Source organism: Vanellus vanellus (assembly GCF_965231255.1).
Source record: "Vanellus vanellus genome assembly, chromosome: 22".
Taxonomy (NCBI): Eukaryota; Metazoa; Chordata; class Aves; order Charadriiformes; family Charadriidae; genus Vanellus; species Vanellus vanellus.
The window spans coordinates 226,575-370,753 of NC_138927.1; the positions used below are offsets into that span (position 1 = coordinate 226,575).

Genomic DNA, 144,179 nt, shown 5'->3' on the forward strand with positions numbered 1-144,179 from the left:
GTAAAGCACATAACTGCTCAAAGACAGTAGACAAAGCTCTCAGCTTACGTATCCTGTGTGTAATACTTCGCAAAGTGTGTTGTGTTAGAGTTGTCTTTAAAGTACTGAGTGGCAGTTGCATGATTTGAATGCAGGTGTCAACATCTAAGCTAATTGCCTAGTGGGAGAGAAGTGACTACTTTACATTATGATTCTTCTTACCTATTTTAAACTTCTGTGTGAAAAGTTAAGGCTCTGCAAGTGGAGGGGTTCTTGTCTAGAAATGAAATCTCTGCAGCTATAGATGCCCGCATTAAGTGAGATGAATCCCATTGCCAGTGTCTTTCCCCATTACATAACAGGAGATACACTGTGTTTTGATTTGGTGCTTGTTTAGGAGTAAGGTGCAATAACAGTTCTCTGTAGTGTCTCTCAGAGATGGAGATCTGACTGAAGTGTGTGCTGCTTTTTAATAATACTTAAATTGTTGTGGCATCAACTCTGAGCTAAAGCGTGTAGACTCCAGACAGATTTTGTATATCTGCAATGTTCTTACATTCTGCTTTCAACTCTTTGCAGGGAACTGACACTTTTCTGGAGCAAATTGCAGAGAAGAATAGATCCTTCTTTAGATTCCTTTTTGGAGAGATGTCGTCAGTTTGGCATCATTGCCAAGACACTACAGCATTTATTTTTCTTGATAAGAGTCATACAATCTGAAGTAAGTAGGCTGCAGTCCAGAGTCTTTGGACACAGCCAGAACTGTTTACATTAAGTTAATGTTGTCTTAATGATTCTACTGAGCTGATATGCGATATGAAATATAGATTATTTTATTACTCTTACTTTCTGATTAAGAGCCTAATCATTTACTAATAAAAAAATCTCTGAAAAATGCCTGCCATTGTAGTTTTGTGTCAGCTTGACACATTGGAGTGACCTTCTGAATGTGTGAAATAGTTCGTATGTTACTGTGAAAATACAGTATGACAGTATTTTGCATACAAAGCAGAGCTGTGTTTTGATCACATTTTTTTGATCACACTTTTGTATTCTGAGAAAATACCTTTTCCTCAGAATGAGTGATACAGTCACATCTGGACTTCTGCCTTCTATTCTGATGACTATCTTTAGAAACTTGCAGAAAGTTTGAAGAGATGCTTAACAGGAATAACTCATAATCTCTGTTGGAAAATGGAAAGACTTGAACTGATCCATCTACCCAGGAGGCAAATAGAGCATGCTCTTCATAAGCTTACATGATAATCCGTGACAGATCGTAGAGGAGACTCTGGAATTCTAATTTGGCAAAGATGAATTCCAGTAGTGATTGCATAGAGGAATGTTTGCTCCTAATTTCTTTAAAGTTGACCTATTTTTACTTCTAAAATGTGTGATTGTGCACTTTTTATATATAAAGCGTAATATGTTGTTAACTATATACCAGTTCTGTGTTTCCTCCTAAAAACATATTAAAACTTATTCTCCTCAGGAAATAGCTTTTTTTATTGCTGTGTAGCAAATTAACACTGTTATTGAATTAAAGTAGTATAGCATGACTTCCAATAGGCAGTGCACAGTGGGTATAAGAGCTTGCTAATTCTCTTAACTTGGTCTGAGTTCTTTTGGATCTTTACCGTCTGAGCTGGTGTGGATGTGGTTGTTAGCCACATGTCATCTCTGCACTATTCAGAAGTATCTTAGCTGTTATTTATCTTTACTAATAATGACTAAATAGTTACTTTATGCATTTATATTCTTTATGCTGAAAAGTATGCTTTTGGAATAAGGTAACTTTCAATTTTGTCCACATAGAATTTGTAACATATTACTTTTTAAAACAAGCATGGGAATAATATTTGTAGGTATACTGTTGATACTATCGAGCAGCACCTCAAAGTTGCATAGACTCGTCAGAAAACGTTTGGAAGTGAAATGCCAGTTATCTTCATCGAGAATTATTTCTGCTACTGTACTGCTTATGCTATTGACAGATATTTTGTTTCAGGGTGTGAATTTAGATTAATTTCCTTATTACACAGTACTGTATGTTCTGAATTAATATCCTGTGTGGCTGCTGCAGGAGGAATGCATATTGAAGATTTACATCGTTCTCTTTTAGACATCTGACTTAGTTATGATTGAGAGTCACTCAGTGAATAGAGAGAAGTTAGAAGGATGTTTTGCAACATCAAATGCCTACTTCGTGTGACTCCTCCACAGAGTGCACTAGATGTGAAGTGGCTCCCCTTGCTTGAGCAGAAGAGGTTCCCCACATAAAATAAACAACAACTTTTTAGAGTACACTCAGTGACTTGGGCACTTAACACTCAGACACCTGAATACATTGTGCATGGGCTGTAGTCTATTGGATGCTCTCATTGCATGTTTTTTTCATAGAACAGTTCTGGAGAGAATGTACTTATGAAAGAAAATTAACATTTGTTTGTGGCTGTTGTTTGTTGTGTTTTTTTAAACAGGCAGAAGAAGCGGGACTTGCTGTGTCTGTTTTGTTATGTGTGAGAGCCCTTCAGATCAGATCAAACGGAAGCGATGAAATGAAGACATCTGTATGTAAAACAATTGCATGCCTTTTACCAGAAGACCTTGAAGTTAGAAGAGCTTGTCAGCTCACAGAATTTTTACTTGAGCCAACTTTGAGTGGATTTAATGTGTTGGAAGAGCTCTATATGCAACCAGATCAAAAATTTGATGAAGAAAACGCACTGGTTCCAAATTCACTCCGTTGTGAGCTGCTCTTAGCTTTAAAAGCATATTGGCCATTTGATCCTGAATTTTGGGACTGGAAGACTTTAAAGCGACATTGCCTTAAACTGTTAGGGAAAGTAGCTTCTGATTCTGAGGATGATGCAAGTTGTAATATGTCAATCAATGAAACCGACATGTTAGAAACTTTCTTTAGTGACTATGATGACACAAAAGAACATAAATATTATGATGGAAAAGACACAATAAACCACCCAAAAGAAAAAGCAAGAGTAAAAAAACCAATTGGTTCTTCAGAAAGATACCAGAGATGGCTTCAGTACAAATTTTTTTGTGTGCTCTGCAAAAGGGAGTGCATAGAGGCTAGAATACTGCATCATTCTAAGATGCATATGGAAGATGGTGTTTATACATGTCCGGTGTGTACAAAAAAGTTCAAGAGAAAGGAATTTTTTGTACCACACGTAATGGAACATGTTAAAATGCCACCTAGCAGAACACACAGACCTAAAAAGAAAATAATACTGAAAAAAGAGAGATCACCACAAAAGACAACAGTTTCCAGCAGCCCACCTCCAGTGTTTCAGGAAAAGTCTCATCAGCCACAGCTGCCCGAAAACTTTGAAGATGACGCACATGAATATGTCACGTTTAGCCAACTGGAAAATTGCCAGCTACAAGACAGAGACATCTATCCATGTCCTGGAACGGATTGTTCGAGAGTATTTAAACAGTTTAAATATTTAAGTGTGCATCTGAAAGCTGAACATCAAAACAATGATGAGAATGCAAAACACTACTTGGATATGAAAAACAGGAGAGAGAAGTGTGCTTTCTGTCGCCGACACTTCATGACATCCTTTCATTTGCGGGAACATGAACGCGTGCACTGTGGACCTCAACCGTACATGTGTGTGTCAATGGATTGTTATGCTAGGTTTGGGTCAGTTAATGAGCTTCTCAATCACAAACAAACACATGATGATCTTCGTTATAAATGTGAGCTAAATGGCTGTAATATTGTTTTCAGTGACTTAGGGCAACTTTACCATCATGAGGCACAGCACTTCAGAGATGCATCGTACACCTGCAACTTCTTCGGTTGCAAAAAGTTTTATTATTCAAAAACTGAATTTCAGAATCACCTTGCAGTGCATAATATTGAAGTATCAAATGGGGAAGTGAAGCAGACACTAAAACTCGAAGAGTCAGCTTCAAAAGACAAATGCAGTTATCTTCCAGAGTCTCAGCTGCTTGAACAATCTGAAAATTCCAGTCTGAATGATAACTTGGATCCCTCAGGCTCTCAGGAAATTCCACAGATAAAGGAAGAAGCTCTCTCTGACAGTGAAGATCTAGACAGTGAAAGTAATTGCAGTCTTCATTGTGGGGACCACAGTGCAGATGCTGCAGTAAACCAAGGCCAGGTGTCTCCTCTACTGATTGAAACAATGGCTCACAATCAATCAGTTCCAGGTTTTCTCATGTCTCAGGAAGGAGTCTTCCATCCAGCAGATGTGAAACAACAGTGTTCCAATGTGGCAGATTGCTTTGATGAAAAAAATCTTTCCTGTGGTTTTGAAGGCTGCTGTTCCACACACAAAAATTCCAGAAGTATGCAAAAACACCTTCGCAGGGTCCACCCATATAACTTTAAAGGGAAAAAAAATGTGGAGATGAAAACTAAAGACTTTCTCGATCTGTTGAGTGATGCTCAGGACAGTAAATCCCCTACAGACATTAGTACAGAGTTAGGTCATAATTCAGATACAAATGCTGACTCTCCAGAAAGCTTGTATTCTACTATAGATACTAAAGGAAGCAATGGCCTGAAGGAAGAAACTTGTCCTTCTTCCCCAGAAACATCTTTTTATGACAGTACTAAAGAATCGAATATTGAAGATAACATGTTGGAACTAATGTTAGGCTTGAAACACCTAAGCTTAAAAAATTCTAACGTTCAGAATTCTTCAAGACACAAGCCTTTTTTGGGCTCTTTACAGTCCTATTCATCTAGGGATGCCAAGTGCCCTGAGTCAGTAGATGAAACTACCTCAACATTTCAGCTTCAAGAGCAACAGGATCATTTACCCAGCCAGTACCTTACTCAGCTGGCAGCTAAACCATTTTTCTGTGAATGTCAAGGATGTACGTGTGAGTTTGTGACCAGAGAAGCTCTCTTAATGCATTATGTTAGAAAGCATAACTATTCAAAGGAAATGGTTCTTCAGTTAAATATGTTCCAGCATCGGTACTCACCATTTAAGTGTCATATTTGCCAAAGATCGTTTACAAGAAAAACACACCTGAGAATTCACTATAGAAACAAACATCAAATTGGCTGTGAGAGGGTAGCTCACAAGGTATGTTCTAATGAAAGATTTGATCATGCAGGTTTATGTACAGATGACATGCATAAAAACAGCACTGTTCCATCACCTGTCTGTGCAACCAGTGTTGACTTTGAACGTTCAGACCACTCTGAACCGCTGTGTCATCCTAAAAAGGGAGACTGTAGTTCTGAGACAGATTTGGAGTCCAGTGAAGAGACAGACAATAACGTAACAAGAAAAACGCCTAACATAGCTTCTCTGGACAGTCATAGGGAAGAACTGGAAGCAAGAGAGGGAAGAGGAAGCAAAAGAACTGTTGCTAAAGGAAACTTATGTTATATATTGCATAAGTACCACAAACCATTTCATTGTATCCACAAAAGTTGCAACTCAGCATTTACCAACCAGAAAGGTTTGATTCGCCATTACAGAACCGTTCACCAGTATAATAAGGAACAGCTCTGCTTAGAAAAAGACAAAGCAAGAACAAAAAGGGAACTTGTCAAGTGTAAAAAAATATTTGCATGCAAATACAAAGAGTGTGGTAAGCGTTTTTTATGTTCTAAAGCTCTTGCTAAGCATAGTAGTGACTTCCACAATGAATACATAGAGGATCAAAAACTGCTTTCTGAAGCTGAATCTGCAAGATTTGCTTGTAACCAAGCCCACTGCCCTGCTGTATTTTATACCTTTAATAAGCTTAAACAGCACCTAATAGAAGAACATGCCAATCAAGAAAAATTAAACAAAGATTTTGAAATCCATTGTGACCTTAATGGCTGTGATCGAATTTTCACAAATTACAGTCACTACTCTCAACATGTATATTTCCGACATAGTGAATATTATGATAGTCTCTTTGGAAATCAGAAAGAGGAGGAAGATAATCAAGATAAAGATAAAAACGAACAAAGTTATTTGAAAGACGGTTTTGACATAAGCAAGCAGAATGGGAAGCAGTTAAAAGAAAAACCCAAAAGAATTAGCAGAAGTAGAGAAAAGCACCTGATGAATTTCAAAACAAAAGAGGAAGCCCTACAAATGTGCAAAGAGAAGTCTAACCAGACCCAGTACCCTTGCATGGTTCAGGGATGTTTGTCTGTAGTCAAATTGGAAAGCAGTATAGTTAGGCACTATAAGCGCACACATCAGATGACCAATATGTATATAGAACAACGGATTCAGAAACTTGTTGTTTGTGTTAAATGTGGCATAATGATTGAAAAACAGTCCTGCTCAGAAACAGCTTTAGACTTGGATAAAAAAGGTGTAAAAGTTAAGGAGGATAAATCAGCTAATCCTGAGCATGTGCAGGAAAGTGAAAAACCTCTTGTTCCAAATACTGACTGTGATCCTCAAGATGTAAGCAATGAAGACCAAAAAAGATGTCCATCGAGTAGTGTGAGTTTTGATGCGAGTGCCTTTATGTATTCAGGCACTTTAAAATGTAACCACGGTTCAAAGAACGCCTGTTTTGAAGACCGTAACATCAGAGAGACAGTTATGCATAAAACTGAAGATTTTTCTGAAAATAGTGAAAGAGAGAATAGCTCTTATTTCTCCAGTTTACAATTAGAGTTGCCAAGAGAGAAAGACCCAGAAGGATGTCAACATAGTGCAGTTACTCAAAATGCAAAAAGAAGTGTATTTTGCGCTACAAAAGACAAATTTCAGAAGCCTCCGGTGTCCAAACCATTTGATTTAAAGACATATAAACCAATGGGATTCGAGTCATCATTTTTAAAATTTATTCAGGAAAGTGAGGGAAAAGATGATGATGATGATGATTTTGATGAGGTAGTAGAATGGGAGTCTCCTGAGCAGTTGCCAGTAGATAAGACCTTGCAAAAAGAGGGAGATGGTCAAGGGGATATACCAGTAAACAGCTTTGTAAATGACAAAAATGTAATCATACCCCAAAATAATCATGGGCAGCTAACAGAAATCCAGCCCTTGTTGTCAGAATCATCATCTGCCCCTTCTTTAGAAAATTTGAGGGCAATCTTGGACAAGGCACTAACAGACTGTGGAGATCTTGCCTTAAAACAGCTTCATTACTTAAGACCAGTAGTTGTTCTTGAAAGATCCAAGTTTTCCACACCCCTCATAGACTTATTTCCAACGAAAAAGGCAGATGAGCTTTGTGTAGGAAGTACATAAATAGTTTTGCTTAGAGCAGATTGCCTCCACAACTGCTATATGGGGAGAACTTCAAATTAGAACAGTAATTGTTACAGTACACACTGTTTAGGTTAGTTTAGACTGTTTTCCACGAATGTATAATATCTGTCAAAAATATTGGCCAAGTTTAATTTAGCTCCCCATTTTTTTTCAATGGACTATGCTGATTTTGGTGCTATTTAAAACATCAGAATACTGGGGGCTTCCTCTTGAAGAGTAAATGTGCATGATTGTATATGGAACAAGTACTAGGGTACCAGGGTTTGGGGGGTGATGGAGTTATTACTTGACTTGAATGTGCACCCTAGGGTGCTTTGTGTAACATATTGTACACTACAGCATCTTATATTTTTTGAGTTATGAGTTTCAATAAATTACAGTTTTTCACCCATTTGTTTATTTTACAGTAAATCTTTAATGTTGTTTACTTGTAATTGAATTTGGGACCATTCTGAGTGCATTGAACAATGTTGCTTAAATTTTATGCATTTGTAGATAATTTATCAGACTGATGAAACAATATAGATACAGAAAAGTAAAGTATTACATTTTATTCTATAATATTTTCTGTGCTTTTTTCAGACTTTAAAGAATTGTAATTAGTACAGGCAGAAAGCACTTGCCACTTAGAGTTGAGCAAGTCCTAGTTACCTTTCCTGAATGTATGGTACAACACAAGTGTTTGAAGAGCGTTGCCAGACTTCCAAGAGAGTTGTGTCACATGAAAGCATTGGAGCACATTTTGGGTTCCCTCGTTAGCTTTTTTGGATAATGAATGAAACCTAGCTGGAAGATTCACCAGAAGAGTAATCTAGTATTTTAAGATCTGTTTCTTTTTCTTCTGTGTCTTGTTCCTTGCCATACTTCTGGATACATCATGAGGCCCAGAATCCATTTCCCCTGTAAGTGGCATTTCCCAATCTCCATGAGGTTGCTAATGAGGAAGCAGCAATCACAGCTGCTTATTGATTGAGGGCTTGGGTTTTATACTGAGATCTGAAAAGCAGCATTGGAAAAGAAATAGAGAAAACTTGGGAAATGTTGTTTAAAACAGACCATGTATATTGGCTGGGTGCAGGAATGAAGGCAGCTGTCTAAAAAACTATCTGGAGAACTGTTGACCAAAACTAGGCAGAAATGACATCTTCATACTACACTTTAAAAAGTTATTTGGGCATCCTTAAAATAAAGGTAGATTAAAAATCATACACCAAGCGGGAGGAGTGTAGTTCACTGCATATCTTGTTCTGTCACTTCCTTTCTCTAAACTATAAGCTGCTTATAATGAAAGGAATATGGTGCATGAATCTTCTCGCTAGCTTTTAAAAGTGGAAGTAAGTTAGGGACAAAAAGTTAAATACTACAACAGGGTCAGACACCTGAAGTGTGTTCCAAAGTTATTTTTGTCTCTTTAAAAGAAAAAGTCTACCTTTTAATGTCAGGCTTGTGTTATGTTCGAACATACTTGAATCTTCAGGATCTCAAAACAGGAAAACACATTAATTGCAAACCTAACAAACACGTGATGACTGTTTCAGGTAATGTGCCTGGAGGAATACCAGTACACTGCTGGGTTTTGTGAGTATCCCACAAAGCAATCTGTCCACTTCAATGCCTAGAGAAAGAAAGCTGGTCAGCATGAATAGTAAATTCAGTGAGGTTTTGAGTCTTTGTTTTCACATCAAGCAGCTGTATTTCCACTAGATAACCAGAGCTTCAAATATGACAGTATTAAAGAATTCAATTATTTAAAATACTTACTTTGAGAGAAATTAGATGAGAATGCAGGAATAAAGTGAGACAGAGGATACGTATGTATGTCAGAGACTGGAGAAGTGGTGAGACAAAGGCAGTGTGCAAGCTCTTGCTTTGTGTAGTCCTAAAAATGTACCAAATCTTTTAAAAATCAGTTTTGATGTCATTGATTGCTTCCCACAACTTAAAATGCTGTGTGTACAGTCAGGAAAATGGAAATGATTAAATGCAAGACTGATACTTAATGTGGTGATAAATTAGCTGAGTCATGAGAGACCAGTAAAGAACTTTCTACAAAGAGAAATAGATTCCACCGAAGCAAGTATCTGCAGACTTAAAAGGTAGGAGACAATTTTGTGATGACTCCTTAGGCTAGCTGAGTCCTCTTTGAAGGTAACAAATGCGTATGTTGCTGAGAGAGTTGCATCATGTCTGATGCTAACTGCCACTTCCATCCATGAGCACACACTGATGGAAATCTGCTCTGTGCAAGGACCTGGAATTATCTTGAGTGACCTGGGGACAGCTCTGTTTTCATAAGAAGTTTGAAAGGTAATACTCCTATATGTTTACAGAAGCCAGAAACCAGAAGAAAATTTAAAAATTAAATGGGATTTATTTCCAAGGTGCTGCTTTATGATGTAGATGCAGCTTTCGGTAAATAGGGTATTTAAGGTAGTATGTTGCAAATAATGTAGTTTTAGAGATTTTTTTTTTTTTTTATATAGTACTTTTGGAATAGTTACAATGTCTTTGAAAACCTGAAGGCATTTAAACATGGACTTTTTGCTTTCCATTTTCATTGGTTTAGTTGACAGTTGGAAATCTGTTTAAACTGGGGTAACAGTTCAGTGTGATCTTTTTACCTATGTGCACAAGAAAACTTTCCAGAGAAGTTTGCAGTTATTCTTTTAGACGTCATTCATACATCGTTCACTAGACCTTCCTCTAACGAATATTTGAGGTTCTTGGAGAATAGAGACGTTACTGTTTTGAGAAATGCCGCAAATGGTACAGCTCCAATTGCAGATCTGAGCTTCTCCCCCCTCCCCACACTTCCCTCATTGCCCATGTGATATTTTGTACATATTGTAACCTGAAGCTGGATAAGATTTCACTTTAACTCCCCAATCACAGTTTCCTTCTCTTTCTTTTTGCACTTGACCTATACTCAAGTTACTTCTTCAAGTTGTTTTCTTTCTTTTCTGTTGTTGCCTCTTGGAGTTGGTGCTGACAACTTTCTGCTCAATAGGAAGCCATGATCACAGATTCCCAGCGAACAACCTCATGGAATTTGTGAATTAATTCTTTTTATAATTAAAAAGATCCTGGGACCACAGAAGTTGTCCAGAAATAAAGAACAAAAGAGTTTCTGCTTGGCATGAGTGAAGCTTTTCTGTGTGAAAGATAAAAACTTTACAAGAGTTTGCCTAAGACTGCTGGATAAATTGCAACATGAATGGAGGCTTATTGCAAATGTCCATCTGCTCCAGCGTACCTCACAGTGCTTCTCTCCCTATTCTGACCTGAATGTAGGAATGGGTTCACTTACAATTCACTGTCAAAAGCAGCAATTCAAAATGCAGGTGGTTCGGAGGTCCATGTGTCCTTGTAGTGTGACTAATGAACAAAATAAAATACACAGTGGTGCAGCCTTGCCTCTCCCTTCAGAGCATAGCTCCCTACTTCCTGCTGTCAAGCTCTGAAATTATGGATCATTTTAAAACTATGACTCTGAATGAGTTTGTACATTTGTAATTTTTTTGTATACTGTTCATATAAGCTCTGCTGCAAACTTGCCACCAAAGAACTCTACAAAATGATACAAAATTAACTTTATACCATCCTACTGTGTTTAAGTTGTGTATTAAAGTTCTTCAGTGTTCAGCTTTCCTATTAAAAAAGATAATCCTGCCACTGGTATAAACAAATTTGCATATTAAGCATGAATTTTGTGACAATTGTAGTTCTGTAATCCCAGGAACAGTTGTGTGAAACATTTAATTCTTTGAACGTCTTCCGCTCTTCCTAAATCAGAGTTACTGCGTGCGTGTAAATTACCACCATTATACACAGGGCAAGCTTGTACAAATTCCATCTCTGAAGTATTTTGTAGATCCTGTTGAGTAGGCTGCTGCTGTTACTTAAATTACTGCTCTTTCCATAGGCTTGAATATAATGCAGGACAAGAGGAAGAAACAGACATTTCCCTCTGGCAGGTATGGAGACAGATCATGTGATACTTTTCAGTCCAAGAACTGTATTTAGAAAGTGGCGAGTGGGTTTTCCACAGTGGTTGTATACAAGTGTCTTAGAGGCATTTTCCTCTGGTGCTGTGGCATCCTGTGTGCTGCTGGGATTTTTTAATACTGTGGTCTCAGGTTGTATTCGTATTTCTGTTGAAAGATAACCAATGTTGCACCTGCCTATCAGCTACTTGCAGAAATAGCATCTTACCCATTCCAGATACCGACAGTGTGTTTCAGGTTTTGAACTCTACTTGTTTATCATCTACAAAATGCAGTACCATCTCAGCAAGGTAATAGATGTTACACAGTCGAAACTAGACTATACAGTTTGAATCCACATCCTGATCCTGATTTCTTTTGGGGCTTGTTTATCTTATCTTTTTAATTGCCTAGCTCTGGTGGGCATTGGGGAGGGAGGCCACAAAAGGGCAAAGGTCTGACATTAAGAGTTTTTACTGCCTATTTCTGGTTTCACGTCATCGAGTAGGCCATCGTTTTTCCTTCCAAGTGCTACCAGAACTTGTTACATCTTCGCTGCAAGACATTTCCAGCTTCTTACTTTCACACATAGGGGAGAAACATTTTGTTCTGCAGTAAAGGAACACCACTGGGTTGACTTCCTGAAATAGGATTCTTATTGTAAACAGCAGATAGCTGAGAAAATGTAGGTGCAAGTTCATAATCATGGTACATTGCTCCCACTTTTTAAATTATTGTCTTCAGGTGTGTGGATTTTATAGGAAAGCACATTTATTGGTTGTGCATGCCCAAATTCCCCAAGGCCGTGAGCTGCCCTGCCATGTTCCCATGGGTAGTAGAAAACTGTGAATACCATTACAAAGAGAGACCACCTAGGCTGACTCTGTACTTCTGGCAGGGCTCTCAGCAGAGCCAATGGGTTAATTCAGTGCTTTTGCGTGTCTGTTGTTTTCTGGCTGTCTTTGTTCATGCAAGATCTTTGAATTTTATGATGCTGATAAAGCCTTGTGACACTGTATTTCACAAATTCTGCATCTTAGCTGCAGTGAATTATTTGAGGGAAATTCAATTTCCAGTTAAGTCCTAGCATGTCTTGTCAAGAATGGTTATAGCAGAGAGCAGGGGAGGCTTAAATGAAACCACCTTGCCTTTATCTGTGCTGTCAGGGGCAAAACCTGTTCTTCTGTCTCTACCCTAAAGTTTAACAGCTGGTGCCCTTGAGCCTTTCCGCTCTCCTGACTCCCCACAGCAGTATTCCCCCAATTTTTTTCCCTATGCCCACGTGAGTATGAAGGGGGTGAGGGTGGAATAAGAGAGCTGTTGCTCCTCCTTGAAAATGTTTTAAGATTTATGATTATAGGGAAGGGATTAGGTGAGGTATTAGTCAGGATGCAGTGCGGTGCTGAGGAGGGATCTGGCTTGGCCGGCTTCCACGAATTGCTAGAGCTTCCTCTAGGAAAGGAGAAAAGCGACAGCCAGTAACGAAGCTCACCCAGAGTAGCACTGCCTTGTCTTTTGTGGCATTTGGCAGGGATAGGATTTTTTCTGGGGGGACATACCAGCTTACGGAAGAGATAAGGCTGTTATTTAATTTATTTGACAGGTCATTCTGCTAAATAGTTACAAATGGTGACTGATAGAAAAAAAGAGTTGGCATTATTTTATTAGAAGTCGATGAAAAATCCACAGACAAGTTCTGTTATACTTTAGAATGGTAGAAATGAGATGAATGACTGATACTAAAATGCTATCTCAAGAACTGGCTAAAAACAAGCATTCATTAACACCCCTGTTACTGCAACTCTATCAAGTTACACATTCATTGTGCTCTGTGTGGTATGTGTGTCACCAGTACTGCTGTGGCAAGCTCGGTAGATTTCAGCAGCACCTATGCAGTCTTCACTTAACATTACAGATACCAAATATGAAGAGAGTGTTTTGACTCTGAATAAATATTTGATTCCTTGTAGGGTTCTATAACTTTATATGTCCCAAAACATTTTCGGTTTATTCTGGTTCAGAAAGGAGGGGACCTGCTTGCCTTCAGAATGAACTGGGTTAGGCAAAAACTATGACAAGCAAGGCTTAAAGTATTTTAACACAAATGAGGTCTTTGGTCCTTGCTACAAAACCATGTAAATGTGTGAGCACAGAGAGTGGGAGAGGGAGAGAAGGTGATCTGCTTTTGATGGCAGCACTGATACAAGTCAGCTTCAAATGCTCACTGAGATGAGTGAGGCAGTGAATGTCTCATTGCTACCGAAAGGAGTTTCTGCTTCTCTGTTCCCAGCTGTGTTCTGCTGTTTCCTTTGTGCCAGCTCTGGCACTTTCTGTGAATTTAACTCCTTGAAATGGTAGAAAACAGACCCAGCAACAGTAACACACAACTAAGTACCTTTCTACTATTACAGTGAAGGAAATAGGGCTGCAACTCAAAGATACAAGTTATTAATGCTATTGGGGCTACAGTTAACGTGTGAGATTCATACCCCATTTGGATGTCCTTGCATCCTTGCTCAGGCCTGTATCGTGCCATCTCTCATTACCCCAACTTCCCAAACTTCCTATCCCAGTCCTCTAAGCAGGCATCCCCTCTTCTGTACTCTGGTCTCTGTACCCCTATTTTCTTCCTGTGTTATAATCCATTGTCATGGTTTAGGCCAAATCCACCACTGGGGACCTGGGGGACCCCGGATGGGACCGACAGATGCTCCCTTCTTCAAAGAGAGAGGCAGAGGAGGAAAAAGAGACTTATGAGTTTAGAAGGAACTAAACTACTTTAATGAAATATTAATAATAAAATAAAAATAAATAATGAAATATATACAAAACCGTATCAAGCTCCCGACATGACAATCACGCCACCGGCTGGCACTGGGGCAGTCCCAGGCTGGACTCAGTGATGGATGGGAACTGGATTCCGAATCTGGATTCAGGATCAGGATCACAGGCAGACAAACAGAGTCCTCCTCGGACATCGGCCATTGAAGGAAGCGTGAGTGACCCTTTGATCCTTCAGCTTTTATACTGAGCATGAGGCAGATGGGATGGAATACCTTGTTGATCAGTTTTGGGTCACCTGTCCTGTCCGCTCCTCCCCGCTGGTGGGACCCCACTATGCTCTTCCGCTTCTGACCCTCCAACGGGGCAAATAACAAAGTTGGTTGGCCTTGGCTGTTATGGCAATAAGTATAAGCAGGAGCCTCTCTGCATCCCATGCCTGGGCATCAGCTATAAACAATTAGTCTTATCACTCTGAGAGAGTGAACACTGTCTGCACAATATGCAGTTAATTTCAGTAGTTAGAAGAGGCCCAGCTAAGAAGCGAAGTTACTGAACAAAATTCATTCTGTTTTACCTCAAACCAGGACATCCATCCTGTCTTCCTTTTCACGAGTAAACTTGGGCTTCATCTCCTTACTCAGAAGTGCAGGTCCTGCCCTTTGCTTACTCAGTGAGAATGGAATCGCCAAAAAATAACGGCTTAGACTCTGGGATCACAGCCTTCCTAATGTGAGCATGCCTGACTGTGCTCTGCAAGTGTCCCCTCTACCCTCAGTTTCTTCCACTGTAAGCTCTCATGGTCTTTCACATAAGTAAAATACTGTTGTGTACCAAGTTACTGCTATCTCGGCTCATCTCCAGGGATGGGCTGTAGCAGCTGCTTGTCTCTGTGGCAGATCTCTCTCTGGTGGCTGGACCAGGAGGGCCCAATTACCTTGAATTCTTCCCTGTTTTTAAAAAGATAAGAACCCACATTCTGGGAATTCCCCTGCAGCAATAGCTGTCTGTCTGCAACAGGGAGTCCCAGGGCAAGCAGCCAAACAAATGACTTTATAGAACATGTGTTGTGCCAGCCCGCTTTATTTTAAAAAGGACTTAACAGAGCTTACTCTAGTAGAATTAGAGAGCGTGAGCTGGCACAGGCAGGATGCAGAACGACCACAAAACCACAGATTAAGTGCAAAGTGTAAATTTATTTCCATTACCTCACCATCCAGGGGATCCCCAAAGCAGCACCCGGGCAGAGGAACACAAGTGGGGACACAGGCACTATGGAGCTCGGTCCCTGCTAGAGGATCCCTGAACCTGCTGTTGTTGTCGTCTGTTTATCAGGGTTTCACACAGATGCTTTCACACTGCGCTTTCATCTTTCCCACAGCAAGGCAGGAATCTCAAGCGTGTTTGATCAGGTGCCTCGAAGTCTATCACAGGCCTATGGTATCTAGGCACAGATGTTCTACTTGTCAAGCACACAAGACTAAACAATGATTAGTATGATATATGTGGGGTTTCTTTCTACACCCCAACTGCAAGTCACTTGAGTGTGTTTACAATCCTCACCAATCTTCTGTTATTTTCCCACAGTGAATATTAATTTGTGCACTTCCCTTCTCAGTGTGGCTGTGAAAGGATTTGGTCAAGTACTAGCGAGGCTTTATATGCATTATTGTGTGCAGTCAGTGTAACTTGTACTGAAGAAAAATAATTTAAACATCTTGTGTACAGACTGCAGTACCCAGGGAATGAAAAGTCTAGTGGATAAAGAAAAACTAACGGCCCTTGGATTTTTCAGCAAAAGCACCCCGAGGAGGAGTGCCTCTCCTGTCTTCCCTCACATAACATAGGCAAGCTGTGAACTTATAGAGAGCACTGCACAGAGCAAGTAAACAGGAACACTGTCAAGAAATCAGAAAAAAAAAAAAAAAGTTGCAAATTTTTAGAGCAGTTCTGGAAGATCTTTTCTGTAGAAGCAGTGAGGAAAGAGACTTCTGTGAGCTTGTGAGAGGGTGGAACAGAGATGACTGGCCTCTAGCAAAAATTGTATCCATCCAATAATAAAGGAACGCCCTTCAAGCTGTATGCTAAAGCAACAGAGAGGAAGTGTGTGACAGACAGGAATTTACTCTTTCACATTTTAAGTCACTAAGAAACTCCCTGCTTATCCAACTAGGCCTTCTGCTGAAATTGTTAGTTTTACTAAGGAGCAGGGAGGGCAGGAGGGAATAGGAACAGAGAAGCAGCAACATTGTGTTTGGGAAAGGTAATTCAGCTCTAGTGTGTAAATTCTTGTGCAATACTGCGAAGAATGGCAGATGTAAATGGACGCAGACAAGGATTGCTGAGTAGCAGCAGCAGGAACCAGCAGAAACTATCGAATAACAAAGACTGGTGGAAAATTTCCTAATGTTACCAGACAGAGCTGGCTGAAAAGTATTTGGGAGGAGTGGAGTTGGAGATAGGGTAGGATTTCACATCCATGTGGGGTAAACAACACAGCATGAAAAAGATATTTTGATAAATAAAACACTGAGTGGAATAAGGAATTCCAGATTTATAGTTATAGGAGCAAAGCTAGGCAAAGATGAAAATGTGCAGCTACTGTACACCTCTCATCTGTGATGAGCACAAGTTGCTGCATGGCACTTCTGGCACAAGTGTCAGTACTGCCCAGGAGTCCTCAGAAGCACTGCAGGGTAAAAAGTTGCTAGACACTACAGCCAGTAGGATGAGTTTTCTCTGGAGCCTTGTGCACATCCTCCTTCAGAAGGGACAGTGTTGTGTCCTGTTCCTGCAGAACACACACCATGCCCCCGTCACTGAACTCGGCTGTCTGTAGGGGTATGACCCTGCTTTTTCCCGGCCTATTTCCTTTGGGTTGCCAAGGTTATACCAGGTCACCTGCTGGACCTTTGGGACTGTGAGAAAACCTTATTAAGTAACTTGATCAATGCCCGTGCCCTGATGCCAGGCCCAGAAGTGCAATTCCAACAGTGTTTTCCTTGATGGTCTGGTTAAGACTATGTTGGTGGATTTGGAAGTGATGGAGACGGGAATAAGGCACCCTTTCTCTCACTTGCCAGACCTGTGAGAACGGGCTCCCCATGGTCACAGAATTATTCCACCCCCTCACCCTTACCTGCTGCTCAAGCAGATCAGCGAGAGCAGGTTGCCTAGGACCATGTCCAGATGGCTTTATAATATCTCTAAAGATGGAGAATTCACAACCTCTCTGGACAACCTGTCCCAGTGTTTGACCACTCTCACAGTAAAAAGTGTTTTCTTTCGTTCAGATGGAATTTCTGTTTTTTAATTTGTGCCCACTGCCTCTTGTCCTGCCAGTGGGCACTGAGAAGAGTCTGGCTCCCTCGTCTTCATTCTCTTGCACTAGATATGTACTCACATTGATAAGGTCCCCCTGAGCCTTCTCTTCTCCAGGCTGAACAGTTTAAACTCTCTCAGCCTGTCCTCATACGAAGGACATTCCAGTCTCTTCATGGCCCTTCACTGGACTCACTCCTGGGCACAGACAAGATCACTGTGAAGGTGATCTCAGTGACATAGCTCTGTGCCAGGGAACGTGATCCCTCCTGACCAGACCCAGGTGGTCCCAGGTTGGAGCAACTTGGACAGCTGATGCACATCTTGCTCCACTTAGTATGTAGTGCCAGGCTGTTCTTTGCCTTGTAGCAGACATTTCACGGGGAGGGACAATGGCTATCTCCTGGGGAAACTGCAGGAGTTTGGCTTTGACCTCCACTATGTGAGGTTCCTATGGACGCTACATGCTGCTAGAAAGTGCTTGGGCAAGTTCAGAAGTGTATTGACCTAGCTGATCAGATTCACTTGGGAATTGTATTGTTTGCCCTTGCCCAACCAATTCTACTCCATTGCTATCAAGACACTCCTCTGCCACTTCTGGAGGAAGATGATGGTGTTGGTGCTCTACGAGCTGGGCCCGTTGGTGTACATCATCAATGTTCTCTCTGTGATTCAGGAGACCTGGTGCATGTGAAGGCCCACAAAAACATCTCAGTGTCCTCCTCCACCTTGGGCAAGCTGTGTCCTCATGGTTGGAGTCAGGTGGAGACGAACTTTTTCCTGCCTGTACTGCACATCACTGAGTGGGCCCTGACCTACTGCTGTCTCTGGGTACCTGTGATCCCCTTTTGCTGAGTCAAACTGGAGGCTGTGGTGCCAGAATGGCTGCACAGGTAGGACAGAACTCCCAAAGGGTCTTTGCCTTTGGAGGGATCACTGTTCATCTGGTCTGGTTCATGCTCTGCCCCTCAACATCCTTTGCCCCCGCCTTGCAGCCCCAGCCAATATTTCCAGAAGAAATATTTAAATTTGTTGTGATCGCAGCTACGGTTGGGTTTCTGAGTAGGCCTTGAGTCTCACTCTAGATAGTAGGGAAACCATGGCTTGCTCTGCACAACAACTCCATGTTAATGAAAATTTGCAACTGGCCTGTGCCAACTGAGAAGAGAGGTCAGGAAACAAAAGTGTAGAATTACAAGGGTACTTATCCACAGTCATGAGGTGACCCAGTCAAACTGGGACATCCCGAATGTGGTTTTACACGGGGTTCTTATACTCTTCAAATGTTCAGGTACAACACAATTTCACTAACACCTGTGGTACCGATTACTAGTCATAGTAAAACTTTGAAAAGCAACTCTATTTCTGCAGCTTTCTTGCTGCTTTTCTATCGATCCAGATGTCCCTGGAGTCAGTCTTACTAGAGTTACTGATCTCCAGATGGCACTGGGATAGCTGGACGACACTGGGAGGGTTTCAGGAATTGTCCAGGGTTGTCCTTTATCCTTCATGGACGGGTCTAAGCCTCCAAGAAGCAAAGCCCTTATTTCCAGGGCTGCGCTGTCCTTTGGTTTGTTTTACTTAAGCGTGAACAACACCAAAATCTCCAATAAAATTCCACTACCTCATCCCATCGCAGTGAACTAAAGTATATATTAACAAAGTTAATTTTCATACTGTAAAGACTGATACAATAGTTAAGCAATTTCCCTAACATCAGTCCCTACCCCTTTGCATCTGAGCATCAAGGAGAGGTTTCTAGGCCATGCAAGGCAGCCAGCACCAGTGCACTGGCGGGTACCCCCCTCACCTGCTGCTGATGCCGCCCGGTCCTGCCATCAGCTCCTGAGAGCTCTCCTCTGCTCCCGAGGGCCCGCGGGAGCAGCGGACCCACCAGGCCTACCCCAGGGACTCTCCTTGCCAGGCCTCCCCTCACACGAGGCCTTCCCACTCCTGCAGGTTCCTGACTGGGACATCATAGAATCATAGAATTGCTGAGGTTAGAAGGGACCTTTAAGATCATCAAGTCCAACCATTACCCTAACCTGACAAAACTACTTCAAACCATGTCCCCAAGTACCACATCTACCCTTTTTTTAAACACCTCCAGGGATGGCGAATCCACCACCTCCCTGGGCAGCCTCTTCCACTGTTTAATAACCCTTTCAGTGAAAAAATGTTTCCTAATATCCAATCTAAACCTTGTCTGACATAACTTGAACCCATTTCCTCTCGTCCTATCACTTGTCACCAGGGAGGTCAGCCCCTGCCTCTCTACAACCTCCTTTCAGGTAGTTGTAGAGGTCAGCCCTCAGCCTCCTCTTCTCCAGGCTGAACAACCCCAGTTCCCTCAGTCATTCCTTTTAAGACTTGTCCTCCAGAGCCCTCACCAGCTCCACTGCCCTTCTCTGGACACGCTCCAGCACCTCAATGTCCTTCATGTAGTGAGGGGGCCATAACTGAACACAGTACTTGAGGTGGGGCCTCATCAGCGCTGAGTACAGGGGGATGATCACTGTCCCAGTCCTGCTCACCACACCATTCCTGAGACAGGCCAGGATGCTGTCGGTCTTCTCGTCCACCTGGGCACACTGCTGGCTCATATTCAGCCGGCCATCTACTGACACCCCCAGGTCCTTCTCCACCCGGCAGCTTTCGAGCCACTCCGCCCCAGGCCTGTAGCGCTGCATGGGGTTGTTGTGACCCAAGTGCAGGACCCCTGATTGAACCTCACACCATTGGCCTCAGCCCGTCGGTCCAGCCTGTCCAGATGCCTCCGCAGGGCCATCCTGCCCTCCAGCAGATCAACACGCCCGCATAGCTTAGTGTCATCTGGCGGCCGTCCTACCCCCTCCCGATGCTCCCCGGGGAGAGGCGCCCGCCCTGCCTTGCCCCCTCTGCGGCGGGGCTCCGGCCGCCGGCGCTGCCCGGGGCGGCGGAGGAGCCCTGCGGCAGGACCCGGCGCTGCGGACCCGCCACCGCCTCCGCTGAGGGCCTGGCGGTCCCGCCCCTCCCGCGGCTCCTCCGGGCGCCAGGCGGCGCCGCGGCGCGGGCGGCGGAAGGGAGGGCGGGAGCGGCGCGGGGCCATGGCGCTGCCCGGCGAGCTGTGGGCAGAGCTGCCGGCCGAGAAGCGCATCTTCTGCTCCGTGCTGCTCTTCTCCTGGGCCGTCTACCTCTGGGAGGCCTTCCTGGCACACCGGCAGGTCGGCGGGGTCTCGGCGGGACAGGGGGCTGTGCCGGGCCCGGCCTCACGTGGGGGCGCCGGGGCCGGGGCCGAGCGGCGCGGGGGCCGGCTTAGTCTGCCGCCTGCCTGGGGAGGGCCTGGGCCTGCCCCGGCCGCGGTGTTAGCTCTGCTCGCCCGCGGCCTACGGGTGGAAGCGGTGCGCCGCGGGCAGGCTGTGAGGGCGGACGGGCGGGGGGACGGACGGACGGGACTTGCCGTGCCCGCAGTGCTCCCCGTGCCCCGGAGGGCAGAGCTGTCGGCGGCTCTGCCGAGCGGGGTCCTGCCCACTCGGTATCTGCCTCTGCTGAGGAGCGCGGCTGATCCTCGGTGGGCCGGCGGCGGTCTCTCAGGTGAGCCGAGGCACGGTGGCTCGCTGGCGCTAGCGGGTGGTGGGGACACTCTCACATCAGTCAGTTAGGAGAGTTCATGGAAGGATCTGAAAAGTGCCGGCAGCCACCCAGCAGCTCGATCCTCCTCCCCCAGGACAGGTGAGACAGCCGGAAGAGCAAAAATGAGAAAACCCACGGGCTGAAATAAAGATGGTTTACTAAGTGAAGGAAAGAGGGGGAAAAAAACCTCACAAATGGTACAGAGGCACTCACTACCTCCCACCAGCGGGCCAATGCCTGGCCAGTCTCCAAGTAACAGCCACCTTGGAGGTCAAACTCTCCGCCCTCCGCCTTTCTTCTTCCTGTATTTCATTTTTTACTGCTGAGTATAACATTATACAGTGTGGGATATCCTGTCACTCAGCTCAGGAGAGCTGTCCCGGCTGTGTTGCCTTCCAGCCTCTTGTCCACCCCCAGCCTCCTCGCTGGGGAAGGGAGAGAGAAAGCCTTGACACTCTTTAGCCGTAGCCAGAACACTGGTGTGTTATCAACACTGCTTTGGCCACAAATGAAAAGCATGCCACCATGCAGACTACTATGAAAAAATTAACTCCATCCCAGCCAGACCCAGCACAGCTGGGGAAAACACTGCCGGGAGGGCAGGAAGCAATGCTGCACACTCTTGTGAGCTGTAGGACCACCGAAGCAGCCGCACCCCCCACCTCCCCGATGCTCCATTCAGAGGAAGAATGTGTTTTGAAGTGACAAAGCTTTTCCTCTGGGAAGGAATAAATATACTGCAACAAGATAAGGCAGTGTATGGAATAAGGACTTTTAGTCCTTAAAAACGTTAAAGTTGCATGGTTTGCACGGGAGAATCTGGTGTTTAGTTTCAAACACTACATAGTTGCTATTGTGGTGCAGTAAGTCATATCCTGTGGAAAAATTGAGTTTGTGTGGTCTTTTTATAGTAACTACATTGGAAATAAATTGATAAATAGGCAACTCAGTTTCTAGTTATCACGTAATAACTATGCTTCAGTTTTATATTTGGAACTTGGTGGAAAACGAGAACGTAGGAATATTTATTTGTGGGTTGTTTGTTTTTTTAAACTCTGTGCTGGCCCACAGGATGATGTTATGTGTTACTTTTAAATTTTAGTTATCTCCTTAAAAATACTGGAGGTAGACTTTAAGTTTCTTTTTCAATTTTTCAGAGACGGGTGTATAGAACGACAACACATGTACCACGGGAATTAGGACAGATCATGGATTCAGAAACATTTGAAAAATCTCGTCTGTATCAGCTGGACAAAAGCACTTTCAGCTTTTGGTCAGGCCTGTATTCAGAGGTTGAGGGCACTGTAAGTATCTGAGTTGCTCCGGCATTCATATGACACTTTTCACATACATAAACTGTGAAATGCTTTGATTCTTAGTGATCCTGTGCATCTTCAGTGTTGGCATTCTGGCGTCTTATGTCAAACACTGAAATTTGGAAGGCCTAGGACTCTGTTTCTTGTTTGTGACTGTATTTGCCATATAAAAAGAAGGAATTATTCACATAGCACATAATGTCTCTGTGCACTGCTGAGTCATACTGCACAACTACAACATATATTGCATTATGTTTTAGTGGCACAGCTGACCTATTGTGGTTTCCACTGGCAAATAATTAAGCAACATTACAATTATTTTAAGATGTTACAAATACAGACCTTTTTCTGTGTTTGGAGGGATGCAACTATAATTTTTAGATTAAGTATAAGGTAGAAAGAAAAGCCTGTGAGAAGAGTACTAATAGATACTTCCTAAGTGTAAGAACAATTACGCTGGGCAAATAATGTTCGCATATGTGAAAAAACAGAGCCATTGAGTTGAAACAAAGTATTTACACGTGTGATATACGGTCTTAAGAGAAACCTTTTCTGACTTACTGCTGAAATGCACTACTCATCATTAGCACAACTGGGTCAAAAAGGAATCCTGAAATGCCTGGTATTGAAAAATATAATTAGAGTATGATCTACTACATGGTGAACTTAAGGAAGCAAAAAGGTCAATTATAAAAGATAATGAAAATAGTATTATAAAGTAGTGTAAGTCACGTAACTGTGTAACCATGATGTGAAATTAGTACTTAAGAATTGTGACCCTTCTTAACTTCTGGGTTTCCTGGTCTCTTGTGCTGCCTAATCTGTACATTGTTTTGTTTTGTATGAATTGTAAAAATGTTGTTATACATGTGTTATACATTATAGCTGTCATATTGTTGTTGGGTTTTTTGGTACGCTGAGTAGAACTCAAGACAAATTTTGTGTGAATTTGAAAAGCATCTATGTTTTTGACTGACTTTAGAGGCAATATTTAATTTGAAAACTGAAGCTATCCTCCAGCAGTGGACAGGGTGAGATGGTACCACCTAGCAAGTGCAACAAGTCAAAAGGTGCTGAATTGAAAGGTTCTGAATTGAGCAATGGCCCAAATAAGCAGGTCTCAGAGTAGTCAGCTGAGATACTGTATGCCCATATTTTACTAGTATCATCACTCGTTTTGATCTTCTGCACAAGAAGTTAGTGTTCCTGCATGAGCTTCATGGGTTGTGGTCTTGGGATTCTGTATCCCAGAACTTCTTGAGTGTGGGGTTGGGAGCGAGCTGTCCCAGGAGTACTGCTAATGGGCCTGCAGGCTATTAGATGTCCAAGCTTTGCCTGCATTCACAGATTTGCTACAGAGGTTGCAGAGCTTTGTGGAAGCAAGGTAACGCTTACAAGTCCAGTGCCTCCTACATCTCATTTCTTCTTTATGGCTCCATTAATATAAGTTTTGCTTAGCTAGAGCTAAATAATCTACAACCATATATTATCCCTGATACCCAGTCGCCCCTGCAGCAGGGTGTCTTCATTGAGTTCTGTAGATTGTTTTACATTACTTCTCGTGGTGCTAGGCATTGGCATTGGCACTTCCTTCTTTGCAGCATCACCATGGACTTTTCAAAGACTCCATGTTTGTAGAGTCCCTAACAAATTTTATGTTCAAGTTACAAAATTTGTTTGTGGTTGAACACTCACGTCCCATTTGGAATGATCTAAGGGAAGTATATCATAGCCAGCTGTGAGATTTGGAAGATTACCACAGCTAGTCTGCTCTGCTGCCTTTGTGTTTACAATTCCTGTCCTTTAAAATTGTGTTCCTTGTTAACACCCTTGTTATCTTCCCCTCTCCCTAGGAAAGCACATACTCAGGTTTCTCTGATTATTTTGTTCCTGCAAAGGGAAAATGACACTTGAATGGAAATTCCACCCCCTACCCCCCAAATCCATTTTCATCCCAGGACAAGATGTTTTCCTGGAAAATTGAGAGTTGGGAAACATCCTTATGGTACATTTTTTGGTATGTTTTAAGATCAGAAAAAAAAAATTTACATAATAGCACTTTCCCAGCTGCACTAACTGCTCTAAAAAAATAGGTGCTCTTGGCGTCATATAAAGCCACTTGTGGTCAGTAATGTCAACTATACACTGAGAAGACAATACAAGCTTAGAATAAAGTTCAGAGCTGAATTAGTTAGCAGCTGGAGCAGTTTGATTGATAAAGTAGTCATTACCTTTGGAGTGGTCCAAATGGTAGGGATAGAGAACGAGGGAGATTTTTTTTTGAGGTAATGGCTTGTGAAACATTGAGAACTTCCAGCTGTGTACCATGGACTTAAGAGAGACACTGAGTATCCAACTTACTGTAATCTTCTGTCTGCTGCTGCTACCACATCTAGACTTGTACACGTCTTAGATTTTGAGAACTTGTTCTCAATAGTACTGAATTCTTCTGGTTTCACTTCAGAAGAAGAGCTTGTGTTTCAAGAAAAACCCCTGCCTGCTTGGTCCGCGTATTGTGATCAACCTAATAAAAAAAAGACATAATGGACAGGCTGGAGATTTGGGCAGGGAATAACTTAATGAAGTACAACAAGGGAAAGTGTAGGGTCCTACATCTGGGCAGAAACAACCCCAGGTTCCAGTAGAGGATGGGGAGCTACCTGTTAGAGAGCAGTGTAGAGGAAAGGGACCTGGGGGTCCTGGTGGACAGCAGGATGACCATGAGCCAGCACTGTGCCCTTGTGGCCAAGAAGGCCAATGGCATCCTGGGCTGTATTAGAAGGGGGGTGGTTAGCAGATCGAGAGAGGTCCTCCTTCCCCTCTATTCTGCCCTCGTGAGACCGCATCTGGAATATTGTGTCCAGTTCTGGGCCCCTCAGTTCAAGAAGGACAGAGAGCTGCTGGAGAGAGTCCAGCGTAGGGCAACTAAGATGATTAAGGGAGTGGAGCATCTCCCTTATGAGGAAAGACTGAGGGAGCTGGGTCTCTTTAGTTTGGAGAAGAGGAGACTGAGGGGTGATCTTATTAGCGTTTATAAATATATAAAGGGGGAATGTCATGAGGATGGAGCCAGGCTCTTCTCAGTAGCGACCAATGATAGGACAAGGGGTAATGGATTCAAGCTGGAACACAAGAGGTTCCACTTAAATTTGAGAAGAAACTTCTTCTCAGTGAGGGTGACAGAGCACTGGAACAGGCTGCCCAGGGAGGTTGTGGAGTCTCCTTCTCTGGAGACATTCAAAACTCGCCTGGACGCCTTCCTGTGCAACCTCGTCTAGGTGTTCCTGCTCCGACAGGGGGATTGGACTAGATGATCTTTTGAGGTCCCTTCCAATCCCTAGCATACTGTGATACTGTGATACTGTGATAATGTACAAATGTTGTCCTGCATACCCTTACACTGTCATGGCTACTTTCCTATTAGGGAAAATACCTCTGGTCTGAAGGCTGCAGCAATAGTATGGTTGTAACTATACGATCCCCATTCCCAAGCAGGGTTGTTGTATGAGGTTCAACATGGTTCAGTGCCAGGTCCTGCACTTGGGTCACAACCACCCTATGGGCACTACAGACTTGGGGCAGAGTGGCTCGAAAGCTGCCCAGTGAAGGACCTGGGGTTGCTGGTCGACAGCCGGCTGAATATGAGCCAGCAGTGTGCCCAGGTGGCCAAGAAGGCCAATGGCATCCTGGCCTGTATCAGGAATAGTGTCGCCAGCAGGACTGGGGCAGTGATTGTCCCCCTGTACTCGGCACTGATAAGGTTCTACCTCGAGTGCTGTGTTCAGTTTTGGGCCCCTCACTACAAGACAGACATTGAGGTGCTGGAGCGTGTCTAGAGAAGGGCAGCAGAGCTGGTGAGGGGTCTGGAGCACAAGTCTGATGAGAAGCAGCTGAGGGAACTGGGGGTGTTCAGCCTGGAGAAAAGGAGGCTGAGGGGAGACCTGATCGCTCTCTACAACTACCTGAAAGGAGGGTGTAGCGAGGGGTGGGTCAGTCTCTTCTCCCAGGGAACAGGCAATGGGACAAGAGGAAACAGACTCAAATTGTGCCAGGGGAGGTTTAGGATGGATATTAGGGAAAATTTCTTCAGAGAAGGGGTTGGCAAGCATTGGAACAGGCTGCCCAGGGGAGTGGTTGAATTACCATCCCTGGAGCTGTTTAAAAGACACATAGACATAGTGCTTAGGGACATGGTTTAGTGGTGGACTTGGCAGTGCTAGGTTAACATTTGGACTCAATGATCTTAAGGGTCTTTTCCAACCTAAATGATTCTGTGATTCTGTTGCGCAATCAAGCTGATACCCCTGATGCGTAGGGTACATGCAGCTGCTTCTCTACATGTATGTGATGATGAATTACTGCTCCTTTCTGTGATGTTGAGCTGTGTCTTTCTGTTTCTCCGAATTTTTCCTGCGATTGTCAGATTCCAGCAGAGCTAAAGTGAGGTGGCCTCTACTATCTGGGTTTGCCACTTCCTTAGAGCGTAAACTGCATCCTTTATTGGCTTTGGGAACAGCCTGAACTTGAAAGAGGCTGTTGTGGCCAAAGTTGATGGATGACAGTTTTGCAACATTTTGCTTTGAGTAGGTAAAAGTATGATTCATTAACCTAGCAAGTTAATTGACGGGGAGTTGCTGTGTTAGAATTACTAGTATGCTTTCATTTATTTCAGCCATTAATTATGTGTGTTTTCTTTTAACTAATAAGTAGTATCAACATCATGCTAATAGCTGCCTTTGTTCATGGGTTGGTACTTCTGAGATTTCCAGCTCTGAAACTTAGAGGTAGCCTGCAAAGCAGAAACAAGCTTGCTTTGGTGCTTTCCATCTCCTGCTGACACTCAAAATGCACCCTAATAGTTAGGTTATAAGAGTGGGCCTTTTAAAAATAAATAAGCAAATAAAAACCTCTTGCTGTCTATTCTGGAAGGCTGCCTACTTGAAAACTGATCTTTGTATATATAGTGATGCATCACTTAGTAAGAAAGTAAATGTGAAACATTTGGAAGTCAAGCTGTTCAACAGATGCTACCAGCCCCTGCCTTGAACTACAGTTAGCACTTGCTTCAATGTCTTTGTCTCAAACATTTCTTCGATGATGGTGTGTCCCATGTAGTCCACTCCCTGTTCCTTGGCAACCTGCATGGCAGGAGGCATTTCGAGGCAGGCACAAGGAGGAGAGCATGACACTTTCTTAAAATGCTTGAAGCAGCACTAATACTGAAAGTGAAATTATGGCCTTATTCTGAATTCCTTTCTCTCGGTAGGGAATGCAGGCAAGACTGTCCCAGTGTAGTCAAGTTGACGAATCTTGCATACCCCTCCTTGCATACCTCTCCTAGAGATGGTATGTTAGGCAACCATAGGGCAAGTGAGTTTTAAGGTCTTCTGAAAAATATACCTTATGTCTGAGCCAATATAGCAGCAAAGTCTACAGGCTTAGAAATATGCTAGTATTTCTCGGGGTGGGGGGGAAAACTTCACCTGATTTCTGCTTCTGTAAAGCAAAAATGAACCATTGCCAAATGTTCTGGGCTCTCTTTATGCACTGCTAAGATCAGAGGGGGGCAAACAGCCTAATTATAAAACTTTTCTCATTCACCCTTAAAAGGTCCTTATCATGCTGAAGTTTTAGTAGAATAAGATGACAATCTGTTTCATTGCCTCTGTGATATGTTTTTGTTTTCAAGATGATTCTCCTCTATGGAGGAATTCCTTTTCTCTGGAATCTGTCTGGTCAGATCTCTGGTCGTGCTGGGTTTGGACCAGAATATGAGGTAAGCAGTCTTTAAATTTTAGTGAAAATGTTTGGTCCATGGACTATACTGTTGTAATATAACATATATTGTTATGGTCAAAGGAGGTGATTCTGCCCCTCTACTCCACTCTCGTGAGACCCCACCTGGAGTACTGCATCCAGCTCTGGAGTACCCAACATAAGAAGGACATGGACCTGCTGGAGAGGAGAGCCACGAGGCTGATCCAAGGGCTGGAGCACTCTCCTATGAGGAGAGGCTGAACGAGTTGGGGCTGTTCAGCCTGGAGAAGAGAAGGCTCCGGGGAGATCTTATTGTGGCCTTCCAGTCCCTAAAGGGAGCTACAGGAGAGCTGGGGAAGGACTTTTTACTGGGGCATGTAGCGATAGGACGAGGGGGAATGGCTTTAAACTGGAAGAGGGCAGGTTCAGATTGAACATTAGGAAGAAGTTTTTCACTGTGAGGGTGGTGAGGCACTGGAACAGGTTGCCCAGAGAGGATGTTGAGGCCCCACCCCTGGAGGTGTTCAAGGCCAGGCTGGACATGGCCTTGGGCAACCTGGTGTAGTGGGAGGTGTCCCTGTCTATGGCAGGGGGGTTGGAACTGGATGATCTCCAAGGTCCCTTCCAACCTAAACCATTCTATGATTCTATGAATAATTTTTACTTTTAAGCTTGCATTTATTTAAAGTGAGATTTAGCTACAGGTACAATATAGTAAAAAAAAACCAACAGATATTTTCTGGTAAACACAATGACTGGGCAAGTCTGAGAACTGATGACAGTATGTGACTTTTAAATTAGCTTACTAATTCAAATAGCCTTGTATGTTAAAAATGTACAAATCTCAAAGCTACTTGAGTCAAACAAGGTGGTGAGTTGGGTTTTTGCGGGCTTTTTGTTTGGGTGTTGTCTTTTTACCAATCCTAGATGTCACCTTCCTGCACATTAAAAGGGTAAGAAATTTGAAGCTACTGCTTATGTTGTCTTTGTGCTGTGGATGAGGCATCTATCCAAATTCTTGTCCCAAATCCTTAGTTTTTATTTAAATCTGTTTCATGAGTATTTTTTTTTTTCTTTAACATATAAGGTATTCCAGTGATCAGTAATCTAATCATCACAAGTGTGTTATTTCTGTGAATTTATCTAGCTTCATCTTCTAACCACTGACATAAAATGCATTTCTAACACCTGGAATATTAATGTTAGTACAGGTCAGTAAAAATTAGATTTTTATTAATTTTATTTTTTTTTTTAGATTGTCCAGTCATTGATATTTCTGCTGCTTGCAACACTCTTCAGTGCAGTGACTGGTCTCCCATGGAGTTTATATAACACATTTGTCATAGAAGAGAAACATGGCTTCAATCAACAGGTATTGTAAATAGCACTTATACTGACCCAATGTCTTCAGTAGGTTTGGTTGGTTAGATGGACTGGTATGCCCATATCTGTGCCAAAGATCATTAGTTTTAGGAATGTTTCTACTCGCACTGCATAAAAATAAGAGCAATGACAGTTTGTGACTGTTGCAGAAGTACCCATGCTGCACCAGAATGTCTCTGCGTGAGCCCATGCCTCTGAGTAAAGAGACCTGTGTATTCTAGCAGTGGAACAAAGAACACCTCAGCTGTTCATTTCTGGATGGACTATTCTTTGCCCTTCATATGCCTTTCCTGAGAAGTCGTGATCACTGCTTGACAGGGACAGTTCTGATTCCTGGACACTGAACAGCTGAAACAAACCCAAGAAATTACTTTCCTACTTGTTTTGTTTCACTTATTGATTTCTTGTATTAGCCTTTAGTAAATTAGAGAATTCAGCTTCTCGTTTGTACTTCTGTTAGGTACTCAATACCAGCCCTGGCTTTCTTAATTTCCTTCACCGCTTTCTCTTAGTTTAACCTGTTTCAGTATCAGTTTCTCCTGGGATCAGATTTTCCTTTTGGGACAGGAACCTCAATTACACATCATTAGCCATTTCGTGCCAGAGCATAAGACTTGTTTTCTGCTTTTGGACCCAACTAGTGTTGTCTACAGTACTTTCTGTTCCAAGTCTACTAGGAGGTGGTTTGTTTCTTTTTTACTGGCTCATTTTAATAAGGGTAGAGATGCTCTGGTATTTGCCAGTTTCAGCGTCCAGTTTCTATGGAGGCAGGAAGACTGAGCTAGACATAAAGAAGTGGAATCAGTTTGTTTCTCAACTGCTAAATTGATAAACTGTTGTTTCTTATCCCTTTTATAAAACAAGTAAGAAAATAAGGGAGAAAAAAAGCTCTAAATGCAATGATCCAGTTTGTACCCTCTCTCAATCACCTTCAAAACAAGCACGTAGATCCTGACATGTCCTGTATTATTTTGGTTCATGTCAATTATTTAGTGGCATACTATTCTCTTTCCAGAAAAGCCCAACTATGAAAATTCTCATTGCACAGTTTTGCCTTGATATCTTTATGTATTCATGGAAACTGCAAGGCTTGTTTGGTTCCCCTCTGCCCCGGCCCCCGATGTTTGGATACTGTGCCAATGGTGGCTCCTGCTCCAGTCTTAGGGAAGCAAATCTGAAGATTGTTCTAGTTAAGTCATAAGCCTTGAGCTTGTGACCAATTCAGAACTCTTTTTATACTCCATATAGCTCTCTAGTCTTATAAAAAAACCTTGTGCTTCTAAAAACATATGTGCAACTTCTAACAATCACTTTTTTCTCTCACCAGCAATTAAATACTTGTCTTCAGAATGGTGACACACATGGCCATTCATATACTAGATGATTCTGAGCCATAGTCCTGGAGATCCCTTTGGCTTCTGCAGACTTTACAGTGAGCATACTGGCAGGCTAACATTCTGCTTCTATTGAGGGAGGAAGGAATGTTCCCATGTTTCCAGAGCATAAGAGAAAAGTCCCCTTTTCTTTGGGGAAATATCTGTTTGATGTATTTTGTTTGTTCTCTGGCTATCGCTTCTGTTATGTAGTCCTCAAAAATTGTAAGGGCTGGCAAAGTCCTAATTCTTGTAATGTGCTTATGCCCTGGTATAGCCTAGATATCCTTTTGACATTCAGAATCCTTAAATACACATCAAAAGCTGTCTTTCATTGTTGTCTCTCATGTCAATCCTGAATCGTCACATCAGGCCTGCACCTTGGTTGTCTCTCCTACCTTAGTGAGGAGTAAGTTCCATCTTGGTGCCAGATCTGCAAGCCCTTTATGTCCAGGATGCAAAAGTCTAAAGACTGTCAGTATTGGGACTAGTAAAGCACTAGAATTAGAGTGAACTGGCAGACTAGCTGATAGATGGAGAGCTTGACTTGGCCAGGGCTTGATCAGCTCCTACCTCTGTGCAGAAGCGGCAGAGGGTGAAATACTGAACTTAGCAGCTTAGGCTTCTTTAAAACTGTCTTGAGAGCTTGTAGAATCCATGTGGTTTGTTTGTATGTGTTAGGGACGGTGCGGAGGATTCTGAGTATATCCTCCAAACATTTTCTCCTTAGAGCTGTGCTCTCTGGGTGCTACACTGTTGTCAATGCAAGCATTGTGCCTAATCAAATGATTACAGGAAGACTTGGCACTGACACCTGTGCGTGTTGTTAAGTGCTTGATTGAACTACCTGCATGATGTCTTTTACAAGTTTTTTTTTCCACCGCAGGGGCCTTCCAATTGAAGGCTGAGTCCAGGTGCAATCCAATTTGAGGTACCAAATGTCTCACAGTCAGTCAAATCTTCATCTTTCATTTCAGATTGATGGGCTAGGTCCTTTAGTGAATGAGCCAAATTCACCCCTGGTGCCAGTCCAGACTTCTAGCAATGATACACAAATGATCTTCAGATAGATTCTTTCTTCCATGGGAGTACCTTGCTGAAAATTAGGATTTCTCTTGAATTCACATCCGCCTTAGAAAGCAGGGAAGAGGTGTGGCAAAGATGAAAGACACCATGCAATTTTATAGCTCTACTCCACCTAGATTGTGAAGCTGAAAGTAAAGAAAAACTTAAAATGAAAACTTAGTTTGTAGTTGATGTGTTTCAGAATGCCCAGTGGAAGCGGCGCTGGCAGCACACTTCTGTGAAGAGTTCTTCTAGGTTATATTAAGTGACTGTTTCTCCAGCTGTTTACTAAGCTAAAAATTGGAAAAGCTATGTAACAGGCCTTTTTTCTAGCTGAGCTGAGGAAGTAATAAAGGAGGAACACACTGTTTTATATATTGTTTTCTCTCTCCTGGCTTGTACCACTTTAAGAGTCTTGATCAAATGGAAACAATTTTTCCTTTGTCCAGGATGACCCACAGAGTTTTTCATGCTTCTCCATGCCATTTTCAGGAAAGGAACAGTGCTTAGTGTGAATGAGAGCCACGAGTCTTGCTTTTCTAGTTACAGAACTGTTTTGCTGGAAAAGGTAGCCCACACTACCTGGGAATGTAAGGTAGGCAAGGAACATCTGGAGTGCTCCATTTGTGTGGGCATGTGTCTATACAATTGTGTTACTGCTGATAGTAATGGTCACTTAGTAAGAATATATCATCAGAGTGCTCACTGTGTGACAAGAGTGAATATGTCTACATAAAGAATAGTCTAAAATTGTGCTTTTATGTCTGATTTGTGTTGCCGATAGTCATGGGAGTCTGAGGCATCTATCCAAATTCTTGCCCCAAATCGTTAGTTTTTATATAAATCTGTTTCACCAGTATTTTTTGACTTTCCAGACGAGTTCTATATGTTAACATAGTATGGGCCTTTTAATACAAACTTGTTGGGAAGGATCTTAACAGAATAACCCCCCCACTTCTGTGCCTTGCAGATAGCTGTAAGTACTGAAGTAATAATTCCCAAAAGAGCTAGTTGGGTGTCTAATCATGTTGCACTAGATCAGATTCATTCAGGTAGAGGTCTTTGGAATTTATATTGCTTCTATTAAAGTTATGCTAATTATAAAACCTGAGATGGCTACATGAGCAGTAACTGCATGTCAGTGGAAGTTTGGAGTAAAATGTCAAATATACGTCTAAAAATCTTTAATAAGACTTCTATATATTTCCAGTTAAGACAATCAGCTTGGAGATTACTGAAAGTTAAGATTAATGGAGGCAACTGTTCAAAGACAAAATATTTTACAGTAGCTATGTTTCTTTAAGAGTTTCTTTTTCTCTAAAATTCCCATAATGTCTAGGATCTAGATTGGTAAAGGAATTAAGGGACAGATAAGCTTAAATTTTTCTTTCTTCCTTTAATGAAGGATATATGTAAAACACAAAATAAGGGTTTGGGTCTTCCTAAGGAAGAGAGTGCATCTGCATGGTCTCTGTTAAAGAGCCACAACTACCAGGAGAGGTGATGAAAAGGTTCTTCCACCTTTTCTTAACTGACTCCGATTTCCTTATCACGTTGGTATTGCTATTTTGCGATTTGTCTCTGTGCATCCACTGAAGGGATCGGTTCATTAACCACTGTGGCACATCAATAGTTACACTGAAAATATCACTGATATCCTTTCTTTACAGACACTGGGATTTTTTTTTAAGGATGCTATCAAGAAGTTTATCGTGACTCAGTGTATTCTGTTGCCAGTGACATCCCTTCTGCTTTACATTATTAAAATAGGGGGAGACTACTTCTTCATCTATGCCTGGCTCTTCACTTTAGTTGTTTCCTTGGTGAGTATGAGAATATGTTTGGGTTTCTTCCAAATGCTGGGTTACTTGCATGACTCAGTGTGCTGAGGTTTAGTTTAAAGGAAATGGAGAAAAATCTGAATCTCCTGGGAATATCAGTGTCTACAAACTTTAACAGTGTGTCTTGCTCTCAGTGTACTTGTTCAGGAATAATAGTTCATATTAATAGTCCACATTAATGTGATACTGTATATTTTATCTATTTAATACTGGAGTGTCTTCATCAATTGAAAAATAAACGCTCAAAAAGCTTTAGAATAGATACTGGAAGTACAACACTATGTGGTGATAGGTTTTCCTTTTTATTAAGTATAGAAAGGGCACAAGGACAACTGCCTGCAGTTTGGCAAGACAAGGCAGAATGTGCTTTGGTCAGTAAAGTTTCCATTGGGCTTTTCTTACAGGTTATCAAACGCCAATTCTCAATTGCATTGCTTTGCACTGAGTAGCAATTTTCCATTTCTGGTTCAGATATAGCTGGTTTTATACACTGATTTAGTAACTGACATTTTTAGGGCTTATATTAAAAGGATCTTTTTGTATACATCATAAGGTTTTGATGTTTTCTACTGTTACTATAAGCTCCGAGGTCTGGGTTTTTTTTTTCCTATTTCAACATAGTGCTTTACTGTTGTTTTGCTTGATATTATTAACCAGTGCTCACCTGAGGAAGAAATTACAGAAGTACGGTTTTAGATTAAAGGAAGACCTTGACAAGTAAAAGAATTACTGCATTACTGTGATGTAATAAAGCCTGCCACATTAGCCTAACAATAAGTTTCGGTCAGTCAATCCCCGGTTCTCATGTCAAGTTCAGACTTTCTGGTTGAACCGGAGTGCATCATCAAGAAAATTTTTAGGAATACCTGGGTAGGAAATCATGATTTTTCTTTCTTAGGCTTCTCTTTCATGAGAGAAAAAAAAGCAAGTGTTGCTTTTTTTATTATTTTATTTTCCTTTTATTTTCCTTCTCCCCACTGCTTCTAGATTCAGATGGCTTTTATAGCTTTCTTGGACTTCCAATTTGTCAGCCTCCTTTCTAAAGCTCCGGCATTGGCTGGCCACATTTTACAAAAATGTGATCATAATGCTACATGGGAGGCCATTAACATGGGAAAATCTGATTTTCCACTTATATATCCAATAGCTGCATTGACTTTCTCAGACATGGCAACATGGAAGTAATTGTGGCTCAGTTTAAATCATGACTGCAAAGTCTTTTCATAATCCTGTTTTTATGGGACACAGATCTTATTATCTGAATTGTATTTGTTGCTTACTTGTATTTTTGCTTCATTGATGCCTAACGTAACTGAAATAAAACCTGTGTGGATTAGTGTATTTTGGTATGGCCACTAATTCTGGCATAGCGCAGTTACCAGCGATATGTTTCTGAGGAACTCAGTGCCAATAGCGTGGTCGCAGAAGTGCTCCACTTAGGTGGTAATTCTAGCTTACAATTACTACTTGAGTTCTTTGAAGTTTTTTGTTGTTTGTTGGCTTAATTATACATGGTTTCCTGTTGTTTTGTTGTGCTCGCTTCTGCTTTCTGTAGTCCAGGTGTCCTTATACTCTGACATTTTCCCTTTTTTTTTTTTAATCTATGAATGTATTCTGAAAAATAGTAGTGTTAGGTCTCAAAAATGTCAGTTCACATATATTGAAATGACTATTGCGGAAAGATTGGTGCAGACTATGATCACTACTTCTTAAAGAATTGTTCTTTTGCTTTCAAGCTTTGATCAGCAATATGCTCTTAAATCATAATTCAGCATTTGAGCTACTGCTCTGTCAATCAGAGTGAAACAGTCCATACTTACAGATAATTCTAGTGTAGCCTTATTATTTGCAAAATTGTGGAGATACTAGTTCCTCATGTGATATTCAGTCTGTGTTTTAAGTGTTTACCTTTAAAGGGTTAAAAGAGTTGCTTTTTCATAGAAGTATTAAGTGGAAATTTTAAAAGAACTGGTAGTTCCAGGATTGAAAGAAGATACAGAATTTTCTGAAATGGCCTGCCCTCGTTTGTACACCAAAAGTGAATTTTTTTTTTCCTTAGCTTCCTTTATACTCTTCACTGACTGCTCTTATTCTTGCCATCTTTTCTTTAAAATATATGTTGTAAAAAAATGTTGTATGATCTCATATGAGAAACTTTCTGAATGTCCAATTTATAGTCTTTATCAAGCAAGTTTAGTGGAAAGAAGAGATGTAGGTGAGTAGGAACTAATACTAAATTTCAAGGTGAAAACCAGCTGATCTCACATTTCTTTCTCTCTCGCTTTCTTATCACTAACTAGTATTTTATTCTTGCTTTGCCTATCCTTTCTAATTGAGCTGTAAATGTATATTTTTTCCTATGATTTTACAGATACTTTAGAAACTGATAAAACATGGGTTTGCCTATCTTTTACACGACAAAAGCTAGAAAATAAAATATGCCCTGTCAGAGCTACAGACTTCTGTACTGACAGATCATGTAGCAAGACCGAGTGACCCACACTTTTTTTTTTTTCCCCACTTACTGGGGTGGGGTGGGGTGGGGGTGGGGTAGTGAGGATTAAGTGCCTGCCCAGACAATTGGTGCTTTTCAGGTGTCTTGCAATGTCACTGAAGCTTTACAGGGTGTTGATCACAGTTTGAAGCCTTAATGTGTGGATTTGAACAATCTTTGACATGCAAAATAACCTTAAGAGGTGTTAGGTTTACCCTTTAGAGTTCTGTTTAGGGAAAAAATACAGTTGTAATTCACATTCGATAACTCGGTAATCATAGTTAGAGTTGCATCCTTCTACCCGTCTGTTATGCCTGCTGATGTCAAGGGATTACACAAAGATCAGAGATAAAAACTTAAAGTTAGTCCACATGTACTACATGGTCTGAGACACCTGTCTGGACTGAAACAGACAGCTGATTTCTGCTCTATTCCCTTCTACACATGCTGCAAAATACCTGCAGAGGTTTAAACCCTTGTCTTAACAGTTACAGTAATGGTATGAAACACTAGTGGTGTTTCATATTGATGCCCTCACTTGCTATGACTTTGGAAAAGTCAGTTTCCCTAGTTATAGACTTCATTGGACTTTTTCTACAGTGCAGATATTTTCAAAAGTCAAGGTACTTGTTTTCAGTGGAAAGAAACCTGCCAAGATAACGTCAAAGTTAATGTTGATGTCCATTTGCTTCTCATGTCCTGTTCCTTTTTAGCTAACCAGAATTCAAACTTTTTTTCCAGTCCTTTTCTTTAAAATAAATAAATAAAATTCACTTTGTGAAGGTCAGGAGTACGAGGGAAGGGATTTCAGCTTTCCTTCCCATCACAGTGATATTCCAGTCCTGCCTTTCTCATCTGGGCTGCATCTGCCACCAGTTTGAAGAGATGCAGGTGCATTGTAGTGATTTTTGGGACAAGGCTGTTAATCGTTGTGGACTAGAAGCATCAGGCAGTTCACTAGCCCCTCATACAACTGGGAGAAGGGGAAGAAAATGGGGGATATGAAATTTCTTTCCTGTTTTAGACTGTGGCTTTGCGAGTTAGCAGGAATTTGAAGAAGTGGGACTATCTCCTGCGTCAGTTGGCTTTGCTGTTCATTATGAAACACTTCAGAGCTTTCCAGTATCAGTGAAGTGCGTGACAGTGACAGCCTGTCCCTGATAAGACCACTGCTCCCAGCTGTCATAGTGGCTTTGCCTTCTGTGGTTTGATGAACACTCACAGCAAAAGCACTGTTTACACTAATTCTGCTGAGGACTGTAGATGGTAGATTAACCTACTCCCACTCTCATCTCCTGTTGAATTGCTGACTGTCAACAGACTGAGTAGCCTAGATGGGATGACCCACAGAGAGACTTGCTGTAGATCACACTTTATACAGGATTCTGCTTTATCAAGTGTTTTTTTGAAATTGTGCCTTCTTTGTTCCTTACTCATGCTCCACCTTTAGTACTAAACACACATTTGTATGCCTTGTTTTTAATTTCTGTATGTGTTTGCAGGTGCTTGTTACAATCTATGCAGACTATATTGCACCTTTGTTTGATAAATTCATTCCGCTTCCTGAAGGAGAGCTCAAGCAACAAATTGAAACAATGGCAAAGAGCATTGACTTTCCATTGACTAAGGTGTATGTTGTTGAAGGTGAGATTTTTTAATAAAAAGACTTTGTAATTTTGAATTTGTGGTTTTTTAGCTTTGATTGTGGAGATTGTGTAGATTTTTAGCTGTAGTAGGGCAGTTGCTTATATTCCTCAGCTATTGTAATACTTGTCAATGTCTGTACCATTTTCCTTTTTTTGCCTTGTGGTCCGAAAAGTGAAGCTGAATGTACAGCCTTAACTCTGTATCTCATTGGAAGCATTGTCTTGGCTCTGTGGAATGGAAATACGTACCACAGTCAGAAATGGAAGCAGCAATCAAGATTCCAATTTTAGAACTTTAAACCAGCGAGAAAAGTTGTTGTTTTTTTTTTTTTCTAGTCTCAATTTAGCATTAATTGTCTCAAAGTCCTTGGTGAAACAGTTGAAAAGGTTATGAAAGTTAAAAACACCTGTTCCTTCTTAGAGTGTTCACGTGGATGTTTTCTTATCGTGTGGCTGGATGGACTCATACCTTCTACTTGAGACTGTAATTTTTTCACTTTCTAGTAATGAATTTCTCATCCCCTTTTCTTAAGTCATGTAATATAAAATGGAGCATGCCAGCTGCCATGTCACTTCCTCTCCACTTCTGTGTTTGTGGAGCACTTTACTGTTTGACATCTCCATTGTTACTCATTTTGTTCCCTTCTGAACTTGATTTCAGGGACTTTCCCAAATTTTGTTTTGGTTTTGTGCCCCACCAGTGAGGATCAGAGATGTTTTTATTCCCTTGGTGGAAGCAGTATGAGATGGCATAAAGAGCTGAAATGGTAGAATTTTACTGTAAGAGAGGGCAATGAATGCTTTATCTATGCTGGAAGCTGTGGCTTTCAAAACTTTGGGTTGGCCAAATGCAGCCAGTGCTCTGCCTCAGCCTAGCCAGGAACTACTACTATTGATATACTTGGCGCTCAAGAAACTCTTCTCTTTCCTAGTGAAGCTGAAGCTTTTCAAGCTCGAGAGTCAGTACAGAGGCTTGCCAAATAGCTAATTTTTTTTCCCATATGCATTGCTGGCTGTACCCTAGCTTTTAGCCACGGTGAAAGTCCAATGAGCCAATTGTTGGTACTCTGGCACCTGTGTAGTGTACAGCTGCATTGGCTTCTTTTGCATATCTGCACTTAGTGACACTGATCTGCAGTGGGGGGAGACTGCCGGACCCCCATTTCCTTTCCTGGCATCCTTAAGAGTGTTGAGCGGGCACCATTCCCTTCTGACATGGGGGACTGGATGTGTGAACATCTTTTTGCCAGTGTTCTTCTGTACTCTGTCTTGGCTCTTCCCACTCCAGAACTGACTTCTTAGTAATGTGTGCAACCAAGTCCTTTTATTTCAGGGTTCATTCTGTAACAGGCAGACCACAAAGGTTCCTTCTCTACCAACACTTAGTGGGGGGTGAAATTTTTTATGATACACAGATGAAAGGGAATGTTGCTACGCTGTGTCTGTTCAGATTTCTTCACTGAGAAGGGATTGCATGCTGAGGCTTCAAACTCTGACCAGCTTCTTCATCTGTTGATCTGTCTTGGTTTGGTGCTGAAGGTTACCATGACCAAACCATGGGTTGGCTTGCAACGGAACAACGGCTACTTTGTGCCCTAAGGACTTGATGCAGCTCATACCCATAGTGAGGGTTGAAGGCAGATGCCTTCAAATTGAAGTATCTTATCTTTTGTTGCAAAAAACAGAGCAATCCACCTCTTCTCTCATAGAGACCTCTTTCAGTCCTGATGTTGCAACAGCTCCTGTCCATAGGCAAAATAGGCAAAGTTTTAATAGCTGCTTTGATCTAAACAGCTTTTTAATCAACTGAAACGGTCCATGTGCCATAGAAAGAGATGAGTTTCTTGGTTCCAACTATATTGATAGCAGAAACAGTCCACGATACACCTGATCTAGATAAAAGTAGCTGTAAAACATTGCCTATTTCAAACAAAAATAATTCTGAGGGACTGTCTGATACCTATAGTCCACCTCTTCATCTTCTCATAATCTGTTTCAGATCATCTTTGCTGACATATTGAAGGAATTCTAAACATATTCATCACAGATCCTTTGCCAGAAGGGTAGCACATGTTCTATGCAGAATGCTCTTTCCACTCTGAACTGGAAATTGCAGTAGAAATTGCTTTTCTTCTGGGTATTGGATCTTCACAAGACTGCTCTTACAGCTTTTGTGATTTTAGTGATTACATGTTACAGATAAAAAAAATTATTTCCGTGTTGGAGTCAGTAAATGAGATCATCATTGCTTAGATTATTTTAAAATATGCTTCATCCTGCAAACTCATTTGCTTGAATTTGTCTGCTGTTCATCTGGGGACTTTGAGAATGCGTATGGAAGAATCTGTTCTGTGTAGTATTGCGTAGTCTTCAGTGCATGGGATTATTCAGATCATGGTCTTTAATGTAAATTTTCCCCATCAGGTTCTAAGCGTTCTTCTCATAGCAATGCTTATTTTTATGGATTCTTCAAGAATAAGCGGATAGTACTCTTTGACACCCTCCTGGAAGATTATTCTGCATTGAACAAAGAGCCAGCAGAAGGAGAAGATGGTGAGAATGAAGAGACAAAGTCTAAAACCAAAGTGAGTTCATCTTTGTTTTTCATTGTGTTATTTACATTAACTTCTTGGTGAGGAATTCCCTTGTGTTTTCTGAATGTATTTTAAAGGTCCTGAGCGAGATGCTAAAATCCAAAACCTAATGATTTCAACACCAAAGTATCCCTGAGCTGCTAATTGGAATTTCTGGGGCTGTGTGAGTGGTGCAGAAAGCACCAAAGAGACTGTAGAAATCCACAGGGGCTTTAGCTAAACATTAGTTCTCTGCCTTTAAAAAATAGGTCTTCCTTGTAATTGTTTGAATAAGGGACCTGTTCAGGTTTTTAGCTTGTGTTCCTTCTCTTGGGATTGCCATGCTGAAGCTTCCCTTTGAAGGAAATGCTTTTGACTATCAGTGTGTCATTTGTGTGCCTGTTACTATACACAAGAGTTTTAGTGCAAGAGGTGTGCACCTGTATGCACACACATGCCTCCTCCCCTGCGCTGGTCAAGAACAAGACGAGGGCCTTTCATTGGCCTTTCCATTGATATGCACACCAAGAGTCTGCTGTAACAGCTTTTGTGGTATCAGGAGAATGTAGGGATAGTTAGAACTTATGGAATACTTTGTGAAGAGCCTGAAGGAGTAATTCTGAGAAGAAAGAATTGCCTCGTGCAGCCTAGGGTTAGGCCAACATATAGATTGTTGTTCAGTCTAGCTTCTGTTTCTTGTAACCGTGTGGTGGTGGAATTCTCTTTAGGGTTTTGGTATGGCATACTACAGAAGTGGGTGATGAGATTTGGAGCTCACCTGCCCTAGTCATAATGAAAATAATTTGTTCTGTTTCAACAGGTTCTTCAGCTATGTTCTCAGTACACAAGTCCATATGCTTGCTTCTGACTTGCTAATGTACCTTTGAAGGTACAGATGTCCGTCTTTCCTAGTGATAGCTTTAAGGCATGTCATAGAATTTGTTGCAGAGGACAGGGATGTTGTCATTCCTTTTTAAAAGAACAACAGGAGTGCCTTGGGAAGGAGGCTGCATGTTAAGTGTTGAAGGAAGTAGGGAGAGGGCATTGCTCTCAATTCTCTGTTGACAGTCTGTGGTTCTGAATGTCTGCTTCCATTGTAATGCCTTTTCTTGAATAAAGAAACAGGATGAGATCAAGGGATGGTAGGAGATAGTTTGGAAGGCAAATCTCCCACTGTTCTTCCAGGTTTGCATAGTCATGTCTTGGTCCATAGAAATAAGATCTTGAACACCACCTCACGGTAGAAATCTTGTTGAACTTAGAAATTTATTTTTTTAAGTATCTTCTTGAAAAAGGCTCAGTAAGAAATTATATGTGTGTATCTGCTGGTAGAAGGGAATTCCCTGATCTAGGGACACAAATGACCTCAGAAAAAACAAACTAGTGAGTAAGAAATTTATTCAGTTGTGTTCAGTCATACCTGATGTTACTTATGCTTTGTTATTCCCACAGAATAAGAAACAAGGATGTAAAAACGAAGAAGTTCTGGCTGTACTGGGTCATGAATTGGGTCACTGGAAACTAGGTCACACTGTCAAAAATATTATCATCAGCCAGGTAAGTTCTGAGAAACTGGTGATCTTCCTACAGCATTCTGTAATTATTGCTGTTTCCAAATGCCTGCTTCTAGATTTGTAAGTGTACATTCACACAATTCCCAGTGACAGGAAGAGGGACAATGGGCACAAGTTAGAACACAGGAAGTTCCGTTCAAATACACGGAAAAACTTCTTTACGGTGAGGGTGACAGAGCACTGGAACAGGCTGCCCAGGGAGGCTGTGGAGTCCCCTTCTCTGGAGATTTTCAAGACCCGCCTGGATGCAGTCCTGAGTAATGTGCTCTGGGCAATCCTGCTTTGGCAGGGGAGTTGGACCGGATGATCTCTAGAGGTCCCTTCCAACTCTGAAAACTCCGTGATTCCGTAATATTCCTGCTCTGCAACAGAAAGTTGGTTTGGTTATTTTTTTTTCTTTGCTGTATCTACAGTGAACATGCAGTAGCCTTTCTGTCCACTCCTTGCTCCATCTGGTTGGTAGAAAGCATCTAAGAAAGCACGTTTGCTGCCATTTTAATTAATCTCAGCAGCCTTCTGAAGTTGGGACACATTTTTCTTGCTCTGTAACACTTCTTCCTTGTCTGTTTGAATCTCAGGGCCTTCTCTGAAGGTCTGTTTCCATCCCTGTACTAGGGATAGGATTGAATGTGTCCTGTCTCCCTGCCTGCATTTTTTATGTGTTTGCCATTATCTCCGTGTCTGAGAGTTTCTATCGGTCCTTAGAGGGTTAATAAGGAATGTGATTGAGGATTATGAAATCTGACACCGTAGGGCTTTCTTACTTTTTTATATTGTATTCTTATACCTTGTGCATTGATTGTTGATAAATAACTTTATTGTGCCATTCTTGGTGTATGTCCAAATGGGGGTGAATATTGAAGCAATCTCCAGAGCTTGCCCAGCCTTGCCTTTGAAGAAAAGGAGCCTGATGGTCTTTTTACTCATGCATATGTCTCTGGGCATTGCACAATACAAGGGAATTCCTCCCCAAAACCTCCTACTTCAAATTCTTTTATTTGCAAAGCACTGCTATGTGCCTTCTGTTAAATTACTGTTGGCAGTCTACTATATGCTTTGGTGTAGATCTGTCTTGTTCCAGGTATCAATCACCCTTCTTTTCTCCAAGTTCACGGCCTTTTTTTTATTTGTTTCTCTTAGCTGCCCTCCTATGCACCTTCTGTAACTCCATCATGTCTTTCTTGAGATGTGTGTACCATTCCAGGAATGCTGTTCTGTTCTTTTTCTGAGGCTATTCACAAGCTTTTCAGGATGTAAACATCACTATCAAGCTCCTGCTTAAGAAAATCTCTACCTTTCCATTTCCACACTGCTTTTTCTTATCCATGCAACTGAAGACTTCAGTGAGGTCTTTCTCGCTTTCTGCTCTAAGGCAGTTACCTTCCAACTTCTGACATCAATGTTGATCCCTACTAACTAGCAACTATTATGATGCTTTTGCGACTCTGCTAACTCATGTAACTTTTGCCTTTGGATCCACTTTCTAGATACTATTATTTTGCTGTAACATGTAGATTTTATCTCCACTTCTGGAAATTTTCACTAATTCTTCTGCAGTATCTTCTACATTTTCTGTTGATTGTTTGCTGTCACAGCCGTCCCTCTTTTTTCTGTGCCATGTATTTCAATAACAAACAATATTCTGGCACCTTCCACATTACTCTAAAAAGACCAACCAGCCACTTGAATGGATTGAAAATGTACTAATCACATCTAGAGAAGGTGGTGAGGCACAGTCCTGCCTCTTGCCTCTGAAAAGCCAGGCTAACACAGTGCCTGTACACAGTGGTGCAGTGGCTTTAGATGGGAGTGTGGATTGTTTCCAGGAATAGAAGTATGACACAGCATAGACATATGTTGTTTGGTTTTAAACTTTTTGGAACCTATGCCTAATTCAAAGGAGATGGATTCTACCCTGTACTCCCTCCTCACTTATCTTGTCTTCTTGCCTTTTCATCATCCTTCACTACTTACACCTTTTTTTTAAGCTCACTGACAGAAAATAATGTTTCTTTATTGCATGTCTTTACAGAAAGCAGGTAAAGGCCAGCTATTTCTTCCTCTTTGTATATATTAGTTCTGAAGTGATCTATTTGGGGTTTTTTTCAGTGGTGTTTCTATGCAAATCTGTAATATGAATAGGACACGTTTTAGGCTTAGATGAAAAACTCGTCTTAATCAAGAATGTTGTTTCCTTTCTCTAGATGAATTCCTTCCTCTGCTTCTTCTTGTTTGCTGTGTTAATTGGTCGAAAAGAACTCTTTGCTGCATTTGGTTTCTATGACACCCAGCCTACCCTGATAGGCTTGATGATTATTTTCCAGTTCATTTTTTCACCTTACAATGAGGTAAATTGTTTTCAAGACATAGATGCTGAAGTATCATCCTATTTAAATAATGATTTTATTTTGTCCTGGGGGGAAACTTTGACGTTTTGAGGGGCTCTATCTGGTATGTCATTTTAATAAGTAGGCTTAGTGCTCCATGTTTCAGTTGTGTGTTTCAGGTATGGCCTGAATAAACCTTAGTGAGATCATTCTACAGCCACAGTGATATGTGGGATGTGGGAAGGAAGATACAGTAGAATTTACTCATACTGTGAGGAACTTTCAGATAGCTGAATTTTAAAATAATTTTAATATATTTCTCTTCACAGGTTCTCTCATTTTGTTTGACTGTATTAAGCCGACGATTTGAGTTTCAAGCAGATGCATTTGCCAAGGAACTTGGGAAGGCTAAAGACCTATATTCTGCTTTGATCAAGCTAAACAAAGATAATTTAGGATTCCCTGTTTCTGACTGGATCTTTTCAATGTGGCATTACTCCCATCCACCCCTTTTAGAAAGACTTCAGGCGTTGAAAGATGCAAAGCAAGAGTGACAGGAGTCATTGTTGGTTCAGAGACAGTGCTTCCATCTCAGAAGCAAAGTTCAGAGCTGCTTTTTAATTTCTTTTTAAAAATGGATAATGCCAATTAAGTGCAATGTTAACAGCACCACAGATCTGAGAATCCTGAAAGAGGTATAAAATTATAAATTACTTTTTTTAACAAAAACAAAACTGTGGAACTTAATTTAGGAAAAGTACTGGGTGAAGACCCAGGCCCCCCACACACACTGGCTTTTATCTCCGTATCATAGTATAGGCTTGTGAAGGGAGGAAAATGAAAGTATAGACTTCAAAGCACCTACTTCTTCAGTTTGCGTATGCCTTGAACATTGCTTTAGATCCTTTTCCCATTCTCAGCGTTCTGTGAACTTTCCCAGTCCCAACCCCCTTCACAATGAAGAGGATTTGAGGGACTTCATTTCTTGTATAATAATACTTGTACTCGCCAGTCACTGTTCTGTGTTTTAAAAAGCTGAACGCAAGTACAGGCCTCTCTCCTGGATTCTTGTCTTGTCATAACCAAAAATGCTACTTAATAAAACTCCTTTCTCTGAAGTGTGGGAACAAGGATGAATTACAGGTGAGGAAATGTACCATGGTGTCCTGGTTCTGGCATGGCTTCCTTGAAAATGAGCACTATTTGGTATTTAGTAGCATTATAGGGATTATGCTCCTCCTCTTCACTGTGCTGCTGAGGGTGTGAAAGGATGTTACAGAGAATCAGAACAGGATACACGTGTTAGAGAAAGTTGCTAATTCTCTGTTCTTCTCCCTTTTGCCTGTGAGTGGAATGGTTAACAGCTTTTCCACACCTCAGTTCCTCCATTTCTGTTGTCCTTTGCCTAAATTTATTGTGTATATGGAAGTGTCCAGTTGCTCAGACAGTATATCAGAGCCGAACTTTCATTCTGAGGGGATTTGTCCTCCACTCCATGGAGAGTTTTCCATTAATACAAATCCAGCTGAAATAGCAGTGCTGGAATAGTTAGAAAACATTCCTCATAGTTGTTCTGATATAAATAGCCCAAGAACAGTTTGTTTATACAGGTTGGTGAAGGACAAAGTGAGTAATTGGGGAAATGGCTTCTGCATTGATTATCTCAAATTTTTCTGATGAAAGGTGGAATTAAATTTACTTTTTATTGAAATAAAGATAAAAGTTAAATATAAGTTTGTATGTGCCATACAAATGTTTTGGACCAGACCAAATGCACATACTTCATACAAAAATCAGATTTTATATCTGCAGTACAGCTCTGCACAAAAAGAGAAGTCATCAAAGCAAATTGTCATTGTTTCAGATGTAAGAGTATTCTCAGAGACTTTACTGTTTGCTTAAATTTACTTTTCTGATCATAGGGGAAAATGCCTTGTAAGATGATGGGCATGATGATGTCTCAGGTGCAACAAGATACAAGATGTTGCTGGAAGCCCTTTGTATGCCTTATTATAATTGTGTTTATAGCCTAGCGAATATGAAGCTAAACTATAGATATGGACTTAGGAGACAGTTTTACAAATATGAGGAGCCTATATTTGTCATGTTAACTGCATTTAATAAATGGCCCTTAAAAATAAAAGGATGAACTTGAATCTGTCAATTCAGAAGGTAAATAAACATGTCAAGTTTTGAATTTGAGATGTTGGTTGGTGTAAACCTATGGAAAACATGTTAAACATGCTCTGAGAAAACCATTTTTCTCACCCACTAGGTAAAATTTATACCCAAAAAATGAATTTTGTGGCTATTTCAGAAATTTGGCTAAACACAAACAAAAGGAGAGTAAAGTGGGATAATGAAGGCAATGCCAACTCCTATGGAAGCATGAAATACTTGAAATACTTAGTCTTACAGGCAAAGATGTTATGGCAGTTGCCTGTTGCTTCCTTTTCTTCCCTGTCACTGTTTGGAGTTAATTTCTGCAGTTCTCCCAGCTGGATTTCATAATCTTATTCCTCTGAACAAGGGTTCAGAGTTGGTTTCAGTCACTTCTCAGCACTGGCGTTGTTTGTCAGTGCGTGCTGTTGACCTTCTGTCTGTCCGTACTACTGTGCAGACATCTGGAATGCATCAGCTACACCATGCAGATCACCTACAGCCTCTAGTTGCTTCCTGTGTTCCTGAGAATGGTTGAAATCACACGTAAATCTTTCTGTGCAGCTGCTGTCTTCCCGGGTATCTAAATCCCCCTACAGGGTCTACACAGCCACGTGACCAGCCCATACAAACCAGCTTGATGACAACGTATGTCTTACTAGGATCAGCCACACACCCCTTCTGATTAACGGCCAGTTTTGAGGGGAGAGGCAAGAAAAGTGGGGGTTTGTTTTCTGTTACCTTTAGTTAATAATGTCCAAATATTCAAGGGAAGGGAACCCAGAGCAGAACATCTCTGGCAGTACACTCCACACAGGGCTGGTGGGCACTTATGAGTAGTGTGTCCCCAGTTTCTGGTGGTGTAAGTAGAAGCTTGAGAGAGGACAGGGTGAGGAAAAGTCCAGCCCAGACCTTGGAAGGAGACAGGAGGAGGACTAGTACTGAAATGCTTTATGGGAATAGGCAAAAAACATCTCAGTTTTAACAGTCTTGGCACATTTTGAGGGACTCCATGAGTTGTGCCGTGGACACACATGTCCACGCAGGACTGCTGTGCCCACAGGGCTTCTCACTTTTCCAGGGTCACCAACAGGACCTTCCAGTTTGTACCTGGATTAGATGTGTAGGCAGGGAAACTGGAAGAGATGCATGCATAGGTGAAGTTGTCTGTTGGCATGAAAGTGAACCGATGCGCATCGATTCAGCTCACTGGAGCTATCTAATGGAGCTGCCTGGGAGGCTTGCACGGCACAGCCCCGATGATGAGCTCTGTGAGGCCGGGCCTGAGATAAAAATAATTATTTGTGAACTCAAGGCAACCATTATGTCTGTAGGCACAGTGAAGGCTACAGCACGCAGGCACCACCGGCAGCGAGACCCAGATGTAGTTCTCGTGGCCTCCACCTGTGTGGTCCCGCCCGACCCCGCAGAGCGGCTTTGAGACAGACGGTCTCACAGCTGCGGCTGCCTCGCCGGCTGAGCCGCTCTGCAGCGGGCGGCCCCCTCCCTCCTGCCGCGCTGGAGCTCCGCGGACTGACACCCCCACGGCCGCGGCCCTGAGGGGGCACAGCGTGGGGCCGCCTGCGCACGCGCGGCTGCGGCCGGCACGAGCGCCCCTGTGCGTGCGCGCCGCGGCCCGGAGGTGACGTCAGGAGGCAGCGCCGGCAGCGCGCGGGCGGCCTCCTTTGTGCGGGCAGGCGCGGCGCGGCGCGGCGCGGCTGGGGCGATGCTGTCGGGGGGGAAGAAGGCCGCGGAGGCGGCGGCGGCAGCGGCGAGCGGCGAGGGCGGGCCTGAGGCGCTGGTGCCTCCGCCCGCCGCCGCGGGGGCCCTGGGCTCCTCGGCCGAGAGCGGTGGGGCTGCGGAGCGCACTCCCCGCAAGAAGGAGCCGCCGCGGGCCTCGCCCCCAGGCGGTCTGTCCGAGCCGCCGGCCGCCGGTGCCGCCCCTGCGCCCGGCGCCGAAACTACTGGCATCGCCGAGACCCCCGAGGGTCGCAGGACCAGCCGCCGCAAGCGGGCCAAAGTAGGTGTCGGGAGGCTTGGGCTGCGGGCCCGGCCCCGCCGGCCTGGAGCCGTGGCCGGAGTGGGGGTCAGGTGGGCGCCGCGGCCTCGGGCGGGGCGCGCTCCGGCCGCTGGGTTGTCGGGCACGCCTCTGCTCGGAACGGCTCCCTGGGAGGGGGAGCCCGGGCGGCTCCCTGCCTGGCGGGCGCGGGGCTGAGCAGACTACCCGGCCTCATCGGGCTTCACCGGGCGGCGCTGGTGTGTGGGGTGCGGGTGCTGCCCCGCGGAGGCGAGCGCTCCTCCAGGATAAACATGCAGACGTGCAGGAAGCTAATGCGGAGTAAGATCTCGTATTGTCACAGCTCACCTTCGTAAGGTCTGGGGAGAACTCGTGCGCTTTCACAAAGGAGAGCAGTCTGCATTGGTCCTCGGAACTTCGTAGGGCTTCCTGCTCAGATACCCAGCAGTAAAAAAAAAAAAAAAAAACAAACAAAAAACCATAAATATGGCATATAAAGGCCATAAACAGCTCTCAATAAATTGGGCCTGTGGTATGTAATTGTCGTGTGTTATTCTGAACATCTGAGAGCATTATCTTTTTTTTTTGTGAAACATTTTATTGGAAACCTGGTTGCAAAAGACTTTGAAGACTTTGGGCTGTGCCCAAGTCTGGGTGTGTTTAATATGGAAGCTGAAATTACTTTTAGAAACTCTCTTGTACTGTACCTGCGACATTGGATGTCTTCCTCTTCAGAGCTTTTATGCAACGTGTTAGCTGGGCTGATCCTTTGCATAGGAATGGTTGGGTAGGCCAGTCTGGTGCATCTTTTAAACTGAAAGAGGGGAGTCTTAGATTAGATATTAGGAAGAAATTCTTTACTCTGAGGATGGTGAGGTACTGGAACAAATTGCCCAGGGAAGCTGTGGCTGCCCCATCCCTGGAGGTGTTCATGGCCTGGACAGGGCTTTGGGCAACCTGGGCTGGTGGGAGGTGTCCCTGCCCACGGCAGAGGGGGTTAGACCAGATGATCTTTAAAGGTCCCTTCTGACCCTAACCATTCTGTGATCTTCAGCTGCAGCATACCTGGGGTTTACTTGCTTTATAGCGGTCTGTTAAGAAGTAGGAATTAGTGTGCTATGTGTGGGTCGTATTTCGGTGGTGTTCCTCTGCATTGACAATACCGATTTGCTAAGGGCATTAATCTCTTTTTGACACAGTATATGCCCATGATCACTTTGGCTAGCACAAGGTCGCCTTACTGTGAATGTTTGTGGTGTGAACTCAGTTGGGGAGGGTATCCAGGTTAAAAATGAACCTAGGGAAAAGCTTATTTTTTTTATTGGACTTGATTGTTCTTTGGAAGTTGTGTGAGCTCACAGAGGATGGGAGACTTCAGAGGGCCTTAGAGCAAAACTAGTTTCTGTTGGTTTCAAATAACATGTGATGCTATACTTATGGTGCTGTGGGATCATTGTAATTTGCTTCAGAGTGAGAGTTCACAAAAGATCCTGGTGATGCAACATCTGCCCAACAGCATGAAAAACTGAATGTGCTGGACAGAATGGAGTGTAAATATTTAAAAGATAGCAGATCATGGAGCGTGTTAGTGTTTTGCTGAATTTAGGTTTTCCTATACACGGGCCTCCTAATGCTACTTTGAATTGTCCCCGTTAATGCCCTTTCTTAATGACTGAGCTGTGAAAGATTTCATGATTCTTTTGATGAAAAATAGAGTTGCTTTTGTCATCTCATGGTAGAAGCTGACCTGTAGGATGTTGGAGGTGCACTAGCTGCTTTCTTTTTATTTTTCCCATGGCTGCATATTGTGAGAAGTGCTTTTTTTCCTTTCCAATAGGTAGAGAAATTCAATAGCAATATTATAAGGTTTTCTTACTTTGGAAAAAAGCTCGGTTTATTAAACAGCATGAGATGTATTCCTTGTAGGTTATTTCTTGGTGTTTCCATGTTCCTTTAAGTTGGAGCAAGTCTTTTTAGCTGGTAATATTACTAGTTACCAGAACAATTATTAGAGCAGAGCAAAACATTTATGGCAATAAAGATTATTTTACATTTTTTTTCCTGGCATTGAGCCAATAGTGTGACCATCCTGGAGAGGAGGCAAATGTGATCCTCTGTATCAGGGTAAGATGAAATCTTATGTACACTTCTGTTCACCCATGTTTGACAGATAAATTCAAGTTGGAACATGTGGATTGGACATGAGGCAGTTTGTTATCCCCAAGTTTGAGAGGGAGGTGAAGGAAAGGAAGAAAATTACAGAGGTTAGATGATTATACAGCAAATACACATAAAGTGGGCTTGATATGAGTAGATAGTTCCTACTGTTGGATGGTTGGGTGCTGAAGACTTTTTTTTTTTTTTTTTTTTAGTGGAGGTAAAAACATGTGAAACACGTTAAGCTGTTGAAGATTTTTATAACATGGTAGCTGTAATAAGACTCTGGACAAGGTACCTTGGGTCTTTGAGCTATAGCAATTTTGTTGCTTGCAATGTTCATTTTAGTAGTGAGACTTACAGACATCTTCTGTGTGTTTATCCTCTGATCTGCTTTTTACAGGTGGAGTATAGAGAGATGGATGAGAGTCTTGCAAACCTGTCAGAAGATGAGTATTACTCTGAAGAAGAGAGAAATGCTAAAGCTGAGAAAGAGAAAAAGCTACCACCACCACCTCCACCAGCCCCTGCAGAAGAGGAGAATGAAAGCGAGCCGGAGGAGCCATCCGGTGAGTAAAGAGAGACCTTCTCCTCTGACACTACTTACCTGTTCTATTGCCAGAAATTAAGCAGGGTCAGGTGCAGCATCATGAATCCTGTGTCTGGTTGTGATCTGGTTTTGAATGATTATTCTACAGTGTTTTCTTTGCTGGCCCCATACGTGGAAGGAGGGGAAAAATGCAGATCAGCCTGATAAAGATGGGAATATGCGTGATCTAATTCCAAACTAAGCCAAACCTCTTGTGCTAGATTCTCATGATCATTATTGACTTGTCTTTGGAAGCTTATTGATCAGAATAGCTTCTTTGGCTCTTAGCTGCCACAGCTGCTCGTGTACCAACATTCACTTATTCCTCTGAGAGAAAAGAGGTTAGATTTACTGGGGGCGTTGCTATGCAGGAGAACAGATTTAATCTACAGTGATTCCTGTGGCTTTAAACTATGACTATAATCTTAAGATCTGGTTGGATACTGTTTTCTTAAACTTCAGTGCTTTCCTCATTACCTTTGACAGAGTTGTAAAGCTTCACTTTACGTTGGAAAGTTTTTTGGTCAGTCACGTTCAGGAAGCAGCTTTTGAAATTTATGGTATTAGCAGTACCCTATCCATTCTTTACCTCTGTTGTGTTTACAGCTACCACCATTAGTTAGGTCTGGTGTTGGTGTATGACTCAACTATCTATAAAATCATGCTTTTGCAAAGTTTAGCTGTCAGAGAGATTTCACAATACAATGTGTGTGCTGGTTGGTTTTAGGCAGTAGCTGAAATCTAGTAGTTGAACTTTTGCTGGTTCATCACTGAGGTGAATAATATTTAGTCTTCAGTTCTCCTGCTCTTAATTGGCTCCTTTTTGGCTGGCCGGTTTGAGAATGTAGAAAATGGGACTGACATCAGTTTGGGGGTACTTACCTTCAGTTTCAGAAAATATATTAAAAGCCCCAATTGTGTTTTATCTCTTAGGATTTACCCCTGTAATCTCTCCTCAGTTACGACTCTTGGCTTGATACAGGACTACTATAGCTCATACGCTTGACTAGAATATTTACAATGGTAAAAATCCTTCCTGTCCATAGATGTAGCTGATCTATCGAAAATGGAATTTTAATAGGTGTAATTAAGCAAGTATCTTAAGTTTACTATTTAATTTAGCTTAGACTTTGGGTTTAATCCTTGAGACCTAATATTAATATACTTTTGATGTTTCTCAGATGCCATTTTGTGCCTCTAAGAATGATTATTGAAATCAGTTTGAGCATAATCAGTGAAGTACAGTGTTTTATCCCATGATGGAAGAAACACGGAAGATAGGCAGTGATAGACTCTTGCTATTCCTTATACAAAACAGTCTGTTAATCAGTTATTCTGCAAGCACTCTATTTGGTCCTATAAATGTAATCTAAATTGTTGTCCCTGCCCATGGCAGGGTGATTGGAACCAGGTGTTTGTCCAACCCAAACCATTCTATGATTCCAAATACAACCTATTTTAAACCAGGCTATATCTAGCTGTCTAGAAATAAGTAGATTTTAGGTCATTGTAGCCTTTCTCCATTCCTAGAAATCTTGTGATATACATGAAGCAGTGATGTAGGAAGACGAGAGATTTTCAGTTGTAATTCTATCCATAGTCTTGCTTATTTTTAAAGGCTTCTGAAACTGTGTACATAGGTGGAGCTCTGTCTTTATTAATGCAGGTGTCAGGAGCATCAGGTCATCTTATGCTGGCTGTTAAGGCGCACTGAAACTTCCAATTCAAACAGCTTTTAGCAGGAAGACGCATGGAGTCTGCTGTATGTAGAAGCAATGTTTATAATTGAAGTTTTCTGTCCATGTCACTTCTTTGAAGTAAAAATATAAGTGTTCAATAAGAAATATTAAATAGAACAGTAATACTAAAGCAGGATTGCATATTGAAAATTTAACAAAATACAAAAAGTTAGCTTGTGTATTACTGTTAATTTATTCTCATTGCAGACCTAAACAATTTCCTTTGTGTTTAAAGCCTGCAAAAACACAGGTAATGCAGTAGAGGTGTAAAGCTGTCGTGTTATAGGTTATGACCTTTTGTGTTGAAAAGTCTAATTGTGCAAACTTAAAAATGTGATAGTGATGGTAGGTGGTATTTCATTAGTCTGTCCTCACAGACAGGTTACAGTAGAAGGAGGTCAATAAGTATCACAGTTTAGGTGACAGCAAAATGCTCATCTTGTTTGAGATGGGTTCCATTAAGGTGTTCAGCTGTGGGGAATTCCAGATGTTCTGGCCGTGCAGATTGTTATAGTGTGGATTTGCAAGGTTTACTGCATGTTATTGCAGAGCAGTTTTTAAAGGTGTAACAGTATTTCATGATTAAGGTAATTTCCTTAAAATCTCTCTCCTCTTTTTTTACTTGAGACATACTGCCTTATAGCAAAAACCCTCCAAACTCACTTTCAGTGCTGAATGACGTTTGTGTTCTTGTTTGCCAATATCCCTTTTGAAATTAAGGAGCTTGCTTCTTTTGTTTTTCTCCTCTAAGGATCTTTTTTTGTTTGCCCTCACCAAATTGGATTTTCATTTTTATAGCTTCCTGAAGATTTTCTTTACCAGCTCCTGTCTTTTTAGTTATGTCAGGATTCTTACTTTGTGGTAATCTTATGTTTCTAGCTGCTGTTTTCCAAGGAACTGTGAGACTGAATATGATCCAGATTAACGCCAAGTGAATAATCAAACTTAGTGGTGTTCTGTGTCTGTCTTTCATCTGACTTGTCTGTTTTCCTAATTAAATTCACTATTCAGTGGTAATCGTGTGCTGTTATTCTTTATCTTAAGACAGGGGATAATTGTATGAAGTGGGCTCCTTTGTTGACCCTCTTCATGGTTGCTGTTCAGCTCATGGCCCATTATTCTGTTACCTTGAGACTTTCAGCAGATTCTGCTCCTGCATATGTTGTGTTTGGCTGCAGTAATTTGATGAGAATGTGGACCCGCAGTTTGCTTGCTGCTTTGTTCCTTTGCAGCTGGACCATGTCTCTCTTACAGGGAAGAAGAGGCAATCTGCATGAGCAGGCCTTATTTCCACACTTCTGTAATCTGACTGGGTAGAGTTGTTTAGAACTGTGTCTGAGCAAGCAATAATAGTGATGCTGGTTTTTGACCTAATGGAAAATGGTTTATCTGTTATTAACACAAAAGGAAAATACTGATTTCTTTTTATAAGTAAATCAAGAGCAATTTTGTCCCTTCTGCTTATTGTCAGTTCTAATTCAGGGATAATGAATGCCACAGGTTGATGTCAGCATCCTTTCAATTTCTTAACTTATGGAAGGCACAAGTGTAACTTCTCCTGCAAATTAATGACCTATGCTGGAGTGTAAATATTAAAGTTTGAGTTGTGTTAGTCTCTCCCAGAATGGAAGCAGGTCTTGTAATGTTCCCAGCAAAATAAACTACTTAAAGTGTAGGTGAAGTGAGGAATTTTCTCTTGCTATTGCAGATACATTAGTTCATAGAATTCCAGCATTGGGAATTCTGAGGCCTGTCAAAATACAGTTATTTGTCACAGTCTCTTGTGAGCTTCTGAACTTCCCTGCTGCTAGACTGATTACGTAGAAATACTGATTGTTGCTCCTCTACTGTAACTGAGTGAAAATGTCTTTCTTATTTCAGTTCCTATTTTATTTTATCTATAGATGTGCAATGTTACAGCATTCCAGATACTAATTCAGGTTATTGAAGTAGGAAAAGGTTTGGTTCACTTTCTGCGTCTTGCTTTAGGGGTTAAATTTGTAGTTCAGATGAAATTATTTTAAGTTAGCGTATCCCCTAAGAGCCTCAAATTAAATTCTGGCAAGATTTTCCACCTAATCCCAAACTCTAAAGAGTAGTCTTAACAATTGTGTGTTCAGCCTCACGTTAGACCTTACTCTTACCTGTTTGGAGATGACACCTTGAGCAGTTGTGCTCTAGGAAGTGACTGTTCTATTCTCTACTTGACCTTAGCGATTAGTTTCAGTGAGGGTTTGTTTGGACTTTAGAAAACACCCAGTTTGCTGACTATTGAAGCCCTTGGTTTGAAGGAGCCTTGGTAGAGGAGCAGCTAGCTGAGCAGCTCTTGACCATCTCTGGAGTGTTCCACAGCTTCCTGTTCTCTGGAGGTGACGAGACTTTAGTCAAACACCTGACTGTGGAAGAATATCGCTTATGAGCTAAACTCGGAGCTAGCGTCTCCTGTGAAGATTAGCGCCGTGTGAGGTGACCTATATTAGCTTTTTTTCCTGCAGATATCGCAGCTGTAGTCATCTCTGTTCTAGAAGTGCTCTGTTCCTCATTGTGTTGTAGTCCTGTCAAGGCTGCTATTTGGGACTTAAATGCAGGCTAAGGTAATTTTGAGAGTTCTTCGGATCTTTCAGATGAGTGCTTTGCCTTTCCTCATGTTTCCAGCCCTGGCTGCGTTGAAAGACCAATGTCTTTCAGTGCTGGGTATTGATCACATTACTGATCAATGGTATTGATGTACTTGGCTTCAAAGTGTTAGTCTTAGTGTGTTAGAACACTATTGGTGTATCAAGGGCACTGAAGCCAAAATAAGTGGTCTGAGCCTTTCAGAAAAAGTTCCGTCATCAAGCTTCAAGGAAGGTTTTGGGGGGGGGGGGGGGAGGGGGAAGAATAGGCTCTCTTGAAAGTAAAGAGGCTTTTCAGAATGGTTCAAACTATCCCCTTGCATATGGGGAGACTTGGGAGTACCAAGGGCAAGATTATCAAATTCTTATGGTTTGAGAACCACAGAATCTGATGGTATCCGTCCACCGGATCTTGGCAGTAAGAAATGTAATCTTATTATTCAAATCCTAGCCATTAATGAAGTTGATCATAAGTATTTAGCCACCAGGAATGCTACATATTGTGTACTACTTTGTTTCCCATAAAGTCTGATGTAAAGCGTTCCAGTAACACGGATGACACTTTAGAAGACCACAGAGTTTGGTGCCCTGAACCTAGGTTCCAGAAGATGGGATTCTCAGAAAATGGGTTTAGTTAGTTGGTGAAATTTAATACCTAAAACGCCAACTGCCAGGCCTTTATGTCCAGTATGGTTTAACTTATGGAGTAAGGTCCCTGAGTTCTCCTCTTTCCTTCCACAGGGCAAGCAGGAGGACTTCAAGACGACAATTCTGGAGGGTATGGAGACGGCCAAGCATCAGGTGAGGGTGGCGTTTGATGCTTGCCACTTAGTAGCAAGAGCCGCCAAGTTAGGCATTGATGCTTGCAAGTGCGCATGGGTGTGGTTGTCCAGAACTTAGCAAGAGATACAGGAGTTGTTTAGCCACCTGTTAAAAAAGCGAGGGCTATTTTCAAATGTCAGTTGAGGTTTGTACCAACTGTGGAAAAGGACACTGACCTAAGTTGAAATGCCTCAGGCCGATCTCTCATCCCTCCACTCCTCTCCATGTTTAGAGGAGTCCAAATGTGCAAAAAGATACTTCTTACCTAGCCAGTTTTTACCACCTAGAATGACACAGAAAGCCCTGGGCTTCAGCACAGTAGACCTTTTTTTAATTTGCAGAAGCAGTGTAGTGTGGAATGCCTTTTTGCTCCTTTGTTTTTAATTTTGAAAGGGTTTGTGTTTGAGCTGTGTGCCAGTGGTTAGCCCAGGAGATTCATCTGTTGGGGAGATACATAGTCTGCTTCTCAGTGGACTGGACTGTGAATTGCATTTGCCGTTTGACACAAGTACTGATGCCAGCAGTATGCACTTATAAATTAATTCACAGAATTGGTGTCTTTACTCTTAAGAACTTGAGTACTACTGAAAATAGCACTCCAACTCTGCCACTTTCGCTCTCACTTGAGGATTAGGGTTTTAAGCAAAGGAGTGGAAGGCTCCAGAACTTGTTCTGTACCTCCAAGTTGATCTTTTTGAAGCAAATATAACTTCAAGATATTCATCTGAGAGTGCATCCCTGCTGTTCTAAGTAAAGGAGCCTAGTTATGTTTTGGATCTTACCACCTGCATAGAATTTCTGACTATTATAGATTGAGGGCTTAAGGAGGCACTGCCTATTTCGTTTTTAGGCAGGCATTGGCTGTTTGGAAATTCTGCATATTTTGCATTTTATATACTTGCTGAGGGTATGCTTTAGCAATTATCTGATTCAGCAGCCAAATAACTTTCCTTTAGAGTCTTTTTCATCTGCAGATGTTTCAGTAAGTCTTTAAATGAGCAGCATCTCTCAAGATTTCTTCTGTGGGGAAGAAGGTAATCAGAACTTCAGCACATTAGTTGCTGATGCTGAATGTCAGGAAGTGGCAAGTGTGTGTGCGGATGTGTGTGAAGAGGAGATGAGTCTAGGCAGAGCCATTCCTACAGTCATTAAAAGAGTTGCCTGCCGCAAGTAGTTCTGAACTGGTACTCCGTTAAATGTGTTGCTTTCATGAAACGCAAGCAGTAAGGGTGTGGGAGGAGGGGGATTTAATCAGCCTGAAATTCATTTAACCTTTGAGTTGTGTAGTTGCAAAAGTAAGTTCAAGGACATTTAATTCTTATAAGATCTTTGTGGTTGGGCCAAAGAAAAGTATATCTTCGCTAATAATAGCTAGGCTTTTTCTAAATCCTGGTGTCAAACCTTGTTGTGGTCTTTTTTTCTAAATACCAGTGCTATCTGTAGCTATTCTGAGATTTTAGTTTTAAAGTTCAGGTATTGCTATAAAAGATGTGGCCTTAAAAAAAAAAAAAAAAAAAAAAAAAAAAAACAAAAAAAAACACCAAACAAAAAAAACCACCTTGGAGTTCTTTCCAAGGCTGTTAGGAGGGCCAGTTTTTCTGGCTTTTCAAGAAACTGGCGAGTTGCCTTAAATGTGCAAGTCTGAGAGTTTCCTGGTAGTTGATCATTGCATGGCACTCAATGCTTTTTAGCAAATACCTGGAGAAGGCACGCTCATTTTAGCATAAGCCTGTAAGAGGGAGTCAGGGTCAGCATTTCAAATCTTGGTTTAACTGGCCATTCTCTAAAAATTGTGCTTCTGAGCTTTTTTGCTAACACTCGATGATCTAGAACCTTAATTAAGCTTTGTTAACATTAACAAAGTATCAGAGAACTTGTAACTTTGGCTTGACTGTCATGTTCAATTTTACAGAGTTTAGCAGATGGATTCATATGTAGATGTTTGCCCAGTTGGTTCAGTGTTAGACTGAAGGACAGCAAAAGGGCTGGGGGATGTTTATTACTGAAGAAGATGAAGTTCTAGCAGAGCTATGGGTTTCTATTCCGTAGCTGAATAGTAGTGTCAAGAAGTGTTGTGGGTGTGTCAACTTTTCTATTGTTAATTTCATTTTACTTTCTTGCAGTGCTCTGTAGCCTCTGTTACTAATTTCCTCTTGTAAAATTCCTGTAAATGATTATAGATGTTTTTCTTTACCTGGAGTCATCACAGAGTTGGATCATCTTATCTTTGCTTGTGAATTAATTTTGTTAACTTCACAACCTTCTCCTTGCTTAAATTTTTTTCTTCACCTTTGGGATGTAAAAATGCTTGGAAGTAAAAGACGTGTGTGATTTCACCAGAATTGGAAGAAGATCATTCCTCTCTCCCCAGTACAGTGGCATGTGTACCTCTACACATGAACTTCCAACTTTCAAACAGTTGTCTTGGCTATTGTAACGCACTGCGAGCTTATATTTTCTTGTCTTTTGAACAATTCCAGTTTCAGTAAATGATCTTAATCTTACTGCATTACTTGTGGGTTTTTCCCCTTGGGATGTATTTGCTTATATCTTTCCAGATTAAATATCCTCTCCTCTCTCTGTCCTGATCTTAAGTCACTTCCTAGGACACATGAGATTTATATTGTTCTTTCTGTATTTCCCATGTCAGTATTTCATTTTGCTCACTGTGCCTGCAAGATTCGCTTTCTGCACTCCACGTGTGCTGTAGCACTTTATGCAGCTGTGTCTTAGTTTGTGACTTTATAGTATGACATTCAAATGAGATTGTGGAATGTAGGGTACATAACTGTTTTTACTTCACTGACAGTGTTTGAATTGATAGAAGTACAGGTGCCTTTATGAATGAAGTCGTGCCACAGAGAAAATGTCTCCTGTATATGTTCAATATTAGTCTTTTACATGTGGAGCATTTAAAAGGAAAAGTCAGAAATCTGTAGTTGTTGATTGTAGGCAGCACTTGGGGAGGGGACGCAGGAAAAAAAGCATAAGTAGGATTGTATTTCATTGCGCTGTCTGTTGTGAATGTATGACATATGCAAAAGGAGAGGTTAAGATGGGTTCCTCTAGCTTGGGGAGTTCAGCGTCAATGAAACCTTGAAAAGCAGGTGAGAGGAGACTGTAGGCATTGTGCTTGTATCTTAGAGATCTTTTGGCTTTGAACGAGTTCCAAAATGTTTTTTCATATTCCGGTAGAAACTGGAAACCACACAAATGAAGGACAGCATCTAAAGCAGTTATATTTTATTGATATTATATTTTTATATATATGTGTGTGTTATATATAATATATATACTGTTATATATTATATTGATATGTGCCCCTGCCCCCCTTATTTTTCAGTTCCTTTGTGGTTTTCTTTTGTGGCTTTTTTTTTCCCCTGTTGTATACCTTTTTAACCCTAGATATGATACCCGTTACTCAAAGAACTGTTGACTTGGGAACCTGCATGTCTTACAGAAATAAATAAAAGGACTAAATGAAAGCATGACATGGAATTGGCCACCATATCATCTCAAGGCCAGATGCGCTTGCTAGGAAGGGTGGTGTAAAAATACTAATTTAGCAGTTCCTTTTGCAGTGCCTGTAGACAACTTGTCGTTTTATTGTAGGTGTGGAGGGTGCAGCTTTCCAGAGTAGACTTCCACATGACCGTATGACATCTCAAGAAGCTGCCTGCTTCCCTGATATAATCAGTGGGCCACAGCAGACCCAGAAGGTGTTTCTGTACATCAGGAACCGCACTGTAAGTTTATTGTAAAAGTATCGGTGGAAAAAGGGTAGAACATTTGTATATCTTGGTCACTGCCAATAGGTCTTTGCATGTCTAACAGTTGGTAGATCTTTTTTAATTTTTTTTTTTTTTTTTGAGATGGTGGGAGTTCATTTCTGGCATCCTGTCATCCTCTAAGTTGCTAAGAAAGGTGTTACCCAGTTCTTGATTGAGGCAATGCTGTGAGGCCACATAAAGAATCTGTAATATATGTACAATATCCAAAACACGGTCATACATGATTCAGCTAATACAGCTTTTAAAAAGATAGAAACAAACAGAAAGCTGATGCAAATGTTCTGTTACTTGATCTCAGCTTAAAGAAGTCTCTGTTGAATACTTAAATAATATTCAATATAATATGTTGTTGCTTAGAATAAGGCAAACCTGTCAGTTTTTTTTTTTTTAATAAAAGTAAACTAATGTGAATAATGGAATTGTATATATGCATACAAAGTTATTTATGATATTTATATATAAAAATACAGATTACGGGCTTTGCACTCTTTCAGCTGAGAATGTATCTTAGCATTATGGTACATAGTACTACAAAATGGTTAGTTTCACACTCAGAAATGGTCAGAAACAACATTGTTAAAAATTACTTGGAAAACAAGTTGAAGAAAGTACTATGCTAAAGATGAAATTTGGCTCAAATGGCTTCCCAGACTACATGGAAATCCTTTCTTAATTTTTCCTATTCATTCTACTTGTATGATTTCCACTTTAATTTGGTATCTGTGAGGAACTGTGAAGTTCCGTAGTGCGGTTGTAGAGTAATACCCAAATAAATGACTAATTCTGGAATGTTAAATGGTGTGGAATTGCTGTGTATGACCTAGATCTAGGCACTGAACAATAAAATGTTATTTACTAACTATTGCTATCTATGCCGTGAAGTAAATAAGCTGCGTAAGATGACATGTGCCTTCTGTAGCTTTTGCAAAAATAATGTGAAATTTGATGCCAAAAAGTCAGGTACTGGCTGATGTTGCATGCCCAGTTAAAATATCACTCATACCACATTTCTTATGCAGGTGGAAGAAAGGCTGTACATGTAAGCATTCTGGTGCTTCCATTTTGTAGCTTTTGTTCTTTCAGTGTATGTTTTCTTGTATGTGTGATTAGGAGATTGCTAATTTGATGCATTTCCACTTAGTTGAAATGGTGTAGGAAGTTAAAATGGACTCTATTGCACCTTAACACTGGAAGGCAAAGTTCAGTGTGGCCAAAGCTTAACTCGTTAGAGGGTTTCATCTCCTAACAGTATTTGGTAACAAACATGCACATGGGAAAACATCTTTTGTATCGCTTAATATAATATGTCTTATTGTTTGTTTAAATACAGCTGCAGCTCTGGTTGGATAATCCAAAGATTCAGCTGACATTTGAGGCAACTATCCAACAATTAGAAGCACCTTATAATAGTAAGTCTTTTACTGCCAAACCCATACTGTACGTATCGTTATTCTTTTTCAGTTTTGGTTGGGAAAAAGCTGCTCAGAATCGAGAGGATTTCAGATGGCTCCTTTTATTAGTGGAGTTCCATGAGCGTTTTTGTACAGAATGGGATATTGCAGTTTGTTCATGTTTCAGGTTTGTTAGGTTCATTTGTCTGGTAAAGAAATATATCCCTAGCAGAATTCAAAAAAGCTGGTAAAAAGACGGGTTGTTACAGAATTTTCCTGCGAGTGAATTCACATGCAGCTTTTTTTTTGCTACAACTTTGTGGCAGTTTGCAGCTGTGAGATTTTCTTAATCACAAGGTTTCTGCGAGGCATTAAAAAGTTGCATAAGAATTGAACAGAGTGGCCATGATGAAAGAAGGCAGTGAAAGAGCGAGGCGTTACTTTTTGTGAATGTAGGCCATTCCACCCTTCTCAAAAAAGATTCCAATAAACTGAAAAAGGGTGGAGGGGAGCCACAAAGAAAGAGTAATTAAAGAAAATAATGCTGAAATGAATGCAGATGCGCTGTCAAGTATTGCAAAATAGTGAATTATTGTGTTTATAAAAATAAAAATGAATTCAGTACTCCAGTAGCAGGTTCGCTTAATACTGGCAAGTCACATTACAGTTCTGTGTAAAGATCTCTAGATTTCTGCAGTCACTTTCAGACGAGGTGTTCTGCCCTGAATAAATAGAAGCGTTTAATGTCCTGCACAGCTTTTTGGGCAGTATTCAAAACTGCAGTGTAGCATGGAAAACAGCTTGTGGTTTCCAGAAAACTTTAACCTCACCGATCTTCAAGAAGATTAATTGTTCAGTGGGGCAGCTAGGAGTGCAGAAAGGGATGTGTTTAGCGTGACTTTGCAGGGTTGCTGCTGTGACACGTTTGCTTGTGAATGTTTTCAAAGTACATATGTGCTGCCAAACATACATAATAATTTTAAACCATTACAATTTTTTAGGTGATACGGTGCTCGTTCACAGAGTACACAGCTATCTGGAGCGGCATGGTCTAATCAACTTTGGTATCTACAAAAGAGTGAAGCCCCTTCCAAGTAAGAAATTTGAAAATCGTTTCTAATTGGAGTTTTGTTTTATTGTTTGGTGATTTGTTAGGACAAATTTCTGAGTGCTTCTTTTAGGATTGCGATGCTAAGAAAATAAAAAAAGGCTGGAAAGCCATCTGGCTATAGATGTTCATGTTTTTTATTTTGGCATGGAGAAGCCATGTATTTAAGTAAATCACTTTGTTGTAAATCACTAAATCTAATCAACTTTGAGAGGGAAGATGTTTGCAAATCTTATGCAAACAACTCTGTGGCTGTCACTGTTTAATGAGTTATCCTTGTTCCTCATTTGAGTAACAAAAGACAGAAACAATACTGTACTCACATCTATGATTTACTTACATCATGCTTAATTTTTACATTTGCTGAACTCATCTGTCCTTTTGAGGTTTTATTCCTCTGGGGCAGAAAGAAATAAAACTATGGTACTTTGTCCCACTATAATTAATAAGAATCAGTTTCTTCCAACAATTGTCCTTCAGAAGTATTTTTCTTCCCGTTTTCTTCCTTGTCACAGATGCACTATTGGTGTATTTTTCTTGTACCTGTCTCACTAAGAGAAATTGTAAAGCGTTTTACTGTTACCATATTATGTACATAATTACTTCAATTTTCTTGTTGTGGCTATTTGTTTTGTGAAAGAGTTTGTTCTGTCAGAACCTACCGATGAGAAGGAAGCTTCTTTTTGTTCCTGGTGTCTCTTTTATGCAACTTTAACATGACTACTTCCGATGTAGTAATGCACATATAGAGCCTGTACCTTATTTTCCCCTTTCTTTAGCCAAGAAGACCGGAAAGGTGATCATTATCGGTTCTGGAGTCTCTGGGTTGGCAGCAGCTCGCCAGCTGCAGAGCTTTGGGATGGATGTCACAGTTCTGGAAGCCAGGGTATGCATTTCTGTGCTATTTTACTTCTATATGGAAACTTAACCTGTAACCACGTTCAGTACCAGCAGCACACCCAAGATAGGTAAGCTTGTGTGTAGTTACAGGTAGGCAGGGTGTATTGCTGAATACTAAACCTGTCTCACTAGAAAACAAGTGTATTTGTTCTCACTGGCAGTTGGCTTAATGCTTTCTCAGGCATGGACTGCCTAGTCAGGGGCTAGTGTCATGTGCTTGGAATAGTAAGAGGCTGGAATCTTCTTCCTTTTTGTCCTTAGAAACTGATTTTTCACTGGATAGCAGAATGCAAGTCTGTATTTCAAGAACTTGCCCATTAAATAGAATCCTTATTTGGAATTGCCATACAATGTCAGGCAGGATTTTTGTCTTGCACCTTTTAAGTCTACATTAATTCTTTCCTTGGTTATTACTGTGTGCTTAACATATGCTTTAAAGTTATATAGAGCAACATTTTGTGGTGCATGATCTAGCTGATTGTTCTTCAAGTAATAAAGTATTCTTTCTTTTATTCCTATTCTTTCTTTTATTCCTATTCTTTCTTTTATTTCTATTATTTTATTCCTAAGTGGAATCTCCTTTTTTATAAACTTGAAGGGTTTTTTTCCTAAATCTAATCAACTGAGAATGCTTGATACTCATGTAAAGTAAATAAATCTATTGACCAATTAAATTTGATCTTATGTTTTACTTCCTGACTTCATTTTGTTAATGTATTTGCTACTGACACTTTTCTAGTGCAGATTAAAATAATCTGCTGAAGTTTTTTATTAATGTTTCAGGGTTTTAATTTTGCTAGCTACTGCTTGTGTTGCTGGGTGCAAGAGCTGCTGGTCTGCGCTTCACAGGTTCCATAACACTAGAGCAAAGGAGAGTGCAACAATCTCATTGTTTAGGAGTCTCTTGCTCGCCTGAATGTATTGTGGGGTGTTTGCCTGTTTTTTGGTTTTGGTTTTGCTACTTGTTTTTTCTTTTTTTTCTTTTTTTGAAGCTGGAAGAAAGAGATCTGTGCTGTAACCTGGGTTTTGTTCTGTGCATCTTTGTTACAACCAGTATGTAGATCTGGCAAGAGAATGGTTTAAAATCACAGAATCACGGAGTTTTCAGAGTTGGAAGGGACCTCTAGAGATCATCCGGTCCAACTCCCCTGCCAAAGCAGGACTGCCCAGAGCACATTACTCAGGACTGCATCCAGGCGGGTCTTGAAAATCTCCAGAGAAGGGGACTCCACCCCCTCCCTGGGCAGCCTGTGCCAGTGCTCTGTCACCCTCACCGTAAAGAAGTTTTTCCGTGTATTTGAACGGAACTTCCTATGTTCTAACTTGTGCCCATTGTCCCTCTTCCTGTCACTGGGAACCACTGGAAAGAGCCTGGCTCCATCCTCCTTCAACCCACCCTTTAGATACTTGTATGCCATGATAAGGTCTCCCCTCAGCCTTCTCTTCTCCAGGCTAAAGAGTCCCAGCGCTCTCAGCCTTTCCTCATAAGGCAGATGCTCCAAGCCCTTAATCATCTTAGTCGCCCTTCGCTGGACTCGCTCCAGCAGTTCCCTGTCCCTCTTGAACTGGGGAGCCCAAAACTGGACACAGTATTGCAGTTGTGGCCTCACCAGTGCAGAGTAGAGGGGGAGAATGACCTCCTTCGACCTACTGGCCACACTCTTCCCTATGCAGCCCAGGATTCCATTGGCCTTTTTGGCAACAAGGGCACATTGCTGGGCCATGGATAATTTACTGTCTACCACAACCCCCAGATCCTTCTCCTCCAAGCTACTTCCCAGCAGGTCCGTCCCTAACCTATACTGGTGCTTTACATTCTTCCTCCCCAGGTGCAGGACCTTGCACTTGCATATATATAATGCATATAAATAATGCACAGTATTTTTCAGTCATTTTTCTCTAGTCTGCTGCATCTCTTCTTGACTAGTCTGTATTTTTTTTTTTTTTAAGGCTGTCTGGTGTTTTCTCACGCGATTTCAGTGATTCGGGGAGTAGTTTTTTTGTGCCACTTGTTTTCTGTAACTTTTAGACTATCCATTTACATGCTTCTGAATTGCTGATTTAATTACTAAAAATCGGACTTTGTGTTTTTATATGAATTGGTACCTGTTTGGGATCTTTGCCCAATTGTAATTGATATTTCTCTCTATCGTTCTGCTAGCTGGACTAGGGAAAGGTGGATTTTTTTTTTCCTTATTAAGCTTAAAGTGGTAGGAAAATAAGTGTCATCCTTAAGTCTGTAGTATGCGTCAAGAATAAAAAAAAATTTTTTCCTGCTTCTAAAATGTGCTGTTGATTCGTGGTTATCTTCTTGATTGATAGCTGGCTCTTCTGCAGAGAGTACATAGGAATAATTGGCTTATGGTTTTTCTAACCCTAAACTTTAGTTTTCTCAAGCAGAGCTAAATAATTTCCTATATAGCTATTGGATTTTGTGGTAGGAAGTGGGAGGAGGAGATATAGTATGTAACTTAATCTATCCCTGGACAATGAAGGATTGGTTTTGGAATCACAGTAGATCCTACTGTAGATGTAGTTAAATATTTCCAAACCAGGTTAGGCATCTTTTTTCTTTTTTTTTTGGTTGCAACTTGAACATTTTATTCTTTAACTTAAGCAAATTAACTGAGACCAAGTGTTTATGTGCAGAGGTTCTTGGAAAAGTGTACATTCTATTTATTGAACCTTTGGATAAAAGGATAGTTATACCATGTTCTGTAGAAGTTTCATTGATTATACTTAAGTGAGGTGTATTGCTGAATGTTACCAGAGGTTTAATATGTTGTTCTTTTAAAAGGACCGAGTAGGAGGAAGAGTTGCTACCTTTCGCAAGGGGAACTATGTTGCTGATCTAGGAGCAATGGTGGTAACAGGACTTGGTGAGTTTTACAAAATAAAAAGAAACAGGGAGGAATGTTGTGGGACAAGATGTTACAAATCTGAAACCTAATGCTACTTCTTTTCATGGCCAAACTAATTGAGTATTTTTAACTATTAAAAAGTAGACGTTCTAGTTCTATTTCTTTGGCAGTTAGCATTTTTCATCAGTGAATCTTCAGAACAGATGTCAGCCCGTACTAAAAGCTTGGATTTTTGTTGGTACCATAGCTGGTTTTGGTCACTGAAGTCATACAGGTGCATGTCACATCATCAAACTGTTGCAGATGCATTCTTCTACAGTTTGCTCGTGCTTGGTGGTATTCTCTGCTCTTCCCTTGGCATGCTGTCTTTTCATTTGCCCAATTCCTTTAAGGTGGTGTCTGCACTGGGTTCGCTGCACTTGCTTACCAAGTCTTTCTAAAGCTGCTTTACCTAGCTGCCAGTGGCCTCTGAGCTCAGGTCTGTCGACTGAATTTCTTGGTAACTCTCTAGTTGTTCCCTTGGATCTTCCAAAGTATAAGCTGAAATTGAACACGGAGAAGTAGGAATGTAGTGAGGGGATGAGTCCCGTAGCTAAGAGCAAATAAATAACAAAATTATAGACGGGAGAGACCCCAAAGAGATGGAATATGTTTCCTCATTTGCATGAGGAAGAAAGGGAGGAGGGAGAGTGAAGAGTAGATCCATTCTAAAGAGAAAGCCCTTCTTAAAGTCAGGATTTAAACCCTGAAAGTTTTTTCTCGAAGTGATTTCAAAATTAGTTGTGAAAATAATGGCAAACATACCATATTTCTTCTTATTTAATGCTGGTTTATGGGATGACATTAGTTATTGATACTGGTTACTCTGCTAAAAAGATGGGCAGGTGTTTAGTGTGGAATACCCTTCAGTAATGCAGTGAAATGATAAAATATGATAAAACCTAACTAAGTTTTACTGACTGCCAAAACTTGGTGTCTGTCTTATGGTTTGTCTTTATTAAATTGCATACAGAAACTGTTTCTAGACAAAGAGTATTGAAGTTGCACAGTCCTGGTGAAACAGATTCAAGGTTGCCTAGTAATGACTGTAATATTTTTATATTTAATTCACACATCATGGGTGTTTCCTTGCCAAAAGAAGCTACCCTTAGCCTTGAATGAGGCAGCATATGCTATGGAGAAAGAAAGGTTCCTGTAGTGAAGAAGATGGTTTGAAGGGCATCCTTCATATTTCTGAATCTGGAAGAGATGTGAGGAGGGAAGACTACTCAAGGGGTTGAGCTTGTGGTTCAGGAAGGTGAAAGACTGAAGTTATAAGGTCTCTTCTGTTTTTTGTAAATTGTGGAAGAACTAAAATTCTTAGTACATTGTACATATATTTCAAAACTCTGTTCTGCTTGTTCTGTCACCTCTCTAAAAACAGGAAGGTATTAGGGTGGCTGAACTTCCCCCTCAATTTTGAACTAAGGCTCTGGGTTTGATTGGATTGCAGAATCGGAGAACATTGGGAAACTAGATCAGAAAAACTTTTCCCAAAGTTAATTTTGTGGAGGAAGCCCATGTTGCCTTGACTGTATGCCATTTCCCCTTTGTGTCCATTCTTTTCCTTTCCTCTGCTGTACTTAGAGAAGCTTCTATGTTTAGTGATTCTGGATTCTTAAAGTCCATGCTTTCTGCCTTTCTCGTGTTTCTACATAGAATCTCCTAGATTGTTTTCTAATCAGTTTAGTTACACATCTTCCAGGTACAGTTGGTATATGGGATTCTTTTTCATAGATTTTATTCACTGGTGTTACTTGTTGGAGTCCTACTGAGATTTTAGGGACTGAATTCTTTGGGTTCCAGCTCCGTGTCACCACGCTTTTAAAATCTCCTGAAGTTACTGTGCAGCTGTGGGAGCTTTCTTTGGATTTTCAAACACTCTGCTCACAAACATTTTGAAGAAACATTTATAGCTATAAACTCTTGATTGTACTAAGGTTGCTGACACCCTAGGACTCTGCTTTTATAATCAGCCCTTTTTAGATACTGTCCTTTAAGTGTTGGTGGGCAGGTTTTTTTCCATGATATTGCAAGAATTGCTGTGAAGAGTAGACCTTTGGCAGTGTTATACTACTTCACTGGAATGCATTTTGCACTGGAGTTGGTGTGTTTAGACACTGAAATAGCTCTGACTGTGGAATTTTTATTCAATTGCAGACAAACTTTGCAGGAGTACTTTGTTAACTATACCAAATGTTTTCCAGGAGGAAATCCCATGGCTGTGGTGAGCAAACAAGTGAATATGGAATTGGCTAAGATCAAACAAAAATGCCCACTTTATGAAGCAAATGGACAAGCTGTAAGTCTGATACTGTTTTCATGAACCTTTTGTATAGAAATAGTATCGCAAGGGTATTTGTTACCAGGCTATTGGTCTGCATAAGATAGCTACCAGGGAGAGGGAGTAATGGAAGTGCATGTCCATTTTTCGGCGGTGTAGTAATATTCTAGCATATCTGCACCTATTCTTCGAAAAGTTGTTCTTTCCACACGAGTTTTTAGCTTTGAATTTCAGAGGTTTTGTGGAAGCTAAGTTCCTGTTCTTCCCAAATTCATTTCTGTTTTTCCTTAGGCAGTTGTCTGTTGCACTCGTCTTTGAAACAATTGTCTGCTGTGCTGGCAGTCTAGCTTTTGCTGTTATTGCTGCTACTCCTTTTCCCTGAAATAAGCTTATTCTGGCTGTTCTGCTTACATGTTGCTTTTTAAAGAATTGACCAACCAATGACAGCTGGTTGAATGCGTGCAACAGTTCGGCGGTAATATTCTAGATCTGGGATTCACAAACTTATTTAGCTTCTTTCTGCTGTAACGTCAAGCGATGCTGTTAGAGGTAGATATGATGGAAAGACAGAAAGGTTATAACACTAGTCCTATTTTAAAAAGGCATGTCACAAGATTTGTTAGCTTATCTGGTGAAAACAAAGCTTGATATGTGTAAGTGGATATATTTTTGAGACCAAATTTTATCACTTCCTTGTGTTGAATGTTGTTGTGGTGATTACATAATGAACCAGAATGCTATTCCTTGGTTTAAAAATAAATAAATGTGTATGATTGCCTCTGTGTGCAGCTTGTTTCCTAACATGTCTGTCATGGATAGCTTCTGGGACATTTGACTCCAATTTGAAGCCATTTTAACTATGACGGATAATTAGGAAGAGAAGCTGTGGTGTGAGTAATGATGACCAATATTTTAATCTTCTACCACCCAGATACCACAAATGCCAATGTAATCTTGAGTATGTGACATTCAGTATATGTGCATCTGTGACCATATCTCTATCTCCTGTAGCTTGTGACCATCTAAACTGTTAAAGGTTGTTAGTTCATATGATAAAGAGTAAGTAAATGAAAAGGGAAGCTCTAGAAATAAAATTTGAATCTGCTTGCTCGGATGCAGAGCGGTTATACCTTGAAAGCTGTGTGTTTTGACTTGTACTCCTCATTTTGTCTTTCTTTTTCCTTAAGAAACTCCATGATGCTACTTACACCAAGGCAGTTATTTTACTAATCTTTCTTTTCCTTTTTTAATATTGCTGCACTTTTTCCTTTGATTATTAGCACTGCTAAAAATTAAATGCTGATTATCTATTTCTGCAATGTTTTCACATCTTTAGTACTTCGATTTTCACTCCACTGTATAAAGGTTATCCTGAAATAGCTGTCAGGCTACTTCTGTTGTATTTCTCTCTGCTGCAATTGTTGAAAGGACGTTGTCAAGGTACTACTTTATAAACAGTGAAAAATAAGTTTAGATTAAGCTGAAATAACTTTCTACAGGATATGCTTCTCCCAACGGTGCATTCGCATTGAGTTACTAATGAGTATTGGGCAAGTAACTTATAAGCACCTTTTTTGAGAGCAAAGATTTTTCTCCCTCTGCCAATAGAGTGATCTAACTAACTTGATAGGGTCCCTTTATGTTTTCCTTTTAACTTGTCCCTGAGCCCAAGTCGTTGCCCCACTCCTCCTCAAAACCTTCTAACTTTGTTTCTACCAATAATAGCCAAGAGCACAGCCTATCTTTTCTCAAATAAAAGAGCATTAATATTCCACCTGTCCCTCTGGCATTTTGGCAGACTTCATGATGCTTGACGGGAGGCAACTTGTAGCTTTTAAATTAGTTACTTCCACAGCCTTACTAGGAGCTATCAAAGATCTCCTTGGAAAACAATATACATCGGATAATAATTCAGACATCTAAGGCAGAGAATGCATCTAGAAGGCTAGGGACAAGCAATAATCAGATGTCCTTCATACCTTGGCTGTTGTCTTGACAGCTTTCCACATCTACACAAGTATCTTTTCAATGGTAAACTGTTCTTGCCAATCTGTCTACGTCTTTTTTTCCACTATCTGCATTTTACTGAAGGGCAAAATATGTAAGAGTTATACACTGAGTGTACATCCTCATCGTTAAGCTCTGCACTGAAGGTGTAAATCTGTCTTGCTGCTCACAACTGTATAATGACCCAAGATTGAGCAGTTTTATACCTTCAATGACCACTCCTCTAAATTGTGGTTATTATTTTAGTCTTTACCATGGTGTTACCTAATTAAGAAAGACTTCTTTCCAAAAAATATGGAGTGAAATTCTCGGCATATGGGATGGGCTCTTTATGATTGCAAGTTTCAGATACTTTATTTCTGGTCAGTTGGTTTCCTTCAAAAAAATTTACCAATTTAGGAGTTCTGAATAGTGTTTGGTAAGTTGTACTGGCTGCACAGCTACCTAAGCTTCTGAATGAAGCATCGATGTCAGCTGTGAAAAGGTAGGCAATGCGAATATAAAAATGTCATTTCTCTTCCTTTCTTCATCTTAACTTCCCATTGCTGGGAAGCATGCATTTTGTAATGCCATCTTCAATTTGTTGTCCACCAGGATCCTCGCATCCTTTTCTTCAGAGCTGATACCCAACAGCCAGTCGTCAGCCTGGCTGACATCATCCTGATATATGGGGGTATTCCATCTCAGTTTCAAGGCTTTGCCTTTGAATTTCATGAGGTTTTTGTCAATCCATTCCCCCAACTTGTTGAGATTACACTGAGAGGAGAAGAGACTGGGGAGGCCTGAGAGCAGACCTTGCCCATAAAGTCTGAGGCAAAGAGGAATTCAGTGCTTTAGCCTTTTCCATATCCATTGCCACTAGGTTCAGCAGCAGACCTGCAGTCTGCATTGTCCTTACTTTTTTTTTTCTCTACTTCTGTGTATGTAGGGAGCCCTCCTTCTTGCCCTCTTATGTCCAGCATCTCAGGTTCAACTCTGGCTGACTTCTGTTTTTTCCAAAGCCATCTCTGCATGTTTGGGCAATGGTGCTTCATGCATCACAGACGATTTGTGTAATAATAGATGCTTAAGCTGGTACTTGGAAGGTGACGCTTAAGTGATAAAAGTGATCATCATCAGTCTCTTATTATCTGTACATATCTTATGATGTGTACCCAGAGATGAAGTATAACTATTAATTGTGAACCTCAGTTTCAGTCTGGGAAAATGCCAGACAAGAAAGATCTACAGAGCTGGAAGGTAACTATTGGGACAAGAATGAGTGGCCAGCTGCAAAGTGGAAGAGGAATCCTAATCAGAGCAATGAGATATTGATACAACTTCCCGGTCAACACGGGGTATACTTTGAGTTAGGAGTGAATAACAATTGGAAAAGAGCCATCTGATAGAGTTATAGGAATAGGCTTAGCACTGTTAACGGCATCTATCCAGCTATTTTTGTTCTGGCAGCAATCATGCAAGAGCTTTCCCAGTCTTTCCAAAGTGTATACTTTTTCCTCATCCTCATGCTGATACTCATCAGTGTTTTCTCTCTATCCTTTGTTTCACGTAGACTGGGTTTAACAGATGCTAATATCATGGGATGCTTGCTCTTTTCACCAAGCAGCCGTCATCACCTAACAGGTATTTGTACACTGGCAGCAGCACACGATGTTTTAAATGAGTATCTTCAATACAGTCAAATACCACCATTCTGGAACTGTCCTGCAGTGCTTCCTCCATCATCCTGGAAAAGCTGGATTGGTAGTTCTTAGTCACGCTGCCCCCTCCAAAAGTTAAGTTACTGTCTGTCTACTTCACTGAGCTATGCCAAGCCTTCTAAAGCTTTGTGATTGCATAAAGCCATTCTGCCATCAGAGTGTTCTTTTGTCTCATTGACAAACTTCTGGAGCTTTGATGAACACACCTTCCAGTAAGGAAATCTTCATGTGCCCGTAAATTGGTTTGTTTTCCTCACACGAGAGGGGACGGTTTTCATCTTGGTTTGCCAGCTCTTCTTGTAGCTCTTTGGCCAGACATCCTGGCAAAGTGACTTTGTGTTGTACAGACCTTGGTGTCTGACCATTTGAGAGAACTAAGGGTATTAAATTTTTTTTACAAGGGCTATTCTCAGCTACTTTTTTGTTGCGTTCTTGAAGTATTGCTCTAGGGCATGTGATACCTTTTTTTTTGAGCAGTGGTCTAAGAATTTATCTACATCCTGCCTTTCTTATTCCTCTGATTTGGGGAATGGTAGCATTTTGAGTTTGTTATAAGATGATGTGAATTTAGACTGCACTAGAGAAGATAATCTGTCATTGTTCTGGTTTCTTTTAAAATTTTCTCTGCTACTCTAGTGTCTTGTCTCTGAGGCTTTGAGCTTTGGCGACCTATATTTTTTCTTTCTTATTTATGAATAGGTTATTAAGAAGAAAGTTTGTTCTTTTGACTCCTAGGTTCCAAAAGAGAAAGACGAAATGGTGGAGCAAGAATTTAATCGTCTGCTCGAAGCCACCTCCTATCTCAGTCATCAGCTGGATTTTAATGTTCTCAATAATAAGCCTGTCTCCCTTGGTCAGGCTCTGGAGGTTGTCATACAGTAAGTCTTCGTCGTAAACTTTCCTATTTTGTGGAGGATTTTCCAAAAGATACTTGAAACAATTGTGATGCTCCTAGGGTAAGCATTACCCACTTAATACAGCTCTTTGGTCTCTGCTGCATTCTCATTTGTGTATGCGTTTCTCATTTATTGAAGCAAAATAAACCAAAGATGGTTAAAGGAGCAAACATCTTTTCTTGAAAGCTTCCTGAAACTGATACAGATAACTGACTTAGTATGAATTGGTGTACAAACAGCCCACTTATGCTATTTGAAAGCTAATGGCATTTGTAATACACCTTTTAATAACAGCAGGTAACCTCACTCATGTTTAGCTAGTCAGGTATCCCTTATTTACAGAAACTTGTATTAATTGTCTAATTGCCATAAGAGTATTTACTAAAATATCCCATGACATGCTTTTGTTGCATTACACTAATTAGATTGTGATAATGAGTTTTCTCAGTAATGTGATAATTTTATGCTGGACTGAGTCTCACCTCTCACCTTTTCCAGGTTGCAGGAGAAGCATGTGAAGGACGAGCAGATTGAACACTGGAAAAAAATTGTGAAAACACAGGAGGAATTGAAAGATCTTCTTAACAAGGTCAGATGATGACATTTAGAATAAGAGGATAGCACTGTCTTCCTCAGGAAGTGGCAAAATGTACAAAAGCTTCCATGGAAAAATATGAGGAAGTTGCCATTAAAGCTGTTCTTAAATGTATCTGTTCGTTTAATATCTGCCTAGAAGCACTGTTAGGACAAAGGAGTCTCCATTTTTGAGGAGAAGCACATAAGTGATTAGGCGGAAGATGGTAAAATGCAAATATGGGAAAAGAAAGGGAGAGGACAGACATGATAAAGTGTTGTGTCATAGCTTCCTTGAGAGATGTTGATAATGATTGGGCCTTTTGGGGGGTTATTTTAAAATGTTTACTTTCTTTACTACAAATATGATTTGTAATGTAGAAACAGTGTTTTAGGCCTACTTAAATGTTTTTGGTTGTGGTACTTCTCCATGGAAGTTTCTTAAATTAAAAGTGACTGAGGACAGCTCTCTTATTCTAAGTTAGTTGCAACATATTTTGTAAGAAATCAATACTGTTAGTTTTAAGCCATGTTGTTTTGGAGTTGGTGGTATTTATTGTGGTTTCTTGGAAGGTAGAATTGCATGTAAGTAACTTCTGCCAAAACTAGGAAATCTCTTTGGTATAATGGCATAGTTTGAGATGAATATCCATTTCACACAGTAACTTGCATGAAATCTCCCTTTCTTCATCTTTTTTTTTTTTTCCCCCTTCTTTCTCCCTATTCCTACTCCACCTGAAAAAGATGGTGAATTTAAAAGAGAAGATTAAAGAACTTCATCAACAGTACAAGGAAGCGTCAGAAGTGAAGCCACCTCGGGATATTACAGCAGAGTTCCTTGTAAAAAGCAAACACAGAGATCTGACTGCACTTTGCAAGGTAAAGGATGACATACATACAGCACTTAAGTCAGTGGTTTCTGAGGACTTCAGCAGCCAAATAAAATTAGCGAATATAAATGTTTCCACATCTCTCACTCCAGTCCAGCACTCTCAAGAGAACATGGATGATGCTAACTCTTGGTTGTAATACTGATAAAAGGGCTGCATTAAGTACCTTTAGGTACCCATCTTTCGTGGCTCATGATGGAGAATAATAACATGTTGAAGGCTCAATTTTAGGTAACAGTCTGTGCTGGCTTATGTCAGATAGCATTTAGTGTTTTGAAGGCTAAATTTTAGGTCAGACTTGGTCTTCAGTACTGCTAGGTCTCACAACAATCTGGAAATAAAATCTGTACTTGGAGATATTCTTTCTCTAAGATAAAAAAGGCGGTTTCCTAAATAAAAGACTTCTTTCTATCCAAAGATTATAATTTACGGAGTTCTGTCTTGACAAGCAGAGTTAGTCCCCCCCCCCCCCGTGTGTATCTTGATGTAGAAATATGCCTTAAAAAGGAAACCTTAAAAGCTGTTCTTTCTATGATAGTGAAATACACTTTGCTAACCCAGGTCAGATAAAACCAAGGATTGTTTTCAGCTGCTTGTTCAACAGGAGATATGTACCTTTGTTTGGAAGCTCAGTGTGTTTGTGTATACATAAGTAGTAGCTCTTCTATATTGTCACCAGTGAACATCTTTGTGCTCTTGTCACTATTATTGGACACTCCAGATTATTCTGCCTTGAAGGAAAAGCATTGTTGCCTTTATACCTAGTTCTGTAGTTTTCTAAAATAAGGAAAAAAAAAAAAAAAAACCTCTGAAACCTCTGAAAGAGGTTTGAATTAGATCATGTCTTTGCCTTTTGCATGGCTGCTTCTGTTTCAGAAATCTCTGTTTGATATTAACTATAATCTTCTAAGAGAGAAAAAAGAATTGAAGTAATGTTTTGTGCAATATGAAAAAGCTCTCAGTACCATAGGAACCCTTGAAATACGTGGACCTTCGTGTTCTTCAGATCCAAGTGTTTAAATTCCTGAAATATTAGCGTACTAATCTCTTCTGCAGTGTGGCATAGACTTCTGTATATCTGAACAGCAGAAGGGCAAAATATGCTGGATTAAATGTTAAAAAAATAAAGAACTTGATTTAGCTTCCACTAAAACAATGAATCTTCCACTGATTCCTCTGGAGATTAGGTCTAGTCTTATGCTACATGATGTCTTTAAGTCCTTTTACATGTAAACTGATTTTAATGTTATCTTTTAAACTTATTAGGAGTATGATGAATTGGCAGAAACACAAGGAAAGCTGGAAGAGAAGTTACAAGAACTTGAAGCCAACCCACCAAGGTAAAGGTAGAAACTATAAAAATAAATACTCAGGAAAGTGGAGTTTTTACTACTTTTCACTGAATTTCAAAAATGCTATGGTATGCTTTCTTTTAATTATGCTGACTCAAGGGGTTAGGAAGGTACAAATGTGAAGTTTGAGCTCCCTCTGCTTTAGAAGTCATCTTTAAAACACAGCTTGTTTTACAAGTCACTCAGACAAAAAAGGTGGCTCTTGGCTAGGGTGCATTTCAATAGACACCCTTACTGTAACCAGTGCCTGATCTCGGGAAGCCTTTGAGATTTGAAATTCCTGTCAATAGTGATAACATACCAATCCTGCTTATTTTGGCAGTATATTATTATTTTGTGCTCTGTGTGATTATACTAGATATTTAGTCATTTTCTTTATGCTTGCTACTGAAGCCATTATTTATGTAACTTTTTTATTTCTAAAGTTAAGTTTCTAGCTTCATTTAGAATATTTTACATGAACTCTGCTTTGAAAATGTGAATTTGCTGGGTTTTGGTAGTCAGACTTCATGAGGGAAGTCCAAATGTTTGAAACAGGATCTGCCTGTGTTCTTTTTTAAATTTTTTTATTTCTCCACTAAGGAGGGACTCAAAAAGATTGTGAATACATTTTCAAAAGCAATGCATTTGCAACATCCTACTCTAGCAAACTAAATGTCTTCGTATTATGTTGTTTTTTTTTTTCCTAGTGATGTTTATCTGTCATCAAGAGACAGGCAAATCCTTGACTGGCATTTTGCAAACCTAGAATTTGCTAATGCTACACCTCTATCTACGCTTTCTCTGAAGCACTGGGACCAGGTAGTCAATCGATGTGTTCATTCATTAATACACTGAAAACTTAAGCTGTATTTATTTCGTTCTCATGGAAGCTTCTCTATATTAACCGTTTCTAAACACTTAAGTTGTATCTGCTTTTATGCAGATACTGAGCCCTTACATGATTATTATTTGCTGGTGAAATTCCAGACAGCGTTTTCTTAGTGCCAAACCAATCTCTAATAAAACTGTCTACTGAAAGTTCCTATACTTATTATTTGACTAATAAACAGAAAGGAATTTGACTTTATTTGACTAACTATTTGAAAAAGTTTTTTAAAAAATTTTGCCTTTGTGTAGAGTTGCTGATTATTTTCTATTGAATTATGTGATTTCATTATAAATGTATGCTTTTTATGCATCTTCACTTCAGGATGATGACTTTGAATTCACAGGCAGTCACTTGACTGTGAGGAATGGATATTCCTGTGTGCCTGTAGCCTTGGCAGAAGGGTTGGATATTAAATTAAACACAGCAGTTCGACAGGTTCGCTATACAGCATCAGGTAAACGAAACCACCTCCTCTGGAAAACTGCTCTGAGGGAGTATGATCATAGAAATTAGATTTCACTGCTTCTAGAAGCAGATGTGAAGACCGATCTTGTAAAAACCCTCCCATTATACGCTTTGGGTTAGATAAGCAGCCACTTTTCTTATTGTGATAATTGTGTAAAAAGCTGTTAGAGATTAATAAATCTTTGATGTTCTTTGCTTATTTCTGTGGCTAGTTTGATCCCATCTTTTTCAGTTGTATTTACTGATTCACAAGTTCGCATTAATTCTCCCATTTCTTTATGTCATTGATTGAAGTGTTTGGAGTAAGAGGTCTTGCTACAGGGTCTGGTATTACAAGTATAAAAGAATGTAATATGAACTCAAACAAATAGAAGGAATGCATCTTTTTGTTGTTCTTCAAAACATTGGGTTTGGGAAACTGTCAATTGGGAGAGCAACTCAATGAGAGGCTCGCTCTCTACTTGCTCTTTATTTCGCCTAGATGAACCTTTAGACTTATTCCAGGATGGCCATTTTCACATGCTGTGTAAATTGCACTTTCTGGAATTGAGCTACATGGCCAGTAACATTCACTTGACAATTTAAGTAATTGTTAGTGTAAAGCTGTCTCCATAAACATAATGTTTTCTGATATGGATATATTTTTATGGTAGTTTCTTTCATTTTTAAGCCAATGCTTTTGCCTCCTGGCCTATTAAGTGATTGTTTTTCTCTCCCCTTTCCAGGCTGTGAAGTGATAGCTGTAAATACCCGTTCTACTAGCCAGACTTTCATTTACAAATGTGATGCTGTGCTGTGTACTCTTCCCTTGGGGGTACTGAAACAGCAGCCTCCTGCAGTACAGTTTGTGCCGCCTCTTCCTGAGTGGAAAACTTCTGCAGTGCAGCGTATGGGATTTGGCAACCTTAACAAGGTGACTCAGTCATTGAGGGAACCGCAGCACACCAGGGGTTGCAATAGGTAGAATCTGAAATGCGTATGGAATATGTATGGTGGACGAGAGGAAGAACGTTTTTTCCACTGCTGTTTTGCTAGATTTTGTGCTGAAAGTTATCTGAAGAACTGTAAGGACCTCTTCTCTGTTTCCTACACAGTTTTTAAATAGTTAAAGTTCAGAAGCAGGTTGACTCAATACGTCTGCTGTAGCTTGCTAACCAGCAAATTTGGAAACTATGAGAGCATACTAACCTGTGGAAGGCAGCATAGGTATCCATCTTTATGTATTGCTTATACGCAGTATATATTCACCAGATTTTTATTTCTTGACCTTTCCAGTAGTAAACATCAATGAGTGTAATTCTTTATTTTAATTTTTCTGTGCCCTATTCCTAAGCTCTTGATTCTTTCTGTTTCTAGGTTGTGTTGTGTTTTGATCGTGTCTTCTGGGATCCGAGCGTCAATTTGTTTGGTCATGTTGGTAGCACTACTGCAAGCAGAGGAGAACTCTTCCTGTTTTGGAACCTGTACAAAGGTATCTGTGGTGCATGTCTACTTTTGCCAGTGTCTTATTTGTGCAGTTTTGGATCTAGAAAAGAGCACTTTTTATGATGCAGTTAGTGTTCTCATGTGGATGTAATAAGTAGATGCTATTTGTAGGAAGGCAAATGGAAGCAGAGAACACTACTGACTTGTAAACAGTTCTGTATTAAATTAGGGCAGGAGATGGACAAGTATGGGTTTACTACTGCTGAATTCCAGGCTATGTCTGTTAAATTGCATTCCTACGTATCTACTGTAACACTTGCATTTTTATAGGCCACTTTATTGTCTTGCACCTTGGTGAAGTTGTCTTGTGACTTACTCAGTGTTATCTTGGTTGCTTCTATTAAGCAGCTAGGTAATTGCCACTGGTATTCTGAAAAACTTTTGATTTTTTTCTTTTTATTGTGCTTTATTAAGAAAAAAACCCAAAAGCCTAATCTAACATGTTTATATAGTATTTCAGAAATACAGCAAATAATGTGGGTTCTGTTTGCCAAAGAGCAGTGTCGTTTTAATAAGTATCTCCTTTGTCAGGAGGATGAATTTAGTTCTCTAAGAAAAGGGTGATAGGGTGATTTGTCTCTGCGAGATTTCTGAATTAAAAGCCATTTTTTAATAAAAATTAGAAGTCATGAGTGTCTGAGTTCCTCTCTGTCCTCGTGGAACATTGAGTTCTTCCCCTCTTTCACTAGGCTTCTCATACAAATGGGACTGACATCCAATTTAGTCTTTGTTTTGAAAACCTCAGCTTCCTGGATGTTTTTTCAAGTTGAACTGACAGTTTGAAGCCAGACCTCTTTCATGGGGCTGTCTGTCTAATCTGGGATGATTTGATAACTGTAGGTGAGCGCCTTTCATCTGCAACCTCAAACCATTTTCGGTACAGGTGACATTGCTGCAAACTTAAGTGTCTAGGAACTAACCAAGATAAATTACATTTATTTCTTAGATGTAAGGGGTGCTATTGACTTGAGCGTTCTCTTGTGTGGCTGAGTTGCAGAACTCAGTGCCTGTAGGTTATCCTGCTTCGATTTCTCAGGGGGCTGCAGCACAGCCTTTACAGAGTATTGAATACTCAGATTTCAGTGGAGCAGATTAGAGGCTTTGTGATAGCTCTGTTCCTCTTGCGAAACATTACTATTCCAGCTTGATGAGCTGCAGACCATCCAGATGGTTAAGATGCAGTGTGCCCTGGAGGAAAGGCAAGCTGTCGTGTCTCCTATTTGTTGAATGGATGACCTTGATTCCTGTTTTGAGCAGCAAAGCGGCTATGACCATAGACGGGTCTCAGACTGACAGATGATTTTACAACTCCTCTTTAGAAATGGCTTAAGTAGGCAAAAGGTATGGCTCTGCCTGTTTCAACAGCTGGACTTTGCCATTAGTAGTTTTGTTTTATCTGCAGCTGGTGTCTGCCACAAAAGTTTGTCGGAAGATATTTCCAGTAAGCGTGCTGGTTTTCTTCATTGCCATTTATCATGCTAAAAGCAAAGGTGTATATACAGTGAGCACTATTAAGTGAGTTGTTATTCTTGCAGATCACTGATTAAAGTACCAGTGTGTTTTCTCCACTCTGTCATGGGCAGGCCAGGTGTTTCTTTTAACTGGAGAAATTTGCTGCGCAAGTAAGGTGCCTTTCTAGGGTATTTAATTCTTAAAATGTTTGATACTAACTAAATGGAGAAATGCAAGTAATGAGCCTCGGATAACAAGGCTGTTCATGCATCTCCTTTTGTGGATTTAAGATGGCTCTATTACATACTTATAAAGTAGTGTTGAGGTTTTGGTTTAGATGGAAAGACCATCATATCACATACAAAGTTTTTTCTGCTAGGTGCAAAACCTTCCTTCTCATGAAAATAGGCAGAGCACATAGAAATAAAATAGAAATGCAGTAAAATCCTATGGTAAAGCACACGTCAGATAGCTGAAATAGAAAAAATCAATTATAATTTCTCATGGATAGTTAGGTGGCAGTTAATGTGATTACACTGTGAAATATTAAAGTAGACCAACTGTACTTGTGAAGCTGTTATGTATTTATGTCATGTATTTCTATAGCAGTAGTGTTTTGGGCAGAGGCTGTTTAAACTGACCAGATTGGAAAACAATTATTAATCCAGAAACAAAAAAAAACCTAGAATTATTACAGCACATGCTGTATTAGCTCTGCGGAAGTTCTTTAAAGATCTTGTGTTGGCAGAGACCAACTGGTCCCTGAGAAGTGTTTAAAGACCAGTGGGTGAATGGAGATGAAAAGACTGCATGTGTTTGTACTGCTGTTGGGTGACCTGTCGTAGCTCAGACAGGAATCCTGCAGTGGTTTAAGTCTAGTTCAGGTAATGACTGCTGAGAAGACCTGTAGCCTCAGGAACGCTATGCGTGTCCTGCATCAGCTGGCCTGTGCTGTTGGTGTCTCTTGCTCCGCCATGCTGCTGGATCATTGTTGTAGCCATGTAGACACGCTTCAAGACGGAGAGGCTCCATCAGTACAGGGCAGAGGAACTCCTGACAGTAACACTCAGTGTTTTGTGGAAGTGCAGTGACGTTTCAGTCTCTGTTTTCTTGCCTGGCTCTTCTGTTTTTCCTAGAGATGTGTGATGAAAAAGATGAGGCCTTTTTCATAGTTTTGTGGTTACTCACTGATCTCTGGCTAAACCACGTTCTCTGCTTGCTGTTTGGTGTCAAGGCTCAGTAAACATTGCTCCCTCAAGGAGAGAGTTCTTTGTGAAGCAGTGACACATGCTCATCATGCAAGAAGCTTTTCTGAGCAGCACTTTGGTATTTGCATAGCAAAATAGTCACTGGTCTGCTATGGCCTTCTGGCTTTCTGTTACAATTCTGAATTAATCCAGGTGACTGAACAGCAACGTTTTCAGGTCTGGAAAAATGTTTACAAAACAGGGTCTCATGCCTGGAAAGGCAAGATTTCCATAAAAATATGTTGGGGTTGTCTGAATACAAGTTTCCATGAACAAATTCACTGGAAGCTGCATTTTGAATGTGTAGTTGTTCCATCAAGGAAAAAAATATGTTGACCAAGTAATTGCTGATAAGTTTGGGATCTCATTGTGTCAAGGATGGCAAACTAGGAAGAACTTTGCAGCTGAAATGACAAGAGAACCACCTCCCAATGCCTGTGGATGATAGGAAACCTTTTTTTTTTTTTTTCTTTCCTGCAATTGTTTGAAAGACTAAGCTTGATCTTTCAGAAAATGGAGTTTAACTAGACGAGCAATCCTATATCTTTTTTCACTAATAAACTGCTTCTAGTTCCAGAGGTCCTGCATATTGAAGTGTCTTAATTGTATCTTGAGTAGTGTAATTATCTTTGTAGTGGTAACAGCATTACTAGTCTAACTTCAGAATTTCAAAGACTTTTGGTTTTAACCAGAATATATTACTGGATCTTCCAGCCCGTATTTCACAACTGAACTTCAGCCAGTTTTCTTTAAAGAGCAGTAACTTGATGGGAATGTATACCAGGAGATCTCTGTATATACCAGGATACAAGGAGTTCACTATTCATTTTGGAAAACTCTACAAAAGTTAAAGCCAAATTTTTAACAAGGACTTTGTTTCCAATTTCAACATGCTTGACGTCTGTTTCTAGCTGTAGTATTTCCTTTGCTAAATTTAGGAGTTCATAACTTTTTCCAGGAGGAGAAAGATCAGCTGAGAGTTTTCATTAAGTAACCGTGCTTGGGTCTGAGTCACTTCTTGTAAATGCATGTTTCTTGCCATTGGGTTATTTTGGTAGCTCTTAAGTAAGTATTGAAGATTTTCCTTGAATTTGTGACTACCAAAAATGTATGCTTAGTCTTACCATAGGTGGTCAGAGGTAAAATGACCTCATCTATTTGTATATCCTATGATCGCATTAACACTCTTCACCACAGCATTACATGGGCAGCTGAGTTATTTGATATTTGTCCATTTGACTTCTGAATTCTTCTCAGAATCTCTGCTTTTCTGGATACTGTTCATAGTTTCCACTCCATTGAGATTATTTAATGTGAATGTGCATTGGTAATGAAGAAATCTAGGTACTTTGTATGAGTGAAGTACTTATACAGGTAACTGCTATGCTGGTGTTAATTGTACCTAAGTTAGATGGTTTAGAAGGTATTGAGTTCCCTTAGGTGTAGCACAGATGACTGCTAAATCCCAGTGGAAACTCCTATGTCAAACAAATGATGCCTTCACTAAAGAAAACCTTTCCTCTCTTCTCCATGCTCTGCTTCTTAATGTGTGTATTTAATTTCTAATACATCAGTTCTCTTGATAATTCTAAATATGTAGTACATGTTAATTCATCTTCCTTTTGGTAATTTGACTTGATGGTGGAAGATTTAGGACTACTTTTGTTGGGTTTGTTTAGTTTTTAACCTCATGACTTAGCTGCAAAGTCCAACTTCTCTGATGAAAATGTTCGATTTCAGTAATTCAGTTGTTTTTCTCTTCTTCCCCACCATCCCCCAGCACCAATTTTGTTGGCCTTGGTAGCAGGAGAAGCAGCAGGGATCATGGAAAATATCAGTGACGATGTCATTGTTGGACGGTGCCTTGCCATCCTCAAAGGCATATTTGGCAGCAGCGCTGTGCCACAGGTTAGTACAGACAGCGTCTTTGGGTAACTTCTCTGCATTTCAGAAGGTACTACAATTCTCAGCAGCTTGCCTGCAGTGTTGAGCTGTTTGGTATGTCTACCACTTTTGGTTTTTCGGGGTATTTTTGGGAGGCGGCATTGTTTGTGGGTTTTGGTGGTTTTTAGGATTGGGTGGGTTTTTTTTGTTTGGGTGTTTTTTGGGTGTTTTTGTTTGTGGGTTGAGGTGGTGGTGGTTTTGGTTTGGGGTTTTTTGTTTGTATGGGTTTTTTTTGGGTTGGTTGGTTGGTTTTGGTTTGGTTTTTGGTTTTGTTTTGTTGGGGGGGGGGGGAAGAGGGTGGTTTTGAGAAGATTGTTTTCGACTGAGTAGGACTCTAGCTTTTCCAGAGTGTCAAATACTTCAGTTAAGTTTCTACGCTATACATTTCTGGGGTTACAGCAGAGCTATCGGCTATCCATGGCTAGTGACAGCGCTGCTTAAGTACTCCCTGCCATATTCTGCACCTTCTCTAAAGTGCAATAAAGCTCTTGACCAGTAAACTCCACAAAGAAACTGGGGGAGGAAGGGAGTAAAGGCAATCTTTCACCTGGATCAGTTCCCTGTGCAGCTAGCCAATGGTTATTTAGGCACAAGGAATGGTTAGTGAAAGGGTAAGATAAGATCCTTAAATGTTACTCAAAAAAAGAAGCTTGTGTACTTAGGACATCAGTTTGAAAAGTTCAACCTACAGTGTGTGTGACTTATTTGAATATTTGGTCTGTTCTCCTAACAGGCAGTGTGGAAGCAGTTGTTACAAATGGCATTGGTTGTAAATAAATAGCTCTCTACTGGGATTTCTATATAGTAAAGTAATAGAAAAAATACATATTAACTTTAATATACCTGTCTTCTCTGGGCGTTTGGCCAGGTGTAAATTGGACTGTTTACTTGCTTGGTATTTCACGTGAGGAATAGATTCACTTTGTTGTCTTTATTGTAGAATAGTTGTAAAGCTCTCTTTGACTATGACTTAATCATCCCCAGTATTTTACTGCCTTCTATATGATGGACAAATCCTCACAGCTGACTGTATGCATGGATTTTTAGTTAATGAGCGGAACTCATATTTTGGAAATGCTCTCTCAGTTGAATTTTGTCTTGGGCTGGAGAACGCAAGCGAAGGAAACCCCAGGCTTGCCTTTCTGATAAATCCACAGCTCCTTCTCTAAACTTTCAGAAGACAATTTTGCTTCCTAATGAGGTATCTCTCTGAGAGGAGCTTTGAGACTCTTCTGTCTACAGGTGCTGTAGAAATCATGTAGTGTGTAGAAATCTGTCCAGAGTGAACCAAGAGCAAAATGTTTTATTGCGACTGCTCTCTAGTAGGGTTTTCAAGTGGAAAAAAACCCCACACACTAGCAAATTGCAGAATCTTGAGAAATACGGATTCTACTGTAGATAAAAATCAAATGTAGAGAGCTTATTTGAACTTTTAAAATATTTCAGTGCATTAACTGATAATCTCCTGTTTTGGAATCTTCTGTCATTCAAAGGAAAAAGCAGTTCTCGGTTGTGATAAGGGAGATCTCTAAGTGAGTCCCTATTTTAACATGTTCACAGTTCCAGTGCTTATGTACTAAAGCACTTGGTAGCGTAGAGGTTTGCTGGAGGCTGTCTTCTGAACAGTCATTCTTCAGTCTGGATAAACTCCACTCTTATCTGTCGTATTGGATAAACACCTGTATATGAGGTGGAGCTTGCTGTGTGAGTGCGTTCCTTGTATCTGTCCAAAACGGGGAGGTGCAAAAGTTAAACAAAAGCAACACTTCATTGGAACGTGAGCTGTCCCCCTCATTCCTGTGCTGCTGCTTGTTACTGTCATCTTGTCTCTTTCTGGTTTGGTTTTCATTTCCTGAAGATGGATGTAATCACTTTTTCCCTTTGCTGTTCTTCAACACATGGAAACTTTTTCAACCTTGCTGTGCAGCTAACCTCTGCAAGCTTCTTATCCTCTGTAGAGTAGGATTCCAGTTTTGTACCAGTTCTGTTGTGGTATGTTTTATCCTCTAACCATCCTTCTCCCTCTTCACAGGGAATCCTAATTACAGCATTTGTCAGAATGAAAATAAAAGTTGACTTATACCCATACGTGGGTGTGTGGGCACATAAACACCACAGTTGCTGTTTGGACTGGTGCAGTCTCAGTGCTGGGGAACCAGTACTTTTGTATTCTCTGCACTGGTATCTGGGTTAGCCATACCTTCAAAATTATCTGGCTCTATTCCCAGACTGCAGTGCTTCATGTGATTACTGGGAAGAATTTAGAGACCTATGAAATGCCTGAAAGTTTTCTTTGTTAGATGTACATGCGATAACATTCAGTGCCATCACAGTGGTATCCATCCAACAAGGAGGGAAATGTGAAGTTACTTTTTTCTCAAGAAGCAGTCAATATATGGGGACTGGGTCATCACTCAGTTTCTTACCTTTTGGATAAAAAAGTGCTGAAAATTGTGGTGAGAAATTTTGTCAATTAAGTCATCAGACCATATTGGGAAATGTCGTCTCCAACCTCCAGTGACGTCTTGCACCTTGGAACATGGCCCCAGTCCTCTGTGGCCTTTCCACGGACTCAGCAGAAGGCATCAAATATAGTCCAGCCGAGGCCAGCCTCAGAGACATCATATCAGATCTGTTGGTGTTGGGGTCCAGGAGACTTCCCTTGCCATGATGTGGTATGGTGCCTGCTGGACTGGTTGCTGGATAACACCCTTGCTAGGTAGAGCTTCTTTTTCTTCCTTTGTGGGCAGGTCTGTTCAACTAGAAGCAATTCTGTGAAATATCTTAGTGCCCAAGTAGAGAAGATGGCATTCCTGTCTTGATACTTGCATTTTTACAGGGTACGATTCCTTTTAAAACTCAGTTGGACAGAGTGCCAGGTAGTTTGAGATTCACACCCATCACTTTTCAACGTCGTGTCTGCAAGGTTATGAAGATGTCCTATTTTCTCTTGACTGCTGTTACGCCTTAGTGATAGTGGTTTGAGTCCTGGTGATGCTTTCACTGTTGCATCTTTCAGTGGAATATTTTTAATCAGGACCATTACTTTGGCAAACCAGATGGACTGGAGAAATATAGGTGTTCGTGCAGGGGCCCTTCGTGCAGTCGTTTTCCCAGATGAGTTACAGATCATATATAGGCCTATACCATAGTCAAATCAGAAGAGATAGTCAGATAAGCTGTGGCTGGAAGAAAGTAAAAAAGTAGGAAGTGTGCATTGTCATGATGTTGATAACGGGGGAAGAAACAGAGCAACCAGTACATAGTGTGCATGGACAGCTGATTACAAAGTCTGAATTCCAACGCAGAAGCTATGTGCAGTAGGTTCTGGTAATGTATTGGAAAGAATTAAGGTATTGCCAACAAAGACAAGTTATTTCTTTGTATTTATGTATTATCATGGAATATAAAATTGGAGTTCCACCATTAACGTTAGCCTAAGGACTTTGTGTCTTCTATTCTTGGCAGTTTGCATCTTTTGTATTTTGCACTAGCTATAGAACTTGCACTGTGTCAACAACTGAAGTTTTTGTCTTGTCTTAGCCTAAAGAGACTGTGGTGTCCCGCTGGCGTGCTGACCCGTGGGCCCGGGGATCGTATTCCTATGTAGCGGCTGGATCTTCTGGAAATGACTATGATTTGATGGCTCAGCCAATTACTCCAGGGCCAGCCATTCCAGGTGCTCCTCAGGTGAGACGTGTCTTAATTCTTTTTAGAAAAACCTCAAAACAGGATGATTTCTCTAAGCAATTTGCATACATATTTAAACACAAGTTTAGATAACTTGCATCTTCTGGTGAATTATTAGAACCTGTAAAATAATTCAGTTTTCCATCGATGAATTCTGCCTTCCTAAGTTTGGTGTCACTTATTTACTAGAAAAAGAGAGTTTTTATTCAGAAAGGCAATTTAGCAATGTCTGAACAGTGTACATTTATTGTATTTCGTACTTCATGTTTATGTTGTCCGTCACCACATTTAAGTGAGTTGTAGTGATTTGAAAGAGGATGAAGACCAGAGTGAGAGGAACAGGAGTCAAAGTGTCTCTCCCAAATTGGGAGCGAACACAATGAAGGCATAATTCATCTCCAGTTCACTTTCAGAGGATGAAAGTTTTGAAAGCAATATCCATTCTGAAAGGAGTAGCAGTGAAGGATGTATGGCTTTGGCTTTATTTATGTTCTTCTTCTAGTGTTACAAGTCATTAATAAACTTAGCTATGGATAAAATGATTCTCTGCAGAGTATAATATATGAAAGTCTGTTTTTCTCCTATGATACCGTCAATAGTTGTTTTAGGTCTCAGTTTAAAGAGAAACTGCTAATTTAAGTGTGAATTGCTGAAGTTTTTGTTTGTTCGCTGTGCTGGAGTTCATGTCCCAGGATGAGAAACCATCATTCTTCTTAAACATGTTTAACAGTTTGTCTGTAGAGTTGTAGATGCAGCATTCAAATGGTTTTTTGGTATACAGCAGAGGATATTAATATGTCCTGCTTACCTGGTTCTGAAAGTATTGTTTTTCAAGTAGACCCTTATTGTCTTTGTATCAAAGCAAAGATATGGGCAAATAATTGGAAAATATTTCTTCATACTACAGTAGTTACAAAGATGAAACCCTTCTGTGAACTGAAAGATGTATATTAAAGTTTTCTTGGTAATTTGTAGGACAGATTAAAATATTTGTAATAAAGACTATTTTATATGCACCGCCTTCGTGTTAGTGGAGACTGTATTGTGATTAGAGGACTTCTAACATTCTTGTTAAAGTATGTTTGCTGCAGAATCTGAAAGAACGTGAACAAGCTTTAACAGTGTTCTCTGTTTCCCCCAGCCTATTCCTCGCCTGTTTTTTGCAGGAGAACATACAATTCGCAACTACCCTGCAACTGTTCATGGTGCTTTACTGAGTGGACTGAGAGAAGCCGGTCGCATTGCAGATCAGTTCCTTGGGGCCATGTATACTTTGCCCCGCCAGCCTACACCTGGGGTCCCCCCACAACAAGCTGCCAGCATGTAAGAAAAGTAGAAGGTATCGAAAGAGGAGTGACAAGACCTCAGCGCTGCTGTTGCGGACTCTTTCGGATGAAGATATTCACGTAGTCTGTAACAGTATCTGCTGAAAGGACTTAGCCATGAGTTATTGTATAAGACTTCCATTAGAATGGCTTTACAAAAACTCCCCTAACCTTTGACTTGGCATCATTTACAAAATCTCTTACAGCTACTTGAAGTGTCAGAGTACACAGAATCCTTTACTACCAAGCTGGTCGGGGACTTTTTTGACTGCAGATACTTTTTGAAAGCCAAGCTTATAATTGGAGGTTTTTTAGTTTTTTTTCTACCTATACGTGTATTTACAATTTGGTAATTGCAGAAGGCCCTCTAGAAGCTGGTTGCTACGAATAGTAGCTTAGTGTAGAATTTATGTAAGCTTCTTTGTCTTTTGTGGGGTTTTTTTATTGTTTTATTTTGAAGAATAATATTTTTTGACCAATTCTATTCTTATCTGGCATTTGAGAGTTTGGTGCAACTGTTTCCCTACCAGTAACAGCAAATCACACCCCTCCAAAAACGGTCCATTGGCTGCTACACCATATGCGTCCTGTTTTAGAAAGAAAGCTGATATTACTAAGTGTGCTAAACATACTGTTTTACTAAATACTTTCAACAAAATAATCATCAGAATTGGATATTTCTAAGTTAAAAACTCAAAAAATTACTTGTATTTGTTTCTATAGGAACGGAGTTGCCTAGGCAGTAAGTTAGCTGAAGGACCTAATCTCTTGACTTCTGCGTGCTGCAGGGAGGCACTCTGTGTACTTGCTGATTTCATTTCATCTCTGGTGAGATGAAGTCGCAGCTGCCGTTGTGCTTCTGAAAATCACTTTGGTTTGACTGCTTTTCCAAATATTTTTGTTCTTATTAATTCAGTGCATAGAGCCTTCCTTTCATTGCACAGAGCAGTCTTACTTGAACATTTATGTCCTTTTTTCCCCTCTCTCCTCGGTTGCCCATACAGCATTAAGCTTTTCTTATTTTTTCCAACTTTTCTCATCCTCCTCTTTCTACAGTTTATTTCTGTCTTATCTAACCGTGGTCTTTGTTTGCACTGTTTTTCCTACTTTTCAGGTTTTTTTGTTCTCACTCTGTCTGACCTCATATCTGTACATGTGCAGTCTGTCCCGACTTTCTTCTGTCCTTGCACCTTCTGTTCTGCTAGAGGGCTGGTACCTTCTCTTGTTCCATGTTCATCCCTCTACAATTACATTGCCCACAATGCTTCCTGAAGAAAATACATACACAAACATGATTGCAGCCCCTACTTGTTTATAGCTGTATTGTCTTTGGCCACAGACTCTCCATCTTCTAGCGTCATTGCTTCTACTGTTTTCTTGTGTCTCCTTCTTACTAGCTGGAGATCATTCTTCGGATGCTTTCTCATTAGATGTTGAAGTCTGTGAGGGGGTATCTCCATAGGCAGTCCTTCTGACAAGCTGTGAGAAAGGGGAGGACTCTGTGGCAGGGGCAATACTAGTCTGTGAGAGGGCACGGACTTGAGGTGTCAAGGGCTAAGCCCATTTGAAGTAGCTGGAGTTGGTGCCATGGGGCACCCTCTATCCCAAACCTCTGTCTAAATTAGTGCTACCTTCCCCGTAACTCTTAACTTTCCAAATGCTGTTGCTGCTTGGGCGCTTTATTGACAGGGGTACTCCTCAGCAACACTACTTATTCCTACTTTCGCTTCCAGGGAACAAGACAGACTTTGTGATGGTTGGTCAGAAAACTGCCACTGAAGTGGGGCAGGAATTGGAAGTCCAGCAGGGGATGGAGGAGGGGTGTCCAGGCAGCGACTGACAGTAAATAGAGAGTAATTTGAGACTCAAGACTCCCTGCCTTATGTTCAGGTAAAAGCCTATGAGCGCCACTACCCAGAGAAACCCTGCTCCGGGAGGTGTGACGGGCCTTTAAAAGCTGCCAACAGCTGAGCTAGTCTCTTGACTGGTCTGACTGAAGATGGGAGAAGGATCTGAGAATTGAGGTGCTGTGTTCTCTTAACCAGGCTTCCAGCCTCTGTGGGTCTCCATATTTGTGGGGTGGTTTGCTGTTGGGATTAGCGATGGTGCTGTGTCTCGTCATGAAGACTGTCATCCCACTTGCTCTAGCAAAGTCTCAAAAATTCAGAAAAGCGCTTCTAGTCTACTGGAAAATAAAATAGTCCTCAGCTTAACATAGCCAAATAGTGTCTTTTCCAGAAAAATATCAAGCCACTTCTGCATCAGCCTGTTGATGTTATTTGCAGCTGCTTTATTTTTGTTCTGATTGAGACTTAGCAGATTATTCAGCAGGCTCATTCTGACAAACAACACACAGTAATTTGTTGAAGACGTTCAAATGTAAACAAAATTCCATTTGGATACTGCTATTGATTTGACTGAGTGAGGCTAGTCTTTCACCTGATGACCAGACTGTCCTGTTATCTCTTTTCAAAAAGACATCTGAAAACCAGTGACCACTGAAATAAGAAGATGGAGATGGAATAGTAAGCGGAGATGAAGCCCTGATGGTTCCCACCCTTTTTGAAGGTGGGCAAGGAGTTGATATGTGTTAGCTGATGGTGGTGATGGGCTTGAGCAAAGGAATGGGAATGCCAGGAGGAGACAAGGAGGCCCTGTGATTTGATGTAGCCTGTTTGTTGGTTTCAGGGTCTTCACTGGAAGATGAGGACCATGATCTGTGGCCTGCTGCACCCTTGCCTCTCTGTTATCTCTGGGGTCTCTGGACCTGTTCCTCAGCCAGCACCTACTTGTTAACAAGCCCTAGTAGGTGTCAGGGAGTGAACAGTTCAGAGTACTTTCAGCTTTTAGGGGTGTTTGAAGCTCAGCGAGACACAGATAATGCTGCGCAGCTATTTGCTGGACACCTCAGAGCTGCTGTGCTGCAGCTCCTGCAGGGGAGCAGTGGTTGGGTGAGGGTCAAAGACTACTCCCTTTGTTCTGGTTGTATCATGTGGAAATGCTGAGATGATGGGGGGAGCTTGGGGAAAGCACTGCCACCCCAAAGCCAGCTGGAGCCTGCAGACCTGGAAAAAGTGGCCTGGCCGTGTAGTGACGAGTCAGCTTAGTGTTGGGGTTCAACTCTGCCAGGCCACATGGTGAAACTTCCATTGTTTGTCCAGGAGAATGGTCTCATGCTTTTTGCAGCACTACCAGTGTGTGATTTCTAGAGCAGGTACTCTCCCAGCAGTTAGCAGTTCTTGCACCGCTGCTTCTGTCATCCCAGGTGTGCCTTCTGCTGTGCCTCAAATGGTGGCTCTGAGTCCAGACTGTCCATGTATGTGTTTAGGAGCATATTGCTCTTTGCTCCCTGTGCCACGGTCTGTTAGATGCAACTTTGGTCTGACCCATAATAGCTGGTCCTATTTAAGTGCTGCCTGTGCAGTCTTCCTACCCCTGTGACCTATTGAGGAGGAGATGGCACAGTAACTAAATGGGTCACCAATTCCTCTTCATCTCAGCATACTTCCTCACAGTGGAGCCATTCCTTCCCTTGCTGCTGTTTGCTTTCCCTAACTTCCATGTAGAGATTGCCTGAGCTGTTTCAGCAGATCATGGATGACCTTTATCACAGATTTGAGGCTGCTGGGCACAGTCACAAAACTTTGTGACCAAGTCTGGTTCCACGCTCTGTAGTGTACCTTTGCACCTATTCTCAGGGACTTGCCACTTCTCATTCTAGTCCTACGGGGCTTGTGGAGTCTGTCCATTACTTCCAGATGCTAATAGGCATCAGGTCAACATGGTGTTTAGAAATTCCCTGGAAAACATCATGGAATCATGGAATTCTCAGAGTTGGAAGGGACCTCTAGAGATCATCCAGTCCAACTCCCCTGCCAAAGCAGGATTGCCCAGAGCACATTACTCAGGACTGCAGCCAGGCGGGTCTTGAAAATCTCCAGAGAAGGGGACTCTACCACCTCCCTGGGCAGCCTGTTTATTCAATACCTTTTTGCCCATCTTTTTTAATGAAAGATTTCACCCATATTAAGTTATTATTGAAATAAGTGTTTTAAATCATATTACAGAGGTTTATGAAGTGATTTAAATAATTTATAGAATTTCAGCGTCCGTGTGGAAAGAAATAATTTAACACATTAATAGGCTATAGAGCATGTTTAATTTCGGGAAGCAATATTGACCCATTGTATGAACCATTTGTCTTTGCCAAGTAAGGCTCATTTTGCTATGGAACAGCACAGGTACTGAAAATCCATTCCAGTAAAGATAATTTTCTCTTGATAACAAAGGGGACTAGTAACAACACAGGGGAAGACCATTTCTAAATTAAACCACAAATATTTGCTCTCTCCACCCTGATCCCAGGGACACATCATACAGCACACCACCATTTCCAGTGATGTGGCAAACCACAACTAGTGAGCATGTTCATGTGGCCTTGTGAATTCATATATGCAACATATCCAGCATATGTCCCTACAAAAAAAAAAAAAATCATCCTTCCTGATATCTTAAACTACAACAAGTACATAATTTGCATTATGATCCTTCTTATCTTTCAGTTATGCAACTTGGGTGGAGGGTGATGATGGACATAATTTAGCAATAGACACATCATCCACACGAGGCACGTTTTGTAAATAAGCCTCTCATTTACCCTTGTAAGGCCCAAGTCATAATGTTAAGTTTCTCCCCGTGCTGGTAATAGGACAGTATGATTAAAGAATAAAGCCACTATTCATCATAGTAACATGAAGCTGATAATACCTACTTCCCAAAACCGGATTAGGGGAAAGCAGGGGCAGGACAGCAACCGCCACACAAACCCAACCAGCCCTTACAAACTGTGGAAGTTTTGCTTCAGCAGCGAGAGGCCTCTGGCTGAGCGTGCAGCTCAGGAGGTAACATGACGTCTGGCATCACAGAGGGCTGAGAAATGCAATAAATACCCAATGCCAAAATTCAGGAATGCAGCCCAGGCTTCACGGTCCTGCATTTCTGCATGTCATCACATTCTTACATTTCCACGTGGATATGGGGCAGAGTAGCTGACCAAATTCTTTATCACACATGGTTCTTCCCCATTTCCAACCAACTGAAGACTCTGGTGATGCGGTACTGGGAGCCTTTTGGTCATATGAAACCTTCTGAAAATGGTTTCCATTTTCCACTTCCATGTTCCAGACCCAGCTCACAGCTTTCCACTCTCATAGAAACTATTTTGGATATATCCTGTGCTTGGGGGGCGGGGGGTGTCTGCTGTCTCATGGGGCCAAAAGTTTTGATCTCTTTTTCATTAAATTGTTCGTTGGACCCCATCAGCATAGTGCTAGTTACATCTCTCCATGAAGGGACTTCTGCTCATAGTTATTCTGTTCTCTTTTCTAGACACTGTATCACCGCAGCCCAATAACTTTAAGGCTATTTCACTTGAATGAGGGTAGATTACCTGATTTTTAGACTTCATGCTTGAAAGACATATCTTGGCCTGCCAACCCAGCCTGGATGCTAATAAAGTATCTTTTCCATCTATGGGTTCATGCCTTTCAGAAGCTCCTGAATGCATTTACGTTGTTTGTGGAGAGGTCCTAAGTACATGTCTCTGCAGAGACTGTCTATGTGGATAATCACTTATTTATATTGTAGTTATCCGAGTGTGGTCCCTGGCTGTAATCACCTCATGGCAGGGCACTGTCATCCCTGATCGTGGTGCAGTGGACAGCATGTCTGTCCTTCCACACAGCTTCTGCAGTGTTCTCTCTTCATACCTGCCCCAAATGCTGCTCCTCTGCTTGAGCGTCTGGTCATTAGTGCTAGATTTTGCAAATGGTAAAATTGCTGTTTGCTTTGCCTCCAAGGCACCCTTGGGTGGAATTGTGTTTGAAGTTACCCAAGGTTAGAACAGACATGTGGACCACAACCACCTGAAAATGAAAATTACTTACGTAGGTGCTATATGACATATGTACTCCACATACTCAATGCTACTTACCCTTCTTCCTCAGAGTCCCACATCCCCCTCTCCCCCCCCCCCCCTTTTTTTTTTTTTTCCAGATTTTTTGTTAAGCCTTGTATGCTTATGGCTTAACACATGGGTTCACGTCTCAGCCATGATCTGCTATTACAGGACAGAAATGTCTCCAATCTCAAGTTCTTGGGCAGTTAGAACTGATGTTTGGACAACGTACTCCTGTCCTTAGTAACTTTTCCTTGCTCGCAGAATCATATCCTCACTTCTGAATAACATGTAAAGCTTGTCAAACCTCTCAATTTGAATGCTTTTTCCTGATTCACTGAGGATCCTTCAGCTTGGTGGTCTCAGGTAAGCATGAAAAAATACTACTGCAACTAGCAATGTCTGTATCGGACTACTGAATTCCTGTTCAGCAGTAGAAGCCAACTTTTTCTGAAGCTGTCAATGGTGGAGGATGTAATTTAGAATTGAGTATGACTGGAATATTCCATGTCCATTTGCCTTCATTAAACTTAATACCCCACCTGATGTTTCACGTGTGCCTCGTAGCCCAGAGGGGCTGGAATCTCACCATCTCCTCAGTACTCTAGGCAGTATGCTCCTGCTATGCTCCAGTATGCAGTTTGGGTCAGCACAGGAGGGAACGTGCTTTTTGGAGAGGATAAGGACTTAAAACATCATTTACCTAGGTTTCAGGGTGTTCTGGTGGGTATGATCCACCCAGCATTTCCTCGTAGGTGAAGTGTGAAGAGTTTGGGCACTGCGCCTGTTTTCAGAAACAGCTGAGATGCTGCAGCTTTTGAAGAAAACAAGATTCCCATTTATTGGCAACTCATCATAGTTTTGGAGGTAGTTTCTCTGTGTGAGGCGATTGCATAGCCAAGCTGCTCCTGAAGGCAGGTCCTGGAATCCGGCCTGGGATGGGAAGGGCTTGCAGCTGGTAAGTCAGCTGGAAGGCTGAGAACACTGAGCTAGTGCAGATGTTTCATGAAGGAAACAGTAAGGGATGATCTTGTCCTAGCCTTTACCTCCCTCCGCTTGTCATGTTCAGCCTACTTGTTTTGATTTCATTGTTTACCCTGTACAATCCCAGCTTTGTTGGGTGCGCCACGGGAGCATCCTGGATGGGAGCTTGAAGTTAATGGCTTCACCTTCATGGATTATCCAGGCCCAGTTCTGCCATCACTAGGAGGATGTTGGTTTATTCTCCACAGCACCATAACTGCAGTGATTAGTCCCAAGTATGCAGAGGCATTACCCATGGTGCACCGGACAAGTGAAAGCTGTGTTGGGCCCCAGTCTGGGTCAGTAAGAGTTAACATCAAATATGTTCACGGACAGCCAGCATTTGGGCTTCCTGTGCAGAAGGAAACAGCTTCTGCTCCCAATAACGTGGTGGTTTTTAAAGAAGGGGAGTCCTGGACGCCTGAGTAAGGTAGTATTGCTAAGGATGACAAAGGTGTTTGGCTGTGTCCACTCTGTGAGGGGCTGGAGGGAGATGTTTGCCTTTGTGTTTGTGGTATAGGGAGGCGATGGGGTCATGGTCGGTGAATAGGAGCCATGTGATGCTTCTTGGCCTTGATGTCCTAGGAGAGGCTTGGAACCGAGCTAGCATGGATGAGACTAGGGAGGCCTTGGACCAAGTCAGACAATTCTCCTCCCAGCTGAGCTCTGCAATGGCAAAGCCTAAGTCTCCTTCATGTTCATTTATTTCCTCCTGACCTGGCTGCATTCTTGCTTGTGCTATGACTGCTTCAGCAGGAGGGTGCCCTTCCCCCTCGCTTTACCCTGGTCTTCTGAGGCCTGACAGATGTTCACTTGAATCCTCAACTAGCTGAAAAGTATGAATGGAGACCTTCCCTTTCCTGTGGTGTCTAGGCCACCAAGTGATACAAACTGCTTCATCTGGTGGTGCTTTTGAAGGGAAATAGCTGTGGCTGCTGTGCCTGACTTGGTGCCATCTGTGTGCTTGGATGCTGTGCAACAGAGATGTCTTTGGGGACTGAATGGTCTACGTATCCTTAAACCTCATTTCCATAACCTGATGACAGCTATGCAGAATTCCAGTTCAAGTTGAGTGCAGAGAACTTGAAAACAATTGAGTATGTCCATCTGCGCAAATGCCAAAAGCAAGGAAGTAAGTCTGGGTTTCAGCTGCCTTCGATTAAAAAGCATGTTAATAAAGATATCAACAAGGATAAACAGACCAGGAAGCTGATGGAAGGCAGGCTGTTGGTGGGAACATGAGCAGGTGGGTAACAGGCAGGCAGTGTGCCCTGTGCCAGTGAAAAGTTATGCTGCACACTAAAGGCATCCAGAGATCGGTGGGACTGGTTCCAGAGTCATGCAGGCGTTCCCTACCTCGCTACAAGGGTGGTGACATTCGGACTGTTTTTCAGATTGGAATGGTGGTAACGGCAGCGAGCAGATCAGTTTGCAAAGTCAGGAAACACAGTTAAGGGGCGCCATCAGCTGCTTCTGTAGCTTGGGTAAATACTGCTTTAGGTGTCAGGCCAGAGTTAAAACATAAGACACTACTCAGACCTCAGTGAGTGAAAGAGCGGGAACCCACGGGAGGAGAAGCAATGCTTGATCTAAGTGGAGAGCAGCTGTGTTCAACTTCATTCGCCATGTATGTGTGTGTACTGCTCATGCCTTAAATGCAGCCTAAGAATGGATGTATGTGATCTACCTGGATACAGGCAACAACCTAAGAACGAGGTAGTCGGACTCGGCACTAACACACAGTGCTGCAGACTGGAGCTGCCTCAGCACTTCACCGAGGGGCATCAGTACCTCTGTGTAATGGATGCTGTGCAGGGACTCAGCCGGAGCTATAAATACCACATCACAAACATGTAAAAAGAGAAGAGTTTTTATTGGTTATATACTGTAGAGCTGACAGCATTTGAGTCAGGAGAGACATGCAGATAAAGTGTGTGTTTACATTTGGCATGCAGACTAAGAGCACTGTTTAACTGGAAGGAGGTGAGCACCATCTGTGTCCGCTGCATGGGCAGCCTGGGGAGGAAAGAGCTGGCTTCCCTCTACTAAGCGTGCTGAGACAGGGAGAGTTCTGAGAGGGTGAAACAGTGCTGATAGCTCTTATTGGAGACAAAGTTTGTTTTAGGGAAATAGGCAATACTGTAACCCTGGAAAAATGTCTTAACTTGGATGTGTCTGTGATTATGAAAAGAATTCTTCCATTATTTGTCTTCTAACTAAGCTGCCCCAGCCCAAATATATGTCTGCAAATACAAAAAAATAGATTTATTCTCTTAAAAATACATTCCATGCAGCCTGGAGTGCTGCTTCCACAAGGCAGGAGCCTGCACTGCGTGCTGGGCAGCCTAGGAAGATGATCCTTTGGGTCCTTAGGCCGCTGAGCATCAGAGGCATCTGCAAACAATGGCTTCATGTTTCATCACATACGTAGCAGTCCCCTGGAGTCTGGCCTCGGAGCAGTGCTTTGACCACTCCAGTGATGTGCAAGGGTGGCAGAGATGAGGTCTGCTATATTAGAGATGACACCAATGTGACTATTGCTTCGATCTGGAGCTCAAGTGTCTCTTGAAGCACCAAGGTGCGCCACCCTGCCCTGTGCTTCCTGCTCTTTTCTTTTACCTTTACCAGAGGTACAGTCTGCAGGAGGACTGGGGGTCTCTCCTCTCCATGTCCACTGAGCTGCAGGTTGACAGTGCGCAGCACTCGTGGTTGCAGGTGTCACACCTCCCTGCTACTGGAGCAGCTGGAGAGGCATTGCTTTGCCTGCTGCAGCGCTGTTTCTGGCCACAAAGGAAGCCACTCCGTGAAGCAGCAAGCTGCTGGCCCCTCAGACTGGTGCCAGCAAGCCACTGGCTCTCCAAAAGGGACCAGCATCTCTGTTTCCTTGGGAGAAGCGAGCACTGACACACTTCCTCTGTACAGCAAATACATTTACAACTTTGGAATTACCCGAGTGCTTGATGCGCAGCCTTGTGCATCAAGCCCACTGAAAAGCCTGTTATATTTATATGCTAAAATTACAAATACTTCTTCAGTGATGGCAATATTTACACATATACTCTATTTTACAGGTGTTCAAAAAAAAAAGTGTGCAATTTGAGTAAAACACATTGTGTTTCCTGAAGTCATTGCTATAAGTTTCATAATACAATCAGCTCCTATTGCACTCATGATTAGAGGGTATGGCCCCTTTCAATTTTTTAAGGTGAGTTTTCTTTCTCAGATTTAATATCTTGGTTGTGGTAAAAACAACCCAGCGTCCAGTTACTGAGTGACATCTGTGCTCATTATTTACAAACAGTGAGACTGAGTCTAGAGCAAGAGTTCACGGTACGTGCTGTAAAATACTGAACAAAGGACCGAGGCAGCTGGAGAAAGGAGAGACGTCGCCTGTGAGATGCACCTGAGGAGAGGAGATGGTGCCAGAAGAGCTGCATTGCTGGGTCAGCAGTTGGGGCTCCAGCTGCATGCAGTGAGCTGGCTGAGCAGCAGGGTGAAGCCCTCCCGTTGCCTGCGGCTAAGGAAAAGCCTGGTCCTGGCTGACAGAAGGGGAAAACCAACAGCTATTGCTGCTGGTGGATTTTTCCCTTGCACTTCAGACATGGGCTTCTGTTACTGGGATGAGGTGTGGGGCTGAAAAGCGGATTGTTAAGCCAGAGTTTTGTGGGCAGGTACAGGGAAGCATGTATTAACACAGCACGTCATGTCTTAGGGATGCAGAGCTTTCCTGGCCAGGACTGAAACCAGTTTCCTTGGAAGGAGCTTTGGAAGCACTATGCTAAGCTGGATGCATGTCAGGAACGTGAAGAGGGAGCCAGTGGATGTGCACAGGCACCCAAGTGTCCTGTGGGATGTGGACCACTGTCCTGCAGCAGGATGGGATCATCACTGGGAGGAAAGCCATACAGTCACTGCTCAAAGTGATCCTCATCTTCTTGAGTGTGTATGTGCTGTCCAGCTGTTTGTACAACTAAGCTGCCAGTCCTGGGCAGCAGTGATGCGGGGGGGGGGGCTTCTAAATGTGCTGCTTCTCCGTGAGACTGAACTGCAATGGCAAGAAGGGGCGTTAGCAGTGGGTCTTCCACAGCGGCTGTAACTGGCTGTATACTATACAGCTGGAGAGCTGCTCAGCAGCAGGTCTGGGAATGCAAACAGAAGTAAATAATTACTGTGCTGTCTGAAGAGGCAGGTACCTGCCAAGATGCTTCCAAGATGAGAACTCCCAGGTTCAGCACGCAGGAGGCATTTGCACTGGCTTGGAGCGGGGTTTGCGGCAGTGTCTCCCATGCCACAGGTGGAAGAGAACCTGAGGCAGCATGTTGAGTTTTGAAGGGAAATATCTTCTTTAAAATGAAAATAAGGGGCAAAGAGTCAGAACGTAGCATCCTGAGGCTGGCAGAGGCTAGCAAGCAAGGCAGCCCTGCGAGAGCCCTGCTGAGATGCAGCACTTCTGGTCAGGCTGCAAGTCTATCAGCCATGGAAAGCCTGAAAGGTTCCATGATGAGGCAAGGGAAGCTGACGCTGTTCAAGCCATCAGTCCCAGTACTGTCTTTTTTTGCGTGGTGGTGGTGATCCTGCCATACAGTAACCTCTGGGCACAGCAGGGCTCTCAGGGAGGATACTGCAATTTCACAAGCTCATTAAAAAAATATTGTGGTTTCACATTGCAAAATGTCTACTAATTTTCAATATTTATTGATAAACATGGGGCAGGGGGAGGCATTTCAGAAATCTGAACTTAACGTCAGAATTTCAGTTTCTTTTGCTTTTAGTTTGGATTTTGAGTTTAAATTTTTTTTGCCATTATACTTGATGTATTTATCCCATTCTCTACTAGCACTGCCATGTCATGAAATGGTAAGAGATAGCAGTTAATATAATTTATTTTAATATAATTTAATTTTAAGATTATTAGAGCTGCCCCTTAGTACTAATTTAAAAGCATTATCTTTTTTTCTTGTTATGCAACTTGACACTTCTTATACATGTCATAAAATATAAAATAATAAATGAAGGGTTAAAAAGATAGATTTGGGAAACCATCTAAAAATTGCAAAAAGGAACACTTTTTCAAAAATAATTTTCTCCTTCCTCCAAACAATCTTTATTAACAACAATTAAAAAAAAAAGTAATTGAAACACTTTCCTTTTTATATAAATGTTTTCATAGGTCTTTTCCAAGTAGCTCTGGTTTTTTGATTCACTTGCCTCTCAGAATTGAGGCATATATTTCCAAGGGACAGGGAGGAGACAGGTCATACAGATATGCATGTATGGATAGTCACACACGCACTGCTGTCGTAGCTGCTCGTCTGGAGGGTGAGATGTGGGAATGTGTGGGGCGCAAGTCAGACATGTGAGCTGGCGGGTTGCAGCTGTTCCTGCAGCACCTCCAAAATAGGTAAGAGACCTTCGCCCTTCTGCAGCACTGTCCTTGTCCCTCTGCAGAGAGGGGTGTCTGTTTTCAACTGGCAGAAGAAAGCACTAGGGGAGGTCAGTGGTGTTTGTGTACAGGACAGGAAAAGTGTGAGCGAGCCCTGCAGCTGAGTGGTGGGATGTAAGGGAAGGACTGGTGGAGCTCCAACTGAGTGAGTTGGAGTCAAGACAGTCACCTTGCTCAGGGCAGATGCTGCTCCAATACCTGAGCACCGCTTGGAGCTGCGGAGGTGGTGTCTTCCCCAACAGTGGTGCCACCTGCACTCAGTGGCCTGTGGGCACGGACAGGGTAACGTACCTCTGTATTTGAAGCAGCCTCTGACCATACCTGGTTCGCAAATATAGTGATGGGGTGGTCCTGAAGAGGGGCACAGACCTAGGCTGCCTAGGTATCCATACTGGAGCTCAGCTTAGGGCCCAATCCTGCTGTCTCCACCCTGTTTTTTGGAAGAAACAAGGACATTCTGCTTGTCTGCAAGGAAAAGCACTTGTTTCTTTTTCCCTTGGGGCTCAACTGCTGAGAATGAGCAGCAGAGTTGTTGCCTGCAGAGTGTGATGGACATAAAGCTTCAGGTATAAAAGCACCCCAGTCCAAGTCAGGAAGAGGTTTCACTGCTGTGTGAACTGGTGTTGTTTTGGCTCAGAGGATGACTTCTTGTTGCAAGATGTCAGCTGGTGATGAGTAGGTCATGTAAAGCTTGTTGCAGAGACTGACAGCAATAGGGAAGAAACTGCATCTAAACAACACCTTCTGCTCTCCTTCCCTCTTAATCTGTAAAGCAACCAGTGGGACATGGTTTTCTCCTGCCTAGATGCAGAGGGTGCTGGGAACACAGGTACTGAGGTGACCACAACCCAAGCCAACAAGGTTGTATTAGGAGAATGCAAATGCTCCCTAGGAACTGAAAAGTTTCAGTTGTGGAGCCGTGTAGGATAGCTGTCATGGGCTGGTGGATCATAGTCACAGGGATACTTCTGGGATCTTGTGTAAATGCAAATGATTAACAAGCAGTTCTCTCTTGTCCAGGGAGTACCATCGTTCAGAGTGGCTATGCAGTCAAGGTTTCCATACGGAGACAGATCTATCATCCTATGAAGGAGATTAAGATTGCAGGTACAGAGATGAGAAGTGGGAGTCCCCTGAGCAAAGTCTCTGCAGCTGCCTCTTCAGCAATGAAGAAAAAGAATTCACTGGTAAAGCTCCTGTACCTTGCAAATTGCATTAGAAAACTGGTTTCAGGCTAGCTGAAGCCTCTGGAGAGGCTACAAACAGGTGTGACGCCCGTGAACTTGGTATTATCCTGCCTCTTGCTCCACTGTGCATTGTGTTCATTGAGTGGAAGGGAATACAACTCATCTCCGAGATGTTGTCCGGCAGGCACGGGAAGCACCCTGTAAAAGACAACCCCACAGCATCACAGACTGGCCAGGGCCTGCAGCTGCCTCTGGCAGCAGTTTTGCTCTGAGGAAGAGTATCACGATTGCCTTTAGGCAGCCATCCCAAAGCCCATCAGGATGCCTGCCCAATGGGGCAGGGGAGGGTAGTGACAGGATGATTTGAAGATACAGGCTCTGTCAGCATTTAAAAGCAGAATGACCCAGCACCCACTTCCGCACCTGGCATGTGGATCTGGCAAGCGAGATGTGCAACACCTGACAGCACAGAAAAGATGGAGCTGATCTAATGTATTAATCTGTGTTCATGCTCCTGTTACAGTCGGTGGAGGTCTGGGCAAGACAACAGATCCAAATGATGTATATGTTATGGCCACCTGACTTTACCCAAGTTTTTATTTGCTGCTGTGCAGACAAGGAAGCACAGCAGAGCCTCAGGTAAAGGAGTCTCCATCTGGCCAGATGCATGTCACTGCGGGTGACACCTCTCAGTGACCACACAGAGCATCACTGTGGAGTCCCCTTCCTCAGCTACTAACAGGGACAGTGTCAGTTCACTGCTCTCTACCTGTCTCTAAATGCCAGTCTGCAAAGCTCAGCTGGGACCATGTCCCTCTGCACTCTTAATTTTGTGCAACTTCACAAAGAGGTATGACTACGTAGGGCACTCAGCTGCCTCGCTGCAGTCCTGCTGCTCTCACATCAAGACTAAGCAACTCCTGTGCACATCCAGTAAGATACACTGACAGCAGGTTTGAGGTATTAAGATTTTTCCTGCTGTGGGTGATCCATAAATGGAAAGATGCACTTTGCTCTGGGAAGCTGCACAGGCAAAGAGGGAATGGCAGGAGAAAAAGGAAGTCCTTTGTACGGACAGAAGTGTAGCTGTGCACCTAAAAATTAAAGGCTGCCTGGACCTCTACCGCCTCTGAAGGGAGTCCCCTGTGAAGAGGCTGGAATACATTTTTTTCATATTTCAGACAATAAGCCATGGTCACTATAACATGGGCCATGGTCCACTTCTTTATGTATCCAGAAAGATGTGTTTTAGGAGGCAGAGCAGCAGGTATGTAGCAGCAAACAAGCACCCCAGTAGTACAGCAGCCAGCTGAAGCAGGAAAGTCAGGGGCTCTGATTTTGTCTCTCCAATGTTTTTTCCATCCCTGATTGTCTAATGTGTGCCAGGGAATGACTAAATGCAGTGCCTCTTATTCCCTGGAGAAAGTTTTTAGCCATAAAGCTAGCTGAAACAAGTTCAGGACAAAAAAACAAGGTAGTACATTTTACTAGTACAGGCAATAAGAATAATTTACCGAGGCAATACAGTAGACACTCCACCTCTGGGCAGTGCTAATTTAAGACTGGATTTCTCCTAAAAGGTTTACATTCATTTGGACAAGTTCTCTGAGTTATGTTACTGGGAGGTCAGTTCAGATATTGGCTTCTTGCCTTGTAACTCTTTTCTGGGTGGTCCTTGAACTCACGTACCTGCTCCTCTGCTTGGAGACCTGGTGGAGCATTTGGGTTGGATTTGGGATCCTGCAGCTCCATCTTAGTGGCTGGCCTTTTCCCTGGTGTGTCAACCTGTGAGAGGTACTCAGAAGAGCCGTATTGTTTTCTTCTGGAACTGGGCACAAAATCTTTGCTTTCATCCTGTGTGAAGGAAAATAAAAGAGGGCTGGGACTCAGAGACTATGAAGAGGTCTGGAATTGCTCTGGGGTTTTGGTCCTGGGTTTGCAGTGCAAGGTGCTGGCTTGAGTCCATTTCGCAAGGGCCACCAGGACAGCTCTGGCATGTCCTCACTTACGAATCTTTATTTCATAAAGACTTTTTTTTTTTTAAACCATCCAGTATTTTAACTCAAGTTATGGGTGCAGAGTCTTCTGTTCAGATGAGTAACCCATGCACAAATCTGTGCTTAGCCTGTGTGGCTCGCTGGGCCCAGAGTGCTTGTGTCTACGAGGGACTAATGGCAGCAGAAAATGTTCTCTTGAACGTCTGCAGAGACATTTATGGGATCATATGCAGGGATTCAGGTGCCTACGGTCTGCCTTAGTGCTGGTTGGGGTACCCATCTTTTACTGGGGCTGCACCCTGCTGTGAGTCAAAGGGGTGAGGAGTCCCTGTCACCCTCCAGCTCCCCGGGAAGATGGCAGTGCTTTTGCTGTTGTTTGCTGGAAAACCTCCAGCACACTTTAAGCACCATCACGTCAACATCAGAAACAAAACAAATCATTACAATGTTGAACTCAGAATTGCAATAACGTAATTAGCTACTGGGCAAAGTAGCAACAGCTGCACTGCACTACTGAAGGCTTTAACAGCTCTGCTTGCTTTGGGGATGGCATCATGTTTGCTGAAACATGCAGTACGCAGCCCTGGGAAGGGGCTGCAGGCACTAGTGGAACAAATTTCGTCCCTGCCCTGTGGCATAAGAGAGAGCAGGGAAGGGAGAGGGAGCAGCCCCCATGCCTGGCAGAAAAGCATCTCTGAGATGGACACCAGGCTTTGATGGGCTCTCAGAAAGAAGCTGTGACGTCTGGTGGGTCTGGATGGGCAAACAATCTGCCCTGAGCTGGCCCTGCTGTAGATGACATCCAGCAAACACTGCACTCTTGTGATCCAAGCCCTACAACAGAAGTGAGACATGAGCAGCAGCAGCAGCACATGGGTGAACAGCCACAACACAGGGACCAGAGATAACCATGGTGGGCCAGGCTGCTCATAAAAGTGAGGTGATAATTTTAACTTAATGATTGGCAGTCATCTTGATGGACCTGGACAGCTTAGCAAGAGATAGGCATCTCTCTACTTCTGATACAGTAGTCGTCTTTAGAGATGACACCACTGGGTGAGCATATAGGTGCTCCATCCCCTTGGGCATCTGACAGTGTCAGTCCTGTCTCTGCTGTCATGCAGCATGAATTTATGACTATCAACCCAGATACACTGGTCTTAGAGAGTTTTGCAGGTAAAAAGATGAGCCAGGGCTGTAAGGATGGCCACCCCTCATGTGTTGGTGGTACAGACTAGCACCTCCTGGTACCGTACCAGAGCCGGGTCTGTGTGGAGCTCAGCATGCTCCACGGCACTGCAGAAGGTGATGGCACCCCAAAGGACAATCAGCTGGTCACCAACAAGTGCCTGGGAAGCTGCTCTGAACAGACTGTGACCCCCTAGGATTCGCACAAAACAGAACAGAACCCTTGGACAAGGTTACTGAGGTCCAAGGAAAGATGAAAACAGTGATGTGGCATGGCTGGCTGCTTAAGTAGAAGCTTATGCAGCATCAGCCAGGGTGAAATGGTGCACTTCCTATTAATCCCTAAGCAGAGGAGAGAAGGGGTGAGAGGCAGCACATCCGTGGCTACTGTCAGTGAGACTTTTCCATGAGACCCACCCACTATAAGAAGGTACACATAGCTTCACTTTAGGTTTTTACCTAACTTATGCAGCACACAGCCCAGCTCCAGTCATATTAATGTCACAGGCACAAGAAAAATAAATTAAATGCATTCTTCTTGCCTTGCTGCCTGCTCCTTTGCTCGCTGCCTGCCCGTGCCTTTGGACTAAGTCAGGCATTGCAAATTTTCAGCAGTCAAACATCACACCAGAGAAACACAAATTTCATTACCTGAAACACAAAGCCCAGCAGAATGACTGCTTGAGGTCTTGCATCTCCTCATGTCTTTTATAGGAGCCCGAGGAAGGCTGGCTGCAAGCACTAGAGGGAGCTGGTCCTCAGGCTGCAACATCCATCCATCACCACCTATTGCTTTCACGGTCTCCCAAAGCAGAGCTCCAAAGAGCTGCTGCTTCTGTAGCACAGGTATTGCTAAAAGCTGCTGATACCTCCTGTAGCTTCATTAGGGACATTTGCCTACATCAGCGGTACAAAACCAGAAGGCTGAAATTACACCTTGTGCCGTGGCTGCAAGAATTATTTCCAAGTGCTCAGTTTGGGTCTGTCCTGAGGGACGGGATAAAAGGCAGGGGCCGAGCTTCCAGCTTGCTTTAGGCTCTGGCTTTGCTGCAGCAAATGGTCAGACATCATGAGTATTTCATGGAGGAGAGTAAGATGTATATTGGCAAAACCAGCACAGCCCCGGTGTTTCCCAAATAGGATTCTTAAGGCAATCTCAACTTTGGGAAGTGGAGCTATGAAGAGGTGACAGTGATGCCTTCACAGGAAAGCTGAATGTGCAAAGTTAGCACAGATCGGTGCCAAGCCTTCTGCCAGAGAAATAACTACATCTTTAACTGAAACACAAATCCCAGCAGAAGCAGACTGCTTGTGATATGACACATAAGCCTGAAGATGCCCTTCAAAGGCAGATACCTTGGGTTTTTTTCAAGGGCATATGCAGTAATTTGAGCTGCCCAAATACATGAAATTTGGTATATCTGAGTATCTGCAGTCTTTCAGGGTAACTTGATGCTCCTCATTTACAAGCTAAAACTATACTTAGTTTATGACCAAGAATTCAGATTTGTGACTATTTGACATCAAGGTGATTTTATTTTTAAGTATGATGCAGAGAGATACCTAACTGAATACTCAACAGTCCTGTGTGAACTAACCACGGAATCGCTTTCCTGACTGCTTGTCACTGCAGATATGGGCAGGGCTAAGCCAGCTAATTCATCAGGGATACCCAGGATGACCATGCAGAGGTCAGGTTCACTTCACCTGCTGTTGTTGGCACACTGCATAGCTAGCAAATTTGATCTGACAGTGACCTTGAGACTACCTGCAGAATGTTCTGCAGAGCTACACTCAGCCCTGGGTGAACTGCTAGGGGGAAGATGGGAAAGAAATATCTGAGAGCCCACTCTTTAGGGCTCCATGACTGACCACCTGTGAGCACAGCTGCAAGTGGAGAACTCCCCAGCCGTGAGAGTGCTGTGAATTCAAACTCCTGGGATAAAGGGAGACCCAGGGATGGACCTCCCCTTTCCCAATCACATAAGTTGCCATTATGCAAAAGGACAACCTCAGTCATGTCAGTTCTGCCTGGATTCATGAAAGAGAGGTACAGACTGCCAGTGACCCACGAGTGGCCCCAGCCAGGGAGATGATCTTGGCTTGGAACTTCCCACGCTACCAGTGGGACAGAAGCAGGGGTGCACACACCCTTGTCCCCATGATTTCCATCACCTGCTTCAAGCACGGTGTCTGGGTGATGCGTCCCCTTCAATACAGAGAATTTAGGTTGTTCACTGGTGCTGATGAATGTCAGACATCGTGCCTTAGGTCCCTGATGTATACTAGGTGTCCAAATGTAGCTGGAAGGCCAACCTGCACTTTGTAACACCAAGCAACAGAATCTGCAAAGCAACGGTGCAAATTCTTCTGTATTTCTCATTGCCAGAGAAGTGGAACAGAAGTTTTGCAAATGTAAAACTCCTTTCACATCTTCACAACCTCATCTTTGTCAATGCCAGAGTAATTTGGTTATGAATCTGTCCCCTCTGCCACAAGCCCTGTCAGATTACTCAGGTGGCTCCTCCTGGAGACTGGCAATGGCAGCGGGTGCTCACAGCAGCTCTAAGAGCAGAGGCAGGAGCTCCAGCAGGAACCAGCATATGGTTTAATGGACTGGAAGGGCACTCAGTGCCAGTGAGCTCACTTGAAATATGCTGGAGCCTGCATCTCCGGTGGGAAGTATAGCTCAAGTCTGCGTGTGTCAGCCCTGCTTTGAAGGACTCCCTTCACAGGTACCAGCCAAAGGAACAGGAAAAGAGCACAGCCATCCCTGTGGCTCTTGCTTCTTTTCAGGTGGCATATTGACCCAGACCAAGAAGGGAGCAGCCCTGCATAACCAGCTACCATTCACCTGTTTAGAAGATGCCCGGGAAGCATTTCTAGTCTAGCTCTGAGCTCTGGTTCCACATGGGGAAACCATGCAGCTCACCAAAAGGAGCTATATCTCTACAGCTGCCATTAGAGCTCTACCTGAGGCACAACCCTATCAAAATCTGCTCATTTCCATCATTTTTTCATTACTACTCCAAATTGACAATGCCATGCAAAGCCACTCTGCAAAGCATACCATGTCCTACATAAGCTGTGACTATGTCTTCTCTGATCTTGGCAAGACCAAATGCTGCTATATAGTTATTCATATGGGATTACAAGACCCAGGCAGATGGATCTAGTTTCAAGAAGTCTAAATCAGGTACTTCACATATGAGATGCTCCACCGAAGATAGCAGGAGCTGGAAGAGGGCAGCACTTCAGGAAATAAACTGTAAGAATTTCAAATTATGCACCCTACAGCTAACAGACAACTTGGAAAACAACAGCAACTGAAAGACAAGTGTGTTTAACATAGGATACTTACAGATAGCGTGGTCCGATGCCAAGCAGAAGCCGCTGTAGGATCACTTGCATAGCTCCTGCATGTTAGCAGTTCAGATGCACTTAAGTTACTTTTGGTCCTTCGGGACCCCAGTTCAGGGGCAGTCCAGGAATTAGCCGTGGCACTGGGCCTTGCTGAGGTCTGCTCCAATAAGTTTGTTCTTGTACTGTTCCCTTCCACTTCTGAGAGGTCCACTGAGGACCGACACATGTTTGTAGTACTGGAAGCTGCACTTTTCCCCACTTTGGTTTGAGAGTCCTCCAGGGAATGTAAGCCTTGTCTTGTTCTCCAGGAACTTCTCACAGTGACATGTTTTGTTTCAGATGAAGCTGTGTCTGAAGAGCCATGGCTCTTCCAGCTGATTGTCTCTGAAGGCAGCTCACTGTTCCTCTCTGTGAGTTCAGAAGTCTTTATCATAATGCTGCTTCTGGAGACCACTGTTTCTGCTTTACTTCTCGGTGCTGCCTCTCCAATTTTGTCCGTCTCAGGTAATTTCAGAGCACTTTTATTAACTGATATCTCAAAGGGTGTGGGGAGATTGTTTGTTACTGGTGAAGGCTCACTTGGAGCAACTCTGATGTTGCTGGTGGCAACATGCCTTTCCTTTGCTGCTATATCTGCACTGGTCCTTGGAGCTGCTGGCTCAGAAGGGAAGATTGTGATGCTACTTGTCATTTTATTTGTTACCATTTTAAAAACAGACTTCTGTTTTTCTGACTCTGCCTCTGAAACAGTCCCTCCCATGACTGCCTTCATATCCTTTTCAACAATTGCAGGTTTAATGACAGCTTTTGATCTCAAAGCTTCTCTTGGGCTGAACGACCTTCTGGATTTAAATTCTCCGGTGCTGGCATCTGATGGCTTTATACACTTTGTGGACTCTTCATCATTTACAGTGTTTTTGTCATTTTCAAAAAGTGATGCTCTAAAAACTCCCCTGGAATTGGAGAACTGCTTGGAACCAACTTTCTTTCTCGTCTCAAAATCTGACTGAATGGTTGGTTTTTTGCTTCTTCCCCATTCTTCATCTGAGTTAAGTTTTTCCTGGTTGCTCTGGATGGTTTTGGAGTCCGTTTTTAAACCAGCGTTTACATGATCTGTCGCTGAAGCTGAATACTGCTCCTTGTCTTCTTTATCAAGACCTGTGAGAATCTGCAGAATGTCTTCCTGACTCCTGGAGTGATGGGAGTGCTTTGTTAGTGTTGAAGGCTTCGTACTTTCAGGAGATGTGTTTGTGAATTCTTTTCCCTGGGAGATTATTGCTCTTTTAGTCCTCCCCTCCAAGGGCTGTTTGTGTGATGCAGTAAAAGCATTCACCGCGTCTGCTTTAGAGCCAGTGGAGTCTGAGGCCGACACATGGGAGGAGACATGGTACCTGTACGCCGAAGCTGTACCGTTGGAAGAGGTGTGACTACCCCTGGCGAGTAGCATGTTCCCTGAGCAGTCACTGACTTCTGCCTGACTTGTTTTCAGTTTCTCAGCCAAAGAAGCCACTGATTCTCCTTTGCTTGACTTTTCATCGCGTGCATCAGCACTGGTTTGACTGTTGCCACGGAGCACCTGAGATGGCTTTTCAACCTTGGATCTCAGCCCTGCATCAGCAACAGGTTTGGATGGTGATTTCCAAGATTTCTGCTCCTGTGCAGCAGGAGGATATCGGCTGAGGACAGATGGCTGCTCTTTTGATCTCTTCCCCTCATTCTGCATGATGCAGCCTTCCTTCTGACCAGAAGAAAAAGTGGATTTCTCTTCCAGTCTTTTTGTATCTGTCACAGCAGTGTCTGAAAGGGCAGATGCACCAGATGCTTTTCCTGCTTTTCTGTTCATTAAGCTTGGACTGGGGACCTGCTTACCACTGTGGCTGTAGCTGTCATTACTGACAGAGAAATCTCTGTTCCTTGCTCTTTCCCGGCGCTGCTGGGGTGAGAGCTCCCTTGGCTTGTGCTTGGCAGCTGTCAAATCAGCTGTGACACCTCTGTATTTAGGCCTGTCATGTTTTCCTCTACTAGAAAAGCTTGTATCTTCATTTTCGACCTCTCCATTCTCCAGATCCTTCTGTTTCTTTATTTGCATTTTTATTTCTTCTAGCTGACCTGTTAAGAGTTTGTTTTTATTCTGTTCACTTAAGTAACTGTCTTGCAGGTCATTGTTTTTGGCTCTCATTTTTTTAAGTTCTTCTTCTAAAGATTCAAAACGTTTGATCTGAGTTTTGAGTTTCTCAATTTCTTGGGTGAGATCTTTCACTTTGTTGTCTTCCTGGTTTTTATTCTTTTGGTTTTCAGATTTATTCCTTGTTTCATTTTCTACATGTTTCAGGTAATCCACACTTCCCTTCCTCCTGGTCTCCTTAGAGGGCAATGCAGAAGTCAAGTCATCTTCAATTCTCAAATCATTTCTGTCCAGGAGATTATTTGATGACCTTTCTAGCAAGTTGGATGCATTTCTAGTTTGATCTGCCCTATTTATTTTATTGTTTTGTTCTAGTTTCTGAGTTAGCTCCTGGATTATTTTTTCATTCTGCTTTTCTCTTTCATTAAAATGTTTTCTTTCAGTGATAAAGCTCAGTGCTAAGGATTTCAGTTTTTCTAACTCGCCTGTTAAGCTCTGCTCAGTTTTATCCAGCCTGTCCTCAGATGCTTCCAGTTCTTTCACTTTCACTCTAAGTATTTCTAATTCTGTAGATATCTTTTTGGTCAAGTTCTTTTCTTCATTGAGGCTAAGACACAACTGCGTACAGTCATTCTTACTCCTGCCAAAGGCCTCCTCCAGCTTCTCCAGCTCTGCCATTCTCCTCTGAAGGTGTTCGATTTCTGACTTCAGCTCTCGGGTCAGGCTCTCTTCCTCTTCAAGTTTTTCTTTCATTAACCGGCAAAGCTCTTCAGCCTTCCTTATTTCTTCATCCTTGCCTTCGATCTTCAGCACTCTTTTCCGCAGTGCTTCAATGTCAGCCAGCATGCTGGAGTTGCTGCCTTCTGCCTGGATAACTTTGTCCTGGAGGTCAAGCAGCTCATCCTCTGCTTTCTGCAGATTTTTGGTTGCTTCCTCCAGTTCATCAAGGCGGCGACTAAGACTCTGCAGTTTGAATCGTAAGTGCCGATTTGAGGTTTCCTTGTAACCTGTAAATTCTGCCATGTTTGTTTTTATTTTTTTAGGTGAAAGCTTTGCTTGGTCTGCGTGAATGGTGTGGTCTTTAACACCTTGTGTATTCCTGGTATGTTACCGTTTCTCTGAACAGAGGCAATCTCACCCTGAAAGAAAAAAATGCTTAAAATCAATATAAGAGCTCAGAATATAAATAGTCTCACTGTATAAGTTAAACTACAAATGTTTATATGAGTAACTTTTTAATTAAACACATTTCTGAGTGCTAAATTAGGGGAAATGAAACTGCAGAGAGGAGCTACAGTCCATTTACTTTGGTTATACAGGGTTTCCAAAAATAGCTTGTTCTCAAGAGCTGAGGGAAGGCAGGGCCCTCCTCTGCTGGTCTACGCAGGCGGTGTGTGTACAACCGGTGGACCCTCACCCCAGTGCTCAACAGGCTGCACAAGCTGCCTATGTGCAAGTTCTTTGGCTGCGGAGGTTTAGGTACGTGCAGCCCTCAGGTCCCCGTACATGGACGTGCCCACCCAGCAGACACCTCTCTTTTCAGCACTGCACCAGTCTCCTGAAGACACCTCAGAGATTAAGATTCAGGAACTATAAACAAGACCTGGAAACTAGAAAATGCAACCCCCAGCCATTTGGTGGCCATTGAGGAGGGGGTGAGCCCCCTCCCCTGACCTGGTTCGCAGATGGAGGGTGTGAGAGCTGCTGCCAGTCAGCACTGCCTATTGCTGCCAGTATTTCTCCTGGAGCATGGACTGCTCAGCAGAAATCTTCACCTGGGTTGTAGTCACATTCCAAGTACGCTATGCCAATGGCGTTTCAAGTTTCGCTGTGCTGTTTCAAAAGCTGTCATTGCCCTCGGCTGCCACCCACTCGCCCACCCAGGAGATGAGCAGTTGGGAACGATTATGCCTCTCCTCCTTGCTTCAGCTGACAATGAGCAGCAATTATAACACATGGGCACACTCTGACGCACTAATGTAGCTCTCTTCCCAGCTCAGAGGTGTCAGGGCTTTTTTTAAACAGCCCCTCTGTGCTTGGCAAGGAGTAGCGGGGGGGGACGTAAGCAGGCCAGAATGGCTGCTGGGAGGATCTGAAGTCCCCCTTTGGCGTTCAGCGTTAGCATCGTTCTGTCCTGGGCCTGAGGCATGTCCCCATGGTGTGCAAGGGCTACTGCAGACTTGGGGGGGGGAGGACTGGGGGGAGGGGGACACAGACACAGACACACACGACACTGCAGCTCTTTGACCTGCACCCTTGCGCTGGCTGTCTGCCTTGAAGCAGGACTTGGCCTCTAGCATTTGTGTGGAGGTCCCTGCAGAGGAAACACTCAGGAGTTTCCTATTTCACAGCGCCAAGAAGTGAAGAGCAGGATGTGGGGAGGAGACAGCGCTGGTAAGGGAGACTGCAGCGCACCAACGCAAAGCCTTTGACTGAAGGTGATTCATTTCCTGCCGGGCAGGGGGCCCAGGCTGCCAACAGGCAGCCACCATGCACAGCAGGCACTGGGTGCACACCAGGCACCCTGCAACCCCTCTCCCCAGGGATCTCCTGCACTCTGGGGGGCATCACCAACCTGTTTGCTTGGTCTCATGCACCTCAGGCGTGAGAGCAAAAAGGAACACCGCAACGTGCACCCGGAGAGGAACCTCAGCACCCCGTGCGCAGTGGTGCGCCTGGCCTTGGCTGCATGCCTGTCCCCTCCCTCACCACCATGCCCACGTCCCACTCCTGGGCCACCCTCCCTCGTGCTGCCCACAGACCATAAAGGCCATGCAGACCACGGCCCTGCTGTGCGGCTGCCTGCAGACAGGAACTCCTGGCTGTGCAAGCCCCGGCAGGATCCCCGTCAAGAAACGTCACCACAGCGTCACAGCAAAGGCCAAAGCTAGCAGCTGCACAGTGCTCCAAAAACAACGCCCTGTCCCCAGCAGGCCTCGGAGCAGGGAGTTAATGGTTAACCTGGCGTCGGCCACTGGTTGGGAAGCGAGAGCTCGTCCCCAGACACAGCTGGCGGATCCTGACGCAGGCAGGGCACAGCAGGGTCGGCGCGCAGCGCTGGGTCCAGGCCGCAGCTCCTGCACGTTGGTTCTGCAGAGCTCAGGGGAGAGGGCTGTGTGTGGCCTGCGAGCATCGCACCAGCCAGGAGCGGGGTGGCTCTGGCTCCCAAGCAACAGGCTCCTCACTACAGAGACCATGGTGGCTCAGCAAGCTCTGCCAGTGGGACCAGTCCCACAGCCCCCTTTGTGGGAAGAGGTGAGAAATGGAGAGCTACCGCCACAGGGCAGAGGGGTGAGGCAGAGGGGCCGCTCTTCCCTTTCCTCCCTCTCCTTCTACATCCCAAATATTCCTGCAGCATCAGCTGGCACCTGGATAGAGTAGGCCTTCTCCCTGCCTACACTCAGCACCCTAGGGAAGCCCCACCATAGAAGCCAGTAAAGGCTCAAGCTCAGTGAGCAACTAGGTGCAGAAGGTGACCTTGCCTTGAAGACAACAGGCTTCTGCAGATAGAAGAAACAATTGCCCCAGGAGGTGATGTGGTGTGGTCCAATGCATTCTCCAGCAGGAATGAAGGGGGTTATGGGCACAGATCCCTGGGAAGGGCCACAGCACTGCTGGTGAGCCACTCGTCTTGTTGCTCCACCAAACCACACTCGTAAAGTTGGTTTCTACAGAGTCTGGACCATGGCTAATAACGTGCCTTTGTGTCTGCACAAAGATAACGCTTGGTGAAGAGCTCAGTGTGGGCCATGAGTCAGGATTTAGACCCCCTGGTTACATTGTCACAGCTCATGGGTCATAAAGAGCAGGAGAGGGATGTTGGGACTGAGTCACTGATCTCCTCTGTGGATGTCAGAGGCCGCTCAGAGGCTGGCTCAGAGGCCCAGAGGAGAACCTGATTTAGGAGGAAACCCTCAAATCCTCAAATGAAGCAGAAAATTGAACTCAGTAATTAACTGCATGAATGAATTACTAGTGGTGTCCCTCAGGGGCTGATGATGTTTAATGTCTTTATTAATGACAGAGATGATGGGATGCAGCATGGTCTCAGCAAGTTCATGGACGATACTAAACTGGGAGGTGGGGAGAATCATGGCTGATACGCTGGAGGGCAGGGCTGCTACTCAGAGGGACCTTGACAGGCTGGAGAAAGGGGTGGACAGCAGCCTCAGCAAAATGAAGTCCGAGTCCTGCTCCTGTGGCACTGGGACAGGCTAGAGATGGTGGTCATAAAGCAGCTTCACAGGAAAGAATCTGGGGAGTTTGGGAGAACGAAAAGTTGAACACCGGTCAGCAGTGCATCCTTCTGGCTACAGAAGGCCAACCATAGACCAGGCTGCATCAGCAAGTGTGCAGCCAGGAGGTCGAGGGAGGTGATCCTTCCTCTCTGTTTGGCTCTCACAAGGCCACATCTAGAGTGCAACATGTAATTTGGGACTTCCCAGTACAAGAAAGACACAGACGTACTGGGCTAAGAGACCAGCAGAGGCCACCAGGATGGCCATGGGCTGGAGCAGTGGATGTACAAGGAGACACTGAAGGATCTGGGTTTACTCAGCCTGAAGAAGAGAAAGCAAAGACCTTTTGCTGCTTGCAGCTACCAAACGGGAGTGTGTAGAGAAGACAGAGTCTGGTTCTTCTCTGAGGCACACAGTGAAAGAAGCTGCAAGAAGAACAATTCCAAGTAGATATTAGGACTTCCCCCCCGCCATTGTGAGACTGGTCAAATACTGGCACAGGGTCCCAGAGAAGCTGTGGAACCTCCATCCATGGAGGTACTCAGAGCTCTACCAGAGGCAGCCCTGGAACTCCCCAATACCTCCCCAGCTGACATGATTTACTGCAAGAGATGAAAGAGGTTCAATCTGCTTAGCTTAATAAGGAGAAGGAGATGCAAAGCAACATCTTCTACAAACAAATACATTGAGAGAAAGCATCCATGAGAAGTCTTCTAGCAGAAGGCCCTCTTGGCATAGCCAGAACTAACCCAGTGCTTGGAATCACAGCCTAAATAAATTAGTATTAAAAGTAATGTGCACATTTATAAGACTGAGGGGAATCAGGCAATGTAAAATATTATCTTAGATGTCGTGGCGGCTTTAAGCTGGTTATGCTTTGAGTGAGGGCTTGTTCCAGAGACCTCCAGGGGTACTTCCAACCCAAATTACTCTGGCTGTTCATGACTGTTCTTCTCTAGTCTATCACTGATATCAAAATATCAGAAGGAATGGTGCAGGATTCAAACACTGGGACTATTATTAATGCTAGTTAATATTGTTGGGGGATGCTTAAACAGGATTTGTTAAATAAATCTGGTAAGGCAATAACTTCCTGAGCTTGTAAAGGTACTGAACAATCTGACATGGATGTATGGACTTCAGATTTCTCGCTCTCTGTTTTTGGAAAGTGAGCAGTTCTCATCCTAGCCCTATTTTACATTTTTAGAAAAAAAAAAAACCAAACCAAAAAACAGGAAGAAAAGAGGATGATAATTTTCCGAAATAGCAAAAAACTGACGCAGTGGCAAATATAATAAGGACAGTTCAGTTAACCAGAGCCATCTGAGTCACTGATAAAGTGAGTTCAAAGACTCTGAAGGACTGTATCCTGGAAACACTGAAAAGGCTTAAATGGTCACAGCAGAAATCTTATCTACAGAAGCAGCTGATGTACAGCTGCAGCTCAGAGGCAGACTCTCTTGGCTGTATCAGCAGGAAATACCGAGTAAAAGTATGACAGTAGCAATGACATTATTTTGTAGGCAGTACTGGATTGTGTATTTATACACCCAAGTCTGACGCATCTCATCTTGCTTAAGTAGTGACACAGAGCAAGAGACACCTACAAACTGCTCTTGAGTCTTCTAGATTCAAAGAGAAAAAGACGCTTCAGTGTCTTCATCTGACCTTCCCAGGGAGACAGGACTTTCCACAGGAGGAGAGGAATCACCCTTTGAGGGATCATACTCTGCCCGCTGATGACAAAGGGAACCTAGACATAGGCTCAGGCACAGATATCTGGATGGTAGTTGTCTCCCCTGGGAATGATGCTCCTCTCTCTCCAGGGGCCATGCATCAAAAACGCAAGTAGAAAGTTTGAGAAAAGCTGAGGAAAGTTTTGGGAAAGCTCAGAAAAGTAGTCATGAGTGCTTTTTTACCCTTTAAAACTCACTGATTTCACCTGAACAACAAGGGCAATCCTGCATTAAACCAAGAGCCACAATAGCATCTGTTTGAATTGAAGTTATTGAAAAAATGCCCTTCCAATGAGACACACAGGAATCCTGGGGAATCTCAAACTACCTGTTATTCAAAGCAAATATCAAGTCAAAATATGCAGCCAGTAAATACCTACAGGGAGAAAAGATTTTGTCTGATCTAAAAGGTTCTTTATTAAGCCCACATTTATTAAGCTCACATTAAGCCCAAACCCAATTTCACAAGAGAAACATGGCATACCATTTAATTGATTCACTGCAGTGAATTTACCAGGATTCACTATTTAAATGACTCATTCTGATTCTACTTTTCCCCATGGATTTGTCATTGGGTTTTCTGGTCTTCCTCAGCAAATATGCATATCTCCTAACTTTATTTATATTTATCATTATCAATTGCATCCTCTCCCCGTTTAGTACCGATTGTCTTTCAGGGCTCTTTTGACTCTGTGTGGTTTTGACCACAGCATCCTGTTTAACACCTGTGAGAATTTGGTATTCAGGACATTTACTAGAGTACTTTCATAACTCTGAATTACCCTTCACATTCTTAAATTTATTTTTTTCTACACGCTCAGTTTTGCTTATCATTATCTAGTTTTATGAAAACATTTCTTTAGCAGCATCATTGGATATAACCTTCTGATGGGGCTATATTGTCTTGTTTGCACAAAACAGAGTCAGTTCACAGCTGTGCATGGAGGCAAAAAACCTCTAGCTAGAAATATTTGTGCTAGCTGAAACACTTTATGAATTGGGAGATAACCATCTTTTATTTCAGGAACAGCAATTAAATGACTACTATTTGAGACCTACACAGATAATCTCTGCCAGAAGTCCTTAGAACTGTGACGCTGCTCCTCTCCAGATGCGCAGAAGCACCTTACCCAACATGTCGTGTTCCTTGCCCTGATTTGGTTGTTGGTAAGAGTCCCACAAGCTCCGAGTTTCAGGATGTCCCCAACACACCCATGTGGGAATAACTGTTGGCACCCACTCCTACTGTGCTCTCTGCTATGCCAAGATAAAAATGCTGCCAGCTGCCACGCATGTTTCTTGAGTGCTAGAACACTCTGCTATCTCTCACGGACACATTTTGCACTTAATCTTTGGGGGTTTATCTTTTTGCTTGCGCTTTTATGCTGATAATGGAATATCCCCCAGGTTGGGGGAGCCTGGGCCCCCATTGACAGCACTGCTGGTCTTCCACAGTACCCATCATCAAAAGGGTAATATCACCTCATGTATGTTAAGTTTCAGCCTTACCTAATCCTAAAGATTAATGAGAATTATTAATGCCTTGGCCTACAGCCACTTTTTATTCATTTCTTCTTTTGCCCTTGAAGCTGTAGGGGTTTCCAGTAGACCCTGGAGAGCAGCACTCATCACAGGCAATAGAAAATCAATCGATTCAAACACAGCTATAGTCAGAGATAAGAATAGCATTTTGGCCCATTGTAGTTGGAATCCGTGGGGTCCTCTGTACTGTCAAATCCACACAGGTTAAGAGTTTTGCATTCCTCATGTGACAGGTGGTCTAGTTTCAGGGGACGAGCAGAGTGGGGCTATTGCCCATGTGGATGGGGCGTAAACCTGGTGCTACACCCTCCACCTCTCCAAATGCTGGGGTGAGCTTAGATCCTCCCTGTTCCGTTTTCTGCTAAATTATTGCTCAGAATACCCGTGGGAACTGTATTTTTGCACTGAGCACAATGCTGGGAGTGTTTATACACACCTGGGGAAAGGGAGCCTTAGGCAATGCAGGTCTCCAGACTATTCAAATTGCATTAGGAGGCTGACAGTCACTTCAGGCATAAGGACAGCTCTGGAGACATACATCAGCAAAACCTGGGGTAGCAAGGGAGTTCCTCTTAGTGGTCCCAGATGGCCAAGCAGGTCAGGGGGCATTTGAATAGACTATGCTCTTGTTCTAATGCATGCTTTTCTACCTGAAGAATAGGTTACGTGTGTTTGTTGGATTCTGCCCCACGTGCGTATACATCTGCAGTTTTAATTAAAGGTTTTTTGGTGTTGCATACGTATGCAAGGGAGTGTGAACATATAATGCTCAAGTGCAGTAATGCTTCTGACGATTCATGCTTTTATCACAGCTCAACATGGTGAGAGCATCAGCGGGATTTTTCTTCCCTGCCCCAGGGTGGAACAGGCTGGGAGGAGTCCAGCATGTCATTCTTCATTTGTAAAGCAAAATTTCTCTGCCATCTATATAGAAAAAGGACATGGGTGTCACAGATTGCAGCAGATGAGGATACTATGGTCAAAGCCTTCAGTCAGTTAAAGAGACAAGGAAAGTTCTTCTTAATTTGATTTTGCCTTTTATGAGCTCCTTCCAGCACCTGGTTCTTGACCCCACACAATGATACATAGCCATTGGAACAGGATAAAAAAACTCCAGAAAAAAACGTGTACAAAACAAGATATTCAGACTAAATAAGAGCTGGAGTCCACTATGTGTCATCAACGCCACATGTTACCTGTAGGCACCTAACAACCTCCTGGGGCAGCTGAAGGGAGGCAGATGATGTGTTTGCTTACACAGGGTGGAAAAAGGGACACTCTGGCCCCACTGAACACAAAGGCAAAATGCCAAGTGACTTTTAGGGATGTCTGTACTTTGAGGGATGAACTCTCTCAGAAATGTCTGCATCTAGTGGGAGAGGAAATTCTTAAAGTCAGAACAAGCTAAACAATCTGGAAGTGGTTTGAATATTGACTAATACAATACTAGACTAGAGACCTGAAATAATGAGACAGCAGCCAAAAATAACCACAGTGACCACAATGTTCAAGGAGACAAAAACAAAGACACCAAATAGCATCTACAGCAAGTGTGCAAGACTGCAGCAGGCTCTGTAGATGCAGGAGAGGATCTGGCACATCACTGAGTCACGCCAACCCTATGCCAACACTCTGATCACCCACTGACCTTCTCAGTGCTGCTCTGCTTCCAGCATTATAAAAGGAATTTCTCTACATGGAGCTGGCAGGGGCAATGTGAAAGCAGAACATAAAGCTACTCCCATTTGCTCACAGCAGATGCTGTGAGCAGCACCAGGGTTTGAGCAGACACAGTCACCGTTACGTTACTGTGCACAGCAGAGATTTTGTTTTTCTCTACGAACCTGCTACCGCTCTCCTTTGGCTCCCTTTCAAAATCACTGCTTGCCTCGCACTGTAAAGACTCGTGAGCTCACTCTCGGCTCACTGAGACCAGGCCTGAGCATTTAATGACTAGGTGCAGCATCTTCCTTCCAGCAACACGCGATGGTGTTAACTAGCACAAGTGCCAATCAGAGCCTTGCAGCTGGTGGCATCCTTACCCTGGGAACCCCATGCCAAGGAAGATGTTACCTACACTCTGGAGCTCTTGATCAGAAATGAACGGATTGATACTTTCAGAGCCCCTCAGCAATGCTGCTCCTGTCTGCTGCCTGTACAAGGCATGTTTTGATATCTGGCAGATAAGTTACCTATTTTGACAAGCTCTACATTTGCCTTATCTTTGAATTCAGCAATACATTTTTATGCATTGTAGGCAAGCAGAAGTGTTGGTGGGACAGCTGGGGACCTTACCACATCATAGACTTTAAGAATTACCTTTCTGCCTTCTTCACGGTGTTTCAAGAAAAATGCCCCATCCTGCACTGGAATCAAAACTGAGGAAGACGTTTCTCTTCTCTGACTCGGTGTCCCATGCTGCTACTTGTACTGTCCTCAGAAACAGATTTTACTGTCACATTTGATTTCACAAACACTATGCAGGCATCTCTCCAACGAGTCACAAACTTGGCATCATCCTGCAGATGGCATGGGAAAAGCAGCCCCAGCTCAGTGGTGCCTTTGTAATACTTATTGGACATGGAGGTCTTCCACCTCCTTCACTGCTCCATCCCTCCCTCCCACCTCTGCCAGGGTCAGCATTGCAAGGGCTTCAGGGACCATGGCTGTCACTTCTCTTCACTCCTATAACATGTGCTAGCATCAAGGTGCCACCTGGAGCTGAACCACCCATGGGCTGGCTGAAAGCCAGAGGATCCAAACTTCAGGAGAGCCTCAGACTAACTGAAGTTTCCCAACTGTCCTGCCACGGGGCCAGCATTTTGTCTGTTACTGTTGTCTACTTGGTACCCAGTTGTCACTGCTTTTTATCTGTAATTCTCCAGCGTTGCCTCTTTCGAGGAAAGGGGCCTTGGACTCCTCAGGGATACTGCAGTATTTATGGAGACATTGGTTCAACGTTAAATAGCAATACAAAAACCAGAGTATTAGAGGAGGAATGTAAACCAGGAAGGAAAACTACTGCCCAGTATTGAGTGCTGCAGGCTTCTGGCTCATCCATCTCAGAAAGACTGCATGTAAGGAGACTGCCCAGGATCAGCCCCTCCAGCCTGAAACAGAGATAGCCAATAGGGGAAAGAGGTACTAATACAGAGCCATAAAAACCAGGAGAGAAGTAGAGAAAGTTGATGTTTGCTGCCACCCATAAAACAGTAACTGACAGGCATCAGCTGAAACTACTGTGGGGAAGGTTCAGAGCAAGCAGCAAAACCATGGAAATCACCACTTGCAGGATAAGGTCATATGGACCCAGAAAATTATTAGAAAAATTCATGGAAGAAAATTTCAAAGATTATTGACTGCAAAGACCACAAAGTTCTATGACTCAGGAAGTCGCTGGAAGCGGGCAAAAAGGGGAAATCATACTGCATATTAGCTATTCTCATGCTTGTCCCCAACATCTGCTTTTGGCCACTGGTGCAGTTAGGATGCTGAGGACACAGGCACCTGATGATCGGATAATTAGGTGGACTGCGAACTGGCTGAAGGAGAGAAGCCAGAGAGTCGTAGTCAATGGGGCAGAGTCCAGTTGGAGGCCGGTAACCAGTGGAGTGCCTCAAGGGTCGGTACTGGGGCCCATATTATTCAATATATTCATCAATGATTTAGATGAGGGAATTGAGTGTACTATCAGCAAGTTTGCTGATGACACTAAGCTAGGAGGAGTGGCTGACACGCCAGAGGGCTGTGCTGCCATCCAGAGAGACTTGGACAGGCTGGAGATTTGGGCAGGGAATAACTTAATGAAATACAACAAGGGAAAGTGTAGGGTCCTACATCTGGGCAGAAACAACCCCAGGTTCCAGTATAGGATGGGGAGCTACCTGTTAGAGAGCAGTGTAGAGGAAAGGGACCTGGGGGTCCTGGTGGACAGCAGGATGACCATGAGCCAGCACTGTGCCCTTGTGGCCAAGAAGGCCAATGGCATCCTGGGCTGTATTAGAAGGGGGGTGGTTAGTAGATGGAGAGAGGTCCTCCTTGCCCTCTACTCCGCCCTGGTGAGACCGCATCTGGAATATTGTGTCCAGTTCTGGGCCCCTCAGTTCAAGAAGGACAGAGAGCTGCTGGAGAGAGTCCAGCGTAGGGCAACTAAGATGATTAAGGGAGTGGAGCATCTCCCTTATGAGGAAAGACTGAGGGAGCTGGGTCTCTTTAGTTTGGAGAAGAGGAGACTGAGGGGTGATCTTATTAGCGTTTATAAATATATAAAGGGGGAATGTCATGAGGATGGAGCCAGGCTCTTCTCAGTAGCAACCAATGATAGGACAAGGGGTAATGGATTCAAGCTGGAACACAAGAGGTTCCACTTAAATTTGAGAAGAAACTTCTTCTCAGTGAGGGTGACAGAGCACTGGAACGGGCTGCCCAGGGAGGTTGTGGAGTCTCCTTCTCTGGAGACATTCAAAACTCGCCTGGACGCCTTCCTGTGCAACCTCATCTAGGTGTTCCTGCTCCGACAGGGGGATTGGACTAGATGATCTTTTGAGGTCCCTTCCAATCCCTAGCATACTGTGATACCTTGGTCTGACCTACAGTGCCCTCTCCACTGTTCCTTTTTTTCTCTCCCCTATCACTTCTCAATGCTTCTCAAACTTCCCCAGATATTTAGCACATGGTAAAAGCTCTTCTCAGACCCATCTTCCACATTGTCACTTTAGCAAGCTTGCCTCCTACACTTGCTGGTCACCACAAATATTACCCTTCGAGCACAGCTCTATTCCCTCCAACCTCTTCTGTCATGCTTGTGCTGAAGGCTGGGACAGTAATATCAGCTCCAGTTCCTGCTGGTGTTTTCACTCCCTCTTCCCATCCTGTTGCCTCATCTCCGGTGGAGCTCACTGTTCAGCACTCTCCTTCTGCTTGTACATTGTGTTACACTGGGGAACTCCTTGCTGCAAGATGTTGTGGAAGCTAAAAGTCCTTGTGGGTTCATAAAGCAGCAACTAGACAAATTCATGGAAGAAAAATCCCTCAAATTAATACATACAGGGATAGGGACCCACTCCTAGATCAGCATGTCTCTGAGCCAAAACCTGGAGATTGGGAGAATCCTGTGGCCTGCATCATTGCGTAGCTCCCCTGTCCCTATCCTCCTTCCTGGGAGTTCATTTCCAGTCATTGCTGGAGATGGGGTAGGTAAACCTTTACTCTCGTCCAGTAAAGTTCTTACCATCTTTTTGGGCTCTTGTATTGTCCTGCCCCAAACTCCTATCCAGGTCAGACAGAACACTGCACGTCTGACAAGTGCTACACTACAAATGGGCTAAGTACCCAAAAGCATAAACCCACACAATTTATTGTCCAGCAATGTCTACAGAGCTGGGAAAGGCATGCCTGGTACAATACACCTAATAAGATCAGCTTCAACCACTCATAACCATCTCTGAATCACTTTGCTCATTAGGTGTAGGTAGCTTTAACCTTCACTTATGCCAGCCAGAGGGACCTGGACAGGCTGGAGAGGTGGGCCCAAGCCAACCTCATGCAGTTCAACAAGGCCAAGTGCAAGGTCCTACATCTGGGTCGCGGCAAGCCCAAGCACAGATACAGGCTCGGCAGGGAATGGCTGGAGAGCAGCCCTGAGGAGAAGGACCTGGGTGTGCTGACTGACGAGAAGCTCGACATGAGCCAGCAATGTGTGATCGCAGTCCAGAAGGCAAACTGTATCCTGGGCTGCATCAGAAGTGTGGCCAGCAGGTCAAAGGAGGTGATTCTGCCCCTCTACTCCACTCTCGTGAGACCCCCACCTGGAGTAGTACTGCATCCAGCTCCGGAGTACCCAACATAAGAAGGACATGGACCTGCTGGAGCGTGTCCAGAGGAGAGCCACGAGGCTGATCCAAGGGCTGGAGCACCTCTCCTATGAGGAGAGGCTGAACGAGTTGGAGCTGTTCAGCCTGGAGAAGAGAAGGCTCTGGGGAGATCTTATTGTGGCCTTCCAGTACCTAAAGGGGACCTACAGGAGAGCTGGGAAGGACTTTTTACTAGGTCGTGTAGTGATAGGACGAGGGGGAATGGCTTTAAACTGGAAGAGGGCAGGTTTAGATTAAACATTAGGAAGAATTTTTTTACTTTGAGGGTGGTGAGGCACTGGAACAGGTTGACCAGAGAAGCTGTTGAGGCCCCACCCCTGGAGGTGTTCAAGGCCAGGCTGATTGTGGCCTTGGGCAACCTGGTCTAGTGGGAGGTGTCCCTGTCTATGGCAGGGGCGGTTGGAACTGGATGATCTTCAAGGTCCCTTCCAACCTAAACCATTCTATGATTCTATGATTCACATTCTTCCTAGCATTACACCTGAGAGCCACATAGGCACCGATATACCCCTGTTGGCATGAAAATTACAGGGTATTCTGTTTCTCTGCACCCCACTGGGTACAGGGTAAACTCCACTCTCCAGAGTGGTGGGAGGCCATCCGAGCCAGCTCCTTTGCAGGAACGCTCCTTTGATTGCTGTGAGCTTTTCTGGCTAAAAGCCTGGGTCAGCCATTCAGATGTTTCCACGTGGATCCTTACAAACCCTGCAGAAAATGGGGATTGCTCCAAAAGACCTCCCAAAAAAATGAGCTCATGGACGCAGTAGCACAGAAAACTGGTTATTCTTGTGACTTTCTTCCTCGAAGACCTCAATCAATGAAGTTTGTAAGTGCTAAAATGAAAGCTTTTTAGCTCCCTTACACCCGCCACAAGAACAGCTTGGGGAGTTGCCATAGCTACTGACTGCCCTGAACTACTGCAGCTACTGAACCATCTGTTTTCTGCCTTGGACAGAAATGAAAGGACAGGCAGGCAACCAGCCTGTGTGTGGGTGCCTGCCCAGCCTTGGCACAGAAATGCAATTCAGCAAACTCCCAGCAGATCTCAAATGCTGGGACAGAGCAGAGTTTTGGAAAAAGGAAGCACACAGGCCCAAAAGAAGCTATGCTTCACATCTGTGCCAGTGTCTGGAGGCCAAGAGCAATGTGGCTGCAGGGCAATGCCATGTGGGGAGACTAAGCAGAAAACAACCACCTAACATCTCCCAGTGTGCTGTTCAAAAGCACAATTAGAGAACAACGGGATGCACCTCTCATCCCCACCCACGAAGAAGCCCCTGGTATCCCCAATGTTCAACTTGACAATGCCTGCTCCTTAGCATGCCCCAATTTTTTTTACCGAGGATCAGTAGGGCTGTTGTTGTCATTGTTTGAAGTGTATTTCAGAAGAAAGCAGCAGATCTGCTAATCATCCAGAAGTGCAGGGTCCCAGGGAACAACTCCAAAAAGCCACAGTGGCATGTTTGATTCACCCAAAAAAGGCTATGGGGCATCACACTGAACCCCAGCTCACTGCTATTGGGCTTCCCCAGCAGCCCTGACTAGTATTTTGATGCACTGCTGCACAGCTAGTCCCATGGCCTATTTTCAACATTGTTTTGGACATCCCACCAAAATAAAGTAGCATTTGAAAAATCTGTTGCCACAGCAATGGCTCTCTGGCCCTCAGACCATGAAATAATGCTCCAGAAAAAAGCTAGCACTTTCCAGGTTTTTGAGCTAGTCTACCCAAGGAAGTACCCTTTGATAGTATTTGTTCAAGGATTCCCCCAAGTCCTCTTTCTTATGCTGTCCATTTGTCACAAGGTTTACAAGTTGTCTTTCCTGAGGTCCGTGCTCTAATAAAAATACGTTTCCTTGCTTGTGTTGGAATTTGGATTCCTACACTTTGCTCTGCTTCAGCCATTTAAACGAGTGCTGGGTTTGTTGGTGCTTGCTCAGGGATGTCCCAAACTGTGTTAACACTGCAGCTGCTGGAGCAGCACACGCTGGCTGAGTTGGATCTTATGCCTTCTCACTCCCAGCTGCATATTCCCCCTGATGTGCACACTCACACGCTCCTATCCCAAGCATTCACGCAAGACTTACCTGAGCTAAAACTAACCTCATTAAGGTAAGAAAAAGTGGACAGAAAAATGTTTGTCCCAGCACAAAGGAGTACAAGGTACAAACAAGGGTGAAAGTGACCAGCACAGAAACAAGGAAGGAAGAGGCAGAGGAAGGCACCATTTCTCCATCAGTGAGACTTCTGACTGCCCACAGCTGCCAGGAGCATTTCTTAAGGAGAACAGTAATAGAGGTTTTATTAGCTCCCACCTACATAAGCACTTCAGCAGAAATGGGTTTACCTCCAGAAAGCTTCATGGATCTACACTTCAGCTCTGAACTCGCACCTTCCTGAGGAAGCTCCCACATAACACCAGCAATGCAGGACCTGCCCTCACTGCCACCGTACAACAGATTCCTCCACCACATTAGTAAAAGCAGCTGAAGACACTCTTGAGCTCAGGGTCATAGAGGCAAAGGCTAACTCTGCAGATCTATGGAAGGACCTTCCAAGTCTCATTCATCAAGGAAATGACACGTGACTTTCAGTGTAGACCATCATTAAGTTACAGACATGGAAAAAAAAATGACCTAACTTTACATGTAAAATAACAAGCTTTCAGCTTACCACAACCGCTCAGGAAAATACCAGCTCATTGTTCCACAGTGGTTAAAAATCAAGTCTAATACTATGAATTACTAGGAAATAAGTACAGCACAAAAAAATAGAAGACATTAATTTGCCACTGTATGAATCCACAGTGTGCCAGCATCTCCAAAGCTGTTTGCAATTCTAGTCCCATCTCAGCCTCTGCTGCCAGCTAGAAAAGATACGCAACAAGATGGTCAAAAGTATGATTCCTGTAGAGGAAATCACTGACAAATGAGAACTATTTAACGTGGAAAATGAAATTACTCAGGAGGAATATGACAGATCTATAAAATTATGAATATTTTGAAGAGGGATAGGATCAAATATTCACTGTCTCTGCAATCACAACAAACAAGGAGAGATGCTGCTCCTCATGACACAGATAAGCTGTTGAACTGTGCCACAGGATGCTGGGGGCACTAAAAATTTCCACGGGTTTGGGGCAAACAGATGAAGTAACTCCACAGATGCCTTTTGAGGGTTAGTAAATCCACAGAAGCCACATGCAGCTCTGCAAGTGCCTGTGCCACAAGGTGATGGAGGCTGGGAGACCACGCAAGAACTACTTACCACAGGTTTTCCCTGTTTCTACTCTCTTCCCTAGGGCCCTGTTCTTAGCCACTGCAAAAATACTGGGCTAGATACACTTGTGGTCTGATCCAGGACAAACATAATGGCCTTGGGTATGAAAGTCCAGCTTATAATCATAAAAGAAGGAAAAGATCTATCTTGCTAGATTTGCATCAGGAGTTGGGTGAAGCAAGGATTATGGCAGAGATGGAAACCATGGATAGTGGCTTTTCATTGACAGGTCTCTGCTCTCTCCAGCAGGCCAGGCAAAAACAGCAACTCTGCTTTGCTTTATGTCTTCGACCAGATGTAAAACCCTTGGATCCCACATTGCACAACAGTGCAGCTTAACAGTAAGGGTAAAGAATGGGTTCATCTCATCCACACGTCAGCCTTCAGCACACTCCTGGAGGCGGGCAGAGCTACAAGGTGAAGCCAAAGCAAACCCAGCATCCAGGTCTGCTGGTAAATCCTCTGATCCTGAAGCAGACACAGAAGGTGACATAGGTGACCTGCTCCTGTCCTTGGGTGTTTTAAATTCCAACAGGACTGCGCATGGCTAGACAACTCAAATACACGGTCCGGGGCTGGACATGGGTAGCTTCATGCTCACTTCCGTGTTGTTCAGTGTCTGCTGTTTCAGAAGGGCTTTGACTCCACACTTGCCTGGAGGTGGAGGCCCTGCAAGGAGGCAGCAACACGTAATTTCACAGAAAGAATGTTCTGGTCTCGTGTCACAACCCAAGACAGAGCTGTCAACAGATTATTTAACAATTTAATTTGCCTTTTTTTTTTTTTTTAAGCAGGTAGTTTTGTGCCAGCCTCAATGAACAAGATTCTGCTCATCATCAAGAGCAACATATAATCCTGCTAACTAGCCTGAGCTCTGATAAAGGAGACCGATCCCAGGTTAGGGAGGTTCTCATCTCTGAAACCAAGCTGAAGGCAGAGTCTGAAGTATGAAGAACATAAGTTTGTGAAAATGGAGAAAGAACTGGGATATTCAAATTCATAGCTGTAATGCTAACTACTTTAACCCTTGTTAAACTGGATAAGAGTCACACTGAATAACTGAAGAAGCAGCAGACATAAGGTATCTTGACTTCATTAAAGCTTTTGACAGTCTCCCACATGGATTCCCATAAGCAGAGTAGGGAAACACACGTCTAGGTGAAACCACAATGAGCCAGAAAGCCCAGGACTCTCTGAAACTGTCACTGTGAAAATGAGAAGCCTTTTCAATATAAAAAAGGGAGATGGTAAGAACTCCTGTGGGAGGTCAGACAAAGGTCTGTATAGCCCAAAATCTGCCTCTGAAGATTGCCAGCAATGGTTGTTGGGGGAAGAATATAAGAAACATGACAAACAGTGATCTCTTATGTTTTCCTAGTACAACCCCTCCATTGGGTCTGTTGAGGAGTCTCATTAACAGCACGAGTAATAGAGTAGAAAGGAGACTGAGACAACATAGAGATGCCACCAAGGTGAGACCAATGGTGAGTCCAGAAAAGAGAACAATCTTGACACACAGGAAGAATACTTCAGAACCCAAACCAAAACTCACCCCAGGCCAAGTCCTGCACCACAGGCAAGTGAACCACCTAAAAGAAAATGGGTGGACTCACAGTAGAAAGCAAATACAGAGGTAAGAACAGGCTTCCACCTACCTACAAGGTCATCTTTTGTGAAAAAGGCAAGTCATGCTCCGGACACATTAAGAGAAAAACTATACGCACAGTAGGTGAAGTCATTTTTCTGTTTTTCTGAGGACTTTGGGGCCTAAGAGGCACAATACTGTCTTCAGGGCTCGGCTACAGGGCCATTCTCTGGAGTACACTGCCACACGAAGGGACTACCAAGGCATCGTCATGTTATCCAGGAATTGACCAGAGACAGCAGGTAGGTCCAAGCTGCACTGAAGATGCAACCTCAGTGCCATGCAGGGCTCAGAGGCACAGCTCTCCTCACAAGCCACCTGTGCCGCTCCTCGCTGGCTCAGCCACCTGCGGCAGGGAGCACAACTTCAGCACTGAGTGCTCCACTCAGCTGCAGTGCTACACCATCACAGGTAGCCAAGTGTCCACTGAAAACCAAAGGTGAGCAAGGCAGCCCTTTGGCATCCCTCCCAGCTTTCCTACACCAGGAAATCTGACTGCCTGATCTTGAGGTCCTACCCAGTTTGCACAGTTTGAGGAGAGAACCTGGCTTAGCACTCTACTTGAATGCTCCACCTCCTTGGACTGTAGCTGTGTCCCCAAAATTTAGCCTTCTAAAGCAGTGCATTCAATATGCGAGTGTCCGAGCACATTCCACGTACAAATAAAAGAAAGCAGGCAGCACCTTCAGATAATTGTTCAGCTGATCCCAGTTTGCTGCCTAAGGCCAGGTAGGTGAATGGCCCCTTGGAGACTGCACTGTCATCCTGTTGACTAAAGAGAGCACTTAAAGGTACACCTAGATCAGTACAGGAGCCTTGCTTAGGTCTGTCCTCTGCCCCAAGGCCAACTAGTATGGAATGAGCGCCCCTGCCCTATTAAACCTGCTTTGCCTCAAAACGAGACAGTCCTTGCTAACTCCTGAGCCATCTCCAGGAGATGCCCTGGAAGGTCTAGGCCAAGCCATGCCAACAAACATAAAGTGTTATTGATGATGGTGATCCATGGCTCAGGATTGTCCTCTAGTACTCCTTAATACTAGTAGGGAAAATCTTTTGGGAACAGCTTAGACAAACGGCCAACTTTTAGCTACATTTCGGGAAAGGTGTCCTATCCTTGCTGCACACCTTGCCCTCCACTTCCTTCCACTCCATGCACGCAGGAACTCATTCTGAGCAGGCCCAGCAGGCACCATGCAAGACTCTCCGATGGCACAGCAGCACAAGGAAATCAAATGTGACTTGAATTAAAAATTATCATTCAGATTTTAAAAAAATCTTAATTTTTCATTACTCTTTACTAATAGTCCTTTAACTCAATAACCCTCAGCAGACTTAAAGGAATAATTACTCTGATAAAATTCAATAGTCAAGCATAAGCCCAGTTTTAATTGCTCTCTTGTAGGTACATTTTATAAACTATTAGCATTGCTATCCACCCACTGAACAGAACAGCCCTGCCACTAGAAAGAAATATGATCATCAAAATCCCCCAAATCAGTAAAAGTTTTGCCCCACATCTCTGGAAATTTGCTCTAGCTGGGTCCTCTCTTCAGGGTACTCTTGGCTCATCTGCGAGAAGCTTGCCCTCGCCTAGCTGACACTGCCTCCCTGATGCAAATTCACTTGCCCTGCTTAGTGCAGATTCAGAAGATGAAATTGCTGGCATCATTTTAGGACACTAAATCCTATGTATGGGATGTATGGACACCAGTGCTTCTGCAGGTGTGCTCAGTAGCCCTGCGCTTGCAGCCAAAACACACAGGGATGAATGAAGGCTGCAATTAGTAGCAATTCAGACTCATGGAAGAACCCCCAAGGAAGCCAGGGAAGATGAATCAGGTTACAGGTGCCACTGTATTGCTCCCAGAGCAAACCAGGGTTTACACTTGAACTGTAAATTTGGAGTGGCAGGGCTGTGTCTTTACAGGAGTCTGCAGTGCACTGCGTGTGTGCACACTGGCCGTGGCAGGACTGCAGCAGCTCACATGCACACTGGAGCCCAGCAGCACCAGAAACGCTGTGCAACTCTGCAGCTTTTGGACAAGCATTTGTCAGAGAGGGAACAGACTAGCAGCATCCCTCAGCTCAACTGGCTGGGGAACAGCAGGAAGCAGTCAGCCATTTGAAATGCCTCTGGCACAAAGGCTGGAGGGCTTGGGTTACACCATGCAGCCTGCCTGCAGGACTCCCCTGCACCAGCAGCATCGTTGCAGGCATGAAGCGAACCTTTTGGTGCCAGGAGGAGACTGCCTCCTATGTGCTCCTTTTGCAATCCATGAAATCCACGCTCTGCTCTAAAGCAAGACCTTGAGTGCTGTTACTAAACCGAGGATCCATCGCCAGCTTGGGGTCTCTTTCAGAGGTGCTGAGGGTGCTCTGGAGGGAGCAGCCAGGTGTGCTGAGCGAGCCCCTAGCGGGCCAGGAGCGGGCAGGACAGCAGGCAGGCAAGACAAGGCACGATGCACTGAGCAGGAAGCCCTGCATTAACAGTGGGTACCCCACCCACCACATGCACTGACTCACGGGCAATGCAGCCAAAGCCTGTGTGATTTCTCCCCGAAGTCATTTGAACTAGATGGACCTCAGGTACAGCGTTTCACAACGACTTGCACAAGTAAATGAGGGCTGGCTGGCTAACTGACACACTGCGAGTAATCTCCAAATCCTTCACGGCCTCCCAGCACAAACTCTTGCAAACTCTGTCCCCTGGCTGTACCACAAATATTAATTGTGCACTTGGACTCCCTTATAATGATGGGCATCTTTTTCACCTGCAAGCTCCCACCCTGTAGCTTCAAAATATATCTTTTTTGTTCACTGGCAAGTGCGAAATCAAATGAAAGGAGGAATTCAGGAGCTTATGTCACTCTCTTAAATGTGATTTATTCAAAGACAACAGCTGGGTGGAATGGAAGACTGTAACAGGAGTCTTTTGTGTAACAAAAACTCAGGTACCCTCAGGTAACAAAAAAAGTAAATAAAATGACCTTTATAAACAGATCACAGCCTGGATCTTTTAAGGAATACACTCCCTTTGTGAGAGCACACTTCTAGCTGTGGGGACTTAAACACATCAACCTCAAAATTAATACTCCATGGACAATGGGGAGGCTCCAAGACAAGCTGCACTGCGCAGTCGTGCCATTGAAAACAGTCCACTTAAAACCCTTGATGAATTAATGGACAAAATATTTTCACCTGCAGGCTCAGCGTCTCAAAAGGACAATAGGCGTTTCACACACAGGACATACAGGATTGCACCAGAAGCTGGGCAAATGGCCCAGAAAGGTGAGCGCATCTCACTGAACTGGCAGGCAGAGACCAGCCACGTGCACTGTGCTACAGATGCTGCTCTGGGCTAAGTGCTGTGAGGGAAGACTCAATGCTCTCCACGAGTTAGAGATCCAAGGTCTGGTGACTGGCCAGGAGATTCAGCAGACACTGTTGGGACTCTCCTTAATGCAGACAGCAGGGGGATACCTGGCCTTTGCTCCCTCTTCCCAGAAACAGGTCAGTTATTCCCCATTTGCTTGCATAAAGTGACTCCCTTCACTAGGGTGGGCACTGACACAGCAGAAGAATAACCATTACTTCCCAGGGAGAAGATCATCCTGAGCCGAGTACGCAGCTAAGAAGCTGTTTGGGGTCAGAAGTGTGGGACAAGATTTCGAGCAGGAAGGTGCCGAGCAGTACTTCTCCCACAGACAGGGCTGAATACATCACCAACTTCAAAGTTCATCCAGCTCCTACCATGCCACGTAGGGCATGAAAGGGTTAAAGATGCCAACCAACTCATGACTATAATGGGAAAACTTTGTTCCAGATTCTCAGTTTCATGCTGCTAGAAAACCAATAATCTTGAAATACCCTACATTAACAAGAAAAAGGCAGTTCTACAGGGCAGCCTGTATTTGCTTTTAAGTCCACCAGTATCTAATGGACAACAGGTACTCTGGATAGAAGACAGACAAAGTCTATTGCTCTTGAAGCACATGTATTCCTGCAAACATTACACAAGATACTAATGAGGAAATCTGCAGGCTTAATGCCAAGCATTAATTCATCTGAATCCCATCCTAAATGAAGATCAGAGCCAAGAGGGCATATGCTTTTCTTACAGCACATGTAAGAGGTGGAGAGTGAAAAATAGACCATAAGCCACAAATGGCAGCAGAGGGTCTCCCTCCAGCACTTTTCCAGGGCTTGGCTGGCTAACCTCGCTCCATGGCGTTGTTATTTATGTGTCCTTTTTCCCCTTGTACTCCCTGGACTGAAGGAAGGAAGGATGTTTCACAGGAAGGAAGGACTGGCTTGGCTGTACCGAGACAGGACCACACCACTTCCCCCACCAGGCTGTTCCTTTCTACAGAGGAGGGAAGGAGTGGGAAATCCACATTTTTTGTCTCATCTTGGTTGCCAGTAAGGAGATGAAGTTAACCCCAAGTGTCACCGAACCTAGTCCAGCTCCCACTCCAAAGCTGGGTTAGTGTCAAAAGCTGGATCAGGTTGCTCAGGACTGCATCAAGTTGTAGAAATCTCCAGGGTCAGAGACGCCACAACCCCTAGGGCCCTGTTCCCGTGTCAGACCAATCTCACAGTGAAAATTATTTTCCTTTACATCCAATCAGAATTTAGCATGTTGCAACTTTATGCACTTGGGTCGGGGCAATCCCCAGCACCAGTACAGGCTGGTGGATGGATGGATTGAGAGCAGCCCTGCAGAGAAAGACCTGGGGGTACTGGTGAACGAAAAATTGCATGTAAGCCAGTAATGTACCCTTGCAGCTCAGAAAGCCAAGCACATCCTGGGCTGCATCCAAACCAGCATGGCTAGCAGGTCTCGAGGGAGGTGATTCTGCTCTGGTGAGACCCCACCTGGAGTACTGCATCCAGCTCTGGGGTCCCCAGAAAGACTAGAGAGGGTCCACAGGAGATCACAAAAATGATCCGTGGGCTGGAACACCTCTCCTGTGAAGAAAGGCTGAGAGAGTTGGGGTTGTTTAGTGTGGAGAAGAAAAGGCTCTAGGGAGACCTTGTTGTGGCTTTTCAAGATATAAGGGGGGTTTATAAGAAAGACAGAGAGAGATTGTTTACCAAAGCCTGTAGTGACAGGACAAGGGGCAAGGGGCAATGGTTTCAAACTGATAGAGGGTAGGTTTAGCTTGGACATAAGGAAGAAATTCTTTACTATGAGGGTGGTGAGACACTGGAACAAGTTGCCCAGGGAAGTTGTGGATCCCCCATCACTGGAAGTGTTCAAGGTCAGGCTGGACGTGGCTTTGAGCAACCTGGTCTTGTGAAAGATCCACCCGACTCTCATGACACTTCAGACACCACCTCACCAGTACTGAGCAAAAGAGAACAACCTTCTCCCTTGACCTGACTGCTGTGCTGTTACTCCCACAGCCCCACATGCAGTCACTCCCATGCTGACCAGGCTTTGCTGACCCTGTCCAGCCTGTTGCCACCAGACCTGCTTTTGCAGAGCAGAGGTGCTCTGTGTGCCCCACCAGCTCACACAAAGCACAGCTGGGCTCCGAGGCAAGAACTGTGCTGAGCACCCCCAGCCATATGCTCCAGCAGTTGCAGCAGTCACTGGAGGCACGCAGGGCGGAGATCTCCAAGAAAAGAGAAGAAGAAAAAAAGAAGGGTGGGGAAAAAAGAAGAAAAAAAAAAAAAAAGGCGCTCTGCTTTGCAAATCAGCTCAAAATGTAGGCAGCAGAGGAAAAAGTGAATGGAGATGATGTATGGGTAAGGGCTTGGGAGCACGTTTCTCTTTTAAGACAGTCAGGGAAAGAAAGTGAGAGAATGGGGCTTGCCAGTGCTGCTGCTTGGGGGAGATACAGGGAAGGTGACCCAGACTCAAGGACTGTTGCATTGCAATCAAGATGCCACACAGCAATCAAGGCAGTCAACAGGGCACAACTGTTTTTCTGTACTCAGAAATTGCTGTTTTACTCTGCTTGTGCCTAAAGCCAGCCTCACATCCATAGCTATTTAACGCTCAGCTATCAGGACCTCATTTGCTGTCTACGCTCTGCAGAGACTAAGCACCCAAGAAGCGCCCTCCATCTTCCAATCACTGCAGGAAAATGGTCCCCCCGCCTCCACAGCAGGTTACAGCATTGCTCCTGCATTCACCTTCAAACACACAGTTTCATAGCTTTCCCAAAACACTGATGATTCTCGCTCTCCCCTTCACAGTACCTCTGTGATAGTTCGTTTCAAACAAAAAGAAATGCTCTATTCCAAACGGTGCTTCTAGTTGCTACACTCTGCCCAATGCAAAAAGCTATCTGAAGGCAACATCCAGAGAATTTAAGAGCATATGCAGGCAGTTTATAATATACTACAGCCAAATCTCACACACAAACTTCAACACCCACATGTTTCACAGGATACTTTTATGCGAAGGCATTAATCACACTCAACAATACTAAAAACAATCCCAAACAGCAGCTATACAGAATGGTATATAAACAATGGAGTGAGAAGTTTCATTAAGATTTCTCAACTGCTCCAAGTTCAAATTTTCACCACAACGCAGTGCTAACAGTTATTTATTATCACACAGGAATTACTGTTCTCCAGTAAAAACAGACATATTTCCAAATGATTCACACTACCTGAGGAATTAATGTTTTTTCAGCTCTGTTCCAGATCCTAGGTCAGGAATCTCCTTTCTATTCTGGTAAATTCCACTAAGATATCACATGCAACAACAAGTTCTTGAAGCAGTTTCATCAGATTTTCCCTTTAAGGTAACCCACTGCACTCCCACGTGAGGCACAGGCACCTCAAAGGCACAAGCAGCTGAAAGTGCTGCAGTGGAATCAGATGATCAGCAAGCTCAGAGCCTCTGCAGCCTCCTTTCAGCTTTGGAAACATATCCTGCAATTTTCAAACCAACCCAATGGGGAAGCCACAAGCCAGTGCTATAGCTTAAAACCCAGCTAATGCATATAAAAGCAATTTATATAAAAGCATTTTTGAGAATGAACGTGAAAACAAAGTCTGACAGATTCTGCTGCAACATGTAATATGGATGCAGCACTGCAGCAAAGTCTGTCGTTCCCGGCTGTATGATGCCGTGCTGCATGCAGCACGGTGTGGCAGAGCTGACGACACCAGGAAGCAGAGTGCTATGCTACCAGGCACCCACACTGCACAGCCTTGAGCTGTTTTACAGTTCTGCAAGTGTCTGGACTGCATGTGACAGAGGAAAACGTGAAAAGTAAACATTCAAGGTAAAGACAAATGTGCTTCAGCAAATTAAAGAGTTGCTTGAGCTTATGGTCATCATAATCAGTCACACAGAAAGGCACATTTTCAGCTTGGGGTGAAGCTATCACTTTAGAGGTCAATTAGAACACTGCAACACATATATGAGAAGTATGGACACAGGTCTGCTCACATCACACACCAACGTGCTCACTCTTTTGATCCTACTCCACCTTTTCCTACCATGGCACTTGCACTTCCAATGCAGCGTGCTTGCTGTTGCCAGCTCCTGCACCCTTGCAGTAGATGCAAGCAGTTGATGGGATGACCTGCTCCGTATTGCCTGCTGGCTCCGAGGGTGGAGAGGTGCTGTCCTGCCGCAAAGCTGGTGTGCCACCAGAAAGCGCATTCCTCAGGTGTCCGGCAGCACTGCTATTCCATGACACAGGTCAGGCAGCCCTCTCACATCACCTGCCTCCAGAAGCAGATGCTTTTCTCTCCTACCATGCAGCCTGACACGTGAGCCCCAAGCTTCAGGGGTTTTGTAATATTAAACACCAAAGCCGATTCCTACCAGGGCTAAGGAAGCATCTCTCATCTCTTCCTGCTGCATTTTTCAGAGGCGTGCAGTGCACACTCAAGGATGTGTGTCTGGTCTTGGCCACAACACTGTTCACAGGGTGTCTGAATGATATCTGTCCTGCTACTTCTGAGCCAAATGATCACAAGCCCAACCAAGGAACATCAGTTTTCATGGCAAAAAATCTTATTTATATTCAGCAACGCCCCCCAACCATGAAGTTGTGATTTGAAATCACAAACCTCAAAAATGGCTAAGTTAATGAGTTAATTTGATACTAAGTGAGGTTTTGATATTATGAGCTGGGCTGTACGGCAGGTCAAACTATGACAATCTATTACTTAAAAACCAATTAGCTAAGTAAATTCAGAACTATAAATGTTTACATGCAGGGGCTAGTCCACGCAGTACTGACTAAAATCACTAAAGCCTTCACTTTCCCCTTCGTGACTGGAAGGGGCAAAACCACCACACATTCCTCCCAAACCTGGGCAGATGGTGAGAGGGTGGTGAGGAAGGGCCTGCACTTGGCAGCACAAGTGTGTCCATCCCTCCCCCCTGGGCTTCGTCCTGGAGCACCTAGAAGCCTACCTGTGAAAATTTCAATATGCCCGTGGAGCCAAACCAGCCCGCCCACACTGGCCACCAAGGGAGAAGAATGGCTGACACCGAGCATGGCTGGGTTGTGGACAACCGGTTCCCAGAGGGCCAGGACAGCGCAGGGGATGAGGTGGCTCAGAATGACTGGTGTTACAAGGAGCAACAATACAAATGTTTCCAGCTCACACAAAGAATTTACAAAGATCAGTGCACTTTGCTGGCCCAAGTTCAACACTGCTGATCAGACCCCAGATGATGCTCATCTCAGAAGTTGAAAAGAAGATATTTGAGGCTTGCCCAATCCAGTAAAGCTCTGACAAACAGGATAAAAACTGTTGGGACTTAATAAATACAGGAATTTTTCCACTGAGTCCTCTAAACATGGCATCAGTACTCCTGCTGCCCAAACTTGGGCAGTGCTTTGTGCAAGGAGGAACTTTGCAAAGGTAGCACATCCAAAGTAACCACAAAAGTAAGATGGTGGCAGAGATACGCTCAGGGGATGCTATCACTGCACAAGTGACCTCACAGACTTTGGACCAGGTCCTCAGACTGAAGTTTTACAGTGATTTTTATGTGGCCCTGCACTGTGCCTGCCCCCTTCCAGCCCCACGCTCTCCTCCCCTGGCCAGACAAAAGCAACCCGGCAGCTGGGCTGGGAATTAGGGAGGGTTAAAGGCGTTGAGGGGAGGCTGATGGTTAATTTTCACCCCGATCAGCTCCCTCCACATGGCTGCACAGTTTGTGTTGGCTGGGGTAGAGCCAGAACGGGCATCTGGAGGAGAAAGTGGCTGGGACAAGGGGAAAGGCAAACCCACCTTGTCCAGCCACAGTGCCCACCTGAACCAATGTAGCGCTTCCCACAATTCTGACTGGAGAGGGTATGAAAATCCCTGTCTCTCCTCCAAGTTGACAGAGTTGCAGCAGTGAGCAGCACCTCTCATCTGCCCACTGTCACACAGAAACAAACTCATCGGCTGATGTTTCCTTACAAGATAGCTGTGTATTTTGGCAACATTGTTCCTAAGTGAAGAAATGATCCATTTCGTTCCTGGGGCTACTGGTGTGGATCCAAATGGGTTCCACCATCAGCAGTGCTTACCCAGCTCTCATGGCAAAAGGCAGCATAGCAAGCTGATCGCTAAGTATAACATTAAAACTCATATTTTCTAAACAGCCCTTTACTGTAACAGTGCATTCACCTTTCTGGATTGTGCTTCTATGAGAACCTCAAACCTCCAAGAATGCAAACATTAAATTTGCTGTACAACCACTGCAAGAAAGCACCAAAATAGTCTCAGCTCTGTTCTACAGAGAAGGAAACAGAAACTGCCTGTGCATGGTTTTTTATGCTCCTATGCATACTGCCAGTGCGCTTAGGTAAGGCTGCTTGTTGCACCTGCGTATCTTACTCCACCCTGACAAGGGTTAAAGAGCACAGGCCTGAACTGTGCCTTACAACCCCTTATCTGCCCAGATTAGGGCCTCAGTGGGGGAACATCACTGCCAAAACCTACAAAGACAAAACCAGAGACACAAAAATATTAAGGCCTAAACTGCCATATTTTGGTGGCTGACATTCAATGCCACACTTCGTATTCGATCATTTCAAAATGTGCTCTGATTTTCAGGCTGCTGAATCAACCCAAACCCCACCGACTCTGCAAGAATGGCATGCCTGCAGTGCCTTCTCGGAGCCAGCAGGTTATGAAGGCTCCTAAATCTGGCCAATTAAAGGCAAACAGTTTGTGGTTTTCCACTAAACTGATTCTGTCACCAACTCTAAACCCTCAAATCCAAAGAGACGTGACTGTCCACAGTGTCTGCAGTGGGTGGCCGCAGTCACCACCAGCAGAAGGCTGCCTTCCCCTGTTACCCTAGCAAATAGCTGAGCTTGGGCAGGGAGATGAATCCCTCCTTTAGCGACTACAGAGAGAAGAGGAGATCAAATTAAGGCACTCAAAGCCCTCCAAAGATGCAGCCTGCCTAAAGCAGAGGGAATAACAGTATGGAAGGGTGGAGCAGACCACCAGCACCAGGGATGCAGAAAGCTCTGGCAGGCAACGCATGCCCATCAGCTCTCACCAAGCATTTGAAAACACTCATGCTTTCTTCTTCACATATGCAGATCCAAATATTACCCAAGGTAAAATGACTGTACAGCAGACCTTACATTTGTGAAGACGTAACTAACAAAGCCATAACCACAACTAGTGCTCTTGCTTCCAATACGTTTTAAGGGTTCCTATGACCTGCATTGTGCTAGTTAGTGCAAAACATATTACTGCTACTAATCATCACCACCATGTGAATCTTCCAATCCAAATGGCCTCCTAAAAAGATTATTGCCTTTATTTTAGTGTAACAATTGTATCAACATTGTCTTATTTTGTTATTTGGCTCAGTCATGCGAGCCACACTTTCTGAAAAGCTTCCATGAAGAAACAGGCACATACTGCCTGGTTCCTCACTGACTGCAGCCCTCGCTGGGAAGGAAGGGTTTAGCGGAGGACGAGCACAACCTCAGAGTGCCTGTGTACAGTAAGGTCATGCTCAAAGATGTAATCACCAACCCATTTTAACAAACAAAATAATGTGGTCTAGATTGTAAGGCATACCAGGCTTTCAAACATTACCATTTCTGGTAATAGTCACATTTGAGAATACGCTTTTTAACATAAGCTATTTTTGTCTACACTTCCTAACTCACATTAAATAGATAAATTCGGTAACTTATTCTCAGTTGGGCCAAATTTTCAGAGCACAGAGAAAGCCAGAGGGTTACTGAAGAGTCCACATGGACGTAATTTATTTTGACTTCCTAGAAAGTAAAAATTGGTCAGATTGCCCTGTACTGGACTGAAGAAACTTTACCATTTAGAGGATGGCAAGGGAAGCTGAGGCTGAAGGGCTGCCTAGACCAGAACAGGGGCATAGGGGTTAGTTAATGGGGCCCCACCTACTCTTGAATTGCTCCGTTCTCCCACGCCCCCATACCCAGATTCACTCCTGCCTCCAGGAACTTTCAGACACACGTCCAAAAGAAACACAGAAACCATCTCTCCAACACAGAAACCATCTCTCCACGTCCTCCTCCTCCTCCCCGCAGTGCCCGGCCTGGTACAGAGTGCTGGCTGCCCCGACCAGCCCCAGCTGCCAGGGCACAATCCCGACGAGGGATCCTGCACCCCAGCTTCCCGCATGACCATCGCTCCCTCAGGCCTCTCAGAGTCCCAGGGTGGGGGGTCAGCCTGGCAAGTAGCACCAACCGTTTTCCGCTGTCCTTACCCCTGCGGAGCTGACACAATGGAGGAATTATGCATCTGTGAGTGCTGCGGACACGAAACGGCCACGGAGCACGCTGCCCCTGCTGAAACATGCTGGCTGTCCATGGGCTGTATTAACTGACCAGAGCACATAGCTGTAGGTTTTGAACTCACACAGAGAGCAGAAACACCATGGAACACTGTCCCTCCTCACTATCCAGCAGGCCAGGAGACGCGCATCTCTGCCAAGAGACTGTAGGCATGTGGTAAGTATCTGCATTTTTTTCCCTAAATTCCGAAAGCCCAAGACTACTGCAGGGTTGTAAAAATACTTCCCCCTTTGGCTGTCATCGCTGTGTGGTACCGCTCAGGGAGGTGCTCGCCCGCCCAGGTGGCTCTCGGCTGGAGGCTTGACAAGAAATAACCCCAATGCAGGCTGCAACGGCTAGCACTCTTCCCTGTCATTTTTTGTGGAAGATTTTAACAGAATTTACGCATCATTGAAAATCTAATCCCACTGCACCTAGCTCGAACGGGCTGATTAGTCGGTACGGTCACTTTAACTTGTTTTTAATTGGTTTAAAGGCTTCAGAAGTAGCATTAGAAGATTAAAAAAAAAATGCAGATTTGCAATGAAAGCACGGTCACCAAGGACAACCACCAAATGTCTGCTATTCCACTTGCTTCGCATACCAGCACGAGGGACACCTGGTAAAGCAAAACGTGGTGCTTTTAAGAAATCTTATGAAGAGAAAAGGAAAGGTTTCACGATGCTCCATCAATGAATTCCCTCACGACGGGGGAGCAAACAAGGCTAAAGTGATTAACAAAGGCAGAGCATCGGGGAAGCTCACATATAAAACGGAGAACATTATTAATTATACAGTAAATGCGGGTGGGCTGGGGAAAGAAAGGGGAATTCAGTAAAAATAAGCAACAGGAAAGGGAGTATGCGGCTGCAGCAAGGGGGGAGGGAGGGGGGTGGGGAGAGGTTATTCACAGAAATCCCGTACTTTGAGCGCCTGGAAACCTCCAAAATCTCAACTACACCACAACCCCGCCATGCACACCGAGGGGCTTTGGACCTTCCCCGAAGGCAGCCCTGAGGGACCATGCCCTTCCCGGGCGGGGACCGGGCGCTGGCGGGGCCGCTCTCCGGTCAGGAAAGCGGCTGTTCCGGTCACGTCGGAAGGAGCCCGACGGCGGCTCCATTTCCGAGCGGGAGCCGAGGCCCCGGCGGGCGCCTCAGGGCCGGGTCGCCCGCGGTGTGGCGGCGGCGGGTTCCCCGCCGCCGCCACACCGCGGGCGACCCGGCCCTGAGGCGCCCGCCGGGGCAGGGAAGGCGGTCTGCTGTCCGCGGAGACAAAGCGGATGCCTCAAATTCCTCCCCGCCCCGCCGGTCTGGCGGGGCTGTGGCACCCCCCGCCCGCCCCCTCGTCGCCCACCTCTGCCTACCTGGGCGGCGGGAGCGGCCGCGTCTCCCTCCCGCCCGGCGGCGCGCTGTAGCCGGCGGGACAGCCCGAGCTTGGGCAGCCGCAGCCCGCGGGGGGCTCCGGGCTCGGGCGGCGGGTGCGGGCGCTGACAATGAGGGGAGGGACGCGGTACCGGGCGGTGCTTGACGTCAACGGGAGCGGGGCGGGGGCTGCCGGGCCCGGCCCGGACACGGTGCAGCTCCGCGGCGCCCTCCCCCGGCTCTGGGAGAGGGTGGTGAGGGAGCGTCGGCCATTTTGGGGGGGCCGGGCTCGGCGGGCAGCTTGGTGCTAGAGCCGGGGAGCTGCTGCCTTCTGAAGGGCCCCAGGAGGGAAACGGGGAGGCCAGGGAGGGGGGCGGCGAGCAGCTCGCTGGGGGTGAGTGTCGCTGCGGGACGGGGCGCAGGTGAGGTCCGCCTGTGACGGGTTTACCCGTGTGCCTGTGCAGGAGAGCCCTCCGGACCCCGTCCCTCCGTGGTGCCTCCTGAGGCTGCCACCAGCTCGGGCTCCGCCGCCGCCTCAGGGCTCTGGAGGGGCCGGTGGCGTGGGGGGCACTGACGGTGCCGTCGCAGGCGCTCCCTCCCTGCCCGGTAACGCCAGGCATTTACAGGAGACCTTTCTCCCTAAAACCAGGGCAGAGGGCCGCATGCTAGATGGTGGAGAGAGGTTTGTCCTCCAGAGTCATCGTTGCAACTCCACTTCTGTGTTCATCTCTTGGAAAGTCTGGGACTTGGCGTTGAATCAAGTGGGGACTCAACGGCGGCTGTTTCCACCCCTGGTATGCGCAAAGATGTTTAGATGGAATCAGAGACGAGACCTTCCAGCACGAACTGGGAAAAGCTGCTCAGCGTCACTCGGCTGTAAGCAAAGCCCCGGGAGTTACGTGACGCTGACCTGGAAGGTGACACGGAGGAGCGATGGCTCAGTGCTTTTGTACAGCACCGGGCTGCAACTGCCTGTCTGAGTCAGCAGAGGATCCAGTCGGCAGCTGTGAGCCCTTCCAGCCTCCGGCCGCGCAGCTGCACCAGGCAGTCTCACAGTGCATCATCCCCTTTTGCCAGTTGGTATGTTAGCTAAGACTGTATTTCCAACACTTTTCAGACAATGCAAAAGGAAGATGCCTCAAGCGCTAGGTGATTTGGCTTGTAATGCTCGGATAGAATGTTGTCCGTGCTGTGATACTGAGTTAAAATACTACTCTTTGGTCCTGTTTCCATAGCACAGTCTGAAACATACTTGTTCTGAATAAAGTATCAACACCTCAAAGAGAGTTTTCTAGGTTTACAGCTAAAATCCAAGCTCACACAAAGATATAGAATGAACAAGACCTTACTTGTAGGCAAACTGAGGAGGGCTTGCGTACCATCATTCTAACCGAGGAAGGTATTTGCTTTCCTGAAACTCTACCTGCACACCAGCGTTCAGTGGCAGAGGCACACGTTACATGCACTCTGCGGTGCAACCACATTCCACAGTTTTTTGCTTCTCTGCTTTACAGATACCACTTCTAATTTCCAAACTGGTATGAGGGAGGTTTGCTAATATAATGTCACCTCTTGAAATCCATCTAGCAATGGCATAGCTGGATGTAATTAAGAGATTTAAAAAAAAAGGTTTGTTTTTTTTTTTTTTTTTATTTCAGCATGTGCTAAATGTGTGTGCTTGCTTGCTGTCAGGGGCTGTCAGGGGATCACAATGATGCCTCCTCTGACTAAAGAGGAACCTGAAGAGATGTTGGGAAAGTGTTGTTATGTTTGGCATATTTTTCTACTATTCCTCAGGCATAATCTACTTTCCATTGTCCTCATTAG

General features: G+C 43.4%; 4 protein-coding genes across 5 annotated transcripts; 3 read left to right on the top strand and 1 right to left on the bottom strand.

Moving 5' to 3' along the window:
- Positions 1-627: 627 nt before the first annotated feature.
- On the top strand, positions 628-7,770 carry LOC309680500 (zinc finger protein Rlf-like; the record flags this gene model as incomplete). Its single annotated transcript, XM_082494142.1, has 2 exons — positions 628-636; positions 2,460-7,770. 2 exons carry the CDS (start codon positions 628-630, stop codon positions 7,197-7,199), a joined length of 4,749 nt encoding a protein of 1,582 aa, XP_082350268.1. The 3' UTR covers positions 7,200-7,770.
- A 12,621-nt stretch (positions 7,771-20,391) lies between these two features.
- On the top strand, positions 20,392-45,384 carry ZMPSTE24 (zinc metallopeptidase STE24; the record flags this gene model as incomplete). 2 transcript variants are annotated; one of them, XM_082493991.1, is made up of 10 exons in its annotated part: positions 20,392-20,508; positions 22,075-22,221; positions 27,923-28,009; positions 29,246-29,362; positions 33,482-33,634; positions 37,649-37,790; positions 40,217-40,377; positions 41,818-41,922; positions 44,144-44,287; positions 44,596-45,384. In XM_082493991.1, the coding sequence occupies 10 exons, from the start codon at positions 20,392-20,394 to the stop codon at positions 44,818-44,820; spliced, it is 1,398 nt and encodes a 465-aa protein (XP_082350117.1). In that variant the 3' UTR covers positions 44,821-45,384. The 2 variants fall into 2 exon arrangements, with proteins under 2 accessions (XP_082350117.1, XP_082350118.1); XM_082493992.1 differs by lacking the exon at positions 20,392-20,508 and adding an exon at positions 20,776-20,878.
- Positions 45,385-48,152: 2,768 nt separating this feature from the next.
- Positions 48,153-89,324, top strand: KDM1A (lysine demethylase 1A; the record flags this gene model as incomplete). Its single annotated transcript, XM_082494065.1, has 20 exons — positions 48,153-48,446; positions 51,004-51,169; positions 56,285-56,344; positions 59,978-60,111; positions 61,487-61,565; positions 62,549-62,641; positions 63,435-63,541; positions 66,353-66,434; positions 68,663-68,757; positions 73,182-73,324; positions 73,841-73,931; positions 74,660-74,794; positions 76,072-76,145; positions 76,847-76,958; positions 77,350-77,482; positions 78,219-78,406; positions 78,850-78,964; positions 83,458-83,585; positions 87,165-87,311; positions 88,453-89,324. The coding sequence occupies 20 exons, from the start codon at positions 48,153-48,155 to the stop codon at positions 88,636-88,638; spliced, it is 2,562 nt and encodes an 853-aa protein (XP_082350191.1). The 3' UTR covers positions 88,639-89,324.
- Positions 89,325-102,404: 13,080 nt separating this feature from the next.
- LUZP1 (leucine zipper protein 1) lies at positions 102,405-111,941 on the bottom strand (the record flags this gene model as incomplete). Its single annotated transcript, XM_082494130.1, has 3 exons — positions 102,405-102,443; positions 103,935-104,099; positions 108,792-111,941. The coding sequence occupies 3 exons, from the start codon at positions 111,939-111,941 to the stop codon at positions 102,405-102,407; spliced, it is 3,354 nt and encodes a 1,117-aa protein (XP_082350256.1).
- Between the last annotated feature and the right edge of the window lie 32,238 nt (positions 111,942-144,179).